This window comes from Pagrus pagrus, assembly GCF_965226575.1.
Source record: "Pagrus pagrus genome assembly, chromosome: 3".
Classification (NCBI taxonomy): domain Eukaryota; kingdom Metazoa; phylum Chordata; class Actinopteri; order Spariformes; family Sparidae; genus Pagrus; species Pagrus pagrus.
Window position 1 is genome coordinate 16,760,066 of NC_140187.1, and position 138,874 is coordinate 16,898,939.

The 138,874-nt window shown below is 39.7% G+C and overlaps 10 protein-coding genes and 1 pseudogene across 15 annotated transcripts in view; 5 read left to right on the top strand and 6 right to left on the bottom strand.

Annotated features, from left to right (window-relative positions):
• The first annotated feature begins 2,128 nt into the window (after positions 1-2,128).
• On the top strand, positions 2,129-13,777 carry rereb (arginine-glutamic acid dipeptide (RE) repeats b). Of its 2 annotated transcripts, none has more exons than XM_084349462.1 (17): positions 2,129-2,228; positions 3,078-3,126; positions 5,035-5,159; positions 5,978-6,077; positions 6,184-6,282; positions 6,596-6,676; positions 6,784-6,937; positions 7,056-7,142; positions 7,255-7,448; positions 7,683-7,835; positions 8,123-8,233; positions 8,450-9,582; positions 10,136-10,340; positions 10,432-11,131; positions 11,226-11,363; positions 11,449-11,623; positions 12,736-13,777. In XM_084349462.1, exons 1-17 carry the CDS (start codon positions 2,203-2,205, stop codon positions 12,767-12,769), a joined length of 3,564 nt encoding a protein of 1,187 aa, XP_084205588.1. In that variant the 5' UTR covers positions 2,129-2,202; the 3' UTR covers positions 12,770-13,777. The 2 variants fall into 2 exon arrangements, with proteins under 2 accessions (XP_084205588.1, XP_084205589.1); XM_084349463.1 differs by having other exon boundaries at positions 7,686-7,835.
• An 843-nt stretch (positions 13,778-14,620) lies between these two features.
• On the bottom strand, positions 14,621-20,774 carry perm1b (PPARGC1 and ESRR induced regulator, muscle 1b). The gene is made up of 4 exons (XM_084348496.1): positions 20,711-20,774; positions 16,437-19,201; positions 16,223-16,339; positions 14,621-15,954 (listed from the first exon to the last, which is right to left on the bottom strand). The coding sequence occupies exons 2-4, from the start codon at positions 19,174-19,176 to the stop codon at positions 15,866-15,868; spliced, it is 2,946 nt and encodes a 981-aa protein (XP_084204622.1). The 5' UTR covers positions 19,177-19,201; positions 20,711-20,774; the 3' UTR covers positions 14,621-15,865.
• An 864-nt stretch (positions 20,775-21,638) lies between these two features.
• Positions 21,639-29,804, bottom strand: cUnh1orf159 (chromosome Un C1orf159 homolog). The gene is made up of 9 exons (XM_084346926.1): positions 29,605-29,804; positions 28,374-28,454; positions 28,191-28,275; positions 26,582-26,677; positions 26,425-26,481; positions 26,070-26,204; positions 25,889-25,914; positions 25,721-25,745; positions 21,639-25,430 (listed from the first exon to the last, which is right to left on the bottom strand). The coding sequence occupies exons 2-9, from the start codon at positions 28,443-28,445 to the stop codon at positions 25,327-25,329; spliced, it is 600 nt and encodes a 199-aa protein (XP_084203052.1). The 5' UTR covers positions 28,446-28,454; positions 29,605-29,804; the 3' UTR covers positions 21,639-25,326.
• A 694-nt stretch (positions 29,805-30,498) lies between these two features.
• Positions 30,499-33,901, top strand: ccdc36 (coiled-coil domain containing 36). Of its 2 annotated transcripts, none has more exons than XM_084347723.1 (8): positions 30,499-30,575; positions 30,895-30,960; positions 31,204-31,342; positions 31,843-31,979; positions 32,100-32,148; positions 32,249-32,333; positions 32,562-32,677; positions 32,768-33,901. In XM_084347723.1, exons 2-8 carry the CDS (start codon positions 30,908-30,910, stop codon positions 33,512-33,514), a joined length of 1,326 nt encoding a protein of 441 aa, XP_084203849.1. In that variant the 5' UTR covers positions 30,499-30,575; positions 30,895-30,907; the 3' UTR covers positions 33,515-33,901. The 2 variants fall into 2 exon arrangements, with proteins under 2 accessions (XP_084203849.1, XP_084203850.1); XM_084347724.1 differs by lacking the exon at positions 30,499-30,575 and adding an exon at positions 30,580-30,650.
• A 449-nt stretch (positions 33,902-34,350) lies between these two features.
• kbtbd12 (kelch repeat and BTB (POZ) domain containing 12) lies at positions 34,351-38,813 on the bottom strand. Its single transcript, XM_084349647.1, has 6 exons — positions 38,515-38,813; positions 36,683-37,843; positions 36,328-36,598; positions 36,019-36,169; positions 35,726-35,923; positions 34,351-35,632 (listed from the first exon to the last, which is right to left on the bottom strand). The coding sequence occupies exons 2-6, from the start codon at positions 37,753-37,755 to the stop codon at positions 35,463-35,465; spliced, it is 1,863 nt and encodes a 620-aa protein (XP_084205773.1). The 5' UTR covers positions 37,756-37,843; positions 38,515-38,813; the 3' UTR covers positions 34,351-35,462.
• Positions 38,814-39,418: 605 nt separating this feature from the next.
• On the top strand, positions 39,419-47,536 carry slc26a6l1 (solute carrier family 26 member 6, like 1). Its single transcript, XM_084349646.1, has 19 exons — positions 39,419-39,713; positions 39,870-40,009; positions 40,260-40,370; positions 40,451-40,626; positions 40,716-40,880; positions 41,228-41,380; positions 41,677-41,759; positions 41,866-42,013; positions 42,542-42,655; positions 43,986-44,063; positions 44,178-44,273; positions 44,383-44,489; positions 44,618-44,687; positions 44,770-44,862; positions 45,615-45,725; positions 45,951-46,379; positions 46,977-47,031; positions 47,118-47,263; positions 47,439-47,536. Exons 1-19 carry the CDS (start codon positions 39,574-39,576, stop codon positions 47,463-47,465), a joined length of 2,442 nt encoding a protein of 813 aa, XP_084205772.1. The 5' UTR covers positions 39,419-39,573; the 3' UTR covers positions 47,466-47,536.
• Positions 47,537-47,688: 152 nt separating this feature from the next.
• Positions 47,689-56,327, bottom strand: p4htmb (prolyl 4-hydroxylase, transmembrane b). Of its 2 annotated transcripts, XM_084349649.1 has the most exons (10): positions 56,253-56,327; positions 53,343-53,475; positions 53,178-53,259; positions 52,207-52,397; positions 51,999-52,095; positions 50,659-50,821; positions 50,331-50,516; positions 49,996-50,086; positions 49,705-49,828; positions 47,690-48,441 (listed from the first exon to the last, which is right to left on the bottom strand). In XM_084349649.1, exons 1-10 carry the CDS (start codon positions 56,282-56,284, stop codon positions 48,224-48,226), a joined length of 1,317 nt encoding a protein of 438 aa, XP_084205775.1. In that variant the 5' UTR covers positions 56,285-56,327; the 3' UTR covers positions 47,690-48,223. The 2 variants fall into 2 exon arrangements, with proteins under 2 accessions (XP_084205774.1, XP_084205775.1); XM_084349648.1 differs by lacking the exon at positions 56,253-56,327 and having other exon boundaries at positions 47,689-48,441; positions 53,343-55,035.
• Positions 56,328-57,517: 1,190 nt separating this feature from the next.
• Positions 57,518-71,259, bottom strand: LOC311255298 (myosin heavy chain, fast skeletal muscle-like; annotated as a pseudogene). The gene is made up of 37 exons (XR_014624880.1): positions 68,495-71,259; positions 68,188-68,331; positions 67,945-68,101; positions 67,815-67,842; positions 67,607-67,721; positions 67,425-67,517; positions 67,177-67,240; positions 66,999-67,097; positions 66,785-66,888; positions 66,468-66,606; positions 66,222-66,340; positions 65,814-65,963; positions 65,515-65,685; positions 65,105-65,411; positions 64,947-65,017; positions 64,768-64,855; positions 64,568-64,685; positions 64,352-64,475; positions 64,124-64,260; positions 63,711-63,966; positions 63,374-63,616; positions 63,109-63,285; positions 62,886-63,031; positions 62,447-62,537; positions 61,928-62,317; positions 61,668-61,794; positions 61,457-61,575; positions 61,138-61,334; positions 60,228-60,411; positions 59,981-60,146; positions 59,296-59,811; positions 59,004-59,207; positions 58,794-58,919; positions 58,449-58,619; positions 58,259-58,363; positions 57,990-58,085; positions 57,518-57,900 (listed from the first exon to the last, which is right to left on the bottom strand). The product of XR_014624880.1 is annotated as a myosin heavy chain, fast skeletal muscle-like (transcript).
• Positions 68,621-92,488, top strand: LOC311255294 (myosin heavy chain, fast skeletal muscle-like). Its single transcript, XM_084349645.1, has 45 exons — positions 68,621-68,713; positions 71,936-71,976; positions 72,092-72,173; positions 73,246-73,350; positions 77,498-77,665; positions 77,851-77,887; positions 78,035-78,245; positions 78,371-78,514; positions 78,631-78,787; positions 78,998-79,025; positions 79,141-79,255; positions 79,339-79,431; positions 79,672-79,735; positions 79,815-79,913; positions 80,006-80,109; positions 81,391-81,529; positions 81,994-82,112; positions 82,217-82,366; positions 82,456-82,626; positions 82,709-83,015; positions 83,105-83,175; positions 83,259-83,346; positions 83,567-83,684; positions 83,774-83,897; positions 83,998-84,134; positions 85,237-85,492; positions 85,587-85,829; positions 85,924-86,100; positions 86,181-86,326; positions 86,418-86,508; positions 86,993-87,382; positions 87,493-87,619; positions 87,739-87,857; positions 87,943-88,139; positions 88,304-88,487; positions 88,560-88,725; positions 88,995-89,119; positions 89,207-89,515; positions 89,603-89,806; positions 89,891-90,016; positions 90,611-90,781; positions 91,109-91,213; positions 91,835-91,930; positions 92,106-92,237; positions 92,366-92,488. The coding sequence occupies exons 7-45, from the start codon at positions 78,042-78,044 to the stop codon at positions 92,384-92,386; spliced, it is 5,817 nt and encodes a 1,938-aa protein (XP_084205771.1). The 5' UTR covers positions 68,621-68,713; positions 71,936-71,976; positions 72,092-72,173; positions 73,246-73,350; positions 77,498-77,665; positions 77,851-77,887; positions 78,035-78,041; the 3' UTR covers positions 92,387-92,488.
• An 8,207-nt stretch (positions 92,489-100,695) lies between these two features.
• Positions 100,696-112,696, top strand: LOC311255293 (myosin heavy chain, fast skeletal muscle). 2 transcript variants are annotated; one of them, XM_084349644.1, is made up of 41 exons: positions 100,697-100,736; positions 100,936-100,983; positions 101,450-101,662; positions 101,992-102,135; positions 102,224-102,380; positions 102,657-102,684; positions 103,094-103,208; positions 103,314-103,406; positions 103,487-103,550; positions 103,647-103,745; positions 103,848-103,951; positions 104,032-104,170; positions 104,295-104,413; positions 104,542-104,691; positions 104,777-104,947; positions 105,054-105,360; positions 105,450-105,520; positions 105,604-105,691; positions 105,912-106,029; positions 106,119-106,242; positions 106,343-106,479; positions 106,592-106,847; positions 106,944-107,186; positions 107,281-107,457; positions 107,794-107,939; positions 108,034-108,124; positions 108,207-108,596; positions 108,676-108,802; positions 109,098-109,216; positions 109,309-109,505; positions 109,593-109,776; positions 109,860-110,025; positions 110,163-110,287; positions 110,502-110,810; positions 110,900-111,103; positions 111,189-111,314; positions 111,452-111,622; positions 111,712-111,816; positions 111,909-112,004; positions 112,152-112,283; positions 112,567-112,696. In XM_084349644.1, exons 3-41 carry the CDS (start codon positions 101,462-101,464, stop codon positions 112,585-112,587), a joined length of 5,814 nt encoding a protein of 1,937 aa, XP_084205770.1. In that variant the 5' UTR covers positions 100,697-100,736; positions 100,936-100,983; positions 101,450-101,461; the 3' UTR covers positions 112,588-112,696. The 2 variants fall into 2 exon arrangements, with proteins under 2 accessions (XP_084205769.1, XP_084205770.1); XM_084349643.1 differs by having other exon boundaries at positions 100,696-100,736; positions 103,647-103,951.
• A 5,034-nt stretch (positions 112,697-117,730) lies between these two features.
• Positions 117,731-138,874, bottom strand: part of LOC311255176 (voltage-dependent calcium channel subunit alpha-2/delta-2-like) — a 43,123-nt gene continuing 21,979 nt past the window's right edge. The window contains exons 9-38 of the mRNA XM_084349436.1: positions 138,827-138,874; positions 136,819-136,918; positions 136,536-136,697; positions 136,323-136,433; positions 136,145-136,223; positions 133,037-133,086; positions 132,762-132,851; positions 132,564-132,629; positions 131,785-131,859; positions 131,615-131,689; positions 131,407-131,478; positions 131,139-131,210; positions 130,529-130,590; positions 130,317-130,393; positions 130,172-130,232; positions 129,991-130,088; positions 129,816-129,906; positions 129,636-129,698; positions 129,438-129,541; positions 127,389-127,484; positions 126,495-126,586; positions 126,348-126,395; positions 125,665-125,736; positions 125,263-125,415; positions 125,117-125,169; positions 124,843-124,898; positions 124,370-124,493; positions 124,146-124,255; positions 123,945-124,027; positions 117,731-123,008 (exon numbers count right to left, since the gene is read on the bottom strand). The exon at positions 138,827-138,874 is cut by the window's right edge and continues 3 nt beyond it. Coding sequence (XP_084205562.1) covers positions 122,913-123,008; positions 123,945-124,027; positions 124,146-124,255; positions 124,370-124,493; positions 124,843-124,898; positions 125,117-125,169; positions 125,263-125,415; positions 125,665-125,736; positions 126,348-126,395; positions 126,495-126,586; positions 127,389-127,484; positions 129,438-129,541; positions 129,636-129,698; positions 129,816-129,906; positions 129,991-130,088; positions 130,172-130,232; positions 130,317-130,393; positions 130,529-130,590; positions 131,139-131,210; positions 131,407-131,478; positions 131,615-131,689; positions 131,785-131,859; positions 132,564-132,629; positions 132,762-132,851; positions 133,037-133,086; positions 136,145-136,223; positions 136,323-136,433; positions 136,536-136,697; positions 136,819-136,918; positions 138,827-138,874 — 2,539 coding nt within the window. The 3' untranslated portion in view covers positions 117,731-122,912. The remainder of the gene's footprint in view (positions 123,009-123,944; positions 124,028-124,145; positions 124,256-124,369; positions 124,494-124,842; positions 124,899-125,116; positions 125,170-125,262; positions 125,416-125,664; positions 125,737-126,347; positions 126,396-126,494; positions 126,587-127,388; positions 127,485-129,437; positions 129,542-129,635; positions 129,699-129,815; positions 129,907-129,990; positions 130,089-130,171; positions 130,233-130,316; positions 130,394-130,528; positions 130,591-131,138; positions 131,211-131,406; positions 131,479-131,614; positions 131,690-131,784; positions 131,860-132,563; positions 132,630-132,761; positions 132,852-133,036; positions 133,087-136,144; positions 136,224-136,322; positions 136,434-136,535; positions 136,698-136,818; positions 136,919-138,826) is intronic.

Below are 138,874 nucleotides of genomic sequence, written 5' to 3' on the forward strand. Positions count from 1 at the left end.
CGAAGATTTTGAACGTCTTTACTGCCACACAGGGAGTAAAATGTCACAAGCTCCTCAACAGGTTGATACAAAAAAACTTGCATATCACAGTACAACCTGTTTCCAGCTAAATAGATTGGTTATCAAATTCTGCTAATAATTAAACAGATAATGACAGGTAATCAGTTGGTTTGTCGATTTTCAGTCTCATTAGCCTTGCGGAAAAAACGTGTAAAGATAAGACTTTATTGATCGCTCACTGAGGAAGTTCACCTCTTACAGCAGCTCACTCCTGAGCTGCTGTAAGAGGTGAACTGTTTGATCAAAAACAGAGGGGAAAAATGATTGAATGATAGTGACTGAAAAAATGAAATGGGACAAAGCAAGACAAAATAGAGTAACAGAAAAATGAAGTATAAATAATAGTAATGAGAAAGGCTGTATATCACCTTTCTTAATTCACCTTGAGCACACAGATGACCCAAGTCAGACAATTGGATAATCGCAGCCATAATTGTAATACACACAGTGTACACAAATTACATAAATAAAAATATAATTGCACATAGATACATGTGTGATACACACACATACATATACGTATACATAGACTATACATTAAAATTGCAATTAAAGTTCTGAATTACATCATCAAATCATATTGAAGAAATAAATAGTCTGATTTTATGTTATTTTATATTTCTTGTATTATTGTATACGTTTATCATCCATATAGTTAATGAATATGTTTTATATGATTTTATATACACTACTCAAAATTAATTTGGGATATTGGGATATTTTATTGTTTCACCTGATTGTTTATTTTGTGACATATCTGAATTTTTATTTTGTGTTTTGTGAATATCTTTGGTCCCCAAAAATAATGTGACACACTTGTGATTTTGACTTTAATTGCATATCCATGCACATGCATATAAGCACCCATATCTCAATATCCCCAACTAACTCTGTGTAGTGTAGTTGTGAGTTTTTACAAAAATGTTAAATTCAACTTATGTTTAAGAGAAGCAAAATATTGAATTATACACGAGTTCACCATGTGAGTTATTTTTATTCATTTTTGATAATAATAACAATAATAATAATAATAACAAACAATGTAGTTTTGGAGAAGAAACTTAAACTCAGGATTGTAATATTTACGGTATTAATGAGGTAATAATGCAAACTAAGAAATATTCATTTATTCCATAACTGAATAAACAAGCTGTTCTCAGAGGAAAATAAAGTCCCCAGAGCACTGTTTGAAGCTAGAAAGGTGGCAGGGTCCGCCACATATAAACAAAGTAAAACAGTATGAAAATGTGTTGTCCTTTCAGTCAGTTTGTTTAGGTATAACAAAACAATCTGATTAAAATTTCATCCACAAAACGACATAGTGCACCTTTAAATATGAAAAGTAAAAGTACTCAATGCAGAAAAATGGCCCGGTGACTGTTATTCTATTATATAACCATTAATTATATTATTACTACTAATGCATTGATGTGAAAGCAGGATTTTATTGTCGTTGTAGCTTATTTCAACTATTGTGTACATGAATGCAACTAATAATCATTTAATCTTGAGTATTTTCCTCAAACAATCAAGTGATTAGTGTGTAAATAAAGTGTGTGTACTAAATGCTGTCACGAGTCCAAAGTCACAATAGCTAGTCAAAAATGAATGAAAATTATCATTATTAGCATTTTTTATTATTTATTCTTTTTTAGCACTAAATAAAACAAACCTGACACTATGTTATTACTGTATGTTGTATCGTGACCACTGTCCTGCATTAAGTGTGGATCATCAGCATCATCAGCATCATCAGCAGGACTCTTCCTGTCGGTGTCATGGCTTACATAATAATGTTTAACAACCACAGCAGCTCACTCAGTACGGTGTGTTGTTTGATTCATGGACGCCTGTGCAGCCGCAGCTCGCGATGAGCGGCCCCAGTGGCTGCTGCTGCCGCTGCTGATCCGCGGCACATGCTCAGTTATGTACACCCAGACAACTTTGAAGGCTTAGCAGTGGCTGCTGAGGTCATTGCACTGGGAAAAAAAAAAAAAAAAAAAAAAAAAAACACACACCGACTCCCTCCACTACACCGCCTCCATTTTGAATAGCCATGTAATAGGGGATTCGCATAGTTTGTGTGTGTATCGCCCACTGCGCTGCGTAGTGTCAACAAGCCACATCCAAACATCCTTCGACATGGACGACCTGTTCAGTCCGCGGAGGTAACTTGATTAACTTACCGTTTGCGTTTGCATGTTAGTCGCCACGTATTAAATGCGTGTTTCGGTGTTTTGCGGCGTTACTTTGAGAGCCGTTTGTATGAAATAGTCGGAGTGTCAGTGGTCACGAAGTTCGTGTCTGGCTAACAAGCTAGCCAAATAACGGCGTAATGTTACTGTCTCGTTAGCAGCTAGCAAGCAGCTCCCGTTGGTAAAACGCCTTTCTGCTCGCTTTATTGTACCTTGCAGCCATTATGTTAAATAGTGTCACCAAAGCAGATTAACGTCATGCATCGCTGCTTAATTAATCGGCTGTTATTGCCGTCGGGGTTGACGTGTATAGACGTGGGTCGTTATCGCTGTATGCGTGTGTAACGTTATGTTGTGCATGCTAACATTGATGTTTATTATTGATCGCATACTTTAGCTAACAGTTAGCCACCAGCAGCTGTCAACCTGTTATGAGCTCCCAAGTAGCACACACTGTTCTCGTAATGGTGACCGTAAAAATTAGCAGCTCATGTATGATTGATTGACAGTCTTTTGCGGTGGCTAGCGTCGGGTTTCATTCATGTAATATAAGGAAACGTCGCAGGTCACGGCTCAGATTGGTTCGCAGTGATGGAGGGGCGGGATGAAATCACAGCGCAGAGGGAGGGGAGCTGCACTCACCACAGCCAAGTTATTATACACGTATTGATCTTCCGTCTCTGTGCACACTGTACAGCGTTAATTACCCGCTAATTAACAGGTGGTATTTACAGTTAGCACGCTGTCTTTACCTATGAGAACAATTACATGTATGATCGTAAACACTGATGCACATGGGATGTTGTTTTTTGTTTATTTCAGGAGCCTGAACAGCACACAGGGCGAGATAAGAGTGGGACCAAGTCATCAGGTACACACTGCTCCAACTAAAACGTCACTCATATCACCAGTGTTGTAAAAAAAGTACCCAAAATTATACCCGAGTTAAAGTGAAGATATGTTAAAATATTGCATAAAAGTTAAAATCACCCCTACAAATTGTACTTGAGTTAAAATCTGAAAGTATCTGGTATTAAATGTGAATAAGTTATTATAGTAGGGGCGGCCATAGCTCAGGAGGCACAGCAGGTCATCCAGTATCCAAGATCTTCCGGCTGCATGTCAAATCCTCGTGTCCTTGAGCAAGATACTGAAACCACGGTGTGTGTGTGTGTGTGTGTGTGTGTGTGTGTGTATGGTAAAGCACTTTGGGCAGTCAGTGAACTGGAAAAAAGTGCTATAGAAATGCAAGTCCCTTTAATGAAAAGTAAAAAATTATCTACACTTAAAATTAAATTACACATCTATTTACATGTATGCAGGGTAACTTTAAAAATGTATTCTGGTACAGTTACTAATTACCTGTTAAAAAAATTTAGTCAGTAACACAATCCAAGTATCACAACCATTGAAGTAATGTAACTGGATTACTTTCCGTTACCTTTGGATCACCACAATTCCAAACATATGCAAATAAAGACTAGTGAAAAGAAATATCAATAAGATGACTTTTATCAAATCACAACAAGAAAATACACACATGTGTATTTGGTTTCACTTCACAGACTGGTGAAGTGTTGTCATGTGTGCATGGTAACAAACTAGTATATTGTTCCTTATTTTAATAACAATTGAAAATAAAATTGATTAATTTTAAAATGTGCTGCTTTGGTTGTGATGCAGCATTTTATCTGCAAAGTTACTAGTAACTAAAGTTGTCAGATAGATGTGGTGGAGTAAAAAGTACAATATTTGCCTCCAAAATGTGCTGGAGTGGAAGTATAAAGTAACAAAAAATGGAAATACTCGAATACAAGTACATGAAAATATTACTTACGTACAGTACTTGAGTAAATACACTTACTTACATTTAATCTCTGGATATCACATCGGCATTAAATCAGATATCTAAATAATTAGTAAATCATTCTGTCTGTTTGAATGCATCTCCGTCATAGGCAACATGTATTCATGTTTTTTTTATGTAGCACCATTCAGACACAAGGCTTTCAAAGTGCTTTACAGGGACATAGACATGCATTCCAACAAGACATTAAGAAATGTTTAACATGTCTTTTTAAAAGACAAAAATAACAAAAGCAAATACAAAGTTACAGATACAAGTTATTAATCATAATCATATCATAATCCTAATTATATGAAAGTACAGTAATGTTTTAAGCCCTGGTTTAAATGAGCTGACAGTTTTAGCAAACCTCAGGTATTCAGGAAACTTGTTCCACAGGTGGGCAACGGTGAAACTTAAAGCTGCTCCACCTTGCCTTGTTTTGATCCTGGGAACACTGAGTCAACCTGTCCCAGATGACCCGAGGGGTCTGGATGCTTTGTAGCATACTAATAAATCAGAAATGTAGGTGTAGCCCAAGACCATTTAGTGTTTTATAGAAAAGATTTCAGAACATTTCCTTTGACAGACAGAAAGCCAGTGCTGTGAGTCAAGAATGGGTGTAATGTGCGCAGCCTTCTTGGTTTTAATGAGGACTCTGGCAGCAGCATTCTGGACGAGCTGCAGCTGTCTTTCTTTTCTTACTTTAATTACATATTGTGATAATGAATACATACATTTTGACAGCTGAATAACTGTTTTCAATTTCTTTTGTACATTTTATGCATAGTGCAATTTAAAAGAACTGCCTCGATTTTGCTCAGTAATGGCACTTTATGAAGCATAAATCTCAGCAGGACATTCAGTTGCTTGTCTTCGAGGTGGTCTGATGAGTGTTTGCTGGTTTTTGTCTTTTCTTTGGTTGCCCCGCAGGCCAAGCTTCCAGAGTTGCAGCCGTGGCCCGCTCCTGCTCTACAGACTCAAACAGAGAGCGAGGAGCTGATGTGGACACCTGGGGTCAATGACTGTGACCTTCTCATGTACCTCAGAGCTGCCAGGTCAGTGTCTGTACTATATTGCTTCAAACCACTGGTACTATCAGTCTTGAGTCATCAATCATTTTAAGCAGTAGTGAGGAAAGTGTCACAAATGGGGAAGTACTTGAAAAACAAGTCGGTAACGCTTTAGATTAGGGAACTCATATTAACCATGAACTAGTTTCTTATTAGTATGCATATTAGTAGCATACTGGCTGTTTTTAAGCCATTATAAATCACTTACTCATGCCTTATTCTGCATGATCATATTCTGCAACTACTAGGCCATTAACTACTGTGAGAGTTTTCCCTCAATAACTTCCTAATCACTGCTTATTGATAGTGAGTTAGGGAGTTGTTGTAAACCACTTAATAAGAATAAGCTAATAAGAAACTAGTTCATGGTTAATATGTGTTCCCTAATCTAAAGTGTTAACCAGTCTTGTTCTGGAAAAAGGTGAAACCTTTGTGGTTAATCTCCTTTTTTAGCTGGTTTCAATACATAAAATCAGTTGAAAGATGATTTGTGTCCCAGTTGTGTACTTTCTCATTTGAAATCTTTGCACCACAATGGATGACTGGTTGTTTAATGTGTTCATTCAGGGCTTCAAACACATTTTCCATTTATCACTTTTTGTGTTAATTAAAAAACTGTTGAATAAGCAGCTCCAGCGGGACAAGGTTGAGGTCTATTTGCTCTTAAGCAGCCTGGTTATTGTCTGCTTTCTCTATTTACCTGATTTCTTAAAAGCCACACAGCAGTGAAATGGGGTTTGAATTTGGGCAGTGACAAGTGAGAAAATGCACACTTAATATTGATTTTGTTTTATTTCTCCAAGGAGCATGGCAGCGTTTGCAGGGATGTGTGATGGCGGCTCCACGGAGGACGGATGTTTAGCAGCATCCCGCGATGATACCACACTCAACGCACTCAACATGGTGAGGAGCACAGCTCGCATCATGTTCATCAATATCCAGTCAATTTAAAGAACATAAATATTGGATTGCAGAGTCACAAGCATCTCTTGTTTTCTCTCACTTCTAGCTACATGCAAGTCACTACGATGCAGCGAAAGCTCTCCAGCGTCTGGTTAAGAAGCCTCTTCCGAAGCTCATTGAGAAATGCTGGTCGGAGGATGATATGGTGAGACGGCTTGAGCCACTTTTAGCTAGCTTTAGCTCTACTTGACATGTTCAACAAAAATTCAGTAATTTGGCAGTTTATTTATCTTCACCGACTGTTGCTAAAACACTATTTGATATGATACAAGCCTGCAGTAAAATAGTGTTTATTAACAGGTGCTGTAGTTTTAAATAGGAAATCACATCTTAGACGTGTCTAATAAACGCAGCTTTATATCACTAGATGAACATTGTCTGTACCGGAATCTTTTGTGTTGCAACTGCATGTCATTTCATTTTATCCACCACTACTCTCCCTTCTTTTTTCCTGACAGAAACGCTTCATCAAAGGCCTGAGGCAGTATGGAAAAAATTTCTTCCGCATTCGGAAAGACTTTCTGCCCAGCAAAAAGACTGTAAGTGAACACCATGTTTTTTCGTATAGAACAATTGATAATGCCATATTTTTGATTCAAAACACAACTTGAATTGATCCTAAATTTCATGTGTTCTTTTTAATCAGGGGGAGCTGATCACTTTCTATTACCACTGGAAGAAAACTCCCGAGGCTGCAGGAACAAGAGCTTACCGACAGCAACGGCGACAGCCATCCTCTCGCAAAGCAAAGACTCGCTCTGCGGCAGCTCCTGTCAACACCCCATCAAGAAATTATTCAGGTGAGCACTTTGTGTGTTGCCGTTTTTACTTGTCAGTGAATTTTGTTCTTATGTGTGGTCACAAAGTGTGGCATTCATATGAGCTGAACTTGATCGAGGCTGATATTTTCCTTTGCAGTGGATGTGAGTTCTGCCAGCGAGGATGATCTTGACAGTGAAGACAGTGAACAGGAAATCAAGAGCTGCAGCCACTGTGGTGCAACAAGTGAGTACATGTTATTTATCTTTGATTTATAACATGGGGCAGAGTTCAGGTTTTCATATAATATTTTTTTTTAATACTGTAAATCATATCATGGGAACATTCTCTTAAACAGGTTCGAAAGATTGGCACCAGGGGGGAAGAGACAACCCGTTGCTGTGCACACCTTGTCGCACATATGAAAATAAACATGGATGTCTGCCACCAGCTCCAAAATCTGCAGGCGCTCCGTTCATGTTTAAACCTGTTAAAGAGGAAGAAGAAGTGAACAGCAAGCATGGCATGAGGACACGGCGAAGCAGAGCACCTGTAAGCCTGAGGCAGCCGGATCAGTCACACTTATCTTTATTACTAGTAATAAAAAATAATAACTTTTCAAGAAAATGCAATTTTGTTATCAAAATGCCTTTATTAAATGCAGCAGGAATCAGATTTTACATCCTCATTCAACCAGACCAATGCTGTTTCACCTTTCCATCACAAAAACATTAATTTCTCTCTTGTGTTTTAACAATATTAACTACTGAATATTTCTCTTTAAAGCAGCTGTCATCTTTAAGAAGTGGCCACAGGAGGCTCACAGGCTCCCCTAACAGCGAGGATCAGCAGTCCAGCAGCCAGCCCTCTCCGAGTGGAGCAACCCTGAGATCGTCTTCCACAGATAATAAGAATGAATCCAACAGGAAGACAAACAAGGTATGCAAGAAAATCTAAGCATTTCATATTCACGTACATGTGGCACCTGTATGACATTATCTTATCAGGCTGGCTGGGTTTACTTTTTTGTGGTCGGGCTGTTTGGTTGCAGTTAGTTGCATTTCAGGAATGAAGATGCTAGAATGGAAGAGACTGTCGCTGCTTTTAATTATGCTACACAAACAGCTGCAACTAACCTCAACAGCCCCCACAGCACCCTCACAAATACAAAATCGCCTTCTGCCAGTAAATAACACCTCAGTGTAAATATCATGTTGTGTACACAGAAGATAAAAGAGGAGGTTACGTCACCAAAGACAACGAAACGTGTACGAGAGAGTCCTGCTCAAGAGCCTGATGAGCCTGAGAAGGTTACACCTAAAAGGCCGAAGACACAGGTGAGACGGACTCTTCATGTCAAATAATGACATTCATTAAAGATGGCATTTGTTACATTTTGTGCAGCACGGGCTGTAAATGTCTTCTTTTGTGAATTAAATCTGTAGAAAATTCATCAGTCTTAGATTCAGTGAGTTTCAGGGTTTAAGGAGCTACCTCCTTATTGGAAAGAGAGTTCTATAATAATAATAAACATCATTTGTTTGTTCCTCCAGGATCCACAGGGCTCACGGTCAGAGGGAGAGGCAGAGGTGGAGGAGGAGAGCTCTTCAGAAAGCCGCAGTGCTCAGGACGATGGCAGCAGTGACACCAAAGACATCGATCAGGACAACCGCAGCTCCTCTCCAAGCATCCCCAGCCCTCAGCAGGGCAACGAGAGCGACTCTGACTCATCCGCTCAGCCGAACGGTGTCCCATCAGAGCCTGTCGCTCCTGCTGCTGTGTTGGCTGACACACCGGTCCCACAGGCGCTCCCCTCTCAGGGCCCTCCCATCACTGCTCAACCAACACTAAGCAGCTCTTCTGCGGATCCTGCTCAGAGCCCCCCTCCTCCTTCTCCAGACCCTCCTCAGCCAGCCGCTGGTCAGTCAGCTGCTGCAGTGGGCCCCAACAGCCGACCGCAGCCCGCCTCTCACTCTCTTCCGGGTCCACCACCTCTTCCGCCAGCACTTGGTCAGGACTCTCCTCTTTCTCCGGCATTTCAGGTCCCACCTGCTCTTAACTCTGCCCATCTTCATGGCCCGTCACCTCAAGCCCCCCAGCGACCACCGCCCTTCTTTCGGGAGTCTCAGCACCCACAGCCTCCTCTGTCTGGCCCACAGATCAAGCCTCCTCCCACCACTCCAATTCCACCTTCACACAAACAGATGCCACACCAGTCTGCAACACCTTTCCCTCAGATGCCCTCCAATCTCCCCCCTCCCCCTGCTCTAAAGCCCCTCAACGCTCTGCCCAACCAGCATCCTCCGGGCGCACCCCCTCCCCCCCTCCAGCTCATGCCACAGCCTTTGCCGATGCAGTCACTTTCTACCCAGCTTCCAGTGATCTCTCAGGTGCAAACCCACCCTGGAAAAAGCATGACCTCCTCTCACCCACCTGCTGCAGCATCACACCCTCTCACCTCTGTTACATCTTCTGCTATTGGCCCCGTCCCGAGCCTCCAGCCGTCATTCCCGCCTCTTCCACTGAGACCCTCGGCGGGCACCACAGCAGGTGGTTCACAAATTCAGATTAAAGAAGAGCCACTGGATGAGATAGAAGAGGTTGAGAGCCCACCGTCCCCACCTCGGAGCCCCTCGCCAGAGCCCACAATCATCAACATGGCGAGCCATGCCAGCCAATCTGCACGGTACGTTTTGAGGACAGAGAATCTGAAGTGTGTTGCTTTTCTTGAAAAAAATTGGAAGGTTAAGACATTCCTCTGTACTGTACTACATTTTACTTAAAATATAGAAAGCAACACAGTCAGATGTTTCAAATAAAGCACTCAATTTAAACTTGTGATAAATGTTTTTTTAATGAGTTCATATATGGATTTTTTTAGCAGACAGTTGCCTACTTGCAAATCTTTCAGATATAGAGGAACATTAGCATTCATTGAGAGTTTGTGTCTGCTTGATGAATGCGAGTCCAATATTCACTCTACTTTTAGCTCTGTTTTGGTCTACACCACCTTCTGAGGAAAATATCCAGCTCTTAAGCTGATAAAGTACAATGATACAATGTTTATGTGGCTTCATATTTTTATTTAAATGTAAATGAACTCAAAAACAAATAAACATTAAACATCATTTTCTTATAGCGCCAACAGCTCCTCAACCTTTGAATGATTCATGTTGCTTTTTCGTGTGAATGAAGTTTATTAGTCAAACTCACTAATGCACATCTGTTGTTTCTCTCAGGTTTATCAAACACTTTGATCGTGGTTACAACTCCTGTGCCAGAACAGACCTGTTCTTCACTCCACTGTCGTCCTCCAAGCTGGCCAAGAAAAGGGAGGAGGCTGTGGAAAAGTCCAGGAGGGAGGCTGAGCTCAGTGCTCGGCAAGAACGCGAAAGGGAGAAAGACAGAGAGAGGGAGAGAGAAAGGGAGGCAGACAGAAATGCTGTGAGTGCAACATTCTCTTTATTCCTTTTTTTTACTTCTTGTCCGTCACAAAACATTCATGAGTTTTCTCACGTGCTGTGTTTACCTACAGAGAGCCTCCAGCTCCTCCCATGACAGTCGTATGAGTGAGGTTCAGATGACGGTCCAGGGTCACGTACGGCCCTCGTTCGAGCAGCCGCCCACCACTGTAGCTGCCGTGCCCCCCTACATCGGCCCTGATACACCTGCCCTGCGCACCCTCAGTGAATACGCCCGACCCCATGTCATGTCGCCCACCAACCGCAACCACCCTTTCTATGTGTCTCTGGGCCCTGGAGACCCCCTGCTGGCCTACCACATGCCTGGCCTGTACAGCGCTGAACCCAGCCTGCGAGAGCGTGAGTTGAGGAACCTCAGAGAGAGGGAGCTCCGCGAGAGGATGAAGCCTGGCTTTGAGATCAAGCCCCCAGACATGGAAACCTTACATCCCTCGGCCAACCCCATGGAGCACTTTGCCAGACATGGGGCAATCGCTCTCCCCCACATACCCGGGCCTCCCCACCACTTTGCACCCTTCCATCCTGGGCTGAACCATCTGGAGCGGGAGAGGATGGCACTTGCTGGACCTCAGATGCGTCCTGAGCTGAGTTACGCAGAGCGGCTCACTGCTGAGCGGCTTCATGCGGAGAGGATGGCGTCTGTGGCTGACCCCGCTGCCAGGCTGCAGATGCTCAATGTGACGCCGCATCATCACCAGCACTCTCACATTCATTCGCACCTCCACCTGCACCAACAGGATCCGCTCGGTCAAGGTGAGGTTGCACTTTAATTTAATTCGTCAGCAGTAATACATCCGGTGGTGTGAAGTTGATCTCCGTTTACTGAATAATTTATCTCTTCATCCAGGTCAAGGCCCTCATCCTCTGGACCCCCTGGCAGCAGGACCACGTTTGGCCCGGTTCCCTTTCCCTGGTGGACCAATCCCCAACGCTTTACTCAGCGATCTTCCTCATGATCACGAGATGCTGCGCCACCCACTGTTTGGTTCGTAATCTCAACTCTTAACTTACTCACACGTCAGCTCTTCTCTGAGTTCAGCTCCTCTGAATTTGGTCTTCTCACATTTTAGGAGCTGCATATCCACGAGAGCTGCAGGGCCCGATCCCTCAGATGTCTGCTGCTCACCAGCTCCAGGCCATGCACGCTCAGTCTGCAGAGCTTCAGAGGATGGCCATGGAGCAGCAGTGGCTGCATGGGCATCACCTGCATGGAGGGCCTCTACCGAGTCAGGAGGATTATTACAGGTGAGGTTTCTGTTTTGTTTGGACTGTGCAGTCCATGCATGTGTGTGGGGGGGATTCAAGATAAAGAAAAACTCATCCTTCAGTGATTTAAAAGCATCTCATTATCATAGTTATGCAGCTTAGTAGGACTTAATAGCCCATAATACAGTTAAACTCTGGCACTTAAAACTTGTTTGATTGCTAATGTGGTTACAACATGTACTTTGTTGTAAGGCCGGTTCTTGCAGAGTTCAATTAATTCCAGATCTCAGTAATAAAGTTGGCATCTAAACTGTCATTAATAAGTGACAAGATTGACTCTCAAGAAAATGGCTTAGCAAATGTTTTGAGGAAGGAATTGCATTCAGCACATTTGTTAGGCTGAAAGGGTACACACTACGGATTGGCCCATATTGTTTTTTCAGGGCTGATAGCGATACCGATTATAAGTAATCAAGCAGTCCAATAATCTATATCTGGAACTGATATACATTTGAAGTAAAGATTAAAATCTTGCTGTCAAAATTTCAAATAACCAGGGATGGAAGTACAATTTAGGTACTGTAGTTAAGTACAATTTTGAGGAACTTTACTTGAGTATTTCCATTTTCTGATACTTTTTAACTTCCACACTATTACATTAATTTAATAACTTAAATTACTTCTCAGATTCAGATTATTCAGTGTTGATTGGCCATTACTTGTGACGTGTAACCAATCAGGTGGTATTGTGGGCGGGGCATCTACAGTCAGAGGATGTTGCACCAGAATAATTTTGTTTTTCTATTTTTTAAAATTGTATTGCCACCGATATCGGAAAATTGCTAAGTATTGGCCCGATACACGGCCAGACTGGTAATTGGTCTATCCCGAACACACAGTGTATGAGTGACACGCATGTATATACTCTTAATGATTATAAATAAAGATCATTTCATTATTATCTCAGCTATGCAGCTTAATGGGATTTCATAATATACCTCATAGTATTTGCTCCGAGTTTGTTTTCCTTGCACGTTTGCCCCACGATGGAGCCTAATTCATTCTACATAGCTTCATTAAAATGAAAATGAAAGTGTCTCACAGTCCGAGTGTTTACTTACCTCTGTTTCTGTTTTTTTTTTTTCCTAAAGCCGTCTGAAGAAAGAAGGTGACAAGCCATCTTGAGTTCCAGGTGGTGCATGAAACCCAACACTCAATACACCCAATAGGATACTGTGTACTTTTGAGACTGTAAGAGAATATTTGTGTGTCCGTTTTTTGTTTTAATATATTTTAGAAAAAAAACCTTTGTGGATCTTTATGTGCATTCCTCGTTCAGCACTTAATGGGACTGTCAAAGTCCGTCTGAGATTTTCATATCGCTTAAAACTTTATACTAGTTTTATTATTGAAATAAAAGGAACAATCTCACCCATTCGTGTGAGATTTAAAGTGACAGATTTTCTCTAACAAACTGTAAAACGGTTTCATATGCAGTGATATTAATTTGCTAAAACACAGCTCTTATAAAGGATATGAAAACAGACTGACTTTGGTGTTAAGTTTAAATATCCCTATGGTTTCTAAATGATTTCCTTGTACAGAATGACATTTAAATCAGTGTTTTGAATGATTGTATCGACCTAGCATGACTCAGTCCTCATTTTTTTCACCAAACTAGAGTAGCAAGTTGCATTGTGGTGTTTAGACTTTGAAAGATTAGTAGAGGTTGGTTTTACTCTTAAATCTGCTAAATATTTGTCTAAATCCTAAAGTTTTATATATCAAGATATCTTTTCACAGTATAACCGAAGCTTTTATTCGCTCATTTTTGAGACTGTAAATATTACATGTTCACAATATTCTATATGAATGAGTACTATTGATATAGCAGTAGATGTGAACACTTGACCCTTGATTCAGCACGATAGCAGTAAATCATAAGCTAAAACAGTATACGTATTATAAGGTAAGATGATTAGTAATTGGACCATGATCTGTCGCTACAGACAGAAAGTTTGATTAGAATGATGTATTTACATTGTTTTGATGAGAATAACTGAATTGGACAGAAATTAAATTTTAATGGACTTTTTAAAAGAACTGCTTCTAAATTCAGTATTTATGTGACATAATATGAAAGTGTATCCATTGCATATTTATTTCAATAAATATTTCTGCAATGACACCTTATTCTATTTGCACTTGGACCTCTGTTTGAAAGAAACACTTCTGACAGCACATGAACGCACAGATACACTCAGTCGCCACTTTATTACCCCTGATTCCACAGGGCACATCTGCATCGCATTCGCAGCCATTCTGGACAATGCTTGTGGGTTCAGCAGAAGCGTTGCAGAAGTCTTTTTTTGACGGAAACACACAGAGCAAATCTAGCCAGACAGGAAGTCAGACACAGGAACAGCATAGAGCATCCGGTTAATTTTTCTAAATTAAACATACTGAGCAGATTCTGCATTTTACAGCACAACAAAGTCAGAACAATAACAATACACACAACGTTTAACTCTGTACTTACCCGTGGTAGAAACCCAAAAATGTAGGAAAAATGAAGAAATAAACAGGTTGACATTATCCAGCCGGCACGACACTCAGCTTCTGAAACGTTCCCAGTGTGGTATGAAGTCGCATTGCACGTGAGACATTAGAGAAACGTCCCCGGTGGAATGAAAGTTATGATAGCGAGGTGTTGATTGCTTTGGACTATAAGAAGGCGTTTCTGTTATTTAGCCCACCCTTAGTGATATAAAAAGGGTGGACAAAATAACAGAAACTCCTGCCAGTACAATTTAGTTGTATGACTGCCTCCAAAATGATCGTACAGTTCAATCAACAACTTCTAAAACAGTTTAAACAAAGACTGAACATCATGACCTTCATGACTGAAGCATTTATTGCAGGAACGTTTTATTGGACTGAATTAGTTTCAGCCAGGCACACCTAAAAACTGCAACTGCTTATATATTGTGGAAAATAAGAGTTTCCTGCAGACATCAACTTGGACAGAGAGCAGCATGGGGTATTCATGTTTTTTATTGCATTATTGCACAAAATCTGTATATATGTAAAATCATATGAACCCAGTCTTGTTTGACAAGAGATATGAAATGTTGCGAAAACAATCCTTTGCTGGTAGATCTTGACACAAAAGAGTTGTAAACAGTGGCAGCTACACATGAACAGAACAGAACAACGGACAGTTGTATTGTTTTGCATATATAAATAGGCAAAGCTACTAATTACCCATTCTTAAAGCTTACACAGTCTTTTTTGCATCACAGCAGATGCACTGGCCTTTAAACTATTACTAGCAGGAAACAAGAAAAAACTAAAATCTGCTACACAGAGTTATATTCTTCTTTTTTCAGACTAACAAACTGAATTGCTCAAAAGTCATGCAGCCTGTGAGCAGACATTATTATTAAAGGATCAAAAAGCCACTGTTTTAAACACCTACTGATTCTTTGCTTATCACTTCCCAACATACCAATCTATACAACATAAATCTTTCTTTTACATTTTCATACTCTTTTTTATCCTTTACAAAGACTTACACTCTGAATCTGTTCAGAAAGCTTCTAATACAACTTAGCTTGACTGCAGCTGAATAACGTACAAAGCCACGTGTTAGGCACATCAGGATATTCACAAACAGCATGTGGTAAAAAGTATGAGCTTCTGTACTTGCAGAATGGTCCATATATCAATATTGAAATTCTTCCATCTTTAAAGAATAAAGGTGGTGAACTGCTATATTTATGTATTTGTCAACACATCCCTTAAAAAGACCAAAACCAACAATGTGTTTTGTTTCCAGCCTTTATCCTGTCTGTGGCTCTCAACCCTAAAGCCATTTAATTCTTCCTACACTGGATCTAATCCGTCTAACCTAATCAACTCTAACACTCAATTTGATTATGATTATTGCACGGCACTGTTTTCAGTCCATGACTTCACATGCAAGTGAACAGTTACATCACCAGGACCAAGTATGTAGGACTGACCCTGCAGTGCCTGTGTTCACTCGTGTTTGGACATTAGTTTCTGTCACAGAGGATTAAGCTATATTAGACTCCAGTTACACAGACAATACTCATTAGGCTTGATTCATATTTGGCTGAAGTCTTTTCATGGAATATTATATCTGCAGACTATATCCTTCAACTAAAAACGTGTGAGTAGCTTCAGGCTTAAATAATCAGTTTGCTGGACCCAAGGGTATGATGTTTGGAAATTACATCTTCTTCTTGTGTGTATGTTTCAGGGATAATCTTGAGAAGGATTCCTCTTCTTCACATACTGCCGCAGGTACTGGATAGCTGATAGCGCGCTCACGTTTGCCAGCAGAGCTGAACAGGATTTCAGAATATGTTAGTTTGTAGAACAGGATGTCGGTTTGCAAAGTTATACAATACGCTCATATGTTCAGTAGTTAAAAGCTCTAAAAACTTGGTTTTACTTGGTTAGTGTTTGTCAATAACATGAAATATAATAAATCAGATTTTAGATCTGTTACTGCTAAACTCTGATTGGTGCACAAAAATATGTGACATCACCTTTTAGACAAGGTTTTAGTAGATTATTATTAGTAGAATATCGGTGCAAAGAGTTTCATACCTGCTTTCCAGGCATCAGCAGCCTCCGGATCAGAGGATTTTAAAACCCAGGAGGCGAAGGCGATGCAGACCAAACACATATCAGACTGCTTCAGTGTGGAGAAGACACCATCTCGTCCTGTAAGAGACATAAAGATGCACAAAAAAGTAGTTTTGCTTTGGAGGTTTTTTGTTTTGCACCATCCAGTTCTGTACATAAAAGAAATTAGACTTACTTGTTGTCTGCACAGTTTCCAAAATGCTCTGCTGCACTGCCAGCTCTCTGCACAGCTGAGAAGGAGTTGAAGCGAGCGCAGTTACTGGTGCATCCGCTCTCTCTTTGATAATCTTCTCGGCCTCACCTGGAAACACCCAGGCACCGGACCCTCTGCACCAGATGCTACCTTTGTCGTGGAAGCGGATCTTCCTTATCGACAGCAAACTTTTCCAGCCGTGAAATCCATGTGGGGCTGCTGCAGACGTCCCAGGACCACTGCCCTGGAAGAAACAGCCAGAAACCATTCTGATTGGAGAGATATCGCCCTCGTCGTTGAAGTCTGCGCTCAGGAAAACATAGTCCGGATTTGGGAATGTGAGTTCTCTGACGGTAGGATGGGAACAAGAGAAAATAGGAATGGGTTTGTCCTCGCTGCGCTGGGACTCACAGAGGAGAGAGAGCGACGTTTCATTGGTGAATGTACAAAGAGTGAAGTCAAACACGGGAGCTGATGAGATGTCCTCTGGATCAAAGACAGTGACACAGCAGGAGTCTCTCTCTGCTCTATCCTCTGTGAAAAAGTCTTCAAACACGTCAGGGTAAGAGATTTGAGTACGTTGATCCAGTGTGTCTGCCTTGGATAGAAAAGGTGCAGGTGTTAGCATTCCCAGGCTGTCACTGGCTTTTAAAAGCACGTTTTCCTCCAGAGATGGACTCCCGCTGAGAAGCAGACTGATCTCATCATCTCCAAGCAAAGAATAACCCTCTGAGTTCAGAGCTTGTACGTTGCGCACACTTTTGCTTTTTGTTATCGGTCTCGGCCACGCAGGTCCTGATTCCTGATCCTCCGAAGATTCCTCTTCAAAGTCCTCTGAAGGCACAGGTGTCTCCTTTCCTTCAGAGCACGTGGACTCCTCTTCCTCACGTGCAACTAAAGGTGAGTCGCGTGTCCTTCGTTGGGTTTTGCTCTGAGGGTCAGGACTGGGGTTCCTGCTGGCGCCTAGAAACTGCCAATACTCTTCTTCGAAATCAGAGGTGGAGAAGTCACAGCTTGAGCGATCCGGTTTGGATTCGTCGGGCTGCGTGAAATAGTCTGAGTCAGCTGCGTCGGATGTGTCCATGAGGCCACCATCAAATGAATTATACTCCACGGTGTCAACCAAAGAGCTGGGATTTCTTGAGCAATCATCTTCACTCTGTGTCACTGTTTCCTCTGTGTCGCTGAGAGGTGTGCTTCTACCCATCCTGAGCTGTAAAATGTCATTTATGGTGAGTTTTTCCATTTCGTCCCAAAATGCAGAAATGGCGAACACAGGTCGAGTGTGGCCTGTGGCTTCGGCGTATGTTTCGGGGCTGTCGGCCACAGGGCAAGGTGTGAGGATTACATCGGGAACGAGGGGAAGACTAAGCTGATCTCCTGAAGAGAAACCAGATGCTGAAAGAGTCATTTCATCATTTTGGAGTCCAGGTGTGTCCGAGGGCACGCAGAGCAGCGCGCATCGTGTGTCGTTATCACATGTGGAGGCGTCATCTGGCATTTTGTCAACACTTTGGGCAACAGATGGAAAAGTCAGGGGTGGCTCAACATCGGTGCTTTCATAACCTTCACAGTCAGTGGAGAGACTGTTAGGACAGGGTTGTGTTTCTCTGTCAGCATCAGTATTCTCAGTTAGGCTGAACAGACGGCTGTTTGTCAGGGATGATGAGCTCTGCCATTGTTGGTTGTCCATGACAAGATGCTCCACTGATTCAGCAGCTGACAGATAGCCTTCAGAGTCGCAGCTGTGCATGGAGAGGAACTCAACGCTGTCTTCGAGCTCGTCAGACTCCACACTGTCTGACTGGGAAGGGTCCCTAGTTTTAACTGTGTCACACGATGTGGAGCTGTTTGGGTCATGGTTGTTTCTCTCTATTGTTACCAGTTTGTCTGATGAATTGTCTTCCACACTGGATGTTGAATCTGAAATGCCTCCCGTCTGACTGCTCTCAGGATTTTCTTCAGCATTCTGGTTCAGTTGTGTTTCGTCCTCTGCCCTCCTCCCTCCTTCAGATACATCATCATCTTTGGTCATTCGCTCTGACACGAAGCCCTCATCAGGTGGGGTCCTGCGGGTGTGATTGTTTTTAGGAAGTTTTTTTTTTCTTTGTTTTTTTTTCACAGACGAGGCGCGCGCCCGCTGTCGCGCAGAACTGTCATTCACTGTCACGAACCAGCGCTCCTTCTCTTCTCTGAGAGCGACACTGCCCACAGCTCCGTCCGCAGTGTGCTGCTCACTCACATTTAGTTCTGTTTGGCTGCCAGAAAGTGGGTCAGGTTCATGTATGGATGAGGTGTCACTCTCCGTTTGCGCATCGCCGTCTGAAGACTGAACGTGAAGTTGCTCAGTTTGCAGTGTGGTTGCGATGTTTGTCTCCTCTGTGGTGAATCTGTTTTCCTCTGGATGGTCGAGACATACATCAGACTTCTCCCATCTCTCAGGGTCTTCTTCTGCCTTTATGGTGAGATCAGACTGTTTAATCTGCACTTCTTCCTCGCAGCATCCTGCAGCTTCATCCCTGTTTGCAGCAGGGCTCCACTGCAGCTCCTGTTGGTCTGTGCTAATGACCGAGCTTGATTTCCCTGAATCCTCTGAGTCACTGAGGCTCAAGTTATCGGGGCAGGCGAGCGAAGGCTGCAGCAGGCCACACTCCTCACTGTCTTCATAGAAGCTCGTCCAGTCATACTCTGCAATGTGCATGCTGTGATCTAAATCATCCATTTTGATACCTCACATGCTCTTCAGTCTGAAAAAAATGGGAGAAAACAAAGATATGCATGATATATGGTTAAAAAATCATATTGCAATTATTTTAATACAGATACTGGGATATGTATCTGTCAATATGAATGTGGGGATGATCATTTTTGCATCACAACTTTCGAATTTCACTGAATTAAAAAAAAAATTAAAATCATGTCGATGTGACATTTGTTGGGGTCTCTTGCTTACAACCGGAAAATAAGATTTGTAGGCCAGAGCATCTCTGCAGCACTACGGTTCTTCATTATAATGCTGTTCTTTGTCACACATTTTAATTTCAACTTCAGTTTATTTAAAGTGCACGTGGCCCAGTGGTGCCAGTTGATTTAAAGCTTTACAGGTTAAAAGGAGGATTTTGAAATCAGCATTAAAGTGTCGACACTATATGTTCAATCTTTTTAGATCGTGTAAAGACTCTGGCTGCAGTGTTTCGGACTAATTGAAATGTTTTGTTGCTGTCTTACATCAATCTATTCCTGAGGTTCTGAAGGCATGTATGAGGATTTAAGCATCTGATTTTGATAAAATGGAGCATGTTTGTGCTATTACATGGAGGTAGAAGAAGGACCTCCATATTATATCCTTGATGTACGGCTCAAATATAAGAAACTGATCAAAGACCGGAGAAAGCTGTTACAGGAAGATTTTATTGCCTTCAACAAAAATTGCAACTTGTTGTGATTTTGTAAATTGCACTTAGTCATATTGTGATTTTGATTAGATGAGTAGTTGTGCAGCTTTAGCTGGAATGCTGCAGCTTCAGGTACTTTGAATAAAAAATAATAATAATAGTGGCCGCTCACAGCATGCAGCAGCATATGCTTAATATCCCTGCTGGGTTATAGTTAAAGTCACATCAACAAATCTGAGTTAAATATAGAATGTGCATTTGTCTGAAGCTTAACATTGTTTGTAATCAGCTGTCATTAGGAACCTGTTGTGCGGAAAGCAAACACGCTCCTGCATTAGTTCAAAGCTTGAGAGGTGAAGACGTCAGAGAGCAGCAAAGCAACACCAGAGCACCGCGGTCACAAGCTTCATAACAGACCCCAAAATACTCCACGGCCCTGCTCTCAGTCATATGACCTGATATGAAAGATTCATCTGTTCAATGTCAGGGTGCAACATACTCTATGAACTTCAACAGTATACTCAGTGGAGTGTTTAAAGTGCTAAAAAAATGCATTGATGCAATATGATATAAACATTACACTATCATCTTCCTTAAAAATGTGCCAAATCAAATAATCTCTGAGAGTTGATCTCATATTTTAAATTGAGCAACACATTTTTTGTACAATTGTTACAAAAAGATTAATTGAGTTATCAGGATCACTCTTTCATCTAAACCATAATGGACGTTGTTATTAAACACCCTCAGCTTGTGTCAAAGTCATCGAAGGTCTTGTCTATGATCATTATCAACACAACCAACATGAAGCACATACAGCACCTTTTAGTTACCGTGTTTTTGTAGTAGATAGGACCCTACCTGTGGCAGAAGGACGAAGCGTCCAGTATGCAGGTGTCACTACTTTCTCCCTGCAGGGACATTTCAGGTCTGAGGTCCGTCTGTCCTTGCATGTGTCAGACTGGGGCCTGGCCCCCAGCTGTTATAAATAGAGGAGTATGTTCAGTCACATGGAGCTGCTCTTGGTGCAACTGCCGTCCCTACGCTACCAGAGGTGTGACATTTCAGTACCTTAAAATACAAGCCCACTTACATTTATCAGAGGTGAGATCAATAATCAATTCCATTATTAACACAATAGAAGTTAAAGGACAGGGACACATTTTGTTACTATAATAAGGGCATCTATTTAAAATAAGATCTGCACAAATGTGAAGTCTTTTTTATGATGTTAAGTATACTTTAAAGTAAAATTGATATCATTGATAATGTATGAAATTTGTTAGGACATTTTTGTTAGAAAACTGTTTTAATCACTGACATAATAATAATAACATAAACTTAATTTATATAGCACCTTTAAAACGTTTTTTGTTGCTTTGACAACAATTTAACTTAAGATTATTTCAGTGTTAACAATGACATGCTTTATAAATGTATTAAGCAATTCTGAAGGTTTATACACGTGTTTAAACTTTATAAAGCTCATCCAAATATTTTTTATAGTTGAACTACGCAGTATTTATTAACCATTTACCAAGTATTATAAACATCAGATGCAACTTTACAATAAACAACTGCTTAATAGATGTTTTTTAAAGCCTTTTATTGTTAACATTGAAAAACATTTTACTAAGTTTAATTAACTATGAATGTACCATTTATTAATTATGGTTATTATAATGTGTCACCGGTTATTTAGTGTTTATTGCAGATGCTAATTTGTAACACTTGTTGTTAGAAGGGCTTTAAATCAGCAAAATAACTAAAAAGAAATTATTGTCTGGCACACAGTGAGGCATTGTTTATTATTAGCAGCAGCAATCACAAAATAAACATATACAGTATAAAAATTTGTCAAATTTGTCTTTGAACAATATGAAGTTTAAGCTGAATAGTAACTGGAACTGCACGGAGGGAAACAATGGTTATGGAAAGGTGCTTTATTTCTCCAAACATTACACACATCTTCAGAACATTCTTCATGGCATTGAAACTAGAATTTGTACATCATTACAAAAACAATATGTCATTTGTATAAAACAATATGTACATGTATTCAGCTTATGGTCATCTGTACAACAGGGTACAACAGCAAACACAGAGCAAAAAAAAATAATATTCATGTAATGACTGCTGCCTTTTATCTGGTTCACTTCATATGGCTTCACGTGTACTAAAGACAGAAATCTATTAGAAATAAAATCAAATGTAGCAAATAAAACTCGCAGAACTAGTCTTGTTTCAGACTTGTGTACAGTAAAGGCCACTGGATATAATTCAAATACCCAATTATTCATCACGTCATGACTAAACGTTTCCTGGCTGCAGTTAAAGCTCATAATGGCACAGTAATTATCACAGTAATGGCACACAGTAAACGCCATTTTCTTCAGACAACATTTGGCAAAAGTTAATAGTAGTCAAGTAATGTTCACATGCAACAATAGTGTTGCCATCTATACAACAAAAAGGTCTCAATCACACTCACCAGCAACAAGTTATTTAGAGTATTTCTTTTTAAAATTAGCTGATGACCTCAGACAAATAAAGTGCACAGGGATTCAATTATTTTATGCTTTTAGAGAAAAATATATTGGGATTTAAATTTACTTCATGGAGCAAAAATGCTTTTATTCTATGAAGTTGTTTTGTAGTATCACTTTGAAAAGACACGATTTTGTTGCTGAGAATGACTTTAAATCTTTCTGCTTTGTGTAGTAGAATGTGATGTATGATGCATGATGCAGATTTAATACATTCATCTTGGTTAAGCTCACAAACAAAATAAATACAAATGCAATAATAAAAATGCAAAAAAAGCTAGCAAACCATCAATAGAGTCTGGAGGTATGAAACTGTCAAAATCTAAAATAAGTTAAATAAATAAATGGCTCAATAAATCAGTAAATAAGCTATGAAATGCACCAGAAATAATACAAAAAAGAAAATATAGGCATTAATTACTTTTGTGACATTAATAGATATTTGTTTTAACTTGCTTCTGTATTTTAGGTGTAATTTTACCATTGTATTTATTCATTCATTCATTTTTAAATGTCTATTTATCTAAGCATTTATTTAGATTTTTGTTTTTGTGTTTTCTTGAAAACTAATTAATAAACTTAAATTAATAAATAAAATGGAAAATTAAATTGGAATTAATACAGAGAAAAAATCATACAGAAGCAAATTTAAACAAGAAATATCAATTTATGTAGCATGTTACAAATTAATTAATGTCTACATTTATTTTTAACATTTTTGGTGCGTTTAATGGCATATAATTTATCTATTGAGCCATTTATTTATTTTGTTATTTTTTGATTTTGGTGTCAGTCCTCCATAACAGAGGGTCCCGTTAACTCTACACAAAATATCCCGATCCACACATAATTTATGCTGTTGGTCTCATTGTAATCAGTAAGACTCAGTGCACTACAAATTGAGAATAAATATCACACACGTAAGAAAAACAACATCGAGATTGCAAACTTAAAAAGAAAGACTTCCATCAATCATCACTGGACTGTGGACTGGCTTTGCTTTAAACATTTCAACATTTTGGGAAATACACTTGAGAGAGTTATATGAGAAGATCAACACCACTCTTGTATCTATTAAAAAATATATAGCTACAGCTTAGCTTAGCATAAAGACTGGAAACAAGGGGGAAACACAAGCCTGGCTGTGTAACAAAATCAACCCAACAGCACCTTGAAAGTTTACTTACCAACACGTTATATCTGGTTTCCTACAAAAATCAAAGTGGAAAAACAACATCTGCCAAAATACTCTGGCATTTTTTCCACCTCAGTTTTCATACAGATTACCAAAGATATAACATTTAACATGAGTGAACAACTTTATCATCTTTAAGGGGAATTCCAGTATTTTTAAACCTTGGACCTATATCAACATGTTTGGCTATAAATGGTTCAGACGTACCAAAAGTTTTGGATTCTGTCCAGTAGATTGCCTCAGCTGCAACACAGCTGCAATAGCTGCAATGTAATCCTCTGGGGCAACTGCGACTGTCAAAGAAATGTCCACTAAAAGTGCTTGTTTTTGTCACAGTGTCTGACAACAATATGGAAACGACTCCTTAGGAGACAGAACTGTTTTTTTAAGGTTTAAGGAGAAGTCTTGCTCTGAAATCTCTTGAGGTGAGAGGTTACAGTAGTTGCGTCATCTATATTGTTGTAATCGGTTACATTTTCAGCCATGACTTTGGAAATAAATTCTTGCTGACAGTTTCTAGAGGTGAACTCCAAACACCTCTCCTCTCTGACTCAAGTTTCTACCACCATCTTCCTGTAACAACTCTTGCAAGATTTTAGATCGATAGTTCTCCTTGAATGAGACTAGTGTTTTTGGTAAGAAAAAAAAAAAAAGGTCTATCTCTGTATAAATTGTTTATGCAAAGTTGTCAGACACTTGGAAAAATAACCTCAGCTTGTCAGCAGCTAAAACAAGCACTTGTAATGCATAACTCTGACAATCTCAGTTGTCTGAAAGGATTATGTTGTAACCATTGCAGCCATGTCTCTACTGACCTGCTGGACTGATTCTAAAACTAAGTATGAAACTTTCACACACTAAAACATATAAATATAGGGCCGGGGTTTAAAAATAGCGGAATTCCCCTTTATTGTCGAACTATACCTTAACAGATAGGGCCATATATTCATGAAACCCATCACTTAAAAAGGTGCAATATGTAAGAATTGGCTAACTCTTGAACTCATACAACCAACAAACAGGGGCAGCATATCACCAGAGTAACTGCTAACTGCTGCTAACTGTACTCTGTTCCATGACTGTAGTTGCTGTTAGCTACTTAGGTCAGATAGCAGTGCAGCTAGCCAGACTGCTGGCGTAGTGTTGGTGTTGTCACTGCTTGCACAGGAGCTTTGGACTGAGGTTTTCAGGCACGAGGCTAGTTGGTTAGCATGCTATGTCAGTAGATGTTCTCTGCAACACAATACATATTCGTCTTTGAAGTGACATAAAAACTGTCCTAACATTCTGTTGATATTATTTTTTAAACTAAAATTCTTACATATAGCACCTTTAAGTTTAAGTCACCTGAACACAAACGGTCAAACAGCAGATAAAAACAGTGTTTAGACTTAAAAACAAAGGAGTGACCCTGAAGTGCTGCTTGAGGAAAACACAAACCACCATCCGTAGAAATACTGAAACATTTTTTTACTGGGATATTTGAGTTACTGTGTAAAAAAACTAGTTTAATATGAACAAGTCCCAGACTGTTTCAAGGTTAGATACTGGATACTGATTGTTTTCAATTGTACACTCTTCTTAAATGACAGAAAATGCAGCAGAAGCAGCTACAGGTACATTTGGCCACTTAAGTACGAGTCAACTGGTCTTTCTTCACACCGCTGAACCTTCACATGATGAGAAAATCTAACAATGCTCCTCTCCTACCTGCACCAGCCCTCCAATCCCTCCGCCTACACATTATAGTCTTGAGTGGTGGATGTGGTGGGTACGATGGCACTGTTCACCGTTGATGTTGCAGAGGGCCGCTCCCTTCTGACATATCTTGGCTTCCTCACTTCAAAGGAAACACACCACAAACGAGAACATTTAATCACCTGACAAACAAGAGGAGACACGCACTGAATTTTTTCAATGCACCATTAAACTTTTTGTACGGTTTGTGCTTTTGAGAACAACCCAGGATCACCTTTTGTGCCTGTCATTGCTACTCATTGGTGCCAACATTGCAAATACCCCTGGGTAATGTCTTGACTGCTTTTGCATTCCTCTAAAGCTTTGCATAACACTACAACCTGTTCAGCAAGGTCAGCCACAGTTTCAAAACAGACATTGTTGCTGTCTCACCTGACGAGGAGGGGATCATCACCGCCTGGAAGGGAAAAACAAAACAGAAGTCAGTAATAATGTTTTTGTATGGCAAGACTACAATAAACACATTCACAGTCCCGACACAAGGCTCCAAATGTTCTGTGTTGTGTGATTAACTATGAACAAACGATAAAATCGACTTACTGTCTCACTTGGTTGGAATATGAAGGCTGTAAAAGTACAGAAAATGTTGTTACATGTTGAGTTTGACTAAAAATCAAATACATTATCTCAGATTTAATGGGTGTGGTGGGTCAACAGGAGTTCCTTGATTTAGGTTCGACAAAAACCTGCTTGTGTAATTACTGTGCTGTGCAGTGTTTACCCTTGTTGCGGCGGTAGAAGATGCCCGGGAGTCGGTTGGAGCGTTTGAGGTAGAAAAACGAGGCAACAGAGAGGATCAGGAACAGGCTGATCAACAGTGTTCCCAGAAGAAGAGAGGCTGCCACACCCGGCCCTCCTGCTCAGAGGCAGAGAGAAACAGGAAGTGGTTGATTAGAAACATGCCGAGGAGCTAACCTGCTGCTGCAGACACTTGAAAAACAAAATTTGCATGACACTGAATTTACAGGGTTCGTTCTAATATTTTAAACTCACAGACACATTACAGTAAAGCCATGAAACAAATAATTATACATAAGGAAATAAGTAAATCCATCAATAATGAAGTGATATCTTACCAATTTTAGGAATGACAGTAGTTACAGTTGTGTGGTTTTTCTTCTCCACTGTGTAGTCTAGTGAACACACAGAAAGGTCAAATTAAAAAAACATGACAGATGACATTTGGCTTTTTATGTATTCAAAAACAGTCAGTAGACAGCTCCCAGTCCTTACTGTAGGTGCAGACTGTTATGTTCTCCAGATCCACAGCTGCTGAGTCACAGAATATGCAAACAGTGTTGCTGTTCTCAAGGACACGCAAGAAGCATCCTAAACAATTCATAAGAAGAATAGATTTAACTTTATATTTAACACTTCATGCCCTTTGCTATTCTAGTCCTGACAAATTATTCATTTCACCCTGCAGTGTAATTGTAACAAGATAGAAGTGAACATGACAAACTTATGTGATTATAACTTCTGTTACATTGATTGCTTTATATGCCGTATTTATAGTAAAATGACTGGTACTTACTGAAATAAAATTAAAAAAAATAGTCTCACTAATTCAAGTTTAAAGCCCTGAAAGCTCTTTGCACTGCAACTTAGGAAAATACATAAAAATTGATGAAACACAAGCAAATCTGTGATTGTCTTTTCTCTATTTGCAGCGTTTTTCCTAAATGCTGCATGTTTTGTCTATTTCCATGTGTTTTCCGTGCGTTGAGCTGTCAGGACCACCATGTGTTTTATTGAAACGGTTTATTTGACCTTTTCAGTCCTTTGACTGTCCTTGAAGCCTGCTGGAGCAAACTGTCTCCAACAACAACACAGTCATACTTTCTCTTTTTCTTTCAAGCGGAGAAATGAAACTAAAACATAAAAAAATTGTTTATGTAATGTTTGTACAGCGTGCGACACTCATTGTCTGTTCTTGGTACATCCTCTTTAAATTCTTTTAATACATCTCTTCAGTGCCATTATGTCTTTAAGTGAAATATTAATACATATAAATTTTGAATATTTGAAATGGTTTCAGCACTTTTTTTCTTGCTGTATCAATGCACCAGTACAAGCTGCGTTTTCTCACTCTCCCTTCTTTCCGACAGTGAGTTGATACACACACATTATTTGTAAAGGTTTCATCTAATGATTAAAAAACAAATGATTATGAAATAAAGTGTGATATTTAATGTTTACTATAGCTGTTCTCTGCTACTAGCCAAGAAAAAGAAAGAAAAGTTGCATACCGTTTCATGTCATACGCTTGGTATATCTATCTTTAATAACAATTAAAGATTTTATGCCCTCAATGTCAGTTTTCCCTGTGGTATTAAAAATGGTACTGAATATCAATATTTCTCAAGGTACTGTATTGAAGTTAGAAATTCCATTATCAAGACAACGCTAATGTCTTTAATGAATTTTTAATGCAATCAATCTGTATTAGCACTCATGGATGAGAAGCATAGCGTACTTTTTTAATACATAGATATTTTACATGAAATAACAAATCTAGTAGGTTCAGTTGAAACTTAGATGACTCTGTCATTTACTAAACTTTAGCTATTGAATAGTCAGTGGCTTTGTAGGGTCCAAAAGTCCCTACGATGTTATTTTATCTTTAAAATATGATGCATTTTGCACAAGACATCATCTTGTCAAAAGTAGAGCAAGCATAAGACTGAAAAGAATAACAGAAGTCTGACTTTGGAGGCTTTATGTATTTCCATTTATCAAAGTAATCATTTCACTCAGACTAATTTATAACTGACAATAAAATAATAGTGATGTTTTCAGGTCATAACTCTTCGTGATATATGTATCTGTATATCCACAGTACCTGGTTCACAGTGTGTGTCATTTGAACATGAGTTGTTCGCTCTCTGTTTCTCGCCACAGCACTCAAGCGAGTTCTGATGTAGAGCCTGCAGACGGAACAGCATTTACAGATTCAGTCACAATTCAGTGCAACCTCAGCAAAGCACACAGCGGCCCACTGGCTGGGGTAACTTTCATTTTCTACCTTAGTTACGGGTGTCTCGGGTCTGATAAGAATCACAGTTGCAGCCAAGACCAAAAGGAATGACAGAGCCATATTCAAACCCTAAAAGATCAAACAGAGTTGAATTAGACACGCATCACTTACATTGACATACCTTTAGCCATAAAGTACAGGAAAGAAGAATGATTAAATAAAATACTGTTTGAAGCAATAATTTCACATTTGTTGTATATGAAAAAAAAAGTTCCTAACCTGTGATTTATGCAGACCTTAGGTGATATTATTGACTCCATTTATCGGAGAGATATATACAGTAAACTACTCAAAATTAGTTAGGGATATTGGGATATTTTATTGTTTCACTTGATTGTTTATTCTGTGACATTTTTATTTTGTGTTTTGTGAATATTTTTGGTCCCCAAAAACCCTGCGACTCATTTCAATTGACTTTTATTGCATATACATGCACATGCATATATGCACCCATATTGCAATATCCTTAACTAATTTTGAGTCGGGTAATTTCACAGATACTGATATACAGCCAATAATATAGATTTTCCAATATCAGGCTACTTTTGCCCCAATTTAGAGTAAATTTACATGTTCTGCACCCCTCCATATGTCCGTAACAGTGAGCAACATCAGGATTTCTATCCGTCTCTTATAAAAATTACTACTTCCTTAACTTGGCTGATAATCAATCAATACATTTGACAAGTTAACAATCACCTTGAAGTTAGGTTACATATGTAATACATGTCTGATAATGGTCAGTGCTGCATCCAAACTACACAAATGAGTCACCCACATCCAGTTTAAATATCATTTAAATATTTACTTACTTATAATATAAGGGGGCAGTCTTCAACAAATGTCAAATAATACACTTTTCTGCTTGCCTTTACGTTAAAACTCTCAACTTTTACACCTACATTTCTTTCTGCAAATCTCATCACTTAAAGAGTTAAACAACACAGCTAGTGTCTCTGGAAATGACATTGATGTGCTAACGTCAGTGGAGTTACAACGTACAGGAAACAACCAAGGTGTTTAGCTAGCTAGCACCTGTCACTGGGATGAAGTTATGTCGTGATTGAGCTAGCAGTCAGGGCTAAAACAACGATGTCAGCGACACACAGGCTGATTTTACTAATCCATTTAAATCTGTTTTACGTTATCGAGTATGTTTACAGTGTCAGACTGGGCAGCTGCACATTGCTGAATCTGGGAATACAAAAAGTTAACTCACCAGCCAAACACTAGGCTTTGGCCTGACCAAACTCCTAGGTGCGGTTTAGACCCACGTCAGATCTGGTCCGCCGCAGAGGTATTAACAGACGGTCACTTATATTTCTGACAGCTTTGTCATCAACACACCCTGCAGTTCAAGCACAGATTATCCTACAGTGCGTAGCTCTCATAGCTACCTGCTTTCATTTAGCATCGACACTTCCGGGTACGATTTTCAAAATAAAACCGTGTGCGTAAAAAGCCTGGGAAAACATACAGATAAATAAATAGATGGAAATCAAGATTAGAATGATGAAAAAAATTAAAGATAATAATAGAAATGCTGTGAAATTGGAAACCCTTTTAAAAAAGTAAAATATTTTTTGAAATTTAATCTGAAATTAAATTAAATATTGAATATATTTTTTTTTTCCTGAAATGAATACCACTGCACTATGAATTTATCATATTAAATCAAATTAAACCTTGAAATGAAAGCTTAATTGTGTCGCACCTGAAATCTTCTCATTGGAAGAACTGCTGGCTACTACTTCTATTCAGATTCTTGGTTGTTTTTCTTTCATGTTAATAATACAATACTGTATAGCCTATACTGTATAGGTAGCTATTCTTACAGGAGACATTTGAACTTGTCACAGCAGGAAAAGCACAGGTGTAGGCCTAATTGATGCCTCCATCACATTTACTAGTTAGCCAGTATGCACAATACCATGGTAGTGTCATTGCACCTGAATGGAGTACAGTGCATTTTCCCCACACATTGAAGCTAAACTTGTGTATGTTTTTTAAATGAATAAATATATATTATCATTATATTGCGGGCCCTTTGCATGTGGGATTTTTCCGACGGCACCTGAACGCGGCCTAGCGTCTCCCTGGAGGATCACATGGCGGGAGATAAACACTCGCGAGCTCACCCGTGTGTTCGCTGTTCATCTCGTCTCCACAGAGTATGCTAACCTGCTAACTGTGAGTCCATTTTAAAATATATTTTAGCATTAACTTTACATTTACGTGTATTTACAAGACTTGCCGAAGGAAAAGGTATAATATGATTTATTTCAGCTCATAAAGTTAATGGTCAGTTAGGTTTAAATTGACTTCATGTTAGCTAATTACGTAATAGCTAGCTAGCTATTGAGGCACTTTCTAAATTAGCGTTAAAGTTAGCCAACTAAAGCTAATTGCCGTGACCTCAACACATTTGTCTGAAGTTAAATTGATCCTCATGATAAGAAATAGTTGCTAAAATTGCTCTTAACTTGTTATCTTACGTTTATATAAACAGGTAACTAAACACAATGAATCACATGAGGAACATTAAAGAAATGCTGAGCATCCCAACTGGAAGCAGGTGACTACCTTAAGTTTGCTCTCACACCATTACTTCTCTCCAGCTAAATAATATTACATGAGGCTGTTGTCAATGGTTTTCAATCTGGGAAACAGTGTCATATCACTTATTACACCAATTGTATGTGTGTTTCTCTGTGTGTTGACGTGATTTCTGCAAACACTGCCTCTGTTTTGTGGATCAAACAAATTGTGTTTGTTTTTTCTTCACTCATCAAACTTGTGGGGGCAAAACAATCGACAGGAATGTGGCTACCAACGGTTACCCCGGTTTTACAGACTCTCAGGTTTTCTTTGGGTCTCAGTTTTGGCCTGATAATTCTCAAGGCTTGTCACAAGACATGAGTGTGTCATCCAGGACCTCCCAACAAAGTTCACAAGAGGTGAGAGGCAGTAATATATTGTAGCATCCAGGGGCACGGACAAACCCCATTAGTTTAATAGCATTATTACTTACATATAGTTTAAACTAAGTATAGTATTTTATAAGCAGAGTAATAATGGGACAGCTGACATGGGTATAGCAGGTTTGTTGCACTGTTAGAAAAGTCTGAAATAACAAGTGATGCTATATGTGGGGCTGCCATCCTTCTGCTTTTGTTCCTTCAGTAACTTTATACGTACATTTATGTCTTAAAATGATATATCCAAAAAGGAGTGTCCCCTTGTCTCTATATACTAAATGCATATACATTATTCTATTCTTTTTAGTCTACTTAAAGGGCCATGATGATCAAGTGCAGTAATTCAGAAGGCCACTTGTTTCTATGCATGAATAGGACCACAAGTGCTTACAGTTTAATTGATCATCACTTAGATTATGTGAAAAATAACTATGTCTTGTGTGTATATCCCTTAACATAAATATTCTTGGATTATTTAGGGGAGTGACCCAAAGGTTTTAAGCAGTTATCACACTAAACCTCTCCTGTTTGGAGACTTAAAGGACAAAAGCAAAGGTTTCGGATTACTGGATAAATTTGAGGAGGACAAGAAAAAGGCAAAAGAAAAAGCTGACAGGTACGTCTCTATTTCTCTTTATCACTTGAAACATGAACTTGAATTTATACTTGTTGTGGGATTATAGATGAAGTAGCCTAATCATTCACTGAAGCTGTATCCGTCCTTTTGCTTTCACAGTGATATTTTAGCCAAAGAATGTCAGCATTTTCGAGAGACTCTCAACAGTGTAAGTGATAATAGGCATCCATTCTGTTACCTTTTCATTAAACAGCTCCTCTTTTCTTGATGTAAAATGTAAAGTAAAAAAAGTGTGCATTGTTTGTCAGATCCAACAACTGGTCGCTGGCACAGAGAGAAATACTGCTGTTTGCCAAATAGTCCTTGAAAAATTTGACAATTTTGCATCAACATGTGAGTTTCCTAATTCATTCATTTGTATTTTTTGTTTACATTATCGAACTTAGATTTGCTCTCTGCATATTGTGGGGCTAGTTTATTTAGTAAAATAAAAATAAAGAAGTGAGCAAACAATTCATATTACCAGTAGATGGTGCTCTTTCCCAATGATGGTCACACATTTAAATGAAAGATTCGTTTTTCACTATGGTCATTTCTATCTTTTATATTCCTCCATCCCAGTGCAAAATAATCTCAACAGTCTACAGAAGGATGTTTCCCAGCAGTTTGATACTTTGCTGATTAAAGTGAATTCCCAGAAAGAGAAGATGACTGAATTGGAGGAGATGGTTCAAAAGGTGAATAGTATGTATGTAGCTTATGCTCAGAAGATTTTTGTGGCCAATAAATGTTTCTGATCAGTAATGACTATAATTTTTATCTTTTAGAGTGGAGATGTCTCATCAAAATTTGGTTCAAACCTGCAAAGCTTAAAGAGTAGTCTGGAGTCTCTGGGAGAGGAGCAGGAGAGAGAAAAACAAATGCTTGAAGATGCTCTTAAGCTGCTCTGCACTCTAGTTTCAGAGCACTCGGTCAAATCCTGCCCCGAGAGAGTGATGGACAGTGCCATTCAGACATCACCAGGACTGGAACAGTCATTTTCCAACATCCTACAGGACAACAAGCTTGAGGGGACACAGCCTACAAGTATGACACAAAATCTTGAGCACAATCAGGTTAAAGTCCCCCCTCAAGGTACCTGCCTCGTAGGAAAGGGGAAACTCACTCTGAGAGGCCATAGGAAGCGCAAAAAGAGGCCGCTGGTGCTCTCACAGAGGAGTAAGCATAGAGTCACGGATGAAAACAGTCAGCCTCTCCTGAACTGTGACAAACAACAGAATGTGTCAGCGCCTCTCTGTGAGCGTCATGATCTGAACACAGTAACCAGCCAGGACAGTGCGGTCAACCCAGACCGTGTACTACCGGTGAACAGGGAGAGGAAATCCGTAGCTGCTGGTTGTTTCATCACCCCTCTTAGCTGCTGGTCTCAGGACAGCAACAGCTCTGTGTGCCACGCAGGAATCGAACCCATCTTAGAAAAGCTCTCAGCGGAGTCCCGGACAGGGACCCCAGTGAAACCTGAAGGCCTCTGGCAGTTGTTTGACATGGATGGCGACTCTTTTTTAGGGTTTTAGAGGAAAGGGCTCAGAGCAACAAAGCATTTATTTTGTTACTTTTGGAGTAAAGTCAAAAGTATTTGTTATATTTATTATAAGGTGTGACCTATGTTCTATTAGCTGTCGAGTAATTCAGTTTTCTGAAGAATGACCACATTGATAAATGTTTCTGTCTTATATTTATGGTGGAACAGCTGTGTAGGTTGTAAAAAGGCACTTATGACAAGTAAGGAAAGGACGGAGTGACCCGCAAAGTGTTACACATATTTAAAGTTCTTCCTCTTCTTAGCTTTTTCTACTTACAAAAATACTGTTAGAGTTACGTTTCTCTGTTGTCTTTAACTTGTTCGGTATATTTTCTGCTGACTTGACATTGAAAATAAACTACAAGTGTTTGTAAACAAACCACAATTCTCTCGACTAATAATTCAGAAATAAATTTATCTAGCATATCATTTCTGTAACACATGTTTGAAATCTGATCTTGTGAAGGTACATCAAATGTTGTAATAGTAGGTGTAAGTAATAGTAACTTGCATCATCCTTTTCATGTCACCAATAGAGACCATGTTCCTCGTTCCACTGTTATACTGACAGATGATTTTTTTATACTTTGTACACCCAATTTCTATCACTGAGGGTAGACTAAATGTTAAAACAGTTTTAACAAAAAACTGAACATTATAATCCCTATGAGGGTAGGATTTCCCACAGGGCTGTGTGCTAGACAACGTTTCTTTTAACCAGCTGTACCTAATAAACTTGCGATTAAGTCTACGCTTAAAGTATACTTTAAACAGAATTAAGTGTCTGTTTTCAAACCACAATAAACATACTTAATGATACGTTAAGGTGCATATTTATTAGCAAAAAAAGTTTTATTCTGCTTTAGCAAGCATAACACACACAAATGATCAATACAATATAAAATATTCACTTTTTATACTGTACCTAGTCTGCCAATGTCAAATTAGTCATTAGAAAGCTTTAGTATTTATTCTTTAATGACAGATCAAATTCTTAACCAGCATTTTGGTATAAGTTTCAGCAAAGCCAGACGTCTATAATTAAAACTAGAGCTGCGATGCTTAGTTGATTGGCAGAAAATTAATCAGCAACTAATTTCATGATCAGTTAATTATCTGAATCCTTTTTAAAGCATAAAATGCTAAACATCTCCTGGTTGCTACTTTTTCAATGTAAACACATTCCTTTATGACAGTAAATTGAATATGTTAAGGCTTTGGACTGTTGACGAACAAACAAACTCAAGACATCACTGTGGCCTCTGAGAAATTGTGAATGTGATATTCTTACTATTGAACGGTTCATTCACTAAACAAGGACCTGAGGGTTCAGTTTGGCCGGACAGATGTTTTATAACAAAAAAAAGGTAGAACATAATTAATTCTGAAACTATATAATATAAATCTCTGTTTATGCTGTTTCATTTTTATGAGGTTGAAATGATCTTCAAATAAGTAGGATATTGATCACATGATTGGGCACAGCGGGCGAGTGACGTGGGCTTTAGGCTCACTGTTAAGTTTCAGTTGCGGCCCTCCAAGGAAAAAAAGTTTGGGCACCCCTGCACTAAACAATTAACTGATAAGTGAGAAAATAACCACCAGAAAATAAAATCAATCGTAAATAACAGCCCTCTTATAACCATAAATCATTTCCCGGTGCTGATAATGCAATGCACCACAGAGCTGCAGGTTTCAGGTGATCAGTCTCTGCAGATGGTAACTTAACAACCAACAACAACACTTTATTTACAAATTATCTGTCTATGTCTAATGTGCAAATCATTATCCGCAGATCCTCTTCCATGCAGCAGGGCACTAAGACCTTTTCTGCTTGTCATATGAATGCATTTGGCCCAGCAATAAGTGCATTAATAATTAATAATTGATTTTCTTCACTAATTCTCGCAGACAGACTTTGATCTGATCTGACAGTAGTGTCACTGGTTAACTAAGTCTGCAGGTGGGGACATGAGTCCCCGTGGGTTGAGATTTGCCACAAGGCAGACATCATAGTTGTCATGCATCAGAGCGCGCCGAGCCACCACTGTCCACCGGTTCTCCCAGGGGTCGAACTCCAGAATGTCCTTTGTTATGTCATCATGACGATCTAAGGGTAGAGATAAAACAGAAAGCGTTATAAAGTCATCGGAAACATCTCTCAAACACGTTTCATTCATTGGATGTTATTTTCTTTATTTACCTGCTCCTTTGTAGTATCCACACACATAAATCTTGCCTCCCACCACTCCTGCGTTAGGAGAATTGGTGCGCAGTGAGAGTTGTGCACACGGAAGACGAGGTCCATCCCTCCAGTAATCTCCATCTGGGCTGTAGATCTCCACTGCATCGAGGCAGTGGCGTGATTGCCCACGATCCATACCCTCACATCCAATACCTCCTGCGAAAAAAGTCATGAGCATATTGCATATTGGGTTAGCCTATGTATTGAAACTTGCCACTTTATTAACAAGTTAACTGAACAAATTGTCTTACCCATCACAAAAATTTCACCATTGAGTACAACAGCACTGCAGCGGTACTTGGAGTACTTCATGGGACATAACTCTGTCCACTTATTTGTGTTTGGATCGTACTCCAGGAGTCGGTTGCTAAGACGGTCAGGCTCATCATCCATCCGGTATGACTGGATGGTAGATGGGGAGGGAGGTAATGACAAAGCAGAGCAGGTGCTGTCAGAGTCACATACGGATACAGCTCATATTAAATGTGCTCATGAAGTCTTATTTTCTCGATTTAACAAGATCCAAATGAAACACTGGTTGATAAAAAAGTAAAGATCACCTGTGGTGTTCGACCGCCCATCACATAAAGGCGATCTTTCATTTTGACCACGCTGTGATAGGCCAAAGGCAGAGGCAGGGGTGCTGCACTGCGCCAGGGTCCACCTTGCAGAGCCCATCGCTCCACACAGTTAGTGATGAGGAACTGGTTCTTCAGCTTCATCTGCCCACCCAGCAGGTACAGAGTGTCACCCAATGATCCTAGAGCATAGGAATCACGGTACTCTGCTGACGTCAGGTGCTCCCAGGTTCCTTGAGCCTCCACTTTGTACCTGGCAACCCAAGATAGTAATCAGTACCATCTGTTTTGGGCAAGCATATTAATGATCAATTGTGTCACCTGATGTCTTTCTTACCTGTAAATCTCTACAGTCATGTCCTTCTGTCGGGCCATTCTGCGTGCACTTGACTCTCCTGCCACTATGATGTCATTTTTTTCAGTTACAGCCCCAGCGCACACGTACCCGAGAGCCTCTCCATAGCGAGGTGAAGTGATGTAGTAGGTCCGGCTTGTGGATGGAGCATAGCAAAAGCTGCGCTCAGCATAGCTGCCGTATCTTGACCTAATCCCACCAGCGTCGTTGCCGACACAGAGCAGCAGATCTGTGGTCTCCATGCCGTACCGCAGCTTTAGTTTGCGTGGTGCTGCTAAGGGATGCATGGCTGTGGCGTCCAAGGCTTCATTGATCATCTCCAGACATTCAGCATCAGCCAGCAGGGCTGTGTTCCTCTTCATCGCCTCTTTTAGATAGTCATGGTTTATCAGTGGCAGACGGACCTTCCTCAGGAGCTCTGGAAGGTGCAGAATTCGGACCTCTCCTTCTGTCAGAGTGCAGTGTTTCACCCAGCGGAGGACCACATCTAGGATGGTCTCTTCTCGAGAAATGTTAAGATCATCAGAAGTCAGGAGCTTTCCCAGCTGATGGGCCTCCAGCTCCAGCACCTCCTCATTTTGGCAGACTTGGACAAAGTTCTGCCTCAAGAAGCGCTGAGCATGGTCAGCCAGGTCTTCTGCACCGAGGTCACGGGCAAAGTAATACACACCAAGACAGTTGGACGCATCCATGTTCTCTGTCATGTGCAGCTGACAGCGATTGAAGACATCATCCATCTGCAGGAGAAAGGCTGCAATAGAAATGCCTTGTACATTGGCGTTAGTGAGTGGAAGATCTGAGCAGTACATGTAGTTCAAGAGGAGGGCCAGGCTGTCTGCAGGGGTGTCACGCAGAATTATTTCTCTGTTGTTGCACTCACGCAGGCCGCATGTGAACATAACACGGAAGTACGGGCTGAAGGCGGATAAAACGACCCGGTGACAGGGAAAGCTGATGCCCTCAGCAACCAGCACCACATCTGTTAGATGCTCCGACTCCCTCATCTTCCTCAGCTGGTCGAGCAGCACCAGCCCATGTTTTGTTGTAAGATCCATTTTGCTTTTGACTTTTGAGCAGCAATAATTTTTACAAAGTTACACAGAAAGTTTTATGCACTCTGAACAACTAGTCAGGAGGTTATCTCTGAAAAACAAAGAAAAAAAGAGACACATGTTTAATCAGCGAGCAATATCATAACAGCATCTAATAATAATAATAATAAGCACACGCTTGTGTGAGATTTAGCTACAGTTAGCTGGTTAGCATGCTCACTTCCGTAAATATCTCTTCAACAACAAAACTTTAATTCTAGTTATTTTTTTTTATATTTTCAACAAAAACTCTCAAATATTGCAACTTTAATCTTAGATGTCCTGACAAAGAAAATGTAGACTAACGATCAGTAAGTGTTGCATTACTTGATTAAAGCTGAAAATCATAACATTTCAAAGATTTTAACCATTAAAGTTGGCAGTATTTAAGTAATGCAAAACCACATCCTTTTAACAATGATAATAATAATAATAATAATGATAAGTATAATAATATTCAGATGTTACAGCCACACAAGAGTAAAATAGAAGCTATACAAGAGCCAGTAGACTCATAATGCTAAGTTACAGGCAAAAGCATGATTAGACATTACCCACAACTTGTGATGAACTTCAACTAGCAAAGTAACATTTGACAACATGATTTCCTAACACTCCTTAGATGTAATAAGACGCCTTAGATATAACAAATATTAGCAAAATGCTGCTATCGGCTATAAAACGTGCACTACAGCTGCTCATATTATACAGCAATTTAATTACCTTGTAAAAGATTTTACGAAACTCATCCGCTCCTCTTGTCTGCAGTTGTCTTTGATCTAAAAAGTCCAGTCAGTACTCATGTTTTTCATCAGGCGACATGTGTTGTTTTTGTTTCAGAACTTGTCTGTCAGGGGGGTTAGAGAGCGTCTGAGCGATTGCAAGAAACAAAGATATGTGCCCCCTTCACTGCTGCGGCCCTCTGAGCTACTAACCCAAAAATAGACAGTGTTTTGGCACACAGCTAGTGGGTCAGAGAGGTTTGAGTGATCAGGAGAGAGTGGGTTTTCAAGCCATGACAGTGAGGATTATTTGTGAATTATTTTGACATTCCTAACTCGACTCTTTGGCATTATGTTATACTTTGTTTGGGGTAATTCTCCATTCCAGTTTGTTTGCCCCGGTCATGTGCATGCAGCTCAGGAGTGACCTACATATTACATTGCTCCTAGCTTCAGATTTCATGGCAGCACTTTTTTAAAGGCCCAGTCTACTGCATGCCCACATGTGTCTAAAATGGGACCTTGCCTACTAAGTTTGATTCTTATAATCCAAATTCTCAAAACTGTTGCACCAACAATAACAAAGTTTGTAAACTAAATCTGTTTATACATCTTTACTTTTTGAGTTGGAAATCTACTTTTGCATCTTACATTTTCAAGTATTTTGCTTAGAAGTAGCTTGTACATTGCCATTGGTCAAGACTCACTTGACCAATGTAATTTGAGCTTCAGGTGACATGTCAAGGCTCATTAGCTTTATTTTTGCAAGTGAATGGAAAAAGTGGAAGTATGGAAACACACCTGTCAGACATCTATTGAAATTCAACAATGTTAATCTTTTTTCCTCCTAACGACCATTATTACATCCTTTGTTTCTTCCGGTCTGCCATCGTTGTCATGAAGAGGCTCTGCCCACAACATCCTGACTGTAGTTAACCATTATTAGGCACGATGATGTACATATGCAGATACAGCTGTTCTTGTGACAGTAGAACAGTTTGGTGGACAGCGTGTAGGAAACGTAGAAGGAGTCTTTGGAATAAATCTCCTTGGAAAAAAAATGGATTCTACACGTAGATTTGGGAAATACAGAGTGGAGCGGGAAGTGCTGGATGAGCAGAGACTGGAAGAGGTAACGCAGAGAAAAGCGTACTCTGAAACTCACCCTTCTCTAACTGAACGTCTTAAAGACTCCTTCAGGTAAGGGGAATTTTATGGTTTGATCTTGTAACTTTGATGCTTACAGTAGGTGTATTTAGATTTCTGGTTTGATTTTCTTCAGTGAATGTATGCTCAAAACATCAGCCTATAAAAAGACTCACCTTTGTCTCTGTGTGTCCTTTAAATCCCTTCCAGATGCACAGTACCCAGACTGAAACATAGTGTGCTGAGCAGCTTGCCTGTGTTGTACTGGCTGCCCAAGTACTCAGTCTGGGACTATGGCATGCCTGACCTCATCTCCGGCATCAGTGTTGGCATAATGCACCTGCCACAGGGTAAGAAAACCGTCTGTCATGGTCCAGTGAATATCAACAAAATTGCAGAAAAACTCAGTGAAATTCCCACAGTCAATATATGTTGAGTGGATATTATGACTTGAGGGCAAATGACAAAAATGTAAAATATAATGCTGCAAATATTTAGTATCCTTGGAGAATATTTGCTAATAAAACCACAGCAAAAATAGTACAGTGTCATGAAAATATTTGTAAACTGAGAAGATGAACAAAACGTTTGTTTTCACAGGTATGGCATATGCATTGTTGGCTTCCTTACCTCCTGTATTTGGGCTCTACACATCACTCTATCCAGCATTCATCTACATCTTTTTTGGAACGTCACGTCATATTTCCATCGGTAAGTAAAGAGAGAGACGCTGCTTCATGGCCGTTATAACATCAGTAATATCATTTGTTGCTGTTTTGTATTGTGCTCAGGTACGTTCACTGTGCTCAGCATCATGGTGGGTAGTGTGACAGAGAGACTGGCTCCAGACATGGATTTCCTCAAAACAAATGGGACCAACATAACTACAGAGGTGGACATAACAGCACGGGACTCATACAGAGTGCAGGTGGCAGCTGCTACGACTGTCCTCGGAGGACTTATTCAGGTCTGAACACAACATCCCACAGAAATAATAATGTCTTATTTTTAGGTTAAAGCCAGGACTCATATGTACATTAATGATTGTTTGCATAGGTGGTGCTGGGTTTGGTAAAGTTTGGATTTGTGGGAACGTACTTGTCTGAACCTCTGGTGCGCGCTTACACAACAGCTGCTGCCGCCCATGCTGTGGTGGCACAACTGAAGTACATCTTTGGAGTTTCACCAACACGGTTCAGTGGTCCCTTGTCACTGGTGTATGTGAGTATGTTCAAGTATGTCGTCATTGTGTTTTTGTTGATACAACCGTACTGATCTGTATGCTCTGTTATAGCGCTGATAATTACAAACATTTATTAAAGAGTTTGATGTGCATTCTTTACCATTTTTATTTAATCTTTATTTTAACCAGGACAAAACCCAACATAGTTACACAAGAACACACACCATTCATTTACAACAATCACAGACTGTATAGCATGACAAAAGAGTTCAAAAGGTGAAAATGTTATTTTGTACTTAATTATGACTAATACCATTAGGTGTGTGCAGCCAAGCATGTATGTTTTTATTTGTCCACCTCCTGCTTCACTTCTCTCCATTTTCAGACTCTGAAGGATGTTTGCTCCTTGCTGCCACACACTCATCTTCCCACACTGGTGGTCAGCGCTGTGTCCATGGTGTTCCTAATTGCAGCCAAGGAGCTCAACTCTTTTCTGAGACCAAAACTGCCAGTGCCTATCCCAGTGGAGCTCATCACAGTTAGTTGACATGAGGACACACTCTCTGGCTCTTTTTATGTTATCACCTCTGTGCTGCTGCTGCTGCTGATGTTGCAGCACTAAAAAAAAGCTCAGACACAGTGGAACCGTGCAGCTGAGTCAGCGGTAGCGCCGGGGCCTCTGCTTTTGTGCAGTTCACAGCAAAAAAAGGAGATATATATGGCTAATAATTAGATTCACATCTAGCATATGATTGACCAGGTCTTTTAATGATTGAGGGTTTGTGGCTTCTTTGTGTGTGTTTACGATCTGTATGTTTTCTGTCATGGCTTTAGATTGTGGCAGGGACATTGATCTCATCCTATTCACACTTGAACAGCAACTACACAATTTCAGTTGTTGGAGAAATTCCGAGTGGGTAAGTGTTTGGATTCAGATTATACAGCTGTAATTGTTTGTTGAGTCACATTCCCGGCTTGTTTAGTACTAATAGCTCACCTTCCTGTCCTCCACCTGTGCACCAGTCTCAGTTCTCCCAGCGTGCCAGATGTGAGTCTGCTTGGAGAAGTTATTGGTGATGCTTTTGCGTTGGCCATTGTTGGATATGCCATATCAATTTCACTAGGCAAAACATTTGCACTGAAACATGGATACAAGGTGGACAGTAACCAGGTAAACCACAACTCTCATCAAACCTCTGTTTAGTCCTGTAGATACTGTTATCATACAGTCATTATCACATCCTGTATTCCTTTACCTGAGTAGTACCCAGTAGTCTCTCCTTTAAGTCTGTGACTTTATGACATCACACTATTTTATGATGTCACACATTAGCATAATTAATGCCTCACGACTAGTTTGGCACTTAAGAATTGATTAAGCACAGCTGCTCTGTTGTTGTTAGCATTGCTGGGTCATGCATGTGTGAGCTGACCAATAAGGGCAGACCAGGTATTTGGGAGGGCGGGGGGCTTAATGAGACAGGAGATAAAACAGAGTTTCAGACAGAAGATGAATACAGAGCTGCAGCACTGGACAGTATGAGAAAACTGATGTGTTTTTAGAGCGCTAAAGCATGTAAACCTGTTCTAGTAGTAAAATAAAGTACAACTATATAATAATTGTGAATAATAGAGTAAATGTACTTTGTTCACATCACTGCTTTCTCTTTGTATATCTTGTGTCTTCACCCCGCGGCAGGAGCTGGTGGCGCTGGGTCTCAGTAATACAGTGGGAGGCTTCTTCCAGTGCTACTCTGTCTGCCCCTCAATGTCTCGAAGTCTCATCCAAGAGACGACTGGAGGAAAAACACAAGTGAGTGAGCAACAGAAGTGACGGCATTACAAAAACAACATGACAAATAAAGACAGTCATCATTGCAGTCATTCTAATTATTTCTGTATATGTGCAACATGCAGTAGCTGTACTGTAAATATGTAATGAGTGCAACCTAGTTAAGGGTGATTGAGGTGGGGTAAGAAGGAAATTATGTTGAATTATAAATGAGCTGACATAACAGAATGACCTCAACAACCTAACCTAACAAATGTAGCCACCTCATGTGGAACCATGTGGAAATTCAAAACCTTGTGATCCTAGAACATGTACTGTAGTTTCTAACTTAATATGCAGCAACACATTTATAATCATACAAATCTACAAATTAAAAATCCGAACAAAAGGTTCCTTTAGTGGTGGGCAGATCGTTACAGAAATATTGATACTTGCAATCCCAAATGTTTCTGTTCAAGGATCAACTTTCATATTAAAAGATCAGTATCTCAACTCAGTAATTCAGAGTAAATGTATATTGAATCATTAACAAGGACACAGTGGAAAGCTACTGGAACTACTTCTCCCTCCACCTGTCATAGTCATTTGCAAGCTACGGCTCTATGACTGCGTCAGGGGACACTGAGTGAACGTTTATGATGGCTGGCCGCAAAAGCAGTCATGGATGTCATTGGATCGGAAAGGAAATCAGTGGTACCACACATCACAAGGTTCCTTTCCTAAAAAGAAACCTCAGCTTTTTTTTTTTTAGCATTATTTATGTAGAAGAAAGCATCAGAAATTAAAGACATTTTCCTCAAGAGATTAACCTTAAAATCATCATATAATGACGAATACAACAAGAAATGGACTATTTAGTCTCACATATATCACTTAACAAAGTCTTTTATTTTCAGGGAGACCAGTAAACCTACCTGTTTCTATAGCTAATGATAATGTACACGAATGTAACTGTGCATTTATTATTATAACAATAATAACAATAAACCAATCAATTGATTATTGGAAACTTAATAGTTTTTTGAGTACCACTAAATGTTGGAAATATTTGCTGACAAATATATTCATGCTTTTCTCCAAATAGGGATGCAATTGTATGAAATGTTCTTTTTTTGTGGTTGAACAAATGCTTTATTATAATCTTACAAAATATTATGTCCTGACAGACACAAAGCTTGATTATTAATTGTAATATAGTGGAATTCAACACCACAGATAAACAAATGTACACCTTACGATAATCGTCAGCTTTCAAACCGCTGTTTGCGTTGAAAATGGTTTATCGCTGCAACCCTATCTCCAACAAAGGACTTCAAGAACATTAGAAACAAACTTTGTGTTGTTCTTGTAGATGGCAGGTGTGGCCTCAGCTCTGGTTGTGTTGGTGACTATACTGAAGCTTGGACCTTTGTTCCAGGAGCTGCCAAAGGTTCTATTGCTCTACAATTTTTCTTCACAATAAAGTGATTTAGTGCTTGACATATTTTGTGTAATGTAGTAGATTTTTTTATTTAACTTATTTCAACTTATGTCCTTGTTTTAGGCTATCCTTGCAGCGATTGTCTTTGTAAATCTGAAGGGCATGTTCAAGCAGTACTCTGATGTTGTTACACTGTGGAAAAGAAGCAAGATTGATCTGGTGAGAGGTCGATTATTGCTGCGGTGTTGAGTCTGGAAGAGTGTCATTATTCTTTCTCCTTTTCATTGTCACACAAAACAATGAGTCATGTCATGCTGACTCCCCCCAGGTGGTGTGGTTGGTCACTTGGGTGTCAACACTGCTGTTCAATCTGGATCTGGGTCTGGCAGCATCGATCATCTTCGCTCTGCTCACTGTTATCTTCAGAACTCAGATGTAAGACTCCTCATCATACTGTAGGATATTGCATACTCGAATCACTGAATGTGTGCTGAATTAGACAAAATACTGAACACAAACATATTGCTCATATAATTTTGTGTTTTCTTTTCAATTCCATTTAGGCCAACATACTCTGTCCTGGGAAATGTTCCAGGTACAGAACTGTACGTGGATATGGAGACGCACAGACAGGTAAAACAGAAAGATGGAAAGCCATGAATAAAAGCTTTTCTACCTTCGCTGCAAAATAAGTTGATCTTTTGCTATTTGGCAGGCAAGGGAGATTCCAGGTGTTACTATATTTCGCTCTTCTGCCACGGTGTATTTCGCCAATGCTGAGCTCTATCTTGAAGCTCTGAAAGAAAAGGTTTGTCGTCTTTCCGAATGATACTAACTATTCAAGGACTGCATCTCATTATTATATATTTAGTATCGAGTCATCTGATTATTGTCCATTGTCAATTCTATTCTATGTATAATATTATTGTTATTTTGTTATTATTATTTAAAAAAAATATATTTCATAGTGTATATTTTTCTACTTTTTTGTGTTTTTTCCCCTCCTCTCATTGCTTTACTTCACCTTTCTCGTCACAAGCTGACTCTGAGAGACTCCCACAAGAATTCCAATGTACCTGTACGACCTTGTACCTGTGCAAATAGCAATAAAAATCTAATCTAATCAAAAAATGGCCATTATAAATTCCAAATGTGCAATAATACTAATATAATAGTATTTTGTGATTAAAAAAACACATTTATATAATACAGCGAAATAACAGGGTAAAATCCATGATCAGATGATAGAGGTGGATAAAAATAGCATCAGTGTTGATATTTTGGGGTGCCAACACTTGAACACATGAATGATATGATGGGGACTCTAGCTGAATGCAGCTCTTCTCAGTGGGACTGTGCAATTCCCCCTAGCTGCTACCTCTAATAGCCCTGTTAGCAGTAGATTTGGAGTGGATGAAACCAGTCAGAGGAGGAGGAGCTAAGCATTGCATAATCTTAAAAACTGACAGACAGATATTTTCAACAAATTTGATGAATTCCATTTGGTATAGTTTTGTGAGATGCAAATGACTTCTTATTTTCTTCTAATTGTGTTTTCAGAGTGGGCTTGATATCAGTAAAATGATCATCTATAAGAGGAGGCAGGAGGCCAAACAGAGACGGAGAGAGAGGAGGGCTGAGAGGCGAGCAAAAAGGCAAGCCAAGAGAGAGGTAATGTGCTGCCAGTGTATTACATAAGCTCAGAGACATGGATTATTTTAAGGACTACAATGTTTTGTGTGTTTGGCCCATTGGTTATCTTGCCTTCTATGTGATAAAAAACATAACACCAAAATCTTGTGAGTTACAGTAATCAGATGGCTGAAGTCACACAGGACATGTCAACATACTCTAGAACTTAACAGAAGTTTTAATCTTTCTCTCACCACACTGCAGAGACGGGCACAGAGGGCATCTAAACGGCAGTCTGGAGTGCCTGTGCTCTCTGTGGAGGAAGACGCCGGCCACTGGGCGGACACATGCATGGACGGGGACGTTACAGACATTGAGGAGCAGGACTGGACTGAGAGGGAGAACGGGACAGTGTTTGTCATCCCAACCACTCCACGAACACCAGATGACCCTTGTAGGTGGGAGTACCTGAAAGGAGGAGATCCAGATGGCACCAGTTTAGGGTGGATGTCTGAGCTGCAAGACGGGGACACCACCACTCTGGGGTCCAGTAGTGAGGACACGCTGAGTCGCGACCTGGAGCGGGTCTCTCTCGGGTCACTGGGGAAGTGGACCTGGGACATTCACTCCATCATCATTGACCTCTCCACAGCTAACTTCATTGACACTGTGGCTATCAAGACTGTGAAAAATGTGGGTACTAAAGAGAGGAATAAGAAAGACCACTGAATGTGTTTTTTTAGTTCATACACATTTCCTTGTTTTGAAAGCTTTAAGGAGGAGCCTTTTTACTTTGAGATCACCCATTTTCTACAGAGAGAGTTTAGTAAATACGCTTTTACAATATTTATTTATTATTTCTTAGTCCTCTATGACAGTAAACTGAATATCTTTTGATTGGGGACAAACCAAAACATGTTAAAACATAATCTTTGGCAATTGACATTTTTTTTACCATTTTATGAAATTGTATCTATTACTGGAGAAAATAATCAACAGATTTATGGTTAGTTAGTGTTAATGCCACTGAAATGAGACTTTATTGATTTTCAGTTACATTAAAACACTAACATAATAGGTAGTTCTGTTTTCCTACAGTAAAAGGTGTAATACGTAAAAAAAAAAGTTCAAATCAATCAAAAATGAACTAAAATAATCAACAGAATGTGATTTCCTTGATAAGGGATAGTAGCACCTAAAAGGAAAGATATATGAAAATAGATTTGTTAAAGGTTGGAGCTCTGTTAACTTTTGTTGAGTAGAAATATTCTGTATTCACTATATTGACAGATTTTCCAGGACTTCAGTGAGATTGATGTGGATATCTACCTGGCTGGCTGCCAAGGTAAGTGAATACCTTCTCACCTCCTCCTCCTCCTCGGTGCTGTACTACATTAACAGACTTCATCATGGTTTCCATTATCTCTTCAGCCTCTGTGGTGGAACAACTAGAGCGCGGTGACTTCTTCTCTGAGTCGATAACAAAGAGGAGTCTCTTTGCCTCCGTTCACGATGCTGTACTCTACTGTCTGAACCATCGCGGAGCCACATCGTTCCCCAGATACGAACCTTCAGTGGTGAGTATACGCAACTGATGTTCAGGTGAAAGTTGACAGAGTAAACATTGTTAGCTGCAGTTATGCTGTTAGCAGTCACCAGCATTGAACAATCCAACCAAAGTGTGAAGACATAGAAATACTCACTAAAAAAACTTAATCATGTCATTTTAACTAAATGACTGACTGATTTCAGGACAAGTACAGCAGCACGAAACTTTAAGGACTTCAACGAAAGAGGGAATTCAGCACTGAGGATGAAAAAAAACATCTCAACGTCGTAAAATGTCAGAGGCTGCGAGCTGAGCATAAAACAAATAATACATGTGAATTACTGATTAAATATTTGAATGTCCCTTTCATGTTGTTGTATTGATATTTATACATGTTTTCGTGAAAGGAAGAATATCACTGAGGACACATACGTTTAATTTGATTTTATTAAGTGTGGGAGTGATACAGTGCATTTTAAGGAAAAATATAAATAAATAAATAAAACATCCAAACAATACATTTCAATAAAAATCTGGCATAAAATAATTATTAAATCCAGGAACAAAGACAAGGCAACATGCATCACACTGAGGGTGTGTGAGCCTTTTTTGGTCATGGCAGCAATAACAAGGTAGGACATTGAAATGTTTACAGGAGCCATTTCAATTTTCAAGTGCAATTTTTTTTTGCCCATAGCAACAGCAAAACCTGTGAAGCTAAAGCATGCAAAGGGATTTTTACTGAGTTTCTTGTGCAACATTCCTAAAATGGGAAATTACAGCAGATTAAAAAATAACAGGATAACAATATCCGAGCAATATTTAACAAAAGCATCTCTTTACAGTTGCATAAACCCACTGTGACCTCGTTCCCTGAATAAATCTTGTCTCTACATACCGGCCACAGAGGACGTTGCCAAAGAAGTTGTGCACAGGTCTGAGGAAGGCTAGGTAGATTTTTCTTTTTTTATGAATTTGGTTTTATGAGCTACAAGTCTTGATGGATATCAGAACTCTGTGTGTCTGGGTTCACAATCACACCTTCATCATCCTCTTCCTCTGGCTGCTGTGAAACCAGCTGTTGGTAGCGAGCCTGCCGCTGGTAATCCGGATCAATGTTGATCCATTTATTTGCGACCCACTTAGTGCCGTGGGTGACCATGCAGCCCCCATGCAGAGCATATTCATCCTGCTCGCCCACCCAACCTATTGCGGAAAAACAAAAACAAAATCAGAATATTTCTTTCTTTAAAGGGCTCACACTACTGATGTGGCTATTAAACACACTGCTTAACTAGAAAATGAATTGCTTGAGCAGTTTTATTTTCCCAAGTAATATCCAAGTTTATTTGCAAAACTATTAGTTTAATTTATAAACTGAATCAATCGTAAATGCACTTTTTCCAATCACTGTATTTGTTCTCTTTCTAGAGTACCTTAAATCTTTAATGCACAAATTTGGGCTTGAATCTCAACCATTCCATTCCATTTTATACTTTTACTTTGAATCTGTGCCTAAATTGTGCTCCAAAAACATGAATATAACATGTTAAATGATGTCATATGCCAAGATGAATTGAATTGAAATAAAAATTGACAACTGCTATTTCTGACTGAATTTTTTTAGCCATGCTAGCAGAGTGGCTCTAGGGCTGGTAACGTCGGCCCACCACTTCGATCCAGACTGAAATATTTCTGCAACTATTGGATGGATTCAGATGAAAATTTGAAAACACAATTATTCTCCCCAGAGGATGTATTTTAATAACCTTGGTGATCACCTGACTTTTCATTTAACGCCATCATTAAGTCTAAACGTGTCTGAACAAAATCTTACGCTGACATCCATGGGTGTTGGTGCAGTATGTCCTAATCACTTTATTGATCTTCTGACATTTAGTCAAGTGATACCATGAATTTGTCTAATACTTTGGTTTATAACCAAATCATTCTTAGTATTGATATTCCCATCAGCCTCAGCTGTATTTTGTGTTTTGTGTGTGCATGCATGCTAACATTTTAAATTAAAGTGGAGAAGAAACTGTAATAAACATAATACCTGATAAACATCAGTTTGTTAGCTTTGTGTTTATGAGCATGTTAGCATGCTGCTGCTAAATTTTTGCTTAAATGTTATCGGACTGAACGGATCAATTTCTGATATTAAAACGAGTCATTTTGAGGGGGCTAATGTTCAACATGTGACGTAATTACATGGTTTTGGCCATGCTATTCCTGAGGACGCATGCTCTACCAACTGAGCTACTGGAGTGCTCCCACTGCTTTGTTTATATAATGCTGATCCTTGTCAATTAAGTTATGTGAAGGTTGGAAACAGAAGTAAAAGGACATTGAATACCTAAATCTCAACGATTTGCCTGAAAAATAGATGATCTATTAATCATTATCTAAAATCGCCACATTGCCCACCCCTATTTTTGAAATAAAAATTCTAAATATGAATCCTACCTCTTCCATCAGACAGGTAGTTGTACCAGAAAACAGCTGTCCCTTTGGTCGGCTTCACCCTCAGGTTACTCTTGTTACAATTCCTTCTGGTGTCCAAAAGATCGACATTATTCTGTATGAGAGACTAAAAACAAACTACAATCAAACTCAGTGTTTCTGCTTGACGTCAGGCCCATGCACTAACTGACAAACAAGTAAGTTAACACAGATGTGAAAGACATGCACAGTATGTACACAGTACTTTTGCACAGCTCTCCGTACACATTTCCAGACCCACACACAATTACGCACCACTTCATCATAGGTCCTGTTGTCTGCCACAGGGAATGCGGTCTCCCCACCCCCCTCAACAGAGTTCAGGTAGAAGAGAACTGTGATGTACCTAGGTGTGCAACACAGATTTAAATTGACACACACATGTATGGTGCAAACAAACACACACACATACAAACACTAAAGTGGCAAGCACACCTTTTGTTCCAAGTCACACAAACTAACATGCCAGCTGTCACAATGGAGTGTCAATGCACAGTTTAGTAATCATACCAGACGGATGAACTCAGATCTGAACGTTCACAAACATTTTTATCACGTTAATGCCGCTTCAGTCATGTTGGTGATCTTACCTGCAAGACGTCTCAAAGGGAGTGGAAGTGTTGGCTGCGATGCGTGTGTGCGTGCAGGCTGTTTCAGGATACACAGGGCCGCTGTCGTGGTGGGCGTGGTAGTGTCCTCCCTCCTCATAGCGGACTACTTGGAGCGGCTCACTGAGGTCCACTAATGTGGGCGGGAGCCGAGTCAGGCGAGTCACCCTTTGTTATAGAAACGTAGAGAAAAAAGTGTGGAAAAAAAACATTTCTAAACCTTTTTATTCTTATGGTAAAATCATTGTTTCGTTATGTCACAGTTGTTATTGCACTACAGCAATAACAGAACTTGGTTTGACTTGCTTACCTTGCCTTGATGTCTTGGAGGACCTGGTGTGCTCCTTTGCCCTGATACAGCCAGGTGTGTCTGCTGTTTCTCACCAGCTGACTCCTCTTCACCCCTCGCTGCATCAGGAAGCGCTGAAAGGCATCGTTGCTCAGGACCCTGAACTCCTCCAGACTCAGCAAACCTGTCAAAATATGAGAAATTACATATTCTGATGCTGTGCGTGCTGACACTTTTCATACTCCTATTATTATAGTAACCATATGCAGTATATTAAATACAGAGCCCAGTTTTTATCCTCGGTAACATAGATTAGGAAAATATGGTTTCTTCTACTACCTGATAATAACCTGGTAATGTGTATATATACTTTAGACGTGTGTAAAAATAAGAAAATAAAATAAAACCCTGCAGTTCTTTATACACTGATACCTGATCCATTTCCATTACAAGATGTTTAGAATAGGGCTGATATCAGTTCAAGATGGATTTTATATCCTGTAAATATCTATTCACATTCATATTCATGAGTGGTGTCCATATCCTGTATATCACTAATGTACTCTACATTCCAGTTTATACATGGGACTGAAAATGCACCAGCAATAACAGGGGCACATGCAATCTGTGCACATGCCTCCTTGCCACTAGGGGGCTCAGACAAAGGCGAAACAAACATTCACTGCCTAGATTAAATAATGTTTAACTTACATTCATAAAAATAAACCTTTATTTTTGATATTTATATCAACTGCCTGTGAACATGATATATAAACAGATGAGCTGATTAAGAATCATAGCAGAGCTCAACTGATCACAGATGAGTATTGGCACTGATGTGAAACTTTTGTAGACATAATAATGCAAAAAAAGATGCTACGTGATTTATAATTATTAGATTACCAGTGATGTCATTTTGGACAAGAAATGTATTGTTTAACTGTAAAATATCCTGCCTCAATTACAAATCGTTGTCACAAGGGTTTGATTACAAAATTTGAGGGGTTATCCTAAAAAAAAATGTGTATATCGGGCAATATGTCATTTCACATAATTTTTTTACTACCTAATATCGGTATTGGCATCAGTTGGGCTCTAATTATCTAGGAAAAAAAGAAGAATTGCTCCAGCTCAATATTTTTGCCTAAAAACCCATCTCCTTCTTTGCCTTTTAAAACTGGTTTAGAGGAGGCATGTTTCATGATGTATAACAACAACAAAAAAAAAACTTTAAACTTTGGTAATACAATTTATGCACAAATACATACATGAGCTACAAATATGTCACACAAATAATTAATATTTTCACAACAGTAAACAGCTACGCAGAGACGTCTAAAACAATGAAGTTGATTTCTTACCATTACCGTCCTTGTCAGCTTTGAGCCCGTCATAGATTTCTCGCAGATTCTCCGGTGTGAGCCAGATGCCGTCCCTCACGCGAGAATGAGTCAGTATCTGTCAGAAGAATGACGGTAACAACAGGATGAGTTAACCAACTCTGAACCAAATGAGTACTACATGTTACACACGACAGTACGTGCTCACAGTCCACACACTGACATACACCTCATGGAGTTGCAACTGTCCATCCTGGTTGATATCGAGGAGATTGAAGATCTCCTCTGGGCTGAGGTTGAGCTCCTTGGCCAGCTCCTCCTGGCCATCCTGCACCATCAGCTGGCTCTCCATCAGACCTTTTAGCTGGGCAAGCTGCATCACCACCCGGCACTCGTCATCCGACAAAAAATCAGGGATCTCTGCAGAAACAGGGAGGAAAATCTCTTGGGTCATCGACTTTTCTCTTCTGCATGCTTGTCATTTTCTGATTTGCTACCCAGTCATACTGTGCTGTAACGAAAATGGCTATAGTTTTTGTGTAGCTGAAGTAATTAGTCCATGAATCAATTGATCCACAGACAATTCAGCAAGTGTTTTGATATTCGACTTATCAATTTGAATCATATCAAAACTCTTAGTATATTGAAGATCCTGGATTGCTACCATTGTGAGAAAAATACAGAAAATTAACAGCAGTTAATCAAAAGTTAAAATACTAGTTAGTTGCAGCCCTAATGTAAACAATCATTTAATCAGTTGCCAGTTTTGCAGCGATACTGATGCTGAGCTGAACCATTAATACCAACAATGAACCATCTAAACGTGCATTTAATGTAAAAAACAAAACAAAACCCAATACTGTCCAATACTGTGCGTTGATCCATTACTACTTGCGTTTTTCAGTCAGCTATAATCCCTTAATTAGGTCTGGTGTGTGTAGTTGAGGGAGTAGTTGCCTCAGGACTGGATGGCCTACTTCATGTAGCCATCATTGATCTCAGCATACACACATACACACAGCCTGTGTGTTTGTGTTGGGTGGTTGTGATGAGGATGAAAACCAAGAGGAGGGTCAGTGTGTTTTGTGTGGCGCTATGTTTACATTTATCACAAGAACACACCTGTTTGGCCACTAGAGGCTCATGTGGGTGTGCTGCAGATTTGTTTTTTCCCCATGCATGGTGTGTTTTTGCTCTTACCGAACAGCAGAGGTTTCATACTCAGGGTGCGCATTTCATGCACTTTGCCTGGCATCAGTGCCACCCTCTGCACATGTCCCACCTGAAAGGATGAGTGATGTTAGTGCTGCTTAATGCGTGTGAGAGAGTTAGAAAGTGGGAGGGATGCATCATGGCATTACTCACCCTTATCCCCTCGATTCTCGTTAAGGACACATCACGCAGAAACTCAGGCTTTGATGGCGGAGGTCCCGGCTCGGGGCGCTGCTGGTTGCTGCTCGGAGCATCACGACTTCTGTTTGCATCGTCCTGCCCGCTGCTGTAGTGCACGTAAAACAGCAGTGCAATGACATTTATGATGTATACGTGAAAAAACACCATGACTACCACGAAGTAGGAGCGGGAGCATACGCTGCTCTTGTGGCAGGGGAGTCGCTCGCACGGCGGCCGGAGCGGCGGCAAGGTCGCGCTCCCGGACGGAGCGGTGTCTTCGGCGTCTGGGCTTTCCTGGTTGTCTGTCATTTTCCTGAGAATCAAGAGGGGGCTGATACTTCCTCGGCAGCAAAGTCCATCTGATTAATCAAACGGCAGGGTGAACATTAGCTTAGAAGTGGCAGATGTGCAGACTTGACAGATGTCCGGTTTTAATTAAAAGAAGAAAACCAGGCCAGCCTCTCTTCTGCAGAACTGAAGTCGTTGAAAAACCCACGGTCGGTTCATGATGAAGCCGTGCTCGGTTTAAGCAGACAAGTGGACCAGCGCTGACACTGTGTCGTAGTGTTTTCAGCCACAGACAGCGGCGCTGCAGCCTCGGACCGTGTTGTTTACACTGCAGCAGTCCCAGTCAGCAGCGGCAGCAGAGCGCACTGCGCATCCCAAACCACGGCGGAGCTCATCCAGCAAACCTGCTCCATAAACCTGACCCAGCATCGACCGAGTGCAACAATCATGCTCTAAAATAAAAGAGTCAGCATGTGTGAGCATAACGAAACATTCCAGTCTGTTTAAATCCTTCAGTTTACACGCCAATGGTCGAGCTCTCCATCTGATCACAACAGTGTGTGCACCGCGCAATGGTGACCTCTGGTGACCTGAAGAAATAACACAGTCCTGCTCTGGTTGGGCAATCCACTTCTCTCTTTATCCCTCAGTGTGTAATGTTTGTTGGATAAAGGCAAATAAGGAACACTTGCTATACTTTTCTATCTTTTTACTCCCTTTAGTGCTCTCAGTCTATTCATCTCATGTGATGTCTTTTTTCTCACCTTCCTTTACTGCTTTTATTTGTTTATTTTCAATCTATTATCCTTTACACCTTTTACTGCTCTTAATCTTATCTGTTCTTAACTCCTCTGATGTGATGTCATCTTCTGATTTATTCTATTATTCATCTCTATTTTTGCATTACTTTCCCTTTGCCTGTTTTATGGCTTTTATTCCTTTTACTTGTAAAGACACATTGTCTTTTTGGGTTTTAACATTTTCTGTCCTGCCCTCTTGTTTTAACTTCACCTTTCACCTTCACCTCACAGTTGCTTTGTTGCTGTTAATATTTATATCTCAATTTGCATTTATATCATCAACAGTATTAGTTTATTCTTGAACAATTATTATTTTTTTAACTTTAATTGGCAATACATGCACTGTTGAACCCTCGTACAGTTACACTACCTCAGTTTGCAGATACTGTAGCGTTGCAGTTAATAGTTCTGGTGGCTCGACTATCACTTCATTTCTGTGTTTTTTATCCTTATATTCTGTTCATACTCTAAAATTCTTGTATACATTTTATTCTTTTTTAAACTCTTTTATTATATGCTTGCATGTGTGTTTTGTGCGTGTCATATAAGCTACTGGATGTCTAAATTTCCCTCGAGATCAATAAAGTATCCATCTATCTATCTTACACTAGGCTGCCTTGTGTTTGGCTTGACTGTAATATTGTCTTTTTGAGTTTCCTGTTTTGTCAAAGCCCTTTGTAAACTCTGTTTTTAAAGGTGCTATATAAGTGTATAATTATTGTCATAAATAAATGCATTACTCTTAAAGTCTTACTCTTACTTAAAGTCTAATATGTACTTGATCAGCTCCGTCTCAGCATTCTGGTTGAAATATCCTGCTCTCTATGAGACAGCATTAATTGACGTTTGTTTGTTGAGAAACTTCTTCTAAAATGATTTTATTTTTCCTCAGTTCTTGGTTATCTTTATGATTATTTTCTTGTATTACTACCTTTTATATCTGCTTATTGTTGCTTGTTTTGGTTGGCACATTTGTAGGGGTTGACAGAAGAAAGAATGGCTGAGGCTAAACTACTGAGCTTCACAGGTCTTTGAGGGTGTTCACATCCAGATGTGGTGGACACTATAAGACTTTGTAAACACATTTTTCAGACAAAAACATACAGACAAAACTACTAATATGTTTTTTTATAGCCAAAAAGTGCAAGGCTGGCCAAGTCAGTCAATTGGCCTCAATCCAACTGAACAGCGAAGCAAAGATGGGTGCAGTATACAGAAGACTTTAATGATATCTGTTGATGTCTATAAGGAGACTTTATTGACTGCAAAGGATTTACAACCAAATATTAAATATAATGACATATGTGGCTCCCCCTAGGCTATTAAAGAGTAAGTTCACACAAATTACTGATAAAATGACTATTTTCTCTATTAACTCTAGTGGTATCTACAGCTGGAATTGCATTTTTGATGCTCACAGCATAAAAAAAGAACCATAATCAGCACCCAATGCAAGAGGTATCTAACTCTCTACAATTTGCATGAATATTTCATTAAGTAGAAAAACTAAAACTTGAGATAATTCTCAAAGAATCTTGGCTTTTATATTTTCTAATATATTCTTAATTATGTATCTATTTTCATCTATTGCATTAGGCCTACCAATTAGAATGGTTATTATATTTTCGAGCCAAATAGGCCACCAGACAGCCTGTTTGTTGCATTTGGGATTTTCCTAGAAATATTAACAACAATTGTGAGACATTTGAATGATGAATGTTTAGAAATAAGCAACTATATTTCGTTTTTAGGCTTCTATAATAGCCAAACTTTTATTTTTGATGATGCCACATACCAGACAATCCAGCAGTGACTTCCGGCCGCCATCTTTGTTAGACTTTTTTGTGCGTTTGTTTTTTGCTGGACTGTAAAGTTGCAACTCCTGGTTACAGGTAAAAAACAAAACAAAAAACAAAGTCTTAATTGTGCAGTCGTGTGAATATATTTGTTCCACATGAAGACAAACGTCCTCATATCACATTGAAATGTCTTCAAAGTAATGGTAAGTGTTTAAAAAGAACAATTAGCCATGTACTAGACGTTAACGTTAGCTTAATCTGACGTTTATTACTCGGGAGAAATAAACTGGGGCTAGTCTTTTAAAGCTGCTCTAATAAGCAAAATGTTTCGTTTCAGGGTTTTTAATTAAGGCACTTCACTGCCAGGTTAAGATACTCTTGATACACTTCATGTAGGCCTAATTAGCATTAATTTACAGCTAAACGTTAATTAACGTTCCGCCATATTCTGTTATTAACCGTTAGCGTTATCTTAAACTAGCTGTCTTGTCTGGGTAAAGCTAACTAGCTGCATCTTGAAACCAAGGTAGCCATACATTTAGTTAGCTCTTCAAAGTATTACGTTCAACAGCATCTTAAGCTATTTTAAGTAATACTGTGACACAATGTTTTTTTTAACCATAGCTGGAAAAAAAATTAGACCGCAGCTGCCAAACTTTAGATGACAAATCTTTAAAGGCTGGTACTTTTGAAAGTTGTAAACACCGTACCTTCCAGAAAGTGACAGACGTTTTAAAAACGTTAATTGTTTTTAGTAATTTGGGTCATAAACTTAAGAGAAATTAAAAAATATATACACAAATGCAAAGTATGCATAGTCTTATGTGTATGTATATTTAGGTTCACAAGGTATACACATTTTATCTCAAACAAAAAATATCTCATGATTTAAAAGGGAAGCAAAATGTCGAATTTGAGGATGTTAATTTGAATTAATGTTGAATATTTGCATGTTCTTATTTCGAGTGTTAAGATTAATATGCAGTAAATCAATGAAACTTCAAACTTGGGCCTGTGGGCCATACTGCAGGTCTGTGCTGTAATTATGTACAGTATGATATTGTTTAACATCGACATGTACTATATTTGTCTATGTTCGATTCTTATATTTAATTTTATTATTAATTTGTGTGTCTACCTGGGCTACATTACATCAGAAATCAGTGTCAGCCCTTAAAGGCTTCACAAAATGTAAGTATATAAGAATGTTTGATATTCAGTCATTAAATCATTCAAAAAATGAGAGGCAAATCAAAAAAAATGCAACAACCTATCTAGTGTTTATTGACTTTAGGTAATCACAGCATGCTTGAGTGAACAAGTAACAAGACATTCATATTGTATGACTTTCTTGTTACTGGTTAAACTTAATTTCTTCCTCACTCCTCTGACTCTTTGGACTGAAATGAAAGAACAGAACAATGGCAAGTAAAACATTTAGCCATAAAACAAAATGCAAATTTAAATGAGTATTTCATCAAACTTGATTCATTTCAGACAGTTCTTTTTTACCTTGACGATTTCGCGACTCTTTACTCTCAGCTTGTTGACCTGGGACTCGGCGATGTCAGCACGCTCCTGAGCCTCCTCCATCTCATGCTGCACCTTCCTGTACCTGGTGAGGTGAGTGTTGGCCTGTTCCTCCTGTATGATAAATCACAGTGAGGTCAAAACCTGTGAACTGAGAGTGACATTGTCAGAATGTTTGTCGTTATGAGGACTGATATACTCACAGCCTCCTCAGACTGTCGCTTGTAGGATTTCACTTTCAGCTGCAGCTTGTCCACCAGATCCTGAAGTCGGACAATATTCTTCTTGTCCTCCTCAGTCTGTTGTAATGATCAGGATAGCAGAACAATGTAATACAAAAATTAAACTGGTTTAAGCCTACTGTTTTTAATTCCTGTATATCATAATGACCGTTAGTACTAGTAGTTTAGGTATTAGTGTTGTTGTTGTTGTTGTTGTGTTGTATTGTTAAAGAGAGACAGAAGAAATTTACCTGATAGGTGAGCTCCTTTACTCTTCTTTCATATTTTCGCACTCCCTTGATAGCATCAGCAGCACGCCTCTGTTCAGCATCAACTTCAGCCTCCAATTCTCGAACCTTGAGTGCAGAAGAACACAGTGATTTAAAAAATGCTATTCCGGCTTACAATAAATATGAATAGACTGGTCCTCATGACACTTACCCTAGCCTCCAGTTTCTGGAGCTGCTTCTTGCCGCCCTTCATGGCCAGATTCTCAGCCTCATCCAGACGGTGCTGCAGGTCCTTCACTGTCACCTCCAGGTTCTTCTTCATCCTCTCCAAATGAGCGCTGGTGTCCTGCTCCTTTTTCAGCTCTTCAGCCATCATGGCAGCCTGAATTGTTGAATGTTATGTTATTTGATATAGTTAAGCCTGTTGCAGTCTAATGTTCCAATTGCTAGAGTTCTAAATACAGCCGATAAATTTCCCAGCATAAAATGTTACGTAAGGATGTGTTTCACACTGTATATTTGTGCATATATATAGTGAGGTGTTAGGATGACTCACATCAGTGATGGCCTTCTTGGCCTTCTCTTCAGCATTTCTTGCTTCCTGGACAGCATCCTCCACTTCACCTTGGATCTGAACAAGGTCAGTTTCCAACTTCTTCTTGGTGTTGATGAGACTGATATTCTAAACAAAGTATAGTTTTGTTTACATGCTTTCATTTTCATTTGTCAGGTGTTTCAAGTTTCATTTTATAAAATCTTCAATTACCTGGGAGTGCAGCAGTGCCACACGCTCACTGACATCAACCAGCTCCTGTTCAGCCACTTTGCGGCTTCTGTCTGTCTGCTCCAGTGCAGCTCTCAGCTCCTCGATCTCAGCCAGCATCAGGTTGTTCCTGCGCTCCACTATGGCAACCTGCTCCTTCATTTCCTCCTGACCTCTGATTGCTTCATCAAGGTGCAGCTGGGCATCCTAAACAAGTAATAATGAAAAAAAAAAATTGCAATGCAGCCTGAATGAATTAGTTCATTTTGCAGTTATTTTTAGTAAACCACAGTACCTTAAGCTGTCCCTGCACGTTTCTCAGCTGTTTCTGGGCTTCAACAGCCTGGCGGTTGGCATGGCTCAGCTGAATCTCCATCTCATTGAGGTCTCCCTCCATCTTCTTCTTGATTCTCAAGGCATCATTCCTGCTCCTGACCTCAGCATCCAAAGTGCTCTGCATAGACTCAATCACCCTCTGGCTGTTCCTCTTGATCTGCTCGATCTCCTCGTCCTTCTCTGCAAGTTTTCTGTCTATTTCACTCTTGACTTGGGTCAGTTCAAGCTGAATGCGGAGGATCTTGGATTCCTCATGCTCCAGGGTAGCCTTGACAAAAACAAATATATGTTGTGTAGCTTGAGCATAATTTAAAATTCTGTTTAATAAGAAATGTTTTGTCAGACAGTACCTCTGCCTCTTCAAGTGAAGTCTGGAGTTCAGTCTTCTCTAACTCTAGAGTCTTTTTCCCTTTCTCCAGTTCATGAATGGTCTTTCCACTCTCGCCAATTTGCTCGGTTAGATCAGAGATCTCCTCTGTAAGAAACAAGGTGGTTAAACATTTGATGTTAGTCTGAGCTCATAGACCATGTCCATTAAACTTGTTGGCCCACTGGGGGGCACTCTCTTCCACACTTATCCTTTTATGACACTGGCCTAGTAAATGTATTAACTTAGAATTCTGCTTTTTTAAAACTTTGCATACGTTGTAGGTTCTTGTTCTCCCTCTTTAGTGTCTCCAGTTGGTCCAGAGTTTCTTCATATGAATTTTTCAGCTTGAACATCTCAGTGCTGAGAGAACGAGCTTCTTTTTGAGATCCCTCCAGCTCTGCCTGGCATTCCTCATACTTCTGCTTCCACTCTGCAAGAACCTGAAAACATAAATAATTTACAATTATATTTTTACACGTATATCTTCATTTAAGGCCAGAAGGCATGAATAGATATCTTACCTTGTCAAAGTTTCTCTGCTTCTTGTCAAGGGTAGCAGCAAGAGCATTAGCTCTCTCCACGTCGATCATCAGGTCTTCCACTTCACCCAGCAGTCTCTGTTTGGTCTTTTCCAGAGAGGCACATTTTGCATTCACAGCCTCAATGGACTCTTCTGCATCCTGAAGACGCTGGGCAAGCTTTTTCCTGTTAAGAATATTTGATTCACAATCTATCAGATGATGAATCCCCAGTTTGGTCTCTTACGAAGCAGCAGCATTCAAGTAATCCAGTGTCACTTCACTCTTTAAGTTGTGCTATTATGTACACTATTGGACGACAACCCAATTATTTATAGCTCTCTAAAGCTATGGTCTCAATTTAGAATCCATTTTAAACTTAAACAAGCTCCCCGATTCTGGCGAACGTCAATTTTGCTCCATTTCTCACTGACCCATCGTTTCAATTATGGCATAGGATGGCGATCTAGTGGACCTTTTTAAGGAAGCCCACTTTACGTCTTTTGAATAGTTAAAGAAGGACTTTGATATTCCCCAGTCAGGCTTCTTAAGATATCTACTGGTACGTACTGGCTCCCCCACATTTTTAATTCATTTGTTTAATTTATTTATTTTTGTTTTTTTATTTTTATTATTGTCTTCATTTTTTCCTTATTTGTCCTCGACATTGGCATTTGTGTTTGTTCTGTTTCTATTTTGATTTTGGCGGTATGTAATGCCTGGTTATAATCTGCTTTTGTGTTTCTATGTTTATCTTATTTTGGAGTATTGAGTGCTACTGTGATTGTGCAATATATGTGAAAATCAATACAAATATTTTGATAAGAAGAATATTTTATCTACAAACTTTCAATATATTATCACTTACATGTATTAGTGGTGGGTGGACAAAGTTAAAACTGTAATGCCTTACTTGGCCTCCTCCAGCTCCTCAGTGCGCTGAATAGCATCAGTCTCATATTTGGTTCTCCACTGAGCCACCTCGCTGTTGGCCTTGGACATTGCACGCTGCAGCTCAGCTTTGGCCTCCTGCTCCTCCTCATACTGCTCTCTGAGCAGGTCGCAGTCATGACGAGATGACTGAACAGCATGAGCCAGGGCGTTCTTGGCCTTACAAATAAATAGAGACATTTGTATTAACTAAAATACAGCTGACTTCAAGCTGTGAAGCTATCTTTAATCATGTAACATTGCAGCTCTGCGATAGTGTTTTTTTTTTATTGTGCACATACTTTAACCTCCTCTTCAATATGCCTCTTCAACTCATCAATCTGCTGAGTATAAGCCTGCTTGCTCCTTGTCAGCTGAGAGACCAGGGCTTCTTTCTCTTCTAGTCTGCGACTGATTTCACCTAAGGACAGATGGAGAATTACAACTATTCGAATCCCATTTATCTGCATTATTTTGGAAATATGAGATATACATAAAATGTATTTTTCTCACCATTTTCAGTTTGCAGTCTTGCCCTTTGCATCCCAATGTCATTCAGTTGTCGCACATGTTCATCATTTTTTGTCTTCAGCTCACTCAGTTGATCCTCAAGAGTACGACACATTTTCTCCAGGTTGGCCTGAAATTCACAAAAGTTATGTTGATTTAAAGTAATGCTATGTAGTCTCATTCTGTGAGAGCCGAATACAGACGGAAGTGTGGCAGAGTACATTTTGTTGACTCAGTTGCAGGTGACATGCGTTTGACTTCACCTTTGATTTGGCAACATTCTCCATATTGCTGCTGAGGTCATCGATCTCCATCTTGTACTCGCTTTTCTCCTTCTCCAGCTTCTGTTTGACTCTCTGAAGGTTATCAAGCTGCTCTCCCATCTCTGCCACACTGTCAGCCTGTTTCTTGCGGAGAGCCGCAGCGGTGGCCTCATGCTGCAGGGTGGACTCTTCGAGATCACGACGAAGCTTCTGAAACTCGGCCTCACGCTTCTTGTTCATCTCGATCTGAACAGACGTTGCTCCGCCAGCTTCTTCAAGCCTCTCGCTGATCTCCTCAAGTTCCCTGGAGAGATCAGACCTCTGCTTCTCCACCTTGGCCCGAGCAGCCCGCTCAGCCTCAATCTCCTCCTCCAGCTCCTCAATGCGAGCCTAATATTTACATGTTGAAAAGAAAAATCATAAACAAAGCCACATTCTAATATAGTTCTGTCAAGCCCATCTGGGTCGTCCAAAGGTAGGGGAGTGCAGTCAGTGATACTATTAAGATACCATACCAACCTGAAGTTCTTTAATCTTTTTCTGAAGCTGAGCAGAAAGTGATTGCTCATCTTCAATCTTTCCAAGAAGCTGGCTTGTTTCAAAGTCCTTCCTGTGAGCGGAGAAATGTATACATAACATCAAGCATTCATTTTTTATTTTGAAATAAGCAAAATGGAGCTGAGAATTTTACTGATACTGATGTTTTGACTGTCAATTGTAAGTCTTAAAATCATTGATAGAATCACATTAGTTTGCTAATATAATTTTGAACATAGAGAATTTGGTTTGAATCAGTGGTGTGGTAGCTTTAACTTTGCAGAATAGCACTTTTCACAGCAGCTTTGTGCACAAACTTTTCAATATAAGAGAACTTTATTCTGGCTACTATATGCTGGACAAATATAATTAGGTCAGACATGGACACATTGTATTAAACATTGAGTTAAATTACACTCACTTCTTTATTTTCTCATCAGACTGCTGCTTGTCATTCTCCAGATCCATTATTGTTTCCTGGGCCAATTTAAGATCTCCTTCAAGCTTTCTTTTCGCTCGCTCAAGATCCATACGGAGCTTCTTTTCTTGCTCCAGAGAACCCTCAAGCTGTTTTAACAGAGATGAGGCATTATTTTTTGTTTTTCATTCTCAAAAGGACTGAAATCACTGCTGTTTTTACATACATCGTCCACTTGCTGCTCCAGCTTGGTCTTGGCCTTCGTCAGAGTGTTGACTTTGTCTTCCTCTGCCTGCAGGTCATCAAGGGTCTGCTGATGGGCCTCTTGGAGGGCTTTCTTCTCTTTGGTCAGCTTGACAATGGTCTCATCTTGAGATGTCATTTCCTCAACCAGGTTTTTAACCTGTATTCAAAATGTTGTGAGAATAATTTTAAAGTGAGTATTCAGCCAAAAGCAGCAGTCTTTAAGGCCTTATGGAAGATATACCAACCTTGTTCTCAGTGGCATGTTTCTCCTTCTCCACTTTGGCCAGGGTGAGCTCCAAATCATCAATGTCTTTCTTCAACTCAGAGCATTCGTCCTCCAGCTTCCTTTTCTTTGCGGTCAGCTCAGCATTCATTTCCTCCTCATCCTCCAGTCTCTCAGTCGTCTCTTTGACTTTGGCCTCAAGCTGGATTTTTGCTTTAATGAGCCCCTCACACCTTTCCTCTGCATCACTGAGGTTTTCACCTTCCTTAAAGTCAACACAAACAGGTTCAGGTCTTTGAAAATTCAGTAATCGGATGTAGGATACTTGGTAGACATGCACAAGAAGTGCAACAACTTACAGACTGCACTTGCAACAAAAGGTCATTCTTCTCCTGCAGTAGAGACACCATCTTCTCCTCCAGTTCTTTCTTCTTAGCCAGAGCCTTTGCCAGCTCCTCTTTGGTCTTCTCAAAGTCCTCTTTCATTTGGGCCATCTCTTTTTCAGTCTCTGCACTCTTCAGGAGAGGCTTAATCTTGAAGTAAAGCTTCATCCATGGCCAGGTTTTGACATTCATGAATGAGCGGATGTTGTACTGGATGCCGTAAATGGCCTCCCTGGAGAAAACAGGTATCAAGGTGAAAAAACAGATTAATTTAGATTCTTAAAGCATGGATTGGGATTCAAAGTAAATATTTGTCTTGAAAATTATAATCGTGCTGTCATCTACAAATATACTGTACTTAGATGTGTGAAGCTAAATATGCACAGTACCTCCTCTCCATCATCTTGACAAACTCTCTCCTCATGAGGAATCCTCTGCAGAGAGCCTGAGTCATTGTGACCAGTTCAGCCAGTTTCTCATCTCTCATCTCCTCGAGAGTTCCCAGCAGACCAGCTTTGAAGAACACCTAAATCAAAGTGTTATTTGATATGAACTGTTAAACTTAATTGCAGCTAAAGAAAAAAGAAAAAAACACCTGTAAGAGACAAACAGATTACCTTCGTGTGTCCAAATTTGTACTGAGTGTGGTCAACATCAATAGAGCCCAAGAGTTTCTCTGAGGCCTTTTTGTTGTCGATGAATTGTCCCTCAGGGATGACACTAGCATTCAATACTTTGTATCTGATTGGAGGGAAATTGATGAATGATGAATTATTTATGATAATATTATTTAAAATATGTTAATGTTTATTTAAGTTAATCTTAGTAAATACCTCTGCTTGAAGTCACCATATTGGATTCTGCTGGGGAAGCCTTTCCTGCAGATCCTGATACCTTCCAGCACTCCATTACACCTAAGCTGGTGGATGACCAGGAAGTTCTCCATCAGACCTTAAAAACATGCCAAGGTCAGTCCTGTGTTGCATAATCCAAGAGGGTTTAAATGCATAAACTAGTGCTGATATTAGCTTACCAGGAGTCTTTGATTCATTTGGAATCAAACAACGCACAAAATGAGGATGAGTGCTCCTTAAGTTGGTCATCAATTTGCCCAAATTCTCCTGAAGAATTAAAAGGACATTAAATTAACAAAAGGCACCAAATTAGTGCAGTGAAGTACATAAGTACATAAGTTATCCCTCCCTATCTTACCCTGAACAATGCAGACACAGTCTGGAAGGAACCACCCTTCTTCTTGCCAGCTTTCTTGCCGCCACCCTCAGCTGTACCATGAAGATAACATTTGAATTACCAACTTTAACAAATATAATACATTTTATTTAAGCTTCAAATCAATTAAGAATATTTACCGTCTGATCCGGCATGGGATGCATACAGGTGAGACAACAGTTTGGTTGAAGACTTCTGGTAGAGCTGAACAACTGAGTCGTTCAGGGGGTCTTTATTTTTATCCAGCCAGCCTTGGACATTGTAATCAACAGTGCCAGCATAGTGCACCAGGGAGAAATGGGCCTCAGCTTTGCCTTTGGCAGGTTTTGGTTTTTGGAAGGGGGCGCTTTTACCAATATGCTGGTCATACAGTTTGTTCTTGAAGGTGATGTCTGTAGCCTTAGGGAACATGCACTCCTCTTCAAGGATGGAGAAGATGCCCATTGGCTGTTAACAATAACACAAATATAACACAAAATTAAAATCCTGTACTGTCCGACTGTGGTGGGAATTATTTTACATCATTTTAAAAAATGTTTCCCTGTAGTACCTTCTCAATGAGCTCAATGCAGGCAGCCAAATCCATACCAAAGTCAATGAACTCCCATTCAATTCCCTCTTTCTTGTACTCTTCTTGCTCCAGGACAAACATGTGGTGGTTGAAAAACTGTTGCAGTTTTTCATTGGTGAAGTTGATGCACAACTGCTCCAAGCTGTTGAACTAAAGAATTTGAAACATCAAAAGTCAGCAAAGGCCTTAAGTACCAGTAACTAAAAATAAAATTATTTGTATTTTCAGGTTTCATTAAAGCTGCATAAGATTATGTTGTATTAGCCGAGCATACTTACATCAAAAATTTCAAACCCAGCAATATCCAGGACACCAATGAAAGAGCTTCTGGGCTGCTTGGTATCCAGCATCTCATTAATTCTGACGACCATCCACAAGAACATTTTCTCATAGACGGACTTGGAGAGAGCCATGACGGAATTGTTGACCTGATTTTACAAATGAATAATATAAGGATGATGCGAAATTAATCACTTTTCAGAGCTTGAATAGGTTAAAATGCATGAAAAGCTATAATCCAAAGAGCTCTATGAAAGCTATGGTTGCAGTGGGAGTCTATCAGCAAAGTCAGAACAATATTATCTTTATATTATGTTAAAATATCTTTAAATATGAAATGGAAGAAAGTATTTGTATGTATTAATTTGTTTTGGTTTTTTGCTTGCGTTCTTGTTGATATCCCGTACCTGAGGGACAGTTTGACCTTTGGTCACATACTCATTCCCAACCTTCACTCTGGGGTAGCAAAGTGCTTTTAGCAAATCAGCAGAGTTCAGACCCATAAGGTAGGCGATTTTATCTGCCACTGAAAGAAGAACACAAATCGTCATAATTTATGAAGTAACATACAGTATTTAAGGAAAACCTCAGGTTCTCTGTCAAGGGTCAAAAACTTGACTACTTTTCAACCTCATGATGAGTGAGTTTCATACCCTCAGTGCCATCAGGCTCAGCCTGCTCTTCACGCTGCTTTTGCTTGAACTTCATGTTACCATGATGCATCACAGCTCCAGTCAGCTTGAAAATGCTTGCTTTCTCTTCTCCAGTGAAGCCCAGGATGTCAATGGCAGTCTGTAAAATGTCAGTTTAAACCAAAACTTAAACTTAATCTAACGCTGTTGCCTTGCATACACAAATGCTGAGAATCTATCACACAGTTGTAATAGTGCTTTCTTTGGTTTAAAGCATAAAGCAGCATGGTTTTGATAATAACTAAAAAAAGCAGTCATCAAAATTAATTCTTCCTTACATCAGTGGCTATGAATTCTTCAATGTCATCGATACTCTTGACAGTGATTTCCCCCTGACTGATCATGTGATAGTCGAATGGGTTTGTGGTGATCAGGAGAGCCTCTGAAGAAAGTGAAAAAATAAATGTAACTTTAACAGAATATATAAAATATTTATAAGCTGTTGGATTACAGACTGCAAAAAACTGACAATATTATTCACTAATCTCACACCTATCAGCTCAGGTTTGTAGCCTGTCGTGAGCTGATAAAAGATGTGGTAGCTCCTCTCAGCAGACAGCTGGAACGTCACTCGAGACTTCTCCAGCAGATCTGTAAAACAAGGCAATAAGCTGGTATACAGTTTGTTCTTTCATCAAACCTTCTGGATAAAGAAAGGCTGGAAGCTTACATGTTTCAATATCAGCTGAAGCCAACTTTCCAGTTGTTCCAAAATGGATTCTGATGAATTTACCCTGCAGATGAAATGTATCATTTACTATGCAGAAGACTAAAATAATATTAACCTACCAAAAAAATATTTAGTGCTCTTCAAACACAAACAGCATGTGTAAAGACAAACAAAAATGTTAAGGCTAGAGGACCAGCAGACCATGTTGGAAACAGACACCCTTTTAAAACAGCAGGACCAAAACTTACGAAGCGGGATGAGTTGTCATTCCTCACAGTTTTGGCGTTACCATAAGCCTCCAGCAGTGGGTTCGCTGCAATGATTTGATCTTCCAGCGACCCCTTAAAACAATATTACATGACATGTGTTTGTATTCACATTATCATAGATATCACACACATATATATGTACTGTATATCACAGTATTAACCTGCATTTTTCCAGGAGTTGGCTCAGCTTTCTTGCTTCCTCCAGCCACTGCGATTGTCGCAAAGTACTGGATGACACGTTTGGTGTTGACAGTCTTTCCTGCACCGGATTCTCCACTAGGTTGAGGGGTGTGTTCATAAGTATTATTTAAAATCACTAAAATTACTGCTGTTGCCAATAATTATAGATAATATAAAATTGTTACTTACGTAATCAGGATGGACTGGTTTTCTCTATCTGCAAGACATCAAAATGTTACACAACAGTTAGGAGTTGACTTCTATGAGAGTACAGCTGCTGTATTTATGAACAGACAGGAGCTTACAAACTGTTTGATACCTTGGAGCATGAACTGATAGGCATTGTCTGAAATGGAGAAGATGTGGGGTGGGGCCTCAATCCTCTTTTTGCCTCTGTATCCTGCAACAACCACTGAATCATACACTGGGAGCCACTTGTAGGGGTTCACAGTGACGCAGAACAGCCCTGAGTAGGTCTATGGAGAGAGATAAGTTTTACCGACACGTGTCTTCCTGTAGCCATGTTTTTATCTTCTGATGTAACAATTTAGGCCAAACTCACATAGATCATCCATGCTGCATAACGCTCTTTGAGGTTATACAGCACAGAGGGCTCACTGAGGTGGGTCATCATGGCCATGTCCTCAATCTTATCATACTTGGGAGGGTTCATGGGGAAGATTTCAGTATCTTTTACAGTGAGCGACTGTAAGAACAAGCACAACAGTAAGCTTAGTTATTATTCACACGTCTGTCTAAATGTTTGAAGTCATTATGTCAAATAGTTAACATATGTCACAGCAGTCCAGATTCTACAGTAGAAATGTTAGGAGCTGTTAAACATTTAATCCTAGAGCCTTAGTTCCCACCTTTCCACAGAGAGTCTCCACGGTGGCTTTGCCACCCTCTCTCTTAACAAGTTTCCCCTTGAGGTACATCTCTGCTGGCTCGGTCACAAAGTATGCTGTTTTAGCATCAAAGGGAGTGTTCTGAGCTTCAATTCTCTCTCTTTCTGGCTTCCGGAGGTATACGGCCGCCGGGCCAAAACATTCCATCTCTGCATCACCCATGACGAGCCTTTACTGCAAGTAAGTACAAACAGGATAGCATTCATTTATCATTCATCATTATTAGTTATTATTTCTTTTTCGTCTTCACTCATGATGATACTTCACCACTAAACTAAAGTTAAATTCTGTTAATGTGACAAATCTTAGAAAATGTATATATTTTACTTCATGTTTCCAGCAAAATGAGAGAGAAAGGTAAACAAAGATTTACAGTTTGTAACAACAGAGTGACATCACTGTTACACTTTCACTATATGTTATCTTTGTTGATGCGATGACTTCTTATGTGCTACTAAATCCTTGTTACTATCAGACACTTTGTTATAAATCATAATCTCCAAAAACATTTATGAGAAGTGACAAATACTTTTTTTCTATTTGATGACATCATTAATCAAGATGCACAAAAAGACTATATAAAATACTAAACTTCAAATGTCTCTAATCAAAGTGAAACACTGGTAAAAAAATAAATAAATAAATACATTACAGTACCTTCTTCTCTCCCTCAGATGAACAGGTACTGGTGGTTTAATGAGGGTTCTGAAAAAATAAACAATTATAATTATTAACTGTTATTAAATCCATCTCAGGGTCTAGCTCATGATGACCTCTCACTGCATGAGAAACAATACAATAGTCATTAATTTTAAATGCCAGGACAGTAGATAGATGGGTGCCCTTATAGTGACTTCTATAATGTCTGGTATTACTGTTGTCAAATGAATGCTCCGCCATTCAAATTAGTTTAATACAGGTAACTACTTGCACACTAGAACTTAGACTAGAACAATACTATGAGGTTCATAGGGGACAAGCTTTACATTAATGTAATTATTAACTCTTCTCCAGGACAGATAAGAAGCCTAATTTACCTTGGATGACACCAGGTCTGCAGGGGTTTTTCTGGGAGCTTTCAATGCAGACTTCTGAAAAAAGGAGCAAATATATATGATTCAGAAAGAATATTTCTGAGAGTTAACTCTATCATACTACATTTTAAGTTTTATAATAAGGCAAGGAAAATTAGATTCATTTATAATGATAAGACTTTAATATAATATACTTATATTCACAATATAAACTTGATACTTGATACTTAATACAAATCTGAGCCGCTAAGAAACCTACCTTTGCTGGGAGCCTATCCTTGGTGGATGTTTGCTGTGCCTTTTTATACAGAGTGATGGGAGCCTATCACATGTGTATTTCTGTATTTGGTCATGTCACTGGTATGATGCTTGAGCATCAGTCGTTCTTACCTTTAGCTGTCACATTACACAGTTTATAGGATGTCGTCTGTGCCAGGTCATTGTCAGGCTTGGAATTTGTTGGGAATTGACGGTTTCATTTTTAGAAATATTCATATTCCTGTGATTATTTGAAAACAATAAGGCTCTTGTGTTGTCTTTACCATTGCCTTTTTAATAATTGTTGTAATATATTGTGAAGATGGCAGCAACATTTTAAGATATATCTATAGGTTTTTTTAAGTTATGAGCAGCAAGCATAGGTGAAGTTGGTTTGCTTTTGGATACTGCTGTGTGTGCACAGAAGGTACAGATGTGAAGTTGGTTTAGTTCTTGGTCATGGTTAAGTCAGCAGTCATAGGCAGTCCAAAGGTGTGACTAATGCATCTCTTTTATGGTCCCTGGCACAACAGTAGCCCCTTGCAATGCTTTGGAGAACCTTTAAAAAGTCAATGGTGTACTGTTTCAGAGTCCTCACAAGTCAGAAATATTAAAAATGAAATGAGTGCCAATGAGCTTTAAAGAAAAGGCTGGATTGGCAGGGGATTACTTCTCACAACAGTGCCAGCAGCTGTTCTTATTCTTGTTCTCGTGGGAAACACAAGGGAGACTGAGATAGTCGATAGAGAGAATGAGTGATGGATACCATCTCTACTTCCTTTTTGTTTTGCAAGACATCTCACCATGAAGGTTTTTTGTGTGTATCAAAGTTGAGTATGTTGATGAAGGTTCTCAGTCAGTCATCCAGGTCATGGTATTACCTGGATACCTTGTTCTGGAAACAAGGCAAGTTGCCTGCAATTTAGCACTTAGTATTACAAAGTTGAGTCTGCTTAGGGCATTCAATTCTAAGCTGTTTGTTTATTTAAAGTCTTCAATATGTGATGGGATAGAAGATGCTGTCATAGATGGCAAGTGCAGCAGAAGGATTTTGCCAAGAACATGGCACACAGCCGGCAAAGTTTAAGAGTGTGGGTAGACAAGACAGCCATTAGGCACTGTTTCCATTGGAAAGAGTTGAAGAAATTCTGAAGTGGTTACCAAGAGATATAATGAGCTTCTGTCTTCAATGTTACACGATACCTGCTCTAAAATCTTCTGTCTTATAAGGGCAAAACTCAAATATAGCACAAGGCTTGTGTTGATGCTCCAAACAAATGCCACATGCTTAAGAGGCTTATTGTGTTTTAGGGTCTTTGATCTCTCTGTCTGTCAGTTTCTCCATTTGTCAAGCAGAAACAACTGGGCTCGCCATAACAAACCAAGATTAGTGTTGAGTAACATTGCAGTCTATGAGCTGGCCACATTTATTTTGTAAGTACATGTATTTTTAGTATATTTTGAACATTTTGTGAATTGTATTTGTGAATTGTAATTCTGCATTGTCATTAGATTATACTTGTTAAATGTCAGATTCTATGGGAAGGTGTTGGTTCACCTGGTACACCATCTGGTACTCTTGGTTGTTTTTTGGATGATAAAGTAAAAGGCCTCAAGGCCTCGTTAAAGTTAGGTCTCGGTGTTGGATTGTGACCCTGGCTACTTGTCCATTTTGCAGTAGATCTCCTGGGATTAGAGTGTGAGATGATGAGATGTGGGGTGTGACCATGAATCTGTCTCAAACTGTCTCTTAGGCGTACATGATACTTTGAAAGCTTCTGCCTCATGTATACAAAATTTGGCATCATCAGGAAAAATTCTTTAAGATACACTGTGACTGCCTTTTTGTGAAATCTGGATGATTACTTGCTGATTCTAAACTTCTTTAAGCAGTCAGTCTAAACAAACTTTTCCCTGTGACTACAGTAAGAGTGTTGATGTCAGTTTCTGGATAGCACTAATGACTGTCACATGGATGTGTGTATTGATGTTGTTGGTGGGGGTCACTGCCATCATATAAACACCAGAGGGAGACTCAAGTTGCAAAGGTGTGAACATGCTGATATGTTACCAGCTTCAATATCATCATTGTCATCCTCTGGTCCCTTAGCGTTATACCATATCACCAACTCACACTGAGGGCATAAAATAGTAAGTATTCTCATATTATTTATTATTGATCATTAATAGATATCCATTTAAAGATATGACCTCATTTTATGTTTTGTCTTTACTTTGTTCTGCCTTTACTTTGTTCCTTTTTAAGGCATGTTTGATTCTATTCCACCCCACATTGGAGAGAAGACAGAAAAACACCCTGGACAGTCTATCATAACCCCTTTAAAATGGTATGACACATTTATACATTTTTATACACAACTTGTGATTCATGTTTAGAAGTTTTACTACCTAGATGTAAGCAGCTGTTTGTGTTTTCATCTGTGCTTTTCAATGGACGTGTGTTGAAAATGTTGTGTATATTTTATGTTTTAATATAGTGAGCCACAGAACCCAACAACATCATCGTGTATAACCTCTCTCTAGTTGAAATTATTTATTTATTACCTCACTATAGAGTGATATGTGATTTCAAATGTAGTGAAGTATTTTAGATCACAGTTAACTAGAATTTAAGCTTATTTAAACTAATATTGGGCAGATTTCATAATGCTGTTCCAGAGGATGATTTGAAATGTGCAACTAAAATAAAACCAGTAGCCAGTTGCAGAGTTCTATTACAAGACCGTTATGTGTAACTTAATGATGTAACGCAACCAGTTTAGACCATGAAATATTCATCAATTAATTCACTAAGGCATCCGTCCAAAGGGGGGCAATAGTGAGCATAACAGTTATGTTTTTGTTAAAGGGGGTACTCCAGTGATTCAGTATTGGGAAACTCACAAGGTTCACAGTTTTTCACATGTCCATGTTTAGCTACATTGAAACCATTACTGCTTGCTGTAATTATTTCTCCTGTTCACACCAGCCATTATGAGATCCTCTTTTACAAAACCCACAGTCCCCTTTTTGTGTAAAAAACCCCCCAAAAACATTCAAAAGTATATCAGAAGACAATATGTGGCTTGTGACTATTGTTTTTAAGACAGGCTTGAAAAATTGTGATCCTTTTAAAAGAAGAATCATTAGAATCAAAGCAGCAGACACAAAGCCACTCTGACTTTTAGTCCCTTGTATGGGCCATGTTCCAAACTACTGGATGCTACTTGTCCTAGTTTGTGAAGCAGACATTCCATTAAAAATTTTAAATCTCAAAACTTTTTTTTTTTCTTCCAACTTTGGAAAGACCCTCTTTCTCCTTGTAAACCAGCTGTCTTACAAATGATTTACAAGTTTGTTTACAAGGAGAACTAACTAAGCCAACTAACTGATACACTTTTATTCATTTATGGTACGCAGGAAGTGGAAGAAAAAGAAGAAGAACAAGAACAAGAAAAAGAAGAAAAGAGACATAAGATGCCAACTGAGAGAAAGAGCAAAGAAACGTTTGAGAGATAGCTCAAGGTATAACACTAACTACTCAAGTTTTTTTTAAGAAAAAAGTAGAAAATATTCAATGATGAAGTGAAATAATACCAGCAATTCTCAATAAATCATCCAAATGACATTTATTTGCATTGGTGTGCACCACTCCAATTATGAATATGGTGAATTGGCAGTTTATGTAATTAAAGGTATCCTGGATGGAAAAGTTTTGGTTAGGGGAATACAGCAATATGGGAAGGCTCATTTAGAAATGAGCAAACATGATATCTGAATGTAGAAAACCACTTACCCGTAGGGGACAAAGATGACCAGTATTACAAACATTACTAAATACAGGATGAAGCAAAATATAGACAAAGACACTCCTATTGTACAAACTTTTATAAAAAATTTAAAGGATAGACATTAAACATGAACATGATATTTTAGAATAACTAACCAGAGACATCTAAATGGGTTTTATATGCCTGTTATTTATTATGGGCATATGGAATAGGCATTTGATCATAATTAATCATAATTAAAATGAAATCTTAAAGGTATACTAGTCAGGATTTGTTGATTGCTGTCTGTAAACACCCCTTTTTAAAGTTATCCTCTCCTCCCCAGCTCAAGGGGTGAGACAGAGAGAGAGAGAGCAGGTCAAGAGAGCTAGAGAGAGGAAGGGGCACCATTGCAGTGAATCAGAGGAATTTAACATTGTTTTCTGGTTATTTCACAGTGGTTATGTTCTAAAGCATGAAAAGATAGACCTCACCTCCGCACAACCCTTTGGCTTTCGTGTGAATACAGCCAAAGTGCATGCTCCTGTACATCCTGTCTGCTGTTTGCCTCTCTGTACTACATGTGTGTGTGTAGCTCAGCCCCGCCCTTGGTCAAACAGACACACAGACCTGCAGCTCTTGGTACATCAATGGCAAACCAAGAGCAGAGGAGCAAGACAAAGACAGCGTTGAAACCTGGTCACATCCTGTCCACCCACTGTCCAATGGTTGACACCCAGAAACGTCCCAAACACACCAAAATACTAAGAAAATGAGAAAATACAGGCAGAGGGAAAGGTCTTCGTAGATATAGACAGAGACTTTAATCTTTTTGTAGGAAAATCCTGCATAGTGTACCTTTTTTAAAATGAATAAAAAATACAATATACTTAAGATTGAATCTGGTAGCTATAGTCCCTTATGGACTGACACACACCTGAAAGAGAAATTTAGATGAAATGCAAATCTCATGCAGAAAAGTCCTACGTTAAATCCCACTTTAACTTGACATGTCACTCAATTAACATTGGCACCCAAAGTTATGTTACGCTGTGTCATAAAAGGACTAGGTAAAAAGGCTAAAGCCTTAAAACGTCTTGAGATTAATTTTTTTGAGATAGTTAAAATTGGGGTGAGTGATTCTGGTGAAAGATAGTTGATTGTTGGTTGATTTCCGGGTTATCAAATACCAACAACCTTTGAATGAGTTAATTCATTCACTGTCACCCTCATGCACTCGTGTCTCTGTTTGGGTAGATTTAGAATGAGCTGAATATTGGGAGGAATTGCCTGGCATTCCTGATGCTCGGGTCAGCAACCTTGATCAAACAAACCTTAATTGCTGAGAGGCAAATACAGACACTGTATTTACATGATGCTTATTTCATGAAATATCATGACACAGGCCTATTACTTTCACCTTATCTCCACACCTGCTTGAGTGTGCTTTCTTAACATTTCATGAAATTTAACAAGTTAATTTAGAATTATCATTCCTCAGCAACCACCCTCTGACTATGAAAGAGTTGACCTTGTTTAAGTAACTTTCAGTTCTCCGTTCAAGAGACTATGTTACATTGATTTGAGTATGTGAGCACATAACATTTCACATGGCTGAAATTGATATCTCTACCTACATTTAAGTTGATACAGAAGGCATACACTTTTAAGTCGGATGAGCAGATTGTCACCATACCACCACTGCATCACATATTAACAAAAAGCCATTATGTGGTGTACATTTACAAAACATATAATACAATTTCACAACTTCTCAAATTAAATAAATGGCAGAACAATAAAATCTTAGAAGCGTCAATCTGGCAATGAAATAAGGTGCAGACTGAAGGTATATTTTTCATGATTCAGAAAATGTTATTAAACACAGTGCAGTCAACGCATAGGCAACTTTGCATTATCCATCAATCAACACAGATATCATGCCCAAATTTAAGCCACTTCAATATTATAAACAATACACATCTAAAGACTGGCACTGCTGTGATAAGTACATTACACTTAAAAAATGAAAACTGTGATGGTCCACCTGTAAATTTCTTCTAAGTATTTAACTTACTTGAACTCGGCTGCTTTCAGTTAAATTCAAAATGTTTCTGTTTTGGCGTCAACTCAAAAAAACACCTAAGAAAAGCTTTACTCTCAGTCTCTCTTCCTCTCTCCTTCTCTGCCCTTACTAATGTGAATTTCTCTCTCACACAAGAGAAACACATACACATGCACACACACACCCACACTCAAACACATACAACATTTGCAAAGTGCTGCATAACACCTGCACAGAGATGTCTCATTTATCCCACACAAGGGAATATTAGCTGCTTTGAAATTCAAACATGTCTTGGCCACCCTGAAATCTAGACAGTGTTTACCAAAAACCAACAGGTGGTCTTCTGAGTGGACAAGTCGTTAATCTGTTTTCATTCAGGCAAATATTTGCAATTGATTATTTGATCTAGTTCTATGAATCAATACAGGGTATACATTTGAAAGCTTCCAAATGAACTGATTCACAAATAGAGCATCTTGTAATTTTGAACTTCTTTACAAGAGTTTTTGTAAGTTATATAGGATAGTGTTTTATGTATGGATCATATTCACTTATCAGATATCTCTTTCAATCTCTTATGTGCATGTGAGCATCCCATGTTTTAATTTGTTTGTTATTTGTCTTCTTTCAATAATCCTTCCCTGTTTGCAGTACAGGGTTTCTTAATTTCCTAGTGTAGCGCACAATGATGTTTATCAGTGTTTCACAGATACCTGTACATCTCGTTTGCAGCATTACATATGTAAACAACACACCGGCCTTTATGGTACAGACTTGCACAACAAAATAAAGTCCATCCCATTCAACTAATATGGTAGATAACAGGAGGATTAACTAATTACAAATGGACACATTATGTTAATTTCCTTTTGATTACTTACTTTTGCCTCTGCATGTTTACTTTAGCCACATAGCCTCATGAACTCTGTACAAACTATATTAGGTACCATGAACCACACAGTTACACATACCTCACAAGCATTTGTAGCATCAAAGGCCCCCATAGGAACCAAACAATGAGCAATGCTAGCACCATCAGTGCATCCATCAAAATCATCGAAGTACAGAGAAGCCGATACAATTTCTTTAGATCTCTACTTACCAAGATGCAGAACCTAACTAAGTTGAAGTTGATGACTTTAAAACCTAGTCACAATACTGGTGAACTGAACTAAGAATAAGAGAGCTTCACAGGCTGGAATTTTTTTCTGAGGTGCTCAGTAACAGGATGCTGAACTACATCTTGACATGTAATTAACAGAAGCGTTCAATGCATTTGTCAACAATTGCAAAAGTAAGAGCTTGGGAATTTGTGAGCTGGAGGCTATATTTGCTTTAAGTCCTAATAAGCCAGCAAAGAAAGGCCAGACATATTGAATATCCCCTTTTATCGCAACTTAATCACACCACAAGAGAATACTTTCACAGCGTCCTAGGGTTCATCTTTCTTCAGAGAGAAAACAGCTTAATGGACCATAATGGTATCTTAAATTAGCTTCGACCAAACACTTGGCCCTATTCTCCAGGGATGTTTGAAACAATGTCACTGCCAGCGTTTAGCTTGTAGCATATATATTTTAATGTGTACATGTAGATTAAGAACATAATCCATTATCCATAAAGATTTTGAGTAAAAGCTTAATTCCTAATTTTCATTTATGCAAAAAAGTAACTCAGGCATACATTATCCATCAATTGTTCCTTGTAGTTAAACCACTTTTCACAAAGTAGGACATATTGAATTGTTGAAATGTACAGTCATGGTTGGTTTTAGGACAGGAATGTTCAATTTCGGTGTGCGGTTAAATTTAATATTTGTTTTTGTATTCTGCAGGATAAGGTGACAGCAGTTGTGGAGATGAGGCCATCTGACATCACTCACTAAGAGAAGCTCACTGACCTTAACAGGAGGGCTGCTCCAGCCTGTTGTCTGAAGGTTTCAGTATAAAAGAAGCGCTCACAAGCCCCTCAAAAGTTGTGGACTGACAGGCTACCAACAAAGGTGAGTCTCTATCATCGCTTTTTAGCAGTGATCGGTGCTTTTAATTATATGGTGGATATATAAATATATATATATATATATATATATATATATATAGAGAGAGAGATATATAGATACAAGAGTTCTTTTGCAAGATTGCACAAAGTTAATAATTTCCTGTTTTTCTTTTTTTCCCCCTTTTTTAGCATCCTCAAAACAACTGCATCACTTGGCAACAAAAAGGTAAATAGCCTTCATGCAACTAGTGACTTGACTGAAAAAAGAATACTAAATCCAATTAAAGATGTATAATGTGTCATGCACTTATGTAATCTTAAAATAGATTTCTTTAAAGTATGAATTTAAGTTATACTAAATTTATTTTTATAGAGCTGCCATGAGTGGGGACGCAGAGATGGAGTGTTTTGGCCCGGCGGCCATATACCTCCGGAAATCTGAAAGGGAAAGAGTAGAGGCTCAAAACACTCCCTTTGATGCCAAAACAGCTTATTACGTGACGGAGCCTTCTGAGATGTATTTGAAGGGAAAACTAGTCAAGAAGGAAGGTGGCAAAGCCACAGTTGAAGTTGCTGGCGGGAAGGTATGTAGACATCTATTGTCATATCGTACAATAGAGACAAGGGAATGGCTACACACTATCCACACACTTCATGTCATAATGCTGTGGCACATTCATAGAAGTAACTCTTCACTGTTTTTGTACAGACCTTCACTGTTAAGGAGGATGAAGTCTTCCCAATGAACCCTCCAAAGTTCGATAAGATTGAGGACATGGCCATGATGACCCACCTCAGCGAGCCCTCTGTGCTATATAACCTCAAAGAGCGTTATGCAGCATGGATGATCTATGTAAGACCAGTTGAAACATAAAAAAAAAACTTGTTGCACTGCATGTACTGTATACAGTATATTGCAGCTAAAGAGGTTACATCTAATTTATACTTTATTTCCCCTTGTTTAAATAGACGTACTCAGGGCTGTTCTGTGTCACTGTGAACCCCTACAAGTGGCTCCCAGTGTATGATGCAGTGGTTGTTGCAGGATACAGAGGCAAAAAGAGGATTGAGGCCCCACCCCACATCTTTTCTATCTCTGATAATGCCTATCAGTTCATGCTCCAAGGTATCAATCAGTTTGTAAGCAACAATCTGTCTTGAATGGCCACTCTATAAAAGGGGCCAGCCTTTAAAAACTATGCACTGTTTTTTTGAAATCTTCCACAATAGTTTTAGGTGACATTCTGACTTCTGTAATTTGAAAAGTATAATGCAGTAATACTATTTGAAGATAAATTAATGCAATAATATAACTTGTGTGTTTAAATGTCAACAGATCGTGAGAATCAGTCAATCCTGATTACGTAAGTCAACACTAAAGAGAGTTCATTTGAACTAATATAACACAGACTGATGATTTCTGTACTGTTTTATGTCTGACCTACGCTAACACATGTCATATAATTGTCTGTGTTTCAGCGGAGAATCTGGTGCAGGAAAGACTGTCAACACCAAACGTGTCATTCAGTACTTTGCGACAATCGCAGTGGCTGGAGGAAGCAAGAAAGCTGAGCCATCTCCTGGAAAAATGCAGGTAAATATTGTGATATACTGCAAATATGTGTGATATCTATGATAATGTGAATACAAACACATGTCATGTAATATTGCTTTAAGGGGTCGCTGGAAGATCAGATCATTGCAGCCAACCCATTGTTGGAGGCTTATGGTAACGCCAAAACTGTGAGGAATGACAACTCATCCCGCTTCGTAAGTTTGGTCGTGCTGTTTTAAAATGCTGTCTGTTTGTAACATGGTCTGCTGGTCCTCTAGCCTCAGTATTTTTGTTTGTCTTTACACATACTGTTTTCATCATTTGACATTTTTTACTGTTTCTGTGAAGTGCAAGTAGAAAGTCCTGCATTAGGATTCAAATAACAACTTTTACTACTAAGTATAAGGTGTGTGCACTACCTGAGTGAGTCACAAATATGCTGCTTTCTTCTGCAGGGTAAATTCATCAGAATCCATTTTGGGACAACTGGAAAGTTGGCTTCAGCTGATATTGAAACATGTAAGCCTCCTGCCTTCCATTATCCAGAAGGTTCAAAGCGAAAACAAACCGTATACCATCTTATTGACTTGTTTTACAGATCTGCTGGAGAAATCTCGAGTGACGTTCCAACTGTCAGCTGAGAGAAGCTACCACATCTTTTATCAGCTCATGACAGGCCACAAACCTGAGCTGATAGGTGAGCAATTTAGCCATGTGTCATTTTAAAGGGTAAATACATGCTTCACCTGAGTCTATGTAATGAAAAACAATGCATATACTGTATTTCAGACGCTCTCCTCATCTCCAAAAACCCGTACGACTTTCCCATGATCAGTCAGGGTGAAATCACTGTCAAGAGTATCGATGACATTGAAGAATTTGTTGCCACTGATGTGAGTACACATGCAAAATCTAAAAGAATATAATTTACTTTAAAGGTCCCATATTGTGCTCCATTTCAGGTTCATACTTAATAATTCATGATTTTGTCTGAATGCTCTGGTTTAGTGTCTGTCTCTTTAAAGGATAACTACGTTTTTTACAACCTGGACCTTTTTTCTAGCAAAATATATGGTCATTTACTCACCCAGATAACTTTGGTGTCATTTGGCGTCGTTCGGACGAAATTAGATCCAGTGTAGCGCTGATATATCCATATAATGCGAGTATCGGGGCATTGACACACAGCCTCTATATAACACATTATCTGCCACGAAACTAGTTCATTTCACCAATATTTTGTTACGATATGCTAGTGCTATTCCCCTCTGAGTCCGGGCTCGTCTATTGTCAACATCCGGGGTCTGTAGGTTGATCTACTACCTCTGACCTGGAAAATGTCGTCTCTGAGCTGCGCGCGCACCCGCGACAGCCCGGCTTGTTTACCTGTAGCTGCTACTGCTAGTTTGACCCCGGATGTTGATAACGGACGAGCCCGGACTCAGAGGGGAATAGCGCTAGCATATCGTAACAAAATATTAGTGAAATTAACTAGTTTTGTGGCAGATAATGTGTTATATAGAGGCTGTGTGTCGCTGCCCGGTGGCTGTATAGTTTTGGCATCACAAGTTTAAATGCACAGTTTCTGATCATGAATATGGATTGATCGTTTTGATTCTTTTACAGTATTTAAACTGCATTTAGATCTTCTTTATAATAAATAAAGACAGGAAATCTAACTTTCTAAAATATGGAACCTTTAAAGTGATTCAATATTGCACATACTATATAGCCATGGTTCCCAAATGGTATGGCACACTGGTGTGCCATGAGGCAAGTCCAGGTGGGTAGTGGAATTGTGTTACAACCACACTTTATTACTGCAATATACAGCTATACAGTAAATAACAAAAGGCTCTTTAATTCGCGATATCAGTATTTTGTAGAAAACGTTAATTTACCGATACAGAGGCAAATTATATACCTTAAAAAGTGTTTTGAAAACCTTCTAGGGAACCCCAGTATGTTTGTCAAATTTTATTTCACATTCGTAGATAAAAATAAACATACAGAATAATTTAAAAGTTTGAAAACCACATCACATCTTATTGGATCAGTTACTGGCTAAACTAGAGAACCTTTGATGATGATTTGATAATCCCTCACTGAAAGACAGAATTGTAAATAACATAAGAGAAACATGTTTCAGTAAATCTTTGTGAATCATTCTGCAGACTGCCATTGACATCCTGGGCTTCACTGCAGAAGAGAAGCTAAGCATGTACAAGCTGACTGGAGCCGTGGTGCATCATGGTAACATGAAGTTCAAGCAGAAGCAGCGTGAAGAGCAGGCTGAGCCTGATGGCACTGAGGGTAAATGAGTTCCTCTTTAATGTATTTGCTTATTCAATCATGCTTCCATAATTAAGAAAGATTGCATTGTAAAGTATTGCAGGGTGCCTCATCTTACCCTTAATGTCAGGGTAAGGAGCCTAAGTAACTGGAGTGAGCTCAGAGTAAAATTGTCGGTCCTTTGCGTTGAAATCGGTTGAACTTGTATTTGCATCTGATGAAAGTTTTAACGGAATGTATTCTGGCCAAAATCAACTGGGAGGAGATCCTGAGGAAGACCCATAAAATGCTGCATCTCACCTGGCCTGGGAATGCCTCAGTATTCCCCAGTAGAAAGTTGAGGATTTGGCTGAGCTGATCAATATCTGAGCTACTCTGCTAAGCCTGCTGTCACAATGACCTGGATCCAAATAAACAGCACAGAATGAATGGATGGATTTGTACATGTTTTTGATGAGGATCTTTATGGTTTGTGTTTGTATCAGAGGCTGATAAAATCGCCTACCTCATGGGCCTGAACTCTGCTGATATGCTGAAGGCTTTATGTTACCCAAGAGTCAAGGTCGGCAATGAAATGGTGGTTAAAGGTCAAACTGTGCCACAGGTAATTTATAGAAAAATATTGTTTTTATATACAAATTTAATAATTGATTGTATAAAATATAGCTTGTTCCATATAACTGGAACTCCAATTCTTTCTATTTTTAGGTGCATAATTCAGTCATGGCTCTCTCCAAGTCCGTCTATGAGAAAATGTTCTTGTGGATGGTCGTCAGAATCAATGAGATGCTGGATACCAAGCAGCCAAGACAGTTCTTCATTGGTGTGCTTGACATCGCAGGGTTTGAAATCTTTGATGTAAGTAAACAACACATTGTGCTTGTAAAGTTTTACAGAGTGAATTGAGCATAATGAAAGTTGTGGCACTGTATCTTTTTTATCTGAAGTTCAACAGCTTGGAGCAGCTGTGCATCAACTTCACCAATGAAAAACTGCAACAGTTTTTCAACCACCACATGTTTGTCCTGGAGCAAGAAGAGTACAAGAAAGAGGGCATTGAATGGGAGTTCATTGACTTTGGTATGGATTTGGCTGCCTGCATTGAGCTCATTGAGAAGGTAAGCCACATGCTGTATTTTCATAAACACAGAAACAATCTGGTGACTTGACAGCTTTGAAATAATCATTTCATAATTTCAGCCAATGGGCATCTTCTCCATCCTTGAAGAGGAGTGCATGTTCCCAAAGGCATCAGATGTCACCTTCAAGAACAAACTGTATGACCAGCATATTGGTAAAAGTGCCCCCTTCCAAAAACCAAAACCTGCCAAAGGCAAAGCTGAGGCCCATTTCTCTCTGGTGCACTATGCTGGCACTGTTGATTACAATGTTCTCGGTTGGCTGGATAAGAACAAAGACCCCCTGAATGACTCAGTTGTTCAGCTCTTCCAGAAGTCTTCAGTCAAACTGTTGTCTCACCTGTATCTAACCCATGGCGCAGGAGAAGGTATGTGCTGTTTCCTGTCCCTACATCATGACATAATAGGAATTGTGTCGAATTAAATATTGTCAATATTATTATTGTTCCACTGACAGCTGAAGGCGGCGGCAAGAAAGCTGGCAAGAAGAAGGGTGGTTCCTTCCAGACTGTGTCTGCATTGTTCAGGGTAAGATAGGGAGGGATAACTTATGTACTTCATTGCACTAATTTGGTGCCTTTTGTAAATTTAATGTCCTTTTAATTCTTCAGGAGAATTTGGGCAAGCTGATGACAAATTTGAGGAGCACACATCCTCATTTTGTGCGCTGCCTGATTCCCAATGAATCAAAGACACCAGGTAAGCTGCGATAGCCCTGAGCTGAGAAGGTTTTAAAGGGCTTTTCACACTGCACTCACCGCAGGCTAAGAGCCTTCTTCAAGGCTTCCTAGCCCCAGGCTGATAGCCCCGGGCTAAGCATATGCAGTGTGAAAAGCCTTTTAGAGACAAAAAGCAAGTCTAAGTGAATATGGTTTCTTGTAAAATTTTATTCATCATGTCACTTAAAAATATATCATAGGTCTGATGGAGAACTTCCTGGTCATCCACCAGCTGAGGTGTAACGGTGTGCTGGAAGGTATCAGGATCTGCAGGAAAGGCTTCCCCAGCAGAATCCAATATGGTGACTTCAAGCAGAGGTAGCAGAAATATAATCTTTACAGTCATTGAAATGTTTTTTATTAACCTCAAGATGGTGTGTCTAACTGTGAGAAATCTTTACTTTCAGATACAAAGTATTGAATGCTAGTGTCATCCCCGAAGGACAGTTCATTGACAACAAGAAGGCCTCAGAGAAACTCTTGGGCTCTATTGATGTTGACCACACTCAATACAAGTTTGGCCACACAAAGGTAGAGTGAGAAACACTTCCATGGACAAAGCTATTAATAAGAAGCTGAACTATTATAAATAATGAGTGACTTAAAAATATTTATAATTATTGACTCTCAGGTGTTCTTCAAAGCCGGTCTGCTGGGTACTCTGGAGGAGATGAGAGATGAGAAACTGGTGGAACTGGTCACAATGACTCAGGCTATCTGCAGAGGCTTCCTCATGAGGAGAGAGTTTTCCAAAATGATGGAGAGAAGGTGGGCTTAGTATTTTGTCAGCTACAAATATACTGTGGCACCTACAGCAAAGAAGAATTGAAATTGATTTTTGATATTAGAAATTTTAAACCAAAAATTACTCATGACTTATTTTAATAGCAGCGTGTATCAGTGCAGGTTTGGTTAGATGTACAGCTCACACTGATTCATATTATAATGTCCCAGTGGGCTTTTTATCTTATCTTCGTATCTATCCTAATTTCACTTAATGAAGTTGTCATTGCTTGTACAGTCACTGTGGCAGATTTAATTATTTGAAGTCCAGTGCAATCATTAAGTACGATTACAGAACAGCAATGTTTTGTTTTCTTAAATCACTCACTGCCATTTAATAACGGAACGAAAAAAGTATTGAGACCATGAAGTTAAATACCGCCTATTGCTCTTTGTGTATGGGGTTATTTACAGTAGGGTTGCTTCAAAGTGGTTGCCCCTGGCTGATAATTAATCCAGTTAAGTACAGTAGGTGCTCTAACAGTGGTGGGTAAAATACTCCAGAGAGTAAAGGAAGTCTGCTCCTCTAGCTTTGCGCACTTTGTTTTTTTCTGGACTAAACTCTTTATGACAAGACCTAACGATTGTGAGGATTTATTTTGTCTTGACACCACAAAATAAGTTTTAAAAAAACACCAGACTAGATGGAATATCTGCTTTTTGCATGCGTTTTATCTTATTTGACATTCTCCAGCGCTCCAGTGGACTACTAGAGGTGATGTACTTCCTTGATTATCTATCTGACATCTTCTTCATGTGCCCTCCTTATTTCTTTTACTATTTAATGTAGGGACAAGGAGAGTGTGTAAGTATGTACCGTCCCTCCCCAGGGACAAGGAGCAGTTGCTAGATGACAGACGGTGTAGAGACAGATAGAAATGTTGTTGTCATTATTAATGGGCTGTAGTCCCTGGAAAGTGTTTTCCATATACAGTTAAAGTTAGGTTTCACTTCTATATATACTTCTGTATATCTCTACCTAACTACCAAAGAAATAAGAAGCAGTTCAATGTGACTTGTTTGTGTTTTCTATAAAACTTGACAAGAAAATAAATGTTCTAACTTTTTCTGTGTCTTGTATCACCAGGGAGTCCCTCTATTCCATCCAGTACAACATTCGCTCATTCATGAATGTCAAAACCTGGCCATGGATGAAACTCTACTTCAAAATTAAGCCTCTGCTGAAGAGTGCAGAAAGTGAAAAAGAGATGGCCCAAATGAAAGAGGACTTTGAGAAGACCAAAGAGGAGCTGGCAAAGGCTCTGGCTAAGAAGAAAGAACTGGAGGAGAAGATGGTTTCTCTGCTGCAGGAGAAGAATGACCTGTCGTTGCAAGTGCAGTCTGTAAGTTGTTGCACTTCCTGTGCATGTCTACTAAGTATCCTACATCAGATTACTGAATTTTCAAAGACCTGAACCTGTTTGCGTTGACTTTAAGGAAGGTGAAAACCTCAGTGATGCAGAGGAAAGGTGTGAGGGGCTCATTAAAGCAAAAATCCAGCTTGAGGCCAAAGCCAAAGAGATAGCTGAGAGACTGGAGGATGAGGAGGAAATGAATGCTGAGCTGACCGCAAAGAAAAGGAAGCTGGAGGACGAGTGCTCTGAGTTGAAGAAAGACATTGATGATTTGGAGCTCACCCTGGCCAAAGTGGAGAAGGAGAAACATGCCACTGAGAACAAGGTTCATGTCCCCAATTCCAGATTATTAAACTGTGCTTATTGGAAATATACTGTGATCAAATATTAAAACGTTTTATTTATATAAACATTTATAGGTGAAAAACCTGGTCGAGGAAATGACATCTCAAGATGAGACCATTGTCAAGCTGACCAAAGAGAAGAAAGCCCTCCAAGAGGCCCATCAGCAGATCCTTGATGACCTGCAGGCAGAGGAAGACAAAGTCAACACTCTGACGAAGGCCAAGACCAAGCTGGAGCAGCAAGTGGATGATGTGAGTAAAAATAGCAAACAATGATTTCAGTCTCCTTGAGAATGAAAAACAAAAAATAATGCTTAATCTCCGTTAAACAGGTTGAAGGTTCCCTGGAGCAAGAAAAGAAGATCCGAATGGATCTTGAGCGTTCAAAGAGGAAGCTGGAAGGAGATCTGAAACTGTCCCTTGAATCCATAATGGATCTGGAGAATGACAAGCTGCAATCTGAGGAGAAATTAAAGAAGTATGTAGGAAAGAAAACGTAATGTATCACCCCCACAGTTCCCAAAATGACCGTATATTTCTAACATTTATCATTATTTTTGTCACCAAAGGAGGGACTTTGAGATGAGCCAACTTCTCAGTAGGATGGAAGATGAGCAGTCACTTAGTATTCAGCTTCAAAAGAAAATCAAGGAACTGCAGGTAATGTGTGAATATGTGTTTCAGCTGTGTGGAGAGAAATTTTGTTGGTTGTGTGACTCAGTTAAAAAAATATGTCTACAGCAGTATTTCAAATGGAAGTAACTTATCAAGGGACGAAATTAAATATTCTTTCATAAATTCTAACAACTCCTGGACCGTAACTTTTCACTTCCTTCTTTCTAATTAAGCCATTTGAAAAAAATCTAACAAGGACTTAGGTTTGATGAAATGAAAACTGAATTCATAACATAGATGTAATCAGTATACTGCTTTTAAGTGTCCTGCTGCTTTTGAATTCTTTGTCTTTTTCTACTCAGACAAAGAATTCATTTCTAAGAGAAAGGTGGAGAAAAGATGATTTTCTCCAATTTAGTCATAGACCCAAAAAATCTAAATCAGACCTATTATTAATCAACTTTTTAGCATTCAACATAAGGCATGGCATACGGGTCATTTGATTATGTACTTAATTCTTGCATCAAAGGCTCGTATTGAGGAGCTGGAGGAGGAGATTGAGGCTGAGCGGGCTGCTCGCGCCAAGGTGGAGAAGCAGAGGTCTGATCTGTCCAGGGAACTTGAGGAGATCAGCGAGAGGCTCGAAGAATCTGGCGGAGCAACGTCTGCTCAGATTGAGATGAACAAGAAGCGTGAGGCCGAGTTTCAGAAGCTTCGTCGTGATCTCGAAGAGTCCACCCTGCAGCATGAGGCCACCGCTGCAGCTCTCCGCAAGAAGCAGGCTGACAGTGTGGCAGAGCTGGGAGAGCAGATTGATAGCCTCCAGAGAGTCAAACAGAAGCTGGAGAAGGAGAAAAGCGAGTACAAGATGGAGATTGATGACCTCAGCAGCAATATGGAGAATGTTGCCAAATCAAAGGTAAAATAAAAACAATTCTAATGAAAAATAATGACCACAATTCATGTGTTATCATCAACAGAAGCATTGTGGCTATATTGGGCTGAACATTGTATTGATTGTGTCCGTAGGGTAATCTGGAGAAAATGTGCCGTTCTCTTGAGGATCAACTAAGTGAATTAAAGACCAAGAATGAAGAAAATATGCGTCAGTTAAATGAACTGAACAGTCAAAGATCAAGACTGATGACTGAAAATGGTAAGTGTAACATCTGGGTTGAGAATAATGAAACAATCGGAACCTGCAGAGTTTCAGAAAACATTACAGTGTACGTAAGTAAACCACCAACCAAAGATTTTTTCTGTTTTTCCAATCAGGGGAAATTGGTCGTCAGTTGGAGGAAAAGGAGTCTTTTGTTTCCCAGCTTACGAGGGGAAAACAGGCTTTTATTCACCAAATTGAGGAGCTTAAAAGGCACCTTGAGGAAGAAATTAAGGTACTGCAGTGTTATCTTTAATGTAGCAACAAATATATGTATGTATTTCTTAATAATAATTCTTTATATATTACGTCATTATTAGGCCAAGAACGCCCTGGCTCATGCTGTTCAGTCATCTCGTCATGACTGCGACCTGCTCAGAGAGCAGTATGAGGAGGAGCAGGAGGCCAAAGCTGAGCTGCAGCGTGCAATGTCCAAGGCCAACAGCGAGGTGGCTCAGTGGAGAACCAAATATGAGACTGATGCTATTCAGCGCACTGAGGAGCTGGAGGAGGCCAAGTAAGGCATTACAGTTTTAACTTTGTATGAGCATTAACACTGACACATTTATGCACTTCCGCTGTAGCACTGAACACACTTTAGCTTTTTGTTTGCGAGGGATGCACCAACATTGGACATCACACTGTTACCACATGCAATGATTTGATGACATGTTTTAACAGGAAAAAGCTTGCCCAGCGTCTTCAGGATGCAGAGGAGTCCATTGAGGCTGTGAATGCCAAATGTGCCTCTCTAGAAAAGACCAAACAGAGACTGCAGGGTGAAGTGGAAGACCTGATGATCGACGTGGAGAGAGCTAATGCTCTGGCTGCTACCCTTGACAAGAAGCAGAGAAACTTTGACAAGGTAAGATATTGTCATAATGCACAACTGGTGGTTGTGAGGTGACAGAAAACAATAATTTGTCTACATGTTCAGGTTCTTGCCGAGTGGAAGCAGAAGTATGAGGAGAGCCAGGCAGAGCTGGAGGGAGCTCAAAAGGAGGCTCGCGCTTTAAACACAGAGATGTTTAAAATGAAAAACTCGTATGAAGAAGCTCTGGACCACCTGGAGACCCTGAAGAGGGAGAACAAGAACCTGCAACGTGAGACAACAAAACCTGCGTGTGATTGTTGCCATAAAATAAGTTCTTAACTAAATATGTGAGACAATCAAGGCTGAGGAAAAAAACAAACCTTAGAGCTTGTATCGAGACAATATTTCTCCAAATATTAATAAATAAAATATAAGTTTGGGCTTCAGTGGCAGATCGATCAGAAAAATTAGATAAAGAATAGATGCAGTACACAATTATAACACTTAACTTTATTGGCAAAGTACTTAATACAATTTTGTGTGGGTTGTTTCAAACAGAGGAAATCTCAGACTTGACTGAACATATCGGTGAATCAGGAAAGACAATTCATGAGCTGGAAAAGGGGAAGAAGATTGTAGAGTGCGAGAAAGCAGAAATCCAGTCTGCCCTTGAGGAGGCAGAGGTATTTTTTGACTCTTTTTTTTCAAGAAAACATTTTTAAAAAGTAACTCTGGAATTAAGATTAAGAAATTAACATTTCATTTTATAGGCTACACTGGAGCACGAGGAATCAAAGATCATGCGTGTCCAGCTGGAGCTCACCCAGGTGAAAAATGAAGTTGACCGGAAAATCGCAGAGAAGGACGAGGAGATCGAGCAGATCAAGAGGAACAGCCAGAGAGTGATTGAGACCATGCAGAGCACTTTGGATGCTGAGATCAGGAGCAGGAATGATGCCATGAGAATCAAGAAGAAGATGGAGGGAGACCTCAATGAGATGGAGATTCAGCTGAGCCATGCCAACCGCCAGGCTGCTGAAGCCCAGAAACAGCTGAGAAACGTGCAGGGACAGCTTAAGGTCGGTCATTGATAAGTAACATATTATACAAAAATGTAGCTTCATAGCCTAAACTTAGTTTTGGAATTTGTGTTATCTTGATTTCAGGATGCCCAGCTGCACCTTGATGAAGCAATCAGAGGTCAGGAGGAAATGAAGGAGCAGGTTGCCATAGTGGAGCGCAGGAACAATCTGATGCTGGCTGAGATCGAGGAGCTGAGAGCTGCACTGGAGCAGACAGAGAGAAGTCGCAAAGTGGCTGAACAGGAGCTGGTTGATGCCAGTGAGCGTGTGGGACTGCTGCACTCCCAGGTATTATACGTGTCTTTTAATTAGTACTGTTAATTAATAAATGATTAAAAAATTGGAAACCTCACTATGTATTTTTCCATTTAGAACACAAATCTCATCAACACCAAGAAGAAGTTGGAAGCTGACCTCATCCAGGTCCAAGGTGAAGTAGAAGATTCTATCCAGGAAGCAAGAAATGCTGAAGAAAAGGCCAAAAAGGCCATCACTGATGTGAGCCCTGATTTAATATTGTATCATGTGCTTTCTGCTTCATTTAAAATCCAGCTGCTTATGCAGACTGGAGCTCAAAGTTATCAGCTTGAGACATTTCTATGGTGTCTTTGGGGTTCACTGTTTAGGGACAACTAAACTAGTTATGAATAAAGGTAGAATATACAACAAGTGTAAAGAAAAAGATGGTGATTTGTAATGAAAATTATTTGTTTTCACAGATTTTTGTTTTTTCAAAATGAAGTAGAGATGTTTTAGCCTAAAAGTTGAGAATCACTGATACTTTTTGTCAGGAACTTTAAAGTTGTTGCCCCTATTAAACTAACCTGCAACAATCAGATAAGATAGTGATCTCAGGGAATGACTGACATAAAAAACAAATGACTCCAATATGTGAGGGGACAAAATATCGCTTTATAGACAGTATAATTCCATTATAACTTGCAATATATTTGTATTGTTTTATATTTACAGCTGAGCACTATCTGTAATAACTTATTGCTCTATGTATTGTGTTACATTTGGCTTACAAATTAGGTACATTTTCATTGATCACTCTGCTTATTTCCCTTCTTACAATTACTCCATGTTCAGGCTGCCATGATGGCTGAAGAGCTGAAGAAGGAGCAGGATACCAGCGCTCATTTGGAGAGGATGAAGAAAAACCTGGAGGTGACGGTGAAGGACCTGCAGCACCGTCTGGATGAGGCTGAGAATCTGGCCATGAAGGGCGGCAAAAAGCAGCTCCAGAAACTGGAGGCTAGGGTAAAAATAAGTTATGTTTTGACTCCGCTTTCAGCTTTAATGTGTGGGCCTTAACATCCCACTGAAAAGAACCATGTACATATTGCTCTTTCTCTACATATATCTTAAGGGCTGTGAGTTGTACACTGTTCACCCTACATTACATGGTTGGGATGACCCTCGAAATTCTTTAAAACTGAATCTCAATACTGACTTTGTTTTATGGGACCATTTCCTGCTTTAAACAAACCTGTTTGGCTACCAAGCTCGTAAAAAATGCTCATATTTCTTATCTGTTCATAAACAAACAGTCCTGTCCCTATAAAATCTGCCCTTCCTGTCGTTAAGGTACGAGAGCTTGAGTCTGAGTTCGAGGCAGAGCAGAGACGAGGAGCTGAAGCTGTGAAAGGTGTCCGCAAGTATGAGCGCAGAGTGAAGGAACTGACCTATCAGGTACAGAAAAACAAAATAACTTGAAACAACTGCTTATTATGTTAACATTTTCTGAAGCAATCCTGTAATCTGTGCTCCTGAAACAAACTGGATGTGAATATGTTTCAGACCCCTAGAGGGCATAAATCACCATCATACGTCTGAAGCTCCAACAGTGCTAAAGTGATATAGAGTCGACCACAGCTACAAATAAACACTCTACGGTTGCAGCCGTAAATACATGCAGTTCTGTGCTTATACATGTATTAGTACCACGTCTGTGTAAATGTGTGATATTTATAGATTTGTTTAACAGATTTTCAAAAACTGGAGCAAGGAGGAACTCTTGCATGCACACTCAGTCCTCACAGGCAGCTTGATTGACAGAGATAGAGGCAGTGTTTTTACAGTGCTAAACGATCCCTAAAGACATTGTGCAAAGAGATAAATATGCAAATATGCAAAATCTCCCTGCCATCGTGCATTAATTCACATTGTCAGTATTTGTAGCCCTTTTGGTTGTCCTCTTGTGAGTCTCTCTGAAGTGGTCTCACTGTGGAAGGTGTATATATGAATGAGCTGTGTTCTCTCAAAATGGCACTTGGGATGATGGCATTCGCTTATAATGTATACCGCCTCTAGACTGAGGAGGACAAGAAGAATGTCACCCGACTCCAGGATCTTGTGGACAAGCTGCAGCTGAAAGTGAAATCCTACAAGCGACAGGCCGAGGAAGCTGTGAGTGTGAAATATTCGACGCATGCAACACAAATATGTGTCACGCCAGTAACACCTTCTCTCTCACCAGAGGACTTGACGGCATGATACTGCATGATTTAATTATTGTATGTTTCATCTCATACAACTCGTTAGATTGTTTAAGACGTCACCTCTTTAACGTTGTGCTTCACAGGAGGAGCAGGCCAACAGTCACCTTACCAGGTACAGGAAGGTGCAGCATGAGATGGAGGAGGCTCAGGAACGTGCTGACATTGCCGAGTCTCAGGTCAACAAGCTGAGAGTCAAAAGCCGTGAAATTAGCAGGGTATATTCCTTTTCTTTTTTTTTTTACAATTGTTTGATTCATTATAATATTTACACAAGGAATTTCAGTATCTTTAAAGAACATCTTAAAAAACTAACTTCTCACTGTCTCTTCTTGTTGATTCAAAGGGAAAGGATGCCGAAGAATGAGCAGAGCATCTTTCTTGACAAGACACAGTGCAAGAAATCATAGAATATGATGTTTTTGTCTGATGTGTCGAGTGTGCAACAAGAAATAAATGTTCAAACGACTTAATGCCTTTTTTGTCATCAAGATGTCTGTGTAGCTTAATTCTAAATTCAAATGATCAAAGTATAGAGTTATACACAATATACACAAACATTACAGTCAGAAATGTAAAGTTATATGCTATATAAAGTAGCAACGGTCAACTTTCCCCTCTAGTGTTAGCAAGTGGTATTATTGTTGGTGCTGCTGCTGTAAAGACAGCTGGATCCTTTCTGCTTTCCTCAGAGTCGCAAATAGCAACAACACAGCAACAACACTGGTGCCAGGCTGCCAACCTGACTGGATCACCAATTGAGCTTCTTTTCTGTTGTGCCCGGTGGCAGAAGTAATTGGACACTGAAAGATTTATAAGGTTTATAAGCAACCAGTTTAAACTTTGATGGTGTGATTATTCTATAAACATTGTGCAATCAACATTAACTTCATGATGCGTTAAAGCAAAACACTTTATGTCTATTGCCAGTTTAAATAAAGCCAGTACTCAGAGAATTAACAATATTTTTTTACACACATCATGCACTGTCTCAACTTTGGGCAGTTGTCTTAAAGCTTCTCTGGTTATTTAGAACATACTTTATAATGTAATCAGACAAAAAACTATTTTGCTCTATTTATTCACTACATGCAGTCATAGCCACAAAATCATAGTAGAATTAGTTATTAGACATGAATCGGTACACAGTGTGCATTAAAACACAGTTTTGACATAATTTATGCATTTAACTAAATCACTTTAATTTGTCAGAAATCAAACAAATCCTCAACATTTTATCAGGAGAAATTAAATCTAATTGCTACAGTACTGGAAATAAACATGTAGTTTATTTTGTGTCTAAATTTGAGCAGTGCAGCATCATCTTTCAAAATATCCTGGTAGTCAACTGTCGCCTGTTATCACGTAAAAGTCCTCTAGGTTACAATAACTGCAAATCTTTGCCATGTGGTGATAATGTTACTGACAGTCTTGTAACCTCGCAGTTTTTTTAAGTGCCTCAAAGCATATGTCTCACCATGTCAAGACCTGTGATGAAAATAGCCCTGTTGGGGAAGCACAACATATGCACGAGCATAAGCAGTGATGTCTCTGTCTCTTATGTCACAATGCTGTAGGTAAACATTCATTACTAATCAGTTTATTGGTGATTTATCTTTTCTGAATGTAGGCAACAGCAAATCTAAGGAAATATAGAATTTTGCTTTTCACTGAGGAGCCAATAATGAAATTATTATTAATATATATATTAATCAAAAAGTAATTGTACTTTCACAATTGAGAAGTGTTCACACATTCAAGTTACTCTCTCTTTATTTTTTTTCGTGAGCTTCTCAAGAGGAATCTAGTTGGCACATGCTGTAGTAGTGCTTTCACGTTACTGGGGTTTCTAAGGTCCTACCATGTTTGATACTACAGGGAAAACATTGACGCAACATTGAGGGCATTAGATTTTTATTAAGAAATGAATTTAACAATATCTATACCAAGGCAGTTACCTCTTTAATGTCTGTTTTTTCCCCTTTATTTCGTAAAGCAAGACAAGACATAACAAAGTACACTCAGAGATATGACAGGATTAACGAGGAAAGACAAACAAACACTGATTACAGATGAAGGAAGCAGCAAAAACAATACATACTGGGAAAATAGAGGGATATTGGCACTGGGTATTATAGAAAAAATTTATGGAATTGTGATTGTGAATTGTGATTCCTGTGTATGTCAGTGTTGGGGAGAAATGAGGGGGAGTAGTTAAGGATCAGCCAGGAGGGAAACATGTCTCTTTAATGTCTTTGTTTGCATTGTTGCAGTGTGGGTAGATCAGTGAGCAAGAGTACTGAATGGCAATGCTGGATGATGACGTACCTTAATTTGTATTTTACAGCAGAAACAGACAACTTATTCAAATTCTCCCCTCCTAGTTTCTCCATGTGGTGTTACTGGTGGCGCAGTTGGTGCAAACACAGTGTTAGCAACTCTCTAAAGCAAAAAACAGCCGTAAGAATCCAAATTTGACCCAAAAGCTGACCTCAGTGTTATGAAAAGGCAGAGTAAAACATTTGGATGTATTAATAAGTGCAGGTTTTGTTACTGATCTAGTGGAAAACAACAATCGTCTCGGGTCCCACAGTGTAGAGCTTCCATAGTTATTCCAGTTGTTCCACTGTTACCTGGAGATAGCGACCAGGCAAAATAATGCCTCTTCTTGTTGTGGTTGCGCAATGGCAGACACACTTCCATCGTGCCATAACTCAACCTTCGGTGGCAGACTGAAGCAAGGTTTATAGGGAATTAGACTATACGCTGATGGTGTCATTGTCGTACAGCCATTAAACCACGCTATCGGTATTGACTCCATAATGACAGTGCAACACAGAATAAAGTTGCCTATTGCCAGTTTATTTAACCAAAACAGACATAACATACTGGTTATTTAGGTTACGTATCTACAAAACAGTTACCGCAAATCTCACTCTGTCAAACTACAGTATGTATTGATATTTCTTCTTTATATACTGTGTATCCTTCATTATAATCATGATGTACGCTACACATACCATATTGTATTTTCATCATTCTCTTATTACTTTTATTTGAGACCCTATTTGAGACATTTGTATATAACTGTACAAGTGTCGGATTGGACAAAATGTTTGTTGATTCTGCTTAGTAGGCCATTTAAACTATGTTTATATATCAAACACATTAGCTCAGTGCTAGCAGAAAGCTAATACAGCAAGATTAGATATACAATAGATAAACACAATAGGATTTTTTTAACATCATAAATCATCAGTAGATCAGTTTGTTACATTCAAATGTTGCCTGCACTCACACTTGACAGTTGTGAACGGGCTAAGCGTGCCCTTTTGTCAAGCAGGAGACCTAATCCCACCAAGGAAGTGAGTGTTTTATATCAAAGGTTGTTCCACAGAAAGACTTGAGGCCGTGACAAATGGTTGAGCTGTTAGAGCATTGCTGAGGAGACAGCTATATTTGTATTTCTTCCAAATAAGCTCACCCGGGAGCATCAGAGATCAAGTATCACATTTTTATTGAATATATACGCCTATTTTGTCAGGTGTGAAGTCCTCAGTATTTAACTTCTAATGCCCTCGCCCCATCAGTGTCATCTTTCAACAAGGAAAGAATGCAACCTACTACACATCGTATAACTTGATCCCCTTCTTGCCGTGTATGGGGAGCAAACACTTGACTTAGGGGAAGGTCAAGCTACATGCCTGGCCTTGTCTTCAGTTCATCTGTCAGGACACACAGTACAAGACCATTTAAAGAAAGGGTTTAAAAATACATCAGCACCCTCGAGACAACACAAGTGCTCGTCCCGAAAAACCTGGAGACACAAACCTAATCACCTGTTCTCTGCAGATTCCACATTGGACAATAGAGCTGTGAGTGACAGTTATAGAGTTTACTGTCCCACGGTCAAATAAACCAGGGCGCTTTATGATGCACGATATGTAGGATCAGAGCGACAAGAATAGGTGACACAGAAGGGTCAGAAACATCAAACAGTGCTGGTTTGACCTGCTCATAAAGCTGTCAGTTGTGTCAACGTCTGAGGCCCCGCGACTCACCCGTTATACTGTCAGAAATGCAGACGTGTAATCTGATATGCTGGAAAGTATGAAGGGTGAAAGTGATAAGAAAGAAAAAGGTCAAACATTAGTATAATTAATGATAATTAAACAACAACATTCTGATTAAAATGTAAAACATAAAGTGAAAGCTAAAGCTAAAGCTACCAAAGTGCTAAGGACTAATCTGAAACTCTGATGAAGAGATTTGTCAATAAAATGTTGTTCTGCTAAATGATAAACAAGGGTAAGTAATGGTGGTTTAAATGGTGGCAGTGGTTTAAAATTGAGAGTGAAACCACGCTATCGAGTTTGATATTGGATTCGGATTGATTGAATCAAAGGGGCTGTTGGGACTTGGCAGAGGTATGGGCTAATTCCAGGTTTAAATTATATTCAATTCAGTTTCTCCGGTTTCAATTTGCATTCATGTGCTATTAATCAACGATCTGCATATAAACAAAATGTCCCTTTTATTCGGTTAAATTCACCAAATCTAAATGTACCACTGTGACAGTATTTGAGTTGCTGTAGTACTGCAGTTAAACAATGATGTACTTTGAATCATAATCAGTCGAGAAAGAATTGACTGACTGCAGGAGACAAAACTCAGTGTGTATGTAGATTAGATAATGACTTTATTAGGGATTTAAAAGAAGGTCCATAGCACACTAAAAATGAAAGACAAAATATACAAAAATACAATAAAGAAAACAGTAAATACATAGCGACACACATGCAACTTCATATCATAAAAAAACTGGAGCACCAAAGGCTCCACAGTCTGGATTAAAACATGGTTGACCAAGACCAGAATAACACAATTATCTAAAACATACAGCCTGCATATATCAGTACATACGATTTTGTAACATGGTTGAAAGTAAAAATAACTTGGTCAGAAAAGACTGTTTGCGATGTTCCAACAACTCTCTGTGCAATGTGGCACCAACAGTGTGAAAATGTTCATAATATCAGATTTCAGAGACGGTCCCTAGAAAGCTGAAGCCCTTTGACCTCCACCAGACCCTAGCCAGACGACCCCTATTAGGACTGACATGTCTGTCATCAGTCTGAGCTTGAGGATTAACACACTCCCATAAAACACAACAAAAAACATACGTCTGAGCCTGCAGAGCACTAAATATTTGTCATTCTGTAGATTCATAGAAGTACTGTGAGCGTTTAGGGACACGTGGGTCAAAAATTGTAAAAACCTAGCCTTCAGACTGTGGTAAGGCACTGTCAGTAGGGGATTAATGAAAAACCTGACACAGTTTCACCTCCAGACAGCTCCTTGGAAGTCATGAGTACTAATATCAGTGGCCCCAGAGCATAAACATGGCAATCTTACTTTAATATAATATGTCCATATCGTTGGCAGTGGCAGCCTTATTAAAATATTTTTGTTGTGTCTGGAGCAGCCATGAAAAGTGAGTTTGTTTAAAAGTATTTAAAATGACCGTGTAGACACAGTAACACTTGTGAAGGTACCAAATTAGAGCACAGTGTTTACAGATCTTCCATCACATGACACAATTCAAAACAAATAGTTCTGGCTTCACACAGGCTCCTTCACCTTCACGGTATCATGTAGTTCAAGTTCAAGTTTATTTGAATGGCACAGTTTCGTACATGCTCCACTGGATGATATTAAAGATATCGAAAGGAGAGAAGAGCCAAAGCACTAAGAACAGCAGAGAGAAGAAAACATTCATGAACATTAAAACAACACATTCAAAAGGTCCTGATTAAGACACATACATGCTCTCAGACTGAAGGCGCGCTGGTAAGTAGTATGGACAGAAATAGAATGAGGAACCCTACAATCATCACCTGTCTGTATAATCAAGCCAGTACGGCTGTGGAGCCAAAACTATTCTCCAGTAATTACAAAAACTCTTTGGGATAGTATGTCATTAGTCTAAAAACAGGACTGCTTTTCTTAGATCAGTGTAAACAATACCTGGTAAAATGAATTCTGTTCCATAAGACAAAAAGTTTGGATAATGTTGGAGAGAGAAGAATATATCATGTATCATGTAAGGCGACTGTGTGCCAGAGTTTAAGTCTCCCAATTTAGCATTTAGACAGTACACAAACATTTAATGTTAGGTTTTTGTTTTATGTATATGATGAGTAATATGATGATGGTGAAAACTGTTGTTAGTATGTTTTAGTAACATTTGTAGCATAACAATGTTACTGTGCTTACACCTAATAATAATAATCTAATAGTGATTTTGTTGGGCTAAAACTAAAGTTATCAACATCCCCGAGTAATGTTAAGGTGTCACTGTTAACTAAATGTGGCATTCGCTCTCCTCCCACCATTGCGTTCACGTCGCAGCACCGCTGTTGTTTGAATCATCTGCCCCCTCAAGTGGTTGTTGCACGACCTAACGTTGCTAACATTAATGTCACACTAGCTAGCTAATGTTAGGGCAGTATAGTATGCTGGGTGATTACTGTAGAAATCAGCCTTTTTTATGTTTTTTTTACCCACAAACTGGCAACTACCAAGCTGATCGCTGACGAAACACAGATACCACGTGATTACAATAGTGTTATACTGTTGGCTGACAAACCTTGGCAGAAGCTGGAACCAACCGTCAGAAGTCTTACACAGACATAAACAGAACAATCATTTTGGATCTGACAAAATGTTTAAATTTATTGATTCACAATCATAATTATATTTTTAAGGAAAAACAACACATTTTATTCTGCTCCTTTCTACAACCTAGAACACCGGGATATGTTTACATTGCTGGCACAGGAGCTCTGGACTGGGGTTAGTCTGTTAGCATCCTTACTTAAGTAGATAATTCTGCCACGCAATGGATAGATGTAAAAACTGTTATTACTTCCTATTCTGTTGATAATTTAAGTACACTTTTGAATTTTCACAACTACAATTCTTACATGTTGCTCCTTTAAAACAAGTCCACATCTGCTTTTATTTTTTGGAGAATGCTGCAGTACTCTATTGCTGTGAAGCTCCAGAAATATTTACTGCCCCCAACTTTCCACCGGCATGAGGGTTAGCGGATAATGACTGAATTTTCATTTAACAATGAAAATTCAATAACTTCTACTCACAATATATAATATGATTTAATATTATTAGCTATCTCTCTCTCTCTCTCTCTCTCTCTCTCTCTCTATATATATATATATATATATATATATATATATATACACACACATACACACATATATAAAAACCATACAGCCAATCCTGTCGCTTATGGTTTAGTTTGAAGTCATAACCAGTTAAAAGTTCTTCAATGTAAAAACACTGACGTAGTAATGTGTTATCAATAATTAATTAATGTTTGCTGTTTACAAATGCAGACATTTAATTCTAAAGCTTAAAAAATTATTACTTTCCCCCCCATGTCATACATTTCTTACTCAAAGAGTGTGTGTCAGTGATATTGTGGCATTTGTAACCTTATCACATTATCTCAAACACAGGCCCTGCTCCAAGATTAGTTGTTATAATGAGATAATTAGACACTCTGGCCGACATTATTATAGTTCAAAGTGGCGGAGCGATCTCTTTTTAGAAGGTGTGTTGGCCGAACGTGACGCTGCAGTTTTTGTATGAAAGTGTTGTAAAAGAGTGAGATTTTCAAACATTTGATAAAATTGGCTTCAGAGATTTCAAAGAAAATACCACCACCAATTGTTTGACAAGAATTTTATTTCACAGGATGTATATGTCATATTTTGCCGGACACATAAATATCTCAACAGAGGAAATTAAATAGCTATAAATACGAGGATTGTTCATCTTTCTATTGTCCTTCCTCCCTACGGAACAAATCTAATTAAGTTTGGGATTTCATGAAACGCAGAGCTCAGCGAGTGTTTCTGCTATCATGAGGTATCATCGTTTCCACAGGTTCTTAGATTAGCAACTGTGAGGTCCAATCCTGCTCCTTTGTCACTAGAAAGACTTGCAAGGCTTCTGCAACAGAATACCAGCGTCACATGAGAGCGTCTCCATGGCTAAAGTCGGATCCCCTCGAGTGCCAAGGTGCATTAAGGAGATTATCATAAGACCAAAACAATGTCTGAACTTCAGTAACAAATACGCATGCCAGAACAATATTTACACAAGGTTAAAAAATGCTGCATTGTACGTGACTTCATCTATTTATACACTTTTAAATTAAGTCTCTAGTTTAACTGTGCCTGTGACACCTGTTAACATTGTGCAGCATGATAATCTTCCAGTAAAATAGTTTACAATAAGACACATTTTATGGCTCCTATCTAAAACAAATCATACTGATTAATATACTTATGAATGACATCAAAACTCTCTTCATGTATGTTTTTACTGAAAATCTGATGACAACAATGAGCTAATTAAAAAAACAAATGTATCATAGTATATTCAGTTGTTCAAAGAATAATCTTTGTATTTTTTTCCCATTTAAATTCTTTTTAATTGCCTAAGACCTGCCTCTGTGAGTCTGAAAGCTTAATCCGTGATGAAATATGACGAAAGATGTCATATATCACATAAGAGGCAGAAATACTCAAGCAGTGAACGTAAAAATGCATGACCAAATAAAGAAAGCCATCTCTCTATATAAGAAGGGAGGCTGGACTCCCCCAAGGACTGACAGGCGACCAGTCAAGGTGAGTGAGTTGCAGTCTTTTATTAGCAGGAGGAAAACCAGCAGCTTAATGAACAATGCAGGGCATGACCACTCTTTGCCAGACACCATAGAGTGAATCCAGAACTGCTGTGTACATGTCAGGACTTCACTGTACAGTAAGTTCATTTTTAATGTGAAATTTAATTACAGTTAATAATTAAAATTGTTTATTTTTTCAGAACCCTCATTAAACCATCAATACCTGTTCATCTGAGGGAGAGAAGAAGGTAATGTATTTATTTTTATTTTTTTACCAGTGTTTCACTTTGATTAGAGACATTTGAAGTTTAGTATTTTATATAGTCTTTTTGTGCATCTCGATTAATGATGTCATCAAATAGAAAAAAAAGTATTTGTCACTTCTCATAAATGTTTTTGGAGATTATGATTTATAACAAAGTGTCTGATAGTAACAAGGATTTAGTAGCACATAAGAAGTCATCGCATCAACAAAGATAACATACAGTGAAAGTGTAACAGTGATGTCACTGTGTTGTTACAAACTGTAAATCTTTGTTTACCTTTCTCTCTCATTTTGCTGGAAACATTAAGTAAAATATATCGAATTTTCTAACATTCGTCACATTAACAGAATTTAACTTTAGTTCAGTGGTGAAGTACCATCATGAGTGAAGATAAAGAGAAATAATGACTGAGATAAATGAATGCTATCCTGTTTGTACTTACTTGCAGTAAAGGCTCGTCATGGGTGATGCAGAGATGGAATGTTTTGGCCCGGCGGCCGTATACCTCCGGAAGCCAGAAAGAGAGAGAATTGAAGCTCAGAACACTCCCTTTGATGCTAAAACATCATACTTTGTGACCGAGCCAGCAGAGATGTACCTCAAGGGGAAACTTGTTAAGAGAGAGGGTGGCAAAGCCACCGTGGAGACTCTCTGTGGAAAGGTGAGTGTGCTGTTGGTGGAGCAAAACAATTATTCTGAATGAATCTATAATTTACATCACTGACATAGGTCACTGTGACGGACTTTGTGCTCCTCAGTGTGAAGTTGGTTTGTTTCAATCAAAGACAGTTAATTTTAAGGTTGACGTAAAAGTGCATGAAATGCATGTCTTGTTTTCTACCCAGAAGTAACTGTTGTTACCGTGACGTCACAGTGATTGAGTCTATAAAACGTAACTTCTGGCTGTAACACAAATATGAATGAACACTGACCAGCTCACCAGTTTAGTGTCAAAACTGAACTCTTGTGTCGCTTCTGTCCCTGTAACAGTCCATCACTGTCAAAGATACTGAAATCTTCCCCATGAACCCTCCCAAGTATGATAAGATTGAGGACATGGCCATGATGACCCACCTCAGCGAGCCCTCTGTGCTGTATAACCTCAAAGAGCGTTATGCAGCATGGATGATCTACGTGAGTTTGGCCTGATAGTCACATCAGAAGGTGAAAATATGACAACAGACACAAGACGTGTCGGTAAAAATCCTCTCTCTCTCCATAGACCTACTCAGGGCTGTTCTGCGTCACTGTGAACCCCTACAAGTGGCTCCCAGTGTATGATTCAGTGGTTGTTTCAGGATACAGAGGCAAAAAGAGGATTGAGGCCCCACCCCACATCTTCTCCATCTCTGATAACGCCTACCAGTTCATGCTCACTGGTGTGTATAAGAAAAGCGCTGAAACTTTGAAACATCATTTGAGAAGAGAGTAATAATTACAGTGTTTATCAAATGTATCATGTGAAACCTTAAGCAAGTAGACGCTAACAAACCCAGATTTTTTGTTTTTAAATATTTTGACATATGAGATATTGTCACTCCACATCACCGGTATAGATTTTTTATCAATCATTTAACTACAAAATGTCCTCTAAGCAGATTTTAACCTCACCAATTATGTAAATAATAAGAAAATATCTTTCTGTCCTTTTACAGACCGTGAGAATCAGTCTATCCTTATCACGTAAGTTTGTCATGATTTACAAATTGTTCACTCAACATACAATAATCTTTGATTTAATGTACAACCAAGATATCAGAAAAATTGGGACGGTGTGTATATAAAAACAGAATGCAATCATTTGCAACCTCTTTTCAATTCAATACTGTACAAAAACAAAATATTAATGTTCAGAATAGTAACCTTTGCTGTTTTTATAAATATATACTCGTAAGTGATGTAAAGTGAAAAGAACCACAGCTTCCCAACTTTTTTGGAGTTCTAACTGCATGTGAAAGTTAGGCACATTTTTTAACATAAACTGAACAACGGACAGTCCAGTATTATTGACTGGACAGTATTCACTGAACCACGAGTCTAAACAATAGTTTCTATCAAATAATCTGGTGCTAATTGACTTTTACTCTCACAGAGGAGAATCTGGTGCAGGAAAGACTGTCAACACCAAACGTGTCATCCAGTACTTTGCGACAATCGCAGTGTCTGGAGGAAGCAAGAAAGCTGAGCCAACTCCTGGAAAAATGCAGGTAAATGAACAGTGTTGTTGAAAGTGTCAACAAAGCTGATATTGAATATCGAATGTGATCTTGGACCATCGGGTATGATGATTAATTCTTGTTTTCTGAATGAAGGGGTCTCTGGAGGATCAGATCATTGCAGCCAATCCCCTGCTGGAGGCTTATGGTAATGCCAAAACTGTGAGGAATGACAACTCATCCCGCTTTGTAAGTGTTTATTAACCCCTTTTAAATAATATCAGAACGCACAAGATTATAATTCTAATACGCATTTTTCTTTTGTATAGGGTAAATTCATCAGAATCCATTTTGCAACAAGTGGGAAGCTGGCCTCAGCAGACATTGAAACATGTAAGGATATAAATGACAAAGCAGATACTTTAGTCTTTTATTGTACCTTCAGCTCTTCAGACAGGACTGACTGGTTAATAACTGTGTGATCAACAGATCTGCTGGAGAAGTCTCGAGTGACGTTCCAGCTGTCTGCTGAGAGGAGCTACCACATCTTCTATCAGCTCATGACAGGCCACAAACCTGAGCTGATAGGTGAGCCTTTCTTTGTTTTTAGTTTTAAAGGTCATTCATCAGCTGCTGTATTGTCCATATATTTGCTTACAAGAATGAACCACATGTGTATTCTTTCTTCAGAGGCTCTCCTGATCACCACAAACCCATTCGACTATCACATGATCAGTCAGGGGGAAATCACTGTCAAGAGTATCGATGACATTGAGGAGTTCATCGCCACTGATGTAAGTAAAATGATGCATTTAGGAATGTTTTGACTTGTTTCTTGTGAGCTTATGACTTTATTTTCTTTAACTCCTCACAGACTGCCATTGACATCCTGGGCTTCACTGCTGATGAGAAGGCAAGCATTTACAAGCTGACTGGAGCTGTGATGCACCACGGAAACATGAAGTTCAAGCAGAAGCAGCGTGAAGAGCAGGCTGAGCCTGATGGCACTGAGGGTGCGTTGCAGTTGTTACTCTTTTTTTTGGTCACTGACAACAGAACTGTGAAAACCAGTGAAAATATGAATCAAATTCTTTTGTATTCTCTTTAAAATGACGTCTTAATTTCCTTTTTTTCCAGTTGCTGATAAAATCTCATACCTCATGGGCTTGAACTCTGCTGACCTACTGAAGGCTCTGTGCTACCCTAGGGTCAAAGTCGGCAATGAGTTTGTGACCAAGGGTCAGACGGTGCCTCAGGTAAAATGTTCACACACAGTCCAGTGAATCATAACTCTATAGCCTGAAAACTTTGAATCATTTTGTTGTTCATTCTTACAACATCCTTATTAATGTTTTATCATCTTTCTACTTCTCTTAAAAATCAGGTCAACAATTCCGTCATGGCTCTCTGCAAGTCCGTCTACGAGAAAATGTTCTTGTGGATGGTCGTCAGAATTAACGAGATGTTGGACACAAAGCAGCCAAGACAGTTCTTCATTGGTGTGCTCGACATTGCTGGATTTGAAATCTTTGATGTAAGTTAGGTGATGCAATTTCTTGTAACTTTGCCCTGTTACAATTGAATATTCAATCCCTCCACCTTCCTCTTTTTGAAATCAGTACAACAGCTTGGAGCAGCTGTGCATCAACTTCACCAATGAAAAACTGCAACAGTTTTTCAACCACCACATGTTTGTCCTGGAGCAAGAAGAGTACAAGAAAGAGGGCATTGAATGGGAGTTCATTGACTTTGGTATGGACTTGGCTGCCTGCATTGAGCTCATTGAGAAGGTACTACTTTGAAGCATTTTTAACAATGACGTAAAATAATTATCCCCACCACAGTCGGACAGTACAGGATTTTAATTTTGTGTTATATTTGTGTTATTGTTAACAGCCAATGGGCATCTTCTCCATCCTTGAAGAGGAGTGCATGTTCCCCAAGGCTACAGACATCACCTTCAAGAACAAACTCTATGACCAGCATCTTGGTAAAAATAAGTCCTTTGAGAAGCCAAAACCTGCCAAAGGCAAAGCTGAGGCTCACTTTTCTCTGGTGCACTACGCTGGTACTGTTGATTACAACATCACTGGATGGCTCGACAAGAACAAGGACCCCCTGAACGACTCAGTTGTTCAGCTCTACCAGAAGTCTTCAACCAAACTTTTGGCCTTCCTGTATGCATCCCATGCCGGATCAGAAGGTACGTGCTGTTTCCTGTCCCTACATCATGACATATTGATAATTGTGTCGAATTGAATATTTTAATTCTTATAATTGTTCCACTGACAGCTGAAGGCGGTGGCAAGAAAGGTGGCAAGAAGAAGGGTGGTTCCTTCCAGACTGTGTCTGCATTGTTCAGGGTAAGATAGGGAGGGATGACTTATGTACTTCATTGCACTAATTTGGTGCCTTTTGTTAATTTAATGTCCTTTTAATTCTTCAGGAGAATTTGGGCAAGCTGATGACAAATTTGAGGAGCACACATCCTCATTTTGTGCGCTGCCTGATTCCCAATGAATCAAAGACACCAGGTAAGCTGCGATAGCCCTGAGCTGAGAAGGTTTTAAAGGGCTTTTCACACTGCACTCACCGCAGGCTAAGAGCCTTCTTCAAGGCTTCCTAGCCCCAGGCTGATAGCCCCGGGCTAAGCATATGCAGTGGGAAAAGCCTTTTAGAGACAAAAAGCAAGTCTAAGTGAATATGGTTTCTTGTAAAATTTTATTCATCATGTCACTTAAAAATATATCATAGGTCTGATGGAGAACTTCCTGGTCATCCACCAGCTGAGGTGTAACGGTGTGCTGGAAGGTATCAGGATCTGCAGGAAAGGCTTCCCCAGCAGAATCCAATATGGTGACTTCAAGCAGAGGTGGCAGAAATATAATCTTTACAGTCATTGAAATGTTTTTTATTAACCTCAAGATGGTGTGTCTAACTGTGAGAAATCTTTACTTTCAGATACAAAGTATTGAATGCTAGTGTCATCCCCGAAGGACAGTTCATTGACAACAAGAAGGCCTCAGAGAAACTCTTGGGCTCTATTGATGTTGACCACACTCAATACAAGTTTGGCCACACAAAGGTAGAGTGAGAAACACTTCCATAGACAAAGCTATTAATAAGAAGCTGAACTATTATAAATAATGAGTGACTTAAAAATATTTATAATTATTGACTCTCAGGTGTTCTTCAAAGCCGGTCTGCTGGGTACTCTGGAGGAGATGAGAGATGAGAAACTGGCTGAACTGGTCACAATGACTCAGGCTCTCTGCAGAGGCTACCTCATGAGGAGAGAGTTTGTCAAGATGATGGAGAGAAGGTACTGTGTCCGTTTGTTATTGATGTCAAGATTTTAAAGCATGCTATTAAAGTCTGCAACTTTATTAATATAATAAAGATTTTCTGACTCAATTTGTGCTGTGTTTCTCCAGGGAGGCCGTTTACGCCATCCAGTACAACATCCGCTCATTCATGAATGTCAAAACATGGCCATGGATGAAGCTTTACTTCAAGATTAAGCCTCTGCTGAAGAGTGCAGAGACTGAAAAAGAGATGGCCGCAATGAAAGAGGACTTCCAGAAGACCAAAGAAGATCTAACGAAGGCTCTGGCTAAGAAGAAAGAACTGGAGGAGAAGATGGTGTCTCTACTGCAGGAGAAAAATGACCTCTTGTTGCAAGTGCAGTCTGTAAGTTGTTGCACTTCCTGTGCATGTCTACTAAGTATCCTACATCCGATTACTGAATTTTCAAAGACCTGAACCTGTTTGTGTTGATTTTTAAAGGAAGGTGAAAACCTCAGTGATGCAGAGGAAAGGTGTGAGGGGCTCATTAAAGCAAAAATCCAGCTTGAGGCCAAACTCAAAGAGACGTCTGAGAGACTGGAGGATGAGGAGGAAATGAATGCTGAGCTGACCGCAAAGAAAAGGAAGCTGGAGGACGAATGCTCTGAGTTGAAGAAAGACATTGATGATTTGGAGCTCACCCTGGCCAAAGTGGAGAAGGAGAAACATGCCACTGAGAACAAGGTTCATGTCCCTTATTTCAAATTATTAAACTGTGCTTATTAGAAATATGATGTGATCAAATATGACAATGTTTTATTTATATAAACATTTATAGGTCAAAAACCTTACAGAGGAAATGGCATCTCAAGATGAGACCATTGCCAAGCTGACCAAAGAGAAGAAAGCCCTCCAAGAGTCCCATCAGCAGACCCTTGATGACCTGCAGGCAGAGGAAGACAAAGTCAACACTCTGACGAAGGCCAAGACCAAGCTGGAGCAGCAAGTGGACGATGTGAGTAATCTACATTTAAAAGCAAAAGTTAAACTTGCTAATAATTGAAAAGTTAAATATTCTAATGATTCAGTCCTGGTTGATTCGGTGACAGCAAGTGAGGTTTCACACTCGAGGTCCCAGAATTCTTGGAGGCAGAAAACACCCATTCAGCAGCTACTTTGTCAGAAAAACAACATAATAAAAGTGAACACTGAACACTGACGCTGTTATCAACCGGATGCGCTTTAGATTACACGCATGCCTTGTTTCCCATATATATATGTACATATTAGATAATTGAGATAGATTTTCTGAAAATCTATAAAATTGCAGCGTTATCTATTTCATCAATAGCTTGAAGGTTCTCTGGAGCAAGAAAAGAAACTCCGTATGGATCTCGAGCGAGCGAAAAGAAAGCTTGAAGGAGATTTGAAACTGGCTCAGGAAACCATAATGGACCTAGAGAATGACAAGCAGCAGTCTGAGGAGAAAATAAAGAAGTAAGAATAAACAAAAAAACAAAACATCTGTCCGTCAGTGTTCGTACTATTTGAACCAAACTGTAATACTCTGAATTGATTTTGTCCCCTCCAGGAAGGACTTTGAGACAAGCCAGCTCCTGAGTAAGATCGAGGATGAGCAGTCTCTTGGAATCCAACTTCAAAAGAAGATAAAGGAACTTCAGGTATGAATGGAAGTGTTTGTGAAAGGCATTAGGAGCAATCAAGTATCTTCAACGGTTTTAAGCTCGACTTTGTGTGTTCCAGGCTCGTATTGAGGAGCTGGAGGAGGAGATTGAGGCTGAGCGGGCTGCTCGGGCCAAGGTGGAGAAGCAGAGGTCTGATCTGTCCAGGGAACTTGAGGAGATCAGCGAGAGGCTTGAAGAAGCTGGCGGAGCAACGTCTGCTCAGATTGAGATGAACAAGAAGCGTGAGGCCGAGTTTCAGAAGCTTCGTCGTGATCTCGAAGAGTCCACCCTGCAGCATGAGGCCACCGCTGCAGCTCTCCGCAAGAAGCAGGCTGACAGTGTGGCAGAGCTGGGAGAGCAGATTGATAACCTCCAGAGAGTCAAGCAGAAGCTGGAGAAGGAGAAGAGCGAGTACAAGATGGAGATCGATGACCTCAGCAGCAACATGGAGTCTATTGCCAAATCAAAGGTTGAGAGTGCTACATTATTTAAACAGAGAGCAAAAATCTGTGCTGATATTTTGATATTAATATGTTTTCTTTTTCCAGGCAAACCTTGAGAAGTTGTGCAGGACATTAGAAGATCAACTTAGTGAGATCAAAACCAAGAATGATGAAAACATTCGTCAGCTAAACGACACAAGTGCACAGAAAGCAAGACTTCAAACTGAGAATGGTGAGAATATCATGTTTTGCAGTGTTCATTATGTCTGCACAAAAAAAAAACGGCTTCCTGAACTCTGAACTAAATCTGCAGCATAATATTTAGCCACACCAATATACTCAGTGGTAACAATACTAAAGTCCCCTGTAGGAGGATAAATACTAGAAGTATTGTAGCAACATCGTAAACCATGACAGCCAAGGAGCAAAACCTTTCCTGCCTGATCGTTTGAACACTGTATGCATTATTACGTTTCTGCTGCAGTTTCGTTCTAATGTCTAATAAGTGCATCAATATCTTTGATTAGGTGAATGTACCCGTCAGCTGGAGGAGAAAGAAGCTCTTGTTTCTCAGCTGACAAGAGGCAAGCAGGCTTTCACTCAGCAGATTGAGGAGCTGAAGAGGCACATAGAGGAGGAGGTTAAGGTAAGTCTATGAAATCAGCAGGATTATCACAGAGGAAAAGGCCACCAGATGATTGGTATCAAATATTAATCAGGCGCTCATTTGGATTATAGGCCAAGAACGCCCTGGCTCATGCTGTCCAGTCATCTCGTCATGACTGCGACCTGCTCAGAGAGCAGTATGAGGAGGAGCAGGAGGCCAAAGCTGAGCTGCAGCGTGCAATGTCCAAGGCCAACAGCGAGGTGGCTCAGTGGAGAACCAAATATGAGACTGATGCCATTCAGCGCACTGAGGAGCTGGAGGAGGCCAAGTAATGAAGAGTCCTGAAATCTCACTGTTTCCACATACATGAATTCTGTAAATCATCATAAAACCTGTTTGCTGTGTGTTTTAACAGGAAAAAGCTTGCCCAGCGTCTTCAGGATGCAGAAGAGTCCATTGAGGCTGTGAATGCAAAATGTGCCTCTCTGGAAAAGACCAAACAGAGACTGCAGGGTGAAGTGGAAGACCTGATGATCGACGTGGAGAGAGCTAATGCTCTTGCTGCTAACCTCGACAAGAAGCAAAGGAACTTTGACAAGGTTAGATATCTTAGTATAAACATACTACTTCAGCCAGTAACATGAGGTGACAAAAAACACTCACTTGTTTGTTGTGCTTTCAGGTTCTCTCAGAGTGGAAGCAGAAGTATGAGGAGAGCCAGGCAGAGCTGGAGGGAGCTCAGAAGGAGGCTCGCTCTCTCAGCACTGAGATGTTCAAGCTGAAAAATTCATATGAAGAAGCTCTGGACCAACTGGAGACACTGAAGAGGGAGAACAAGAACCTGCAACGTGAGACAATTAACTTGGTTTTCCCCGACAGATTTGCACTCTAAAAAACGTGAATTTATCTGAAGTGTCTCTATTCCTTTCTGTTTGTATATAGCTGAATATTTTAAAATTCACACTGTGTAAATCTGCTTCAACAGAGGAGATCTCAGACCTGACTGAACAAATTGGTGAGACTGGTAAGACGATTCATGAGCTTGAGAAGGGAAAGAAGACAGTGGAAGGAGAGAAGACAGAGATCCAGACTGCTTTGGAGGAAGCAGAGGTAAACCATAAATATATAGCATACATATAGGATAGAACAGATACAAAATCTAAAATACTGCAGAAAGAAAAAAATCTGTATTCCTGTTTCGACTTAATTGTGAAGGTGTTGGACACGTGCTATTTTTCTTCACTCTGACTCAGCCTTGGATTCTGTATTTTTAATGAAGAAACAGTTCTGAGCTCCAGCTGATAAAGGTCACACTTGTTTACAGGCTACCCTGGAGCATGAGGAATCCAAGATCCTCCGCATTCAGCTTGAACTCACCCAGGTCAAGAGTGAAATCGACAGAAAGCTTGCAGAGAAGGACGAGGAGATCGAGCAGATCAAGAGGAACAGCCAGAGAGTGATTGATTCCATGCAGAGCACTTTGGATGCTGAGGTCAGGAGCAGGAATGATGCCTTGAGAGTCAAGAAGAAGATGGAGGGAGACCTCAATGAGATGGAGATTCAGCTGAGCCATGCCAACCGCCAGGCTGCTGAAGCCCAGAAACAGCTGAGAAACGTGCAGGGACAGCTCAAGGTACATCCACTGAGGGATTTGTGGCATCTTGCTTCGAAAAACTTCCTGAAATTATTTGCTGATACATTTATCCATGTTGTACATATCAGGATGCCCAGCTGCACCTTGATGAAGCGATCAGAGGCCAGGAGGACATGAAGGAGCAGGTTGCCATGGTGGAGCGCAGGAACAACCTGATGCTGGCTGAGATCGAGGAGCTGAGAGCTGCACTGGAGCAGACAGAGAGAGCCCGCAAAGTGGCTGAACAGGAGCTGGTTGATGCCAGTGAGCGTGTGGGACTGCTGCACTCTCAGGTAATGCTCCAAGGCTGACACACAAGTATTTAAACTCCTCTACGATTCAACACATGGAAGTTAATTTTTGCTTCTTTAATAACAGAATACCAGCCTCATCAACACCAAGAAGAAGTTGGAAACTGACCTTGTTCAGATCCAAGGGGAAGTGGAGGATGCTGTCCAGGAAGCAAGAAATGCTGAAGAAAAGGCCAAGAAGGCCATCACTGATGTGAGTCATCCTGGCGCTTTTCTCTGTAACTGAACATACGTAGTACATAAAAGACTCATTTGGACTCTATTTCTGGTGCTCTTGCAGTCAAATCATCAGATTGCAGTTGGCTTAAACCATATTTTTCTAAATTTCAGGCTGCCATGATGGCTGAAGAGCTGAAAAAGGAGCAGGACACCAGCGCTCATTTGGAGAGGATGAAGAAGAACCTGGAGGTGACAGTGAAGGACCTGCAGCACCGTCTGGATGAGGCTGAGAATCTGGCCATGAAGGGCGGCAAGAAGCAGCTCCAGAAACTGGAGGCCAGGGTAAAGATGAATTAGATCACTTAATCAGGTCTAATCTTATTTAAATGGTAATGTCTTACAGTAATAGATTACATTCTTCATTAATTCAGGTGCGTGAGCTTGAGGGAGAGGTTGACAGCGAGCAGAGACGAGGAGCGGATGCCATCAAAGGTGTTCGTAAATATGAGAGAAGAGTGAAGGAGCTCACCTATCAGGTCAGCAGGGCTTTTTTTCTATTTATTGGTACAGTTGTCTGATGCAAAGCTTCAAATGAAACATTTCAATCATGTACTCATGTTTACTGCAGACTGAGGAGGACAAGAAGAACGTCATCAGACTTCAGGATCTGGTGGACAAGCTGCAGCTCAAAGTGAAGGCCTACAAGAGACAGGCTGAGGAAGCTGTGAGTTAGAAAATCGTTATAACTTTATCACAGAAGTCTCATAGTTGCATGAAAATAACACTAAAATACTGAATAAAACTTCTCATTCATGTCTGTAAAATGTCTGAAAGTAAAAACAGTCCTGATGGTTGTTGGATTTCCTCACAGGAGGAACAGGCCAACACTCACCTGACCAGGTACAGGAAGGTGCAGCATGAGATGGAGGAGGCTCAGGAGCGCGCTGACATCGCCGAGTCCCAGGTCAACAAGCTGAGAGCAAAGAGTCGTGAAATTGGAAAAGTAAGTAATACATTGAACTTTTTGAGGTGCTCTTACAGTTCAAATGATTATTGATAATCTTAGAGAAAAACAGCATGAGGAAGTGATTTCATGAGCTAACGTTTGCCAGTTCAGGATTTAGTATGCATCAGTATGCTGCTGTGACTGTTTTCATTTTCATTGAATTTGGATTTTAAAAAGGCCAATTTAAAGCTGCATCACCAAATATTTTCACTGCATCAGTCCTGCAAGTCCTGTTTTCCTCTCGTTCATTAATTCTTATTTCTTTTTCTATCCACTTCAGGGAAAAGAGTCTGAAGAATAATCTGCAGCCTCTTTGAGTGACACAAATGAGAATCATAAAATATGATTTTTTCATTGAACTGCTCTCACTAAATATTGTAGATCTATATTAAATAAATTCTGTCACCAACCTGCTGCCTTTAAACCTTTCTTTGCACACAAAAACAAAAGTACTACCGCTTGTTTATGGAAGAGAAAAGAAGTGTTGGTCCTTTGTAGTAAAAGTCGAAATCTTTGTAGTGAAATAAACATTCGATATGTGTGTTTGTCATGATGGTAGTGAGTTCAGGTGTCATGTTGCTTAGCCAGCGAAATGTTGTTGATAAGGGAGGAACAGCATGGAAGCTATTGTGCTTGATCATTCACATGGGAACAGCTACAGTATGTGTGGCACTCTTTGTCCAGAACTGTTATGACATTTGAGCTTCCTTGAGGTTTTTTCGTGACCATAATGTTGCATTTCAGTCATGATGAGACAGAACCAACAACTACAAAAATAAGCTTCTGGGTTACCAACATGCTGTGGAGCTAAAATTGCAGAAACAGAATGAAGTTCAATGAAATTTACGGATGGGTGGGCAGATGGACAGATAGACACTTTATTGACGCCAAGGGAAATTTTGGCATCCAGTAGTGTTAATGTTAGCTTCTGCAACAACACCATAAGCACAAATATATCAATAAAACCAAGAAAATAAGAAAAAAAGCACATAAACACAGCAGTGAAGGGATACTGTATGGACAAGCTACCCAAATGTGCTACTCGGGAGGAAGGAAATATTACATTTGTGTGCTCAAATACTAATGAGAAGATCGATACCACTGTACATACGAGTGCGTTCATGTGCTGTCGGAATTATTGGATAAACTTTTTCCCGAAAGGGAAAATTCATGTGAATGCCCTCTAAAATAGGAACAAAAACTTGGAAAGCGGAGAAATTTTTGCAACATGAGTTGCTAAGTTGACGTCATATGACGCTGAAACATGGTCATTGTATCGTTTCCTCCGCTCTTTCTTGTCACTCAACTACTGAGAACTATGAGAGGCCGACGAGGCCAAACTTGAATACTTCACATCACAGAGCAGCTGTCAACATGTTTCAGCTAAGGAACAAAATGCAACAACTTCTTTTGGCATCCATGTTGTTCCCACATCCCAACATGAAGCACACAAACACACCAAAGTTGGAACGACTTCCCAACTCATGAAATGGGGCCATCCGAGGAGCGCATGAATGCCTCATAAGTGACAGCAAGCATGGCTCTGTCCGTAAACTGTAAAACAAAAGTCCACCAGAACCTCTAAAGCTCACCAATTAAAACACAAGCTATTAAAATGAGTTTAATCCAAAGTCTTAATACGACAAATTGTGTTTTTATGGAGGCTCTGTGTTGTTGCTGAGAGTTTTAAAGCATGATTCCAGGAAAGTAACAACGCCTGTTGAGGAAATAGTCGGGCACAGGCATACATACCGTTTCCCCCCAAAATATCAAGCTATCTCTGACACAGACAAATGTCACTTCTATAAGTTGGGACAAACACTATTGCTGTCATCTTTACGACGTGTTAAATTAATGAAAAAACATACACATCCCATCACTTTACCTGTAACATTAAAGGGTTTTCTCTCACTTTGACCACTGGACAGGTCTGCCTGTGATGAGGGGTTCATAATCCTGCATAGATGAGAAAACCCAGCACCCACTTTAACAACATAATCACAGTCTCATGGCACGAATCTCCGCTAACAGATGCAGTCAGTAGATGCAATATTTTTTACAGACAATCATCCAAATTGGGGGTCAAATGGGAGACAAGATGGAGCGTGTTTTGCTTGTTGCATCATTGCTCTTCCTGACAGCAGAGAAGAAAAATAAGTTCCCACAAATCCTCTGGGGCAGAGCAACCATCCGGTACCGCTCGTGTGCTTCCTCTTTTGGGAGTTGTTTCATTAACATCGTGACAGATGACAGCTGAAATTTCTTCCACCACTTGTCTTAAAGTGCACCTGTTTGCTCCTACAGCTGTACTGCACACATGGGATTGTTTAAACAAGAATTTGTACGGTATCATTTTGTATAATGGTCTATTTTAGTTCCCATGCATACGTATCAACACACAGCTGAGAACGGAATATGACAGTAGCATTTTTCTATGAATAACTGAAGGGGTTTGACGTTGTATCCATGTTAAAGAAGTACTGAATTCACAAAAAAGAAACCTACATTAAAGTCTCAGCCATGTTAACATCACTGCATCTCAAGGATTTTATCATAAATGATTCTTAAAAAAGGCTCAAAGCTTGTAAATGGCTCCAGTTATTAAAAGCAAACCAACCTGCTGAATTTTGTTTTACAACCTAGAAAAGAAATAAGCTTTCTCACACATATTGCAGGAACATTTAATCATGTTTAAATTGCTCTACTATGCACTAAAAACAACTATATCTGCTGCTACAACAGCTTCTAGTTCTCCTCTTTGGTAAATTATTAAAAACTGTTTTACCCAAAGCGAAGTCATGTTCTGCAGCAGACCTCGTCTCTCTTCAAAGCTTCATCCGTTCAGCGTCTCTGTTGTTCAGTTTATGAGAGACGAGCCTCTGAGGTCTGCTGGTTATACCTCACATGATGGATTAAAAAGACAATAACATTCAAACTGCTTTTGCCAAACACTGATGGTGTGATTTCATAGCTAAATCAGACTCTGTGTGAGCTACACCACAGGGCTTAGTGCCTGCTGGATCAGAGGTTATCGCTTAATCCAAACATAGAGACCATTGAGGGCAGCTGGCATGCAGGACTAGTGGTGAATCAAAGGGGCCAAAACATCCCATAACTCCCATCCAGAGCTTTTTCTGCCAGCGACCTATCGTCTTTCCTCTCAGGACCCTGAGCTCACTGTCTGAAATGTTTACCGACTGACATTATGAGCAAATGCGCATGATGAATCATGCAGGCTACGACTCTTGGGCTTCTTTTCTGGTCCTTGACAAGCCCCCTGAGCACATGTTTTAATCCTTGACAGCTGACACAGAAAGTCTCCCTGCATTGGATAATGGAATTACACCAGAGTGATTCAGTAGCTCCAGTTCGGTTTATAGCATTGTAAACCTTCAATAAAGTGACAGGACACGGACCTGTACTTAACGTTTGACATTTAGAGGAACCTGGAACATCTTCTCTCACTTGGCTGTCTTTATGCTGAGGGAATAGGTCACATTTGAACTTGTATGACCAAAAACATTTAACCGTCCCTGTAAAATATTTGGAAATACAGCCACTTGTATTCTGTCCATCTGCGATGGAGAAGGAAAGCAAAGAGCAGCGACATACATCATTTCTGAAAGCAGTAAAAAATGATTGCAAAAAAATAAAAAAAAGCCAAACCATGATCCAATTCCAGCTTCTCAAAAGAATTTGCTGCATCTTTGTTTTACCTCACTGTAAACAGAAAGATATGTAAAAATTAAAATGTCTAAAAACAGTGAGACCTTATGTATTTTGATTAGTTGTGTACTTTGATTATGCAGAATGTTTCCAACAATGTTCAAACCCAGAGACTCAAGGTAACGATGTGTTTCTTTTGGTTAGTTAACGTGAATAACGAAAACATTACATCATCTTTGAACGTTTGTGCCTGAGTCAGATTTTCATCAGCATTGGAGGTTGTTTAAGGGTGTGTTCACGACCGGCGAGACACTACTCGTTCCATTGTGTTCGTTGCTGTGTTTAAATTCACATAAATCACTGAACTCACCTGAGACTCTGCTTCGCTCTCTTCCCTTCCCCTCTCCTCTTTATAACGCTACGTTCATGAATTGAAGTACATTTCCCCTCCAGCTCCAGTCAGTGGTCAACATTACAGAACATAAACACAGGACAATGGAGGTCACCTCTGCAGATCACTGCTGCAGTCAGGTTGATAAACAGGAGTGAAGATTAATCCGCATTTTAACCCCTAAAGTAATCTCTGAGCTGTCACTGAATCCGATGTGATTCAGGGTGTTTATTCCCCCAGAAGGTCCGGCTCTGCACCCAACGCTTTCCCCCAGAGCTGGTTACTCAGTGGATGATTTGTTAATTTCTTACAGGGTGTGGTCCTAACTTTAACCCCTTACCCATTAGTAAAAAGTACATCTGTATTTATGTCTCCTCTTAAAGAATTTGCTGCAGAGTTGGTTTGGTCTGGGGGTGTATATTCAGCAGCACACATGAATGATCATAGAAGTATTATGTGAATACGACAGGCAGCAGTGTGTCTCTATGATCCTCTCATTCTTCCACAACCACACAATGCTACCTGTCACTCCAGGTGACACTACTCTTTAGTGTTTATAGGCTACAATAGTTTCCAGAATATTATAGATCCGATTCAAAACTGAAAGAAGGGTTTGAGAGAGAACTGAAAAAATAGAAATCTGTTTGCTACTTCAGCGCCATGAACTGCACCGTGGATTCATCAATACTCAGCACGGTTAGAATACTGATATTCAGAGCCGTGATCAAGGCCATAGATTCTAATGCGCACAAACCTCCGTCAAATAAAGGATTAATGAGTCAGACCAGACTAACATATTCAACTCAAACCTCTGCTCCTGCACACTTTCTGCTACAGGGTGATGGTGATATGAAGACTGAGGGAACCTCTGATAGGCGAACTTCATTCCTGGAGATAAATTAAATTACTAAATGTCTTGATTCTTCTTTTCTCTTGGAAAAACAATGTTATTTTTTCAGTCCACCATCTACTCATATGTGCAGCCACCACCAGTCTGTCAATAGTTTTCTTATAAATAATAAATAAAGCAACTGATCAACCCATATTGATTTCAAGCTTAAATTTACAACTTCCAGTCAGTCCCACCCACTTCTGCTTCAAGACCTTCGTTTTGCTTCTTCATGGTTGCTCTATTTCTGTTTCATTTGGATTCAGTGGCTTGTTTCACGATGGAAAGAGCAAATTAGAGATTACTCTGAAGTATCACAGCACATATTTGTCTAATGAATGTGATAGTAAGTAGCAGCAGCATCAAACCAGGTTGAGTCTTTATTTGCCCGCCACACAGGTCAAAACAAAGCGTTAACAGCTATATTTTAGTAAATTGTGCTGAAGTGTATAAAATGTCACCATAATGTGAGTCCGTGCAACAATAACGATTCAGAGCTGAAGTGAAAAATATCAATAGCATTTAATCACCAAAGATATAAACATTTAAATATTCATTTTGTTATGTGACTGACAAAATCTTTACAAAGTTAGCCTTCATCTTCTGCTGACTGCTTCACATCGTCTGTACAAAAATGAGGTGGCGTTGGAGACTGGCACAAAGAGAGGAAACTGTCCCGAGTAAACAACAACGTCAGCGAAAATGAAAAGCAAAAATTACAGCGAAAAACATCCACATTCTTATCTTTTGATACTCAATAAAGAAAAAAAAGGGGGGGGGGGGACAAAGACGTACAGTTTTTTGTCTGTTTTGCAATTTTCTTGTAAACTGCTTAGTGCTCCCACGCAAGCTTCAAACACATTCAGCTCCTTTCTGTTCAATACAAATATTATTCACAATACCCAAATAAATCAACAAATAAATCAAAGAATGCATAAATAAATTAAATAAGCAACACTTAAATCTATTTCATAAACAAAGCTAATTAATTAAGGGGCGTTCCCACACATGCCGCTGCCTTGTCAGTTATACAGCTTCTAAACGCATGAATCATTTCCAGTGTTTTTAGTGTCACTCGTTTCCTAAATAAATGACAAAAATTTAATCAGGCAGTATGTTGCTCGTAATTCTCAACTCCTCTGTGCTTTCACTCGTCGCAAAAGACCTAAATTGCAAACACTGACAGTTATTGTAGGCTTCACTGAAGTCAAACTTTCAGCTTGGTTGATTTAACACACAGGCCTCCACTTCGCCCTGAACATCCACAAGGGGCGCCCTCGCTTCTCCCCACAGCGCTGGAGAGCTGGATGTGGACAGGAATGTAAAATATCCATCAGACTATGTACACAAATCTGTAAACTGTTCAAAACATCATGCAAATAAATACCGGTAATTTAAAACGGAACTACAACACTGACCTCAACAGGAGTAATATATCGTAGGCTATGAAGAGTTTCACAAAATGTCCCTCCTTCAATGTACAACAGTGTTGTTGTTTGAATAATGCAATACAACCTAAAGTTAGTACTGCAGGTCTCAGAGTAAAAGCCTTTTTTTTTTTTTTTCCTTTTTCTTTTTTTATGCTGCGGTCTCCAAACAGTGTTGAGCTTTAATCTGCGTCTCCGGGTCCCCACCATGCTCGGGTACAGCAGAGACGCACAACAGTAGATAATACTGTACATAAACATTCACTCGTTTCAGTCAGTCCTAATGGAAAGTACATGTTCCGACAGGCTTCAAATATAGAATATACAGTGTGCAGATGGAAATGGACAGTCTGTGCTTTGATTCGAGGCTGAACCACAGTGTAGAGATAAACGACACGTAGCAGGAGGGCAGCAGTCGCTCTGACCGTCCATGTGAAGGCAGGAGTGGAGGCCGGCTGCTCAACACTCTTCTGTTGTGCTCTTTCACAACTGTGCCGCGCTCCTCTCAGAAGGTCTCACGAGTTCACCAGGAGCATTTTTTTTGTTCATGACCGAGAAATCCATTTAGAGCTGAACCATCGCAACCCTTGAAATTCAAGTGTGTCTCTCACATGGCCTGCAGGGTGAACGTCCAAATGTTCCCGCCATCATCCAGGATGAGTGCAACAAGGCACTGCGAGGGTGGAACACCAGGCAGACGGAGAAAAACGGCATTTTACAAATATTTTGTCAAAAAAGCTTCTTAAAAATATCCCCCATTAACTCTTTAAACCAGTTTAAATGGTAACACAAAGAGACATCAGGGGCTGATGAATCGCTGTGGGAAAATGTTTTCAGGACTTTATCATGCACAACTCTTCACTCTCTCCCGCTGCCTCATTCACTGGATTCATTTGAATAATTTAAAGTCCGCCTCGACTCCAAAATGTGTTTTGCTTGTTGTTTCTTCACATGTGGAAGTTTGACCTTCACTGTACAGGATGATGCGCGTGCAGATGTCGACACTAAAGGTTGTTCTTCACATTCTGCTGAGTTGAAGACATGCATGAGCAGGATTTTGTGACTAGTTTGTGGTCCTGAATGAAACTTGTGAGATTTGCACTTACTCTGAGAATGTTTCTTATGGTGAAGTGGGAGTCAAACGATACGGTACCTTGCAAAAAATAAAAAACAAATCATTTTTTTTTTGTTTTTATACCTACAACTGACGTATACATAATTGTCCAGAGAACGTTTATATGTTTTCTGTACAAAAACTACAAATAATTTTTTTAACCAGTAATAAAGGTGCAATACGTAAGAATATGCCACCTTGAATTCATACTCCTAACAAATAGGGGGCAGCATATTACCAGAGTAACTGTGAACTGATGCTAACTGTGTTCTCTAACTTACATTTAAACCTTTAAATAAGTATTTTTGTATCTTAAAACACATCTAGAGGGGATATGTTACACAGCACAATAATTAATGCATTAAATGTGTACTTTAACACTTTGGATCAGTATTCAAGGAAAAAAACAAACATGTGCTTGTTCCAGCTCGTGCAGTGTGAGGAGTTGATGCTTTTCTCTGTTACATATCAATTTAAATGACATATTTTGGGTTTTTTGACAGTTGGTCAGACAAAACAGAACTTTTAAAGATGTCAGCCTGAACTCAGGAAAACTGTGAGGGGTATTTTTCATTAATCTGTTGACATTTCATGCTAATCGATAATAACAAAAATTATGTGTTATTATTGTGCGTTTTTGTGCTCTATTACGTCCTCCAGCTTAATGAATGTAAAGTCACAGTCATGATGAGGTATGCATGATAAAATTAAAGTATTCTGCCACAGCGAATCATCACTTTCAGTGAGACATCAGGGGAATCTCAACAAAGGGTCAGAAAGCATCACATACTGATAACATACCGATAACACCTAAAGCTGTTCAGAAGCTACATTCCCCATACAGAAGCATACATAAGTGCATAAATTCAGGTTTGACAAATAGTCGCGATACAAGATACAAAGAGCTTCCCCTCAGTCAAACAACTGATGTAATACATTTAAAAACATGTCGGCCGCACACTGACTACATGTTTTGTGCTATAAGACTACAGAGTTAACACTGCATGTAAATTATTTAAAATTAATGGTCATGATAATTACTGCTAAAAGTATCTGATTATTACAGCAGGATCTGGAGTAGTTTGGAGGAATCACTACTACACGTTTGTAACAAAATCACTCTTAACATTTGATCATTTTGGTCAGTTTGTGTCTGATTTTACAGCCTTTAACAATTCTCATCAACTGGAAGCACTTCAAGATCATAACGAGTCTCTGTGGAAGCATTTCAACAAGACAAACCTCGACTTTAACAATTCTTCAGTCACTGAAACTACATTTAATAACTGATATGTGTATGAAAAGTCACACAATCTTGCTGCAGGTCTAACACTGGTACTCCTCATCATACTGGCTTTTCTCATCAAATCAAAGTGCTCTAAGAAAATATTTTTAGGGGAAAAATACTTTTCATTTAAATTCTGTCTGAAATCTGGTTGGATTTAAAGATTTAAAGGACAATATGTACTTGAGATGGTTGACGGAGTCATTCTTGGTTGTCGTGTTTGATACGATTTATAGCACTGAAACTATCTTGGCAAAGGTCAGAGGTGGATTGAAAGACACTGAAGTGAATGTGAGGTTAAGGCCCGGATCTACAACCGTGTACAACTGCTCCTTTATGTGCAAAGACATTAACTAGGACTGGACATGCAAATAAAAAGCTAAGCAGATGATTCCTTTTGAACTTCACAAAGCCAACAAAAGCAGAATAAGTTATCCAGAAGAGTCTGATACAGGAGGGAGTCTGAGCTGTGAGGCTCAGCCTGCAGCAGATTCTGTTTATTTATTTACATTGTCATGCTGCTGCAGTTATCTTAACGAGTGGTGCGCACAATGTCAAACTGTCAGTTGTTTAAATGCTTTGGACAGCTTTACCCAGAGGAGACAATCAAAGATCTAAAAACCCAGAATAAAGCTCTGCACAGCTGTATCACTCAGCTGTGTATTTTCAGTGCAGGAAAGAAACTAACTACATTTACTCATACTTAATGCCATTTTAAAGGTGCCCTGTGGATTTCTTCAACACTAGTAGTGCTGTGGAGCAATGTTTTTGTAAGTGGGACTCATTTTGCAGCTTTCATGTACGTGCAGGAGCATGGAGGTGACGTGATACACAGACCTGCCAATGGCTTGACGCTATTGCACTGATCTGCAGGTGGCAGTAACTCGACAAGAAGTGCTGCAATACAGCAGAAAATGCAGGGAAGAAGAAAGAAAACTGCTAGCAAGTTAACTTCAAGTCAAATTCAAGCCGCGCTGATTTGCTTTTCCATTATGCACTCGATTATGCGTCGAGTTGAGCCGACGCCTGCCCCATCTCAAAGCAGGCTAGGGTGAGATCCTTCGACCGCTGCCCACCCATCTTCCTCGATTGAGCATGTGTTATAATGCGAGACTCATGTTTATGCAGGAGTCCAGAGATAAAGATGGTTTTGAAAGTCTATGTATGTTCAGCTCTTGATACTTCTCACTGAATCTCTTTAGTTCATCTCCTGCATCCCTGTTTATACTTTCAGATGTCTGTTTTATTTTACTGTTTCATCACGTACATGCTGAGATAACACTGACAGGGTCCATTCTGCTGTTAAAATAGCATTTATACTTAAGATATTTATTATAATACGTTCATTTTGTTGATTCTTTTACTCGTGCTTCCACAGTTTGGTATTACACCTTCAGGGAAATACAGGGAAATAAATCCATCTGAGTTTTTAGATCTTTTATTGTTTCCCTAACCTAAACTTGTGATTGGCATCTGGTCCTGCTGGGTGATTATCTATTGGCCCATTAAAAGTACATTTCAGCTGCCTCCCTGACTTTTTGGTGACTGTTTACATGGCTGAGCCTGTGTGCAAAAATGTTTAAACATGCTTGTCCTAGTTCAAGTAGCATGCACACTCGATACATTCCCGTCCTATATTTTGCACTCAAGCCCTGAAACACCAACAAATGCATAAGCAATAAGGCAAAAAACACTAAGACCTGATCCACGTATTTTTTTCCCAAGCACAAATGCGCCGAGGGCTGTTTGTAGATCAAAAAAGAAGAGTTTTGCAGTTGCTGTTTGATCTGACCTTCAGTAGATCCGAGCCTAAACCCAGAGAGATGAAAGATGTCAGTTAGAGTGCTGCACGTGTCAGAGATGAAAAAGAGGCAGAATAAGCTGAATAAAGAGAAGGACTCCTATGGACGCCTGCAGAGCATGACCCCGTCCACACTCCGACGTGTTTTCCTGCAACAAAAGTTCACAATAAATCCAATTTTTCCAGAGCAAATGACTCATCACATGCACAGTAAGAATGTTCTTGTGGTTGTTTTGGCTTCATATATGCGATTTGTGCATCATTCTATGTATGCGAGGCGACATTTTGAGCACAGAAACAAGAACATACATTATATTTTGTGGAGAATTTAGCACACAAAGAGTCATTTAATAGCACACTGTTAAAAAAATATAAAAAATATCTTAGATTGAGATTTATTTAAATTCAGTGGAACATTTTAAGTTCCTTTCTCAAAGGAACAACATTAATGGTTATAATGTCTGGGCTATGTAGCTGGAGTCATCAGGTTAGCCAACTAGTTTAGTTAACTACTGCTTATCTAATTAATTAATAGATATTTCACTGTGAACAAACAATAAAATGGTTTATAAACCATTTATTAAACAAGTGTTTATTACAAAGTTGTAAATTATGTTTATAATGCTTCATAAAGGATTAATAAATACCTTTAAAATTGCTTATTAAATGGTTTATGAGCATTTGATAGTTTGTAAACAGTGAAATAACTATTAAACGTAACTATTAATTTAGCGTTTATTAATACTGGTTATTATAAAGTGTTATAAACCTAAAAGTTGAATCTAATTAATACTTGGGAGCGCACGGAGCCGGGACACAAAGAGAGGGTACATGATTAAAACTGAGTGAGCGAGGTTATTATAGAGGTCATTATGTGCTCCTGTGGATAAAAGTAAACACAGAAATAATTTTATTGAACAGCGAAAATATTTTTGCTTGTTTAAATCAAATAATTCTTTGTGTGAAGATAATTTACCAACAAAATATAGTTAATGTACTTTAATGTGCTCAAAATGTCCCATCACATGCTCAGAATTGAGGCAGAAAATATACTGTAATGTTATAATCATAGTGAATCTACTCACTAAGGCACTGTAGTCAAAGCAGGAAGTCGGGCCTTTGCGATATCGTGCGTTGCTCAGTACTTCGCATGGATTCTCCTCCTGAACTGTTTGCTCTTTGTTAAGGGAGGTAACAGTGAACTCACCTGATACACAAGATCGATGAGATCTCCACCTTCAGCACAAATACAAACACCACAGAGTGTGTGAGCACAGAAAGGATACACTCTGTCCTGACCTGTGTCAATCTCTCTATCTCACATGAGCTGCAGGGGAGCGTCTCAGCGACCACAAACAGGAGGTTTGTGCTTTCTATCCGCTTGGCGTGGAACAGCCTATGGGAGACAGTGATGGATATTTAGCCAGCTTCATACAGTGTGCTCAGCACAGGTAACACGCTGCAAACACATTCTGCTGATGCTCCAGAAAAAGCAAAAGAAAACACACACCGTGAGCAGTTTCCACAGTCTTGCAGCACGTTGTAGGAGTTGGTGGTGTTTGTAAAGTAGAACTGGCTCTGGATGGTCACACAGCTGCTTTCTTTCGTCTCAAAGCCGTCGACCAGGACATCATCTGGAACACAGACCCATTCAATTTGAGCATTTCATATGTTTATAACATTCTTAAAGCTCATTTTTGTTTTTTTAACCACAGCTAATGTGGCTTCAATTGATTTTCTCACAGATTCACACCTAGATGTTGTTGTTTCCTGACGCTCTAGTGCGAGAAAACACTTTTAATGAGGTTTGTGGCGACAGAAGTTTGTGACGAAAAATAAGGACAACATGCAAATGAGCTGCTCGTTAGATTTTATTGACTTTCTTTCATCTAATCTGTATCATATTTTCCATGAAAGCAGAAAATGATGAGCACACAGATGTTCACGTGTACACAAAGATTGTGTTAAGATGCAGTACTCCACCTTGGTAGAGCCAGCTGTTGTAGGCTAGTCCGTACAGTAGCTGCTGGGTCACAGACCTGAAAGTGTTCACATGGCACATTGTTAAAGAACAAAATACAAACTGTGACCGTGAATACAAAGGAATAAACACATGTCACAGCTGCAGCAACACTGAGCTGAAAATAACTGAGTGGCATCTGTTTTACGAGCAGAAGTCTGAACGCAGTTAAGATTGTTTTAAAGGGCACCTCGCAAGCTCTTCCTGTCATTTGTCATGCAGTAAACACATTCTCACCATGCCACTGTGGATGTCCACCACGCCAAGCTGAGGATGTCTGCGATGGACGGCTGCAGAAAACAAAGAAGTTACAGATTCAAGTTTTCAATCACGCTGAGTGATAAGAATGCTCCCGTGTCTGATATCTGCTGGTGGTCTCTCACCACAAAGATGCCCCTCGGTGCCGCACCAGTGTGGCTGCTGCTGACCGGCTCACATGCAGACTGGAAGTGGAAAGACTGACGACGGGTGAAGATTGAGTTGTTGTAGAGCGCGTGCATCAGATAAGGGTCTACATCACCAAAGAAAAGACCGATCTGTGATGGATGAGAGAAAGGACGGACAGAGAGGAAGAGAAAATGCTTCAGGGAAACAGCCTGCTACAAACAGAAGGTAACTGTGATGACTGATGCTGAAGTTAGCTGAGATAAAACCTTAAATCATCCTGTAACCAAAACCTACTTTTGACACCGGCAAACATAAATTATCTGATGCAAAACAGGCAATAACAAAAAAGCCCCAGTGTTGATAAGACACACAGAAGATGTTACCACACACAGACAAACCTTTTTCCAGTGATCTCTCTGATTGGACATAACCAGGAACCCACCATCGTCAATGAGATAGCAGAGGAGGTCCTACAGACAACAAGGCACAATTATCTACACAGACAGCAGCAGTTTTTAACTCTTAACTGTACCACTGAACAGCAGCAGAGCACAGAGGGTCTCAGATACAGGCTGACGTTATCTTACTATTACTAACACATTTTTAAAAAGTGATAATTTCTTTACTCTTGCTCCAAATGTTCTAGTAATTTAATGTCCAAACATAAAAAAAGAAATCTTTTTTTCAAGAAAATAAGAGTTTAAAGCTCAATCTGACTAAATTGCTGGTTAATTGGGAGATTGTTCACTGTGAAACATCAAGTTGAGAAGTTGACAAGTTGAGCTCACAGCCTCTTAATCTTAATTATACACAACAGGCAGCACTGTGGATTTTCTTAATTACACTGTCAGCTTTTATAAGTGTTCCTCATATCTGTGAGCTGAATGACTGAAAGAGAGACAGGCAGCCACAGCAGCTCGGTTTGGTCTTTAAATTGTTTCCTCTAAGTGACTAATTCAATAGTAATGAGTTTTAAGACCACATTAAACCTCTGACGAACTGTGTTTACAGAACTGGGTCGCAGGTCTGCTACAGTCTTTTGGTTGTGTTTATGTGAGAACGAAAAACAAAGCGTTCTTACGTCAGTGTTCACTTCACAGTCCATCTCGCAACTTCTGGATGGTCCGCACTGTTTAACAAAATGAATGATGACACAATATGTCACTTTCGTCACAGTAAATGCAGTCTAGTTAAGGGATTATGAGTCATCTGTGTCACTGTGCTGTACCTTGTGCGAGCCCTGTCGACTGTCAGACACGTTGCTGGCCAGGATCTTAAACTTGTCCACCCACGCTTCCAAATCCAGCTTCACTCCGACCACTGAGAGACAGGATCCACACGATCAGAGCGAAGAGAGGACGAAGAGGGCGGGAGGAAGCATTTCAGTAAGAAGCAAGTATAAACCAGAGGCAGCTGAAGTATCCGGATAATATTTTAGATAAAGAACATTCCTGGGAATCCCACACGTCCAAGATACCACATACAAGGCATACTACCGTATATTATACTATTTGCTAAATAAAAGCATGTAGGCAGATGCAGAGCTGGACTTGTTGAAGAGTAAGTAATATTAACTGGCTTGCTATGTTATATGTCTTGTGTTGTAGCACTGTCAACTGAGGAAGAAAATACACATTTGGAGTGACGTCTGGGAAGAGCCCCCCGATCTGGTGATTCCTGTCTGTCTCCTAAACCCTGCAGATACATATTTTCGTAACACCAACTAGTTAATCAAAGGACATCTAGACCGGTTTGACCACTATGTTAAATGTGTGCCCCCATATCTCACCCACCCCCCGCTGGTCACACTCTCCAACGAGCAGACCCTCCTTTGCATGTCTTTTGTTTTCCTATTGTTTGCATTTACATAACATTTAGGGCATTTATCAGTTTCACTCTGTGCCTGTCGGTTCACCAGTTTACCCTTATACTCTGATTAAACACATCACCACAGCAAACTATTCAACAGGACTTGAATGATTTCTTGTGTTTAGCTGGTAGTATTGTACATCCCTGTTTTTTTGTATGAGTCTATATATTGTTTCTTAAGGAATATCCTGCATAGCATATATATATATATTTAAGTTTGCCATGTAAATGTACTGTAGCTAAATTTTCTTACCTGAAGGTTTCAGCAGTTTGCCTCCTAAATTCACCTCAACAGCGGAAGTTACCAGAATTCCAACAGTGCCGTTTTCTGAACCGGGATCGTCCAAGGCTAAAATGAAAACACAAAACAAATCATGATTATAAAAATATAAAGTCCGATGTCACACAGAGCTCCAATGGGTCTGACTACAAGAAGCATAGCAGAAATATTGACCCCATATGACCTGTTGGCAGCCTGAGATCCTCAGGTGGGCCCTGCTGGCCGTTCAAAAGTCAAGGCTTAAATATTAAGGTGACTGAGCTTTTACCATCGTCTTTGGAACAAACTACCGGAGTAGTAGTAACTTTAAAACTCACTTTTATAAACGTGCTTTTATGTGAAGTCATGTTTTTCATACCTTTCAGTCTTTCTATCCTTTTATTCTTTTCACTGCTCTCAATCTTTTTGAACTGTTTCTAATTCCTCTTATTCAACTTTCTGTCATCGTTTCATTGTTTTTATTCCTTTAATTTGTATTTATCCAGATCTCCGCTGGCTCAGGCAGCAGAGCCACACCTCAGCTCTGAGCCCTGGAATACAGAGGAGGATATGGACACTGCCCCAGCAGTAAGCAGGTTCCAGCCACGGAGAACACCCGGAGTCCAGATAGAGACACTGTCCTGTAACTGCAAGTGAGCATGGGCTGTCTTATGATGTGGTCATGAACCTTATTCAGCCATCCTATCTTGGCACTGGGTACCACATTTACATGGACACATTTTACACCAGTCCCAAACTGTTCATTGACCTGGCCAGCATGAAGTTTGGAGCATGTGGCACCTACAGGGAGAGCAGAAAAGGATGCCTCAGAGGGAGGGCAAATACTCTCGCCCAACAATGTGGATCTGTGAGCTGGATAAGAGACGGCCCACTCGTTTTTGTGAAGTGGATGGACACAGGGGAGGTGGCTGTGTGCTCCACCATCCATCCCGCATTTTCAGGTGAGACGGTAAAGAGAAGGGTGAAGGATGGAGATGGACGCTGGGTTGTGAGAGACACTCCCTGTCCCACACCAATCATGGCCTACAACAAGAATATGAGTGGGGTTGACCGGTCGGACCAGCTCACTCCATACTACTCTGCCCACAGACAAATGGCTAGCTGGTACAAGACCTTGTTGCTGCACTTCCTGGACATTGCAACAACAAATGCCTTCATCTTGCACTGTGAGATGAGCAGTGCCAAGCAGGTGCAGCCCATGGCACACAAAGACTTCATGATGGAGCTGGTGGGTGTGTCAGCTTTGTGGCTTGGACAAGACAGGTGTTCCCCAGAGCAGGAGCGCTAATCACGTTCCTGTGCGCATTGTCACACACACAGAGGCTGGCCAAAAAGCCACTAAAGGCAGACTGAAGTGTAAACACTGCCTTCAGGTGGCCAACAGGGGGTGTGACACACCCTGGAAGTGTCAGGCCTGTGACGTGCCTCTGTGTGTTGTGTTGGACAGGAACTGTTTTTTGGAGTGGCACAAATAATTTGTGTGGCATCTCATTGTGACACCTGATTGTTTTTTTAAATAGTTTTCATAGTAAAAAATAAAACTTTTTCCTACTCTGAATTTATGTTTTTTGTGTGATGTTGGTCCAATGTGTTAATGCAGCATGCCAAAATGAAGATTAACTGTAAAGTCACACGTGTGGTTGTGCTGAAAAAAATGGCACCACACAAGGCAAGGTAAACAGTTTTTAGGGTGAAATATAAAGGTAAAATCAAAAGTAGTCAAAAACAGACAATTATACACTTGACCCCAGAGAGTTAAAACACTTTGTGAAAACTGTTTGTAAAAGCTGCTATATAATAAGTAATTTTAGCGTGGGTTTTTAGAGCTTTTCACTGAAAACAGTTGCCTGCTGCAGACGAAAACGCTGAGAATGAACCAACACTGAAAGATACTTTAGAGCTCTGTGGTGTTTAAGGGAGCAGCTGCCTTTCAAATGCATATAGTCAGTTGATTGATTTCTTTCTTCATGTAAAATCTTTTTGATTTAAGCCACTTTAAGACGTGTTTGCAAAGTCACTCACCAGATTTCGTTGGAGCTCTGAACATGTAGCCTTTGTTGTCGAGGCTCCGTCTGTAGTAATTTGAATTGAAGGGTTCAGGATCCTCGTCCCATAACTCAGCAGCTCTGTATAAACACCACACAAATCATTAAATGTTCGTCTACAGTAAGAATAGCTAATATATTTCTCTGCTTGAGTAACTGCATTAATCGTACTCACATGTTCGGAAACACCCGAGTTATTCCTCCATCAGTAGAGGCAAATACAGCCAGGAAGCCGTACCTGTAACAAGATTTTACTTAGACAGCTGTTTGTTGCTCTGATGCCATCAAAGCAGATTAATGTTCATTTTCTTGGTAGTGTGTGAGACTGTGTGTGTGTGTGTGTGTGTTCGCTCACGAATTCAGATCTTTGTTCTTCCAAACACGAGAGGCCAGCTGTCCGATAATCCTCGAATCTAAAATCAGGTTGTGGATGAGGCCTTGGTCACCTGAGACACAAAACAAAGCGTATTATCTCATCTGTGTGTCTGCAGCAGGGCAGATATCGACTTGGTGCTTGTAACGCAACTCACACTCATCAGATTCTGGGGAGATGTCCAGCATGAGCGAGAGGAAGTTCTGCAAAAACTGTGTGTTGTTGTCAGAAAGATGCAGACGTTTGCAGTATTCTCTGGAGAAACAGAGGACAGAGTTAACGCCAAGTGACGCAGGAAGAGTGAAATCAGGAGTGAAGTGAAGAGAGACGGTGGTCACCTTGGAGCCAGAAACACGTGTCCTGCTGATTCAAAGGAGCTGGGCAGCAACGACTGCATATCTGCAGACACAGAAGGGGATGTGAATTTTCCATCTCATCTTTGTGTAACATGTTAATAAAACCTCAGTGCCTCCCTGTACTCACACTGGAGCTGCAGCATCACGTCACTCAGGTCTGCCTGGATGTAGAATTCATTGTAGGGAGGTAACACCAGGCCGAGACTACAGGAGACAGCATCAAGCATGAGGAGAACACAGCGGAGGAAGTGTCTTGGAGAATATCGATCAGTGCATGTAGCCTTTATCAGGCCACAGCTGGCTGATTGATTATTTGTAATTCTTGACATTATAACTCACCTGTAATCTGTGCCGTTGATAGGAGTCCAGGTGTAACCCCTGAACACCTCGTCAATGTATTGCTAAAGTAAAGAAAGACACTTCAGTAAACAGTGAGGAAGAAAATATACATTTGGAGTGACGAGCCATTTGATCTCCAGAAGACGTAAATGGTGATTCCTGTCTGTCTCCTAAACCCTGCAGATACACATTTGCGTAACACCAGTCAATCATAGGACGTCATAGAAGCTAATAGAGACGGATATCTCTTGTATCTCGTTTGAATGCGACACAATGTACACTGAGGTGTTTTACATAAAACTAAATGATATTCTATATTCATTACGATAAACTTCGAGTTTCTTCACTTGCAAAATAATCTATTAAATTGACAAACATCGTGTGTGTGCTTCATGGGACAATTCAAATGGGATCAAAACTTTATTTGTCTCTGCTGATTGACAATGTATAAAGTGACTATGTATAATCAATCGTGTGAGACAAATACATTTTTATCTCTGTGGTGGTCGACCAGAAGGGGCGGGACTTCACCTCTCTATTGCGCATGTGTTTGGGAAATCTACATGAGGTCACAGTGACACTTAAGCTCTTTAGAAAGAGATTAACTTACCTCATCAATGGACTTAATGAGAGTTTTGACCTGCATTTCACCAGGTCTTCCATCAATCATTTGCCGCCGGATCTAGGAAACACAAAGCAGTTTCGTTCAGTAAAAAACATCTTACAAAAACATGTCTGCCTTCATTTACCTGCTGCACGGCAGACTGGTAAGCAGACTGTCCTGAAGGCAGATAATGTTTACTGGCCTGGTAGTAATCTTGAGCATGGGCTCAACAACGGCGAGAAACAGACACTTTTCTGTTCCAGTCGGTGCTCACCTCCTCTTTATTGCTGTCCTCAACCTCTGCGTCCAGGAAGTCCAGTGTCACAGGCTCAGGGAGGTTCACCAGCTGAGAAAAGTTGAGTAAAAAAATACATTAACATGAAATGAACAGGTTTATCACCATCATAACTGTCTAAAATATAATTTAAACCCAAAGTTTGCATCATCTCCCACTCCCCTGTTTTGGCAGATTCAAAACTCACCTTTGGCTGGAGATTAGGGTGAAGGAGAAGATATCCATTTGGATCAATAGCAAATATGTATCCATTGGCTCCAAGCTGTTAAGGAAATGAAAAAATGTATCAGTAATGTACTTTCCATCACAAGTACAAAGAAGAAAAATATGGCTAATAATGGTGCCGAGGTGACATACATTGTACCGTGGTGTTAGACGCTTTATCTCGTCAAGATGCACGTCGACTCCCATCACACCTAATATCAGCTGATTCTGGTCAGACAAAAGCAACAATACAAGCAGCTAGTTAAAGGAATAGTTTGACATTTTAGGAAATGCAGATATTTGCTTTTTTGCTGAGGGTTAGATATAGACAGAAAACTTATACTGTAGCTGGATACAGAAGGTAAGTAAGGCACCAAAAAGTTAAGGGAACAGAGTCCGGCTGGTCAGAGGCTAGATGTTTCCCCTGTGTCAAGTGTTTATGCTAAGCTAAGCTAAGCTAAGCCTTCCTGAGCAGTAGCTTCATATTTACCGTACAGACATGAAAGTGGTATCGATCTGTTCATCTAAAGCTTGTTGCCCAAAATATCTCTCTTGCTCTTTAATGGTTCTTTTAAGGGTCATTTAGTATTGACTGGCTGGAATTATTTATTGACAATATAAAAACAGATGACATATATGAATAAATAATATATACAGTCTCACCAGGAGGCATCATATCTTTATAAAATTTGTCAAAAGGATAAACACAATAAAGCCCAAATAGGGCGAAATGGGTAATGTAGGCCCCACAAACTGCCTGTAAGGACCTACTCCAACTCAAACAATTCAGTCATTATATTTAGATCCAGCTGATCCTCATCAAGCTCTTGTATTACTCTGTTTTGATATTATACTACTGAGCTAAACTCTAGTGACCACAACCTGCAAATATAATAACACTCAACCTTTCAAACAATCTCCAGTTTTGTTACCTGTGATTTTCCGTCCATGGTGAGATTAAATACAGGCAGTGTCCCAGTTACCACCATCCCCAGACCCTATAGAGTCCAAAGACAGAGTCTCCAATCAGTTTAGCTATGATCTTATGTATTTAGTGTGTGTTTATGCTGTACGTTTGATGTGTTTACTATATTCGATCACATGCAGCCAGCAGGGTTATGCAGTCTCACCAAAGCATCCTGATACACATTTGTCCACTGAACCTGCTTGGCATCGCTGCCTGCCAGGACCATGGGGCGGCCCAGCACGTCCAGGTACTCCTGACAGAACAAAAGAGATATGTGATTGGCCGCTGCTTTAAAACAACCAACAACATCAGGCCGATGGGAGAATGGGTGTGCAAACAAATGGAGGTAGATGTTTCTACAGAGGGAGTGAGCCCCACAAGGACAATTAGAAACGGCGAACAGGGATCAGCTGTGTCAGAGGCACTAGACAAACCCACCTGGGTATTAATCCTTATAGCACAGATGGAACGGATCTCAAAATAGTAACCTGGCAGGCGACAGAGAAAAAAAGACAAACAGAGAGAGGGAGAGGGGAAGAGAGGGGGGGAGGAAGAGCATGTGTGAGCGATGCTATCAGAAAAAAAACAACAGGAGTGGTGCTCATAAATATTCCACATTTTACTAGATGTTACTAGACCAGTGACTCAGCTACTTAACTCCCACAGATAGGAAGCTTAAAGAGGAATACCACTGAGCTTTAAAACAGAGGTATCTTTATTTGTATCTGCACGGTTCAGTCAGGACCGTGAAATCGGCTGAAAGTCTGACCTAAAAGCTCCTGTAGGACCTAAAACCTCATATCTTATCAGAAGCTGCTTCACGGGAACTCCCTCTGTGTGAGCTTTTGTATAAAAAAAAACAGAAATCTGGTTTTCCCCATTATGTTTCCCTGCAATACACCTGCAACTTATACATTATATTCACTATATTCATCAGTTTATCTGTTGATTATTCTCTCAGATAATAAATTACTTATTTTATATGAATTATGCTAGAAAATGTCAGAAAATACTGTCTTCAAAGATATTCAGTTCACATTGTATTTTTGTTAAATAAAACAATTGAGCAATTTCTCAATCATCAAAATAGTTGCAGATACTATGTTGATTGATTAATCGACTATTTGTTTCAGCTCTACCATGCAGTCCAATCTAATGACTATTAGTATACTGGAATTTAACAAAAATGGTCTCATAAGATACTAAAAAAAATTCCTATTATCTTCTACACTGCCTGGCCAAAAAAAAAAGGAGTCACCAGCTGGATTTAACTAAGCAAATAGGTAAGAGCCTTCTGTTGGATAATCACTGCAATGATTAATATTTTTATATTTAACCCTAACTGATGCAGCTTCTCATTTCTTAAACAGCCATGCCAGAAGACATATCCTCTGGTCAAGCCAAAGATGTTACTCTGTTTCAGAAGGGTCAAATTAATAATTCAAAAATCTTGAATGATCATGATGGGAGATCACTTAAACGTTTGGTGAAATCAAATGCTGCAAAATCAACAGCAGAAGTCACGGCTATGCTGAGTAGTGAAAGTAAGAGCATTTCCACACACACAATGCGAAGAGAAGGGATTTGGACTAAACAGCTGTGTAGCCTTAAGATAACCACTTATCAGTGATGCAAATTGGAAAAAAAGGCTAAAGATTGGACTCTGGAGCAATGAAAAAAGGTCATGTGGTCTGATGAGTCCAGATTGACCCTGTTCCAGAGTGATGGGGGCATCAGGGTAAGATGAGAGGCTGGAAGAGAGGCTGATGAAGCGATGCACCCATCATGCCTACCGTACAAGCCTGTGAGGGCAGTGTTATGATCTGGGGTGGCTTTGGTTGGTCAGGTCTAGGTTCAGCAATGTTATGTGCCCAAAAAATGAGGTCAGCTGACAACCTGAATATACTGAACGACCAGGTTTTTTCCATCAATGGATATATTTTTCCCTGATGGCATATTCCAAGACGACAATGCCAGACCTTAACCCCACTGAGAATCTTTGGGATGTGCTGGAGAAGACTTTACACAGCGGCCCAACTCTCCCATCATCAACACAAGCTCTTGACTAAAAATGTACGCATATCTGGACGAAAATAAATGTCATTAACCCAGAATGTGTGTTTGATACATTTCATAAAAACACATTAGTTCACTTGCTGATCTGGGACAACATGATGTGTCTTTGTTATGTAATAACCTCTTTCAATGGACATAATCAGATTACAAAGAAGGGCATTCCCCTCTCAGACATAACTTGATCTAGTTCATAACCTGCACGCAAGAGACATCGACTTTGTCTGAACTACTTATCTACAAGTATTCAGTGTGTCATTAACTCTCTGCCTGCACGAGCAAAATGCATCCTCACGAGCATGAATTCTCCTGGAAAGATCAATGTCACAGAGCGTTGTGTGCCTTGTGGGTCAGTGCACTGTGCTCTATATTAGGCTCAGTGATTTATTTGTTTGTTCTTTTGTCTAAGCATTGATTAATAAACACACAGAAGACTTTTAAAGACTCGGCTGAGTGGGACTATTACAGCAATGAATTCCACATTATCTGCAGGGGCTAAAAATACATGCACTCAATTTACCGTTGATGCTTCACACACAGCCATTATGCACAAATGTTTTTACGTCCAACTTGTGTTTGGACACGGCACAAACAGTAAGGACTTTTTTGATAGCATAGGTCCATTTGTAATAACTGCAGTGATTCCCAGCCAGGGATACAAAGTCTCTGCAGGTGCCAGGGCGTATGTAAAGCTCCACTGGGCTAATTAACCAAACCAAAAGAAGAAAAAATGCAATTGTAATTTCATTAGAAATATATATACATTTTTAATCAAGAAACAGGCCAATACGATTACAAATCGGTTTTAAACTGATCTTTAGTCAATTCAATGCCCAGTAGTCTGATGCCAACCTAAGTGAGCGAAAACTAGTTAGCAAGCGAGCAGCAACGTTGAAATACTTAGTAATGAATATGGTTTAAACTGTTAGCTTATAGTATTAGATAAATGGCTGAAATTGTTATTTAAAGTGATGAATACATGGTTGGAACTGTGAGCTTAAAGTAATGAATATGGTTGAAAGTATTATCTTAAAATAATGGATACAAGTTTGAAATTGTTAGCTTAAAGTAGTAGAGAAATGGCTAAAACTGTTGGCTTAAAGTAATGGTTAAATGATTGAAACTGTTAGCTTTAAGTAGCTAATGGATAAATAGTTCGTCAAAATGTTTGTCAAAGTAATGGTTAAATGGTTTAAACTCAAAGTACCCAAATGATTGAATGGTTGAAACTGTTATCCTAAAGGAATGGATTAAACTGTTAGTTTAAAGTATTGGATAAATCGTCGAAACATCCAGCTTCTGCTATACAGTATGTAAACAAATACGAATATAAACTTGACCAAAGCAACATTGACAAATCAATTGCAAGAAGAAAACAGAGTAATAATATCCGTTTTATATGATTAATAGTTTTAATTATGAACGCACATCAGACAGTAAAGCTTGGGCCCACTGTGCTACAGTATGACTCACCTTTATTGGTGCATGCGATCCACTGTAAAGGTGTGACATCATAGTTGTGCTGACCCACAGAAAAGGTGAAAACTCGAACCTGAGGAGGAACAAATTAAACACATTTTCAGAGGACGATTTAGACGCTATATGCTACTGAAGGGTGTTTGTGAAGGTGAGATGATCAGAAGAAACCAACCGTTTTGTTGGGCCAGTTGTATTGCATGAAGACATCCTGAGCTCTGTCCTCTCCTCCATCAGTAAACAGCATGATTATTTTATTGCAGTTGGCTCGAGGGACATTTGTCTTCTGAAAAATACATTTAAAAGGGAGATGAATGAGAGGGAACAACAGTTTTTGGCGACAGTGAAACAGTGTCCCCAGTCGATGTTGAAATCAATATGCCCTTACATTTAACAGCTGGTTGAAAGCAAAATGAAATCCAGACTTGTAGTCCGTGGTGCCTTTAGCCTGCATCTGTTGCACTGCATCCTTGAAGATCTTTTTGTTGCGCACATTAGCCTGGACGAGATGTTTGAAGCAGGGAACCACAGCCTCGGCCTTCTCGTTAAACTGAAGCACAGCAGGAGACACAGTTTGGCTTAAAAGACTGAAAATCAGCAACAACAAAGCCAAGACAGAGAGATGTGGAAACAATGGAGGATCAGTGGTGTAGACGCTCGCAGATACTAACCCTGGCCACGTTGACATAGTCGTCATCAGACAAAGTGTCCAGCATTTCCATCACTGACGCTTTGATCAGTTTCAGGGTGAGTCCACTGACGCTGCCGCTCCTGAGGAAACACAATTATGCAGCGGCAGATGTCTAAGTTTAGTTTGTACTAAAATAAGTATGTGAGCCAGGCTGCAGCTGATGTGAATAAAGTGCTTCTAAATGGGACCTGATTTTGTGGCATTTCCGACTCATTTTGTGTAAATTAGTGGGGCTGCATTTGTGTACTCTGCCTACAACAATGGAGGATATGTGAGGAAATATGAGCTCAAGGAAAAGATCAGTGGTTGAATCGTAAAACACTTTTAGACATATGGAAAAGAAATCAGTGTAGAAGATTCTTGGTAAACTTATGAACTCCTGATTGCTTCAACATATTTAAAAAAAAAACACCCAATTAGGTCTTTTAATAAGAACAGTATAATTAACTGCTCTCTCCCTCTGAGTCCCAACTAAAATCTTCAGTAGTGTTGAAAAATTAACACATGCTTCCTCCAGATGTTCAATCACAGAGGTCATTTCCCCTGCAGCAGAAATGAATCATCATTGATAAATCCCTTTGGGCAGTTTTTTGATCATATTTCCACTCTCTCCTCCCACATTTTGCAGTCGACAAAGGAACCCACTCATGTCCAGTTTGCAGTAACCTAAACACGACTTTCAGCAGTGCTGCTAAAACTGAAAGCACAAAAAATACTTAATGTAACCCCAGTGAATATATGGACAAACACTATTTAGCAAATTATACCTTAAGGATCCTAAATATTGTCTTAATGAATACATTTAGAGTCTATAATCTTCAGGTTTTTGGCTTATAGTAAAATTATAATCATACAAAACAACGTGGAGCTCAGAAATGTCCATCGTTCAGTACTCATTGTTTCCTATTTGGACTTGAGTGCATGGCTGCCTCGGTGACTCTCTTGGTATACGTGTATGAACAAACCTGTTTCATGCTAATAAAAGGTCATGCATGAGGACTCTTCTCATGTTTTCCTCATTCAACTCAATAATATAATTAACCTAACAAAGTGTGCCAATGAAAGACCACTCATCACCTCAATGAATAGCAGCCATGAGGACAAAACAGTGACACAGCAGGCTGCTGTGCACGATCATGAATTTGAAAACAAAACAGACTCTACCATATCCTGATCCTGATCCACCATGGTAACAGGAGACACAATTCAGTCAGATCATGTTTAAGCTTTAAGCACTTTTGTCATTTCCTGGCGTAGAGTTAGACAACGAGCAGCTGGTTAGCTTAGCTTAGCATGAAGACTGTAAACAGGGGGAAGCAGCTAGACTGGCTCTGTCAAAAGGTATCAAAATCCACCTTCCAGCAACTATAAAGCTGACCGATTAACACGTTATCACCTTATTTAATCAAGGGCCTAATGTTGAATGAACACACACAAGAGTGGTATCAATCTCCTCATCTGACTCAACCAGGGTCTCCAGCCACAGTTATCAAATTATATCTACTGTATGTTCTGCTGTTCCTCCACTTACTATGAAACAACGAGCCAATTTAGATTTTGTTCTAGTGTCTATATCATCATCAACTTAACCTTTAGTCTGTTACACAATGAGCCGCACTCTCAGCTGGTTTTGGCTGCAGACTCACTGCCAGTGCGCTGTTTTTCCACTACAATACAACTTGAGGCTACAGTAGCTTGTTTCGCTGGCCTTTAAACGCCTGAAGAAGCTGCTTACTTATGTGTAATAACACCAGAGATGGTCTCTTCACCTCACTTGTGTGAGAGAGAGAGAAGCGCAAGAGAGAGGCCGAGGAACGCTTCGCAGATGGATTTCAGCACCAGTTAATTATTTAAAACTGCGAGGAGAAGAAAAGTTTTGTGGGATTTTTTTTACATCCCAGGGACACAGGCAGGAGTAGAAGAGACACGGACACATTCACCCAAGACAATTCAGAACCACACTTTGCGAAATGTTATTAATTACTTACACATCAACCAGAATGACCATGTCCTTGGGAGACGAGGCTCCCTGGATG

Coding starts and splice junctions, on each gene's coding strand:
- rereb (XM_084349462.1), top strand. CDS start 2,203: ATGGACGACCTGTTCAGTCCGCGGAG. Junction 5,160..5,977: donor ATGTACCTCAGAGCTGCCAG/GTCAGTGTCTGT, acceptor TATTTCTCCAAG/GAGCATGGCAGCGTTTGCAG. Junction 11,624..12,735: donor AGTCAGGAGGATTATTACAG/GTGAGGTTTCTG, acceptor TTTTTCCTAAAG/CCGTCTGAAGAAAGAAGGTG.
- LOC311255294 (XM_084349645.1), top strand. CDS start 78,042: ATGAGTGGGGACGCAGAGATGGAGTGTTTTGGCCCGGCGGCCATATAC. Junction 78,515..78,630: donor ATGCAGCATGGATGATCTAT/GTAAGACCAGTT, acceptor TTGTTTAAATAG/ACGTACTCAGGGCTGTTCTG. Junction 79,432..79,671: donor ATGACAACTCATCCCGCTTC/GTAAGTTTGGTC, acceptor TTTCTTCTGCAG/GGTAAATTCATCAGAATCCA.
- LOC311255293 (XM_084349643.1), top strand. CDS start 101,462: ATGGGTGATGCAGAGATGGAATGTTTTGGCCCGGCGGCCGTATACCTC. Junction 106,848..106,943: donor TCTTGTTGCAAGTGCAGTCT/GTAAGTTGTTGC, acceptor TGATTTTTAAAG/GAAGGTGAAAACCTCAGTGA. Junction 107,940..108,033: donor TCTGAGGAGAAAATAAAGAA/GTAAGAATAAAC, acceptor TGTCCCCTCCAG/GAAGGACTTTGAGACAAGCC.
- perm1b (XM_084348496.1), bottom strand. CDS start 19,176: ATGGATGATTTAGATCACAGCATGCACATTGCAGAGTATGACTGGACG. Junction 16,340..16,436: donor GGAAACTGTGCAGACAACAA/GTAAGTCTAATT, acceptor TGTCTCTTACAG/GACGAGATGGTGTCTTCTCC. Junction 15,955..16,222: donor TGCTGATGCCTGGAAAGCAG/GTATGAAACTCT, acceptor AATCCTGTTCAG/CTCTGCTGGCAAACGTGAGC.
- ccdc36 (XM_084347723.1), top strand. CDS start 30,908: ATGAATCACATGAGGAACATTAAAGAAATGCTGAGCATCCCAACTGGA. Junction 31,980..32,099: donor GCAAAAGAAAAAGCTGACAG/GTACGTCTCTAT, acceptor TTGCTTTCACAG/TGATATTTTAGCCAAAGAAT. Junction 32,678..32,767: donor TGGAGGAGATGGTTCAAAAG/GTGAATAGTATG, acceptor TTTATCTTTTAG/AGTGGAGATGTCTCATCAAA.
- slc26a6l1 (XM_084349646.1), top strand. CDS start 39,574: ATGGATTCTACACGTAGATTTGGGAAATACAGAGTGGAGCGGGAAGTG. Junction 42,656..43,985: donor CGACTGGAGGAAAAACACAA/GTGAGTGAGCAA, acceptor TTGTTCTTGTAG/ATGGCAGGTGTGGCCTCAGC. Junction 45,726..45,950: donor AAAGGCAAGCCAAGAGAGAG/GTAATGTGCTGC, acceptor ACCACACTGCAG/AGACGGGCACAGAGGGCATC.
- kbtbd12 (XM_084349647.1), bottom strand. CDS start 37,755: ATGGATCTTACAACAAAACATGGGCTGGTGCTGCTCGACCAGCTGAGG. Junction 36,599..36,682: donor ATGACTGTAGAGATTTACAG/GTAAGAAAGACA, acceptor TTGGGTTGCCAG/GTACAAAGTGGAGGCTCAAG. Junction 36,170..36,327: donor TGGGCGGTCGAACACCACAG/GTGATCTTTACT, acceptor TCTACCATCCAG/TCATACCGGATGGATGATGA.
- cUnh1orf159 (XM_084346926.1), bottom strand. CDS start 28,445: ATGGCTCTGTCATTCCTTTTGGTCTTGGCTGCAACTGTGATTCTTATC. Junction 28,276..28,373: donor CCGAGACACCCGTAACTAAG/GTAGAAAATGAA, acceptor TTCCGTCTGCAG/GCTCTACATCAGAACTCGCT. Junction 26,482..26,581: donor CATAACAGTCTGCACCTACA/GTAAGGACTGGG, acceptor TGTGTTCACTAG/ACTACACAGTGGAGAAGAAA.
- p4htmb (XM_084349648.1), bottom strand. CDS start 53,678: ATGACAGACAACCAGGAAAGCCCAGACGCCGAAGACACCGCTCCGTCC. Junction 53,260..53,342: donor CGAGAATCGAGGGGATAAGG/GTGAGTAATGCC, acceptor TCATCCTTTCAG/GTGGGACATGTGCAGAGGGT. Junction 49,829..49,995: donor ACAGGACCTATGATGAAGTG/GTGCGTAATTGT, acceptor GTTTGTTTTTAG/TCTCTCATACAGAATAATGT.